At 42.3% G+C, this 144179-nt stretch overlaps 5 protein-coding genes across 12 annotated transcripts; 3 read left to right on the top strand and 2 right to left on the bottom strand.

Annotated features, from left to right (window-relative positions):
* Window positions 1-30009: 30009 nt before the first annotated feature.
* Window positions 30010-32878, bottom strand: upp2 (uridine phosphorylase 2). The gene is made up of 8 exons (XM_014173114.3): window positions 32729-32878; window positions 32533-32607; window positions 32281-32416; window positions 32020-32178; window positions 31443-31557; window positions 31126-31335; window positions 30793-30939; window positions 30010-30633 (listed from the first exon to the last, which is right to left on the bottom strand). Exons 2-8 carry the CDS (start codon window positions 32589-32591, stop codon window positions 30491-30493), a joined length of 969 nt encoding a protein of 322 aa, XP_014028589.1. The 5' UTR covers window positions 32592-32607; window positions 32729-32878; the 3' UTR covers window positions 30010-30490.
* An 825-nt stretch (window positions 32879-33703) lies between these two features.
* Window positions 33704-43126, bottom strand: cg057 (CG057 protein). Of its 5 annotated transcripts, none has more exons than XM_014172928.3 (9): window positions 42974-43126; window positions 42714-42766; window positions 42271-42450; window positions 41157-41265; window positions 40492-40588; window positions 39810-39889; window positions 37454-37492; window positions 34512-34612; window positions 33706-34144 (listed from the first exon to the last, which is right to left on the bottom strand). In XM_014172928.3, the coding sequence occupies exons 2-9, from the start codon at window positions 42748-42750 to the stop codon at window positions 34131-34133; spliced, it is 657 nt and encodes a 218-aa protein (XP_014028403.1). In that variant the 5' UTR covers window positions 42751-42766; window positions 42974-43126; the 3' UTR covers window positions 33706-34130.
* A 10092-nt stretch (window positions 43127-53218) lies between these two features.
* LOC106586172 (activin receptor type-1) lies at window positions 53219-90990 on the top strand. 3 transcript variants are annotated; one of them, XM_014173112.3, is made up of 12 exons: window positions 53219-53542; window positions 69084-69157; window positions 69719-69973; window positions 70322-70585; window positions 71079-71339; window positions 78070-78272; window positions 80553-80652; window positions 81418-81564; window positions 81869-82144; window positions 86486-86683; window positions 89262-89392; window positions 89858-90990. In XM_014173112.3, the coding sequence occupies exons 2-12, from the start codon at window positions 69091-69093 to the stop codon at window positions 89990-89992; spliced, it is 2037 nt and encodes a 678-aa protein (XP_014028587.1). In that variant the 5' UTR covers window positions 53219-53542; window positions 69084-69090; the 3' UTR covers window positions 89993-90990. The 3 variants fall into 3 exon arrangements, with proteins under 3 accessions (XP_014028587.1, XP_014028585.1, XP_014028586.1); XM_014173110.3 differs by having other exon boundaries at window positions 53220-53542; window positions 78067-78272; XM_014173111.3 differs by lacking the exon at window positions 53219-53542 and adding an exon at window positions 55067-56608 and having other exon boundaries at window positions 78067-78272.
* Window positions 90991-100963: 9973 nt separating this feature from the next.
* LOC106586171 (activin receptor type-1C) lies at window positions 100964-134011 on the top strand. 2 transcript variants are annotated; one of them, XM_014173107.3, is made up of 10 exons: window positions 100964-101171; window positions 113374-113604; window positions 121718-121969; window positions 122543-122773; window positions 122948-123115; window positions 123866-124022; window positions 124591-124715; window positions 130132-130262; window positions 132407-132536; window positions 132758-134011. In XM_014173107.3, exons 1-9 carry the CDS (start codon window positions 101102-101104, stop codon window positions 132530-132532), a joined length of 1491 nt encoding a protein of 496 aa, XP_014028582.1. In that variant the 5' UTR covers window positions 100964-101101; the 3' UTR covers window positions 132533-132536; window positions 132758-134011. The 2 variants fall into 2 exon arrangements, with proteins under 2 accessions (XP_014028582.1, XP_014028581.1); XM_014173106.3 differs by having other exon boundaries at window positions 132407-134011.
* Window positions 134012-137855: 3844 nt separating this feature from the next.
* LOC106586170 (cytohesin-interacting protein) lies at window positions 137856-141861 on the top strand. The gene is made up of 8 exons (XM_014173105.3): window positions 137856-138405; window positions 138824-138873; window positions 139099-139153; window positions 139262-139364; window positions 139917-140010; window positions 140321-140387; window positions 140729-140795; window positions 141028-141861. Exons 1-8 carry the CDS (start codon window positions 138073-138075, stop codon window positions 141483-141485), a joined length of 1227 nt encoding a protein of 408 aa, XP_014028580.1. The 5' UTR covers window positions 137856-138072; the 3' UTR covers window positions 141486-141861.
* The last annotated feature ends 2318 nt before the right edge of the window (window positions 141862-144179 follow it).

The following is a 144179-nucleotide window of genomic DNA, read 5'->3' as shown; positions in this document are numbered from 1 at the left end:
AGGTGTGTGCCTTTCCAAATCATGTCCAATCAATTGAATTTACCTCAGGTGGACTCCAATCAAGGTGTAGAAACATCTCAAGGATTATCAATGGAAACAGGATGCACCTGAGCTTCATTTTGAGTCTCATAGCAAAGGGTCTGAATACTTATGTAAATATAGTATTTCTGTCTTTTTATTTGTAATACATTTGCAAACATTTCTAAAAACCTGTTTTCACTTTGTCATTATGGGGTATTGTGTGTAGATTGACGAGGGAAAAAATGTCTTTAATCAATTTTAGAATAAGGCTGTAACGTAACAAAATGTGGAAAAAGTCAAGGATTCTGAATACTTTCTGAACACACTGTGAAACACACACACACAAATTCCAAAAGAGCAAGGGAGAAAGAAACAGAGAGGGACAGGGAAGGAAAAGGATGATGGATCATCTTGAAGTTGTAAAGTTGTGCATTAATAAACAAGATGTGCTCGGCTGCCTCTGGCGCGGCGCCGTATGTTACATTGGCAGATCTGTCAGCTCACTCACTTTCAATAAAACCAGTCAGCCGCATAATGCCTTCACACCGGCAGTTAGCCACTATTAGAACATAGATTAATATCATTCCCTCCGTTCCAATAAGGTAGCCAAGTGAAGCTGCCTCTGTGTGATCGCTGACACAATAATAAATAGCTACAGACACCCCTCATGGAAAACCCTAGAGGTTTCCTCCGGGACATTTTACCATAAAGGGAAAAGTCAATTATACACCACATAGAGTTGAAGTCGGAAGTTTACATACACTTAGGGTGGAGTCATTAAAACTTGTTTTTCAACCACTCCACAAATTTCTTGTTAACAAACTATAGTTTTGGCAAGACGTTTAGGACAATCTCTTTGTGCACGACACAATCCATTTTTCCAACAATTGTTTACAGACAGATTATTTCACTTTTAATTCACTGTATCACAATTCCAGTGGGTCAGAAGTTTACACACACTAAGTTGACTGTGCCTTTAAACAGATTGGAAAATTCCAGAAAATGATGGCATGGCTTTAGAAGCTTTGAGTCAATTGGAAGTGTACCTGTGGATGTATTTCTAGGCCTACCTTCAAACTCAGTGCCTCTTTGCTTGACATCATGGGAAAATCAAAAGAAATCCGCACAAACAAATTGTAGACCTCCACAAGTCTGGTTCATCCTTGGGAGAAATTTCCAAACACCTGAAGGTACAACGTTCATCTGTACAAACAATAGTATGCAAGTATAAACACAATGGGACCACGCAGCCGTCATACCGCTCAGGAAGGAGACGCATTCTGTCTCCTAGAGGTGAACGTACTTTGGTGCGAAATGTGCAAATCAATCCCAGAACAACAGCAAAGGACCTTGTGAAGATGCTGGAGGAAACAGGTTCAAAAGTATCTATATCCACAGTAAAACGAGTCCTATATCGGCATTACCTGAAAGGCCGCTCAGCAAGGAAGAAGCCACTGCTCCAAAACTGCCATAAAAAGCCAGACTATGGTTTGCAACTGCACATGGGGACAAAGATTGTATTTTTTGGAGAAATGTCCTCTGGTCTGATGAAACAAAAAAAGAGCTGTTTGGCCATAATGACCATCGTTATGTTTGGAGGAAAAAGGGGGAGGCTTGCAAGCCGAAGAACACCATCCCAACCGTGAAGCACGGGGGGGCAGCATCATGTTGTGGGGGTGCTTTGCTGCAGGAGGGACTGGTGCACTTCACAAAATAGATGGCATCATGAGGACGGAAAATGATGTGGATATATTGAAGCAGCATCTCAAGACATCAGTCAGGAAGTTAAAGCTTTGTCGCAAATGGGTCTTCCAAATGGACAATGACCTCAAGCATACTTCCAAAGTTGTGGAAAACTGGCTTAAGGACAACAAAGTCAAGGTATTGGAGTGGCCATCAAAAAGCCCTGACCTCAATCCCATAGAAAATTTGTGGGCAGAATTGAAAAAGTGTGTGCGAGCAAGGAGGCCTACAAACCTGACTCAGTCACACCAGCTCTGTCAGGAGGAATGGGCCAAAATTCACCCAACTTATTGTGGAAGGCTACCCGAAACGTTTGACCCAAGTTAAATAATTTAAAGGCAATGCTACCAAATACTAATTAAGTCTATATAAACTTCTGACCCACTGGGAATGTGATGAAAGAAATAAAAGCTGAAATAAATCACTCTCTACTATTATTCTGACATTTCACATTCTTAAAATAAAGTGGTGATCCTAAGTGACCTAAGACAGGGACTTTTTACTAGGATTAAATGTCAGGAATTGTGAAAACTGAGTTTAAATGTATTTGGCTAAGGTGTATGTAAACTTCTGACTTCAACTGTACACTACATGACCAAAAGTATGTGGACACCTGCTTGACGAACATTTCCTTCTAGAGTTGGTCCCCCTGTTACTGTTATAACAGTCTCCACTCTTCTGGGAAGGATTTCCACTAGATGTTGAAACATTGCTGCAGGGTGTTGGGTGATTAGGCCTAGCTCGCAGTCAGTGTTCCAATTCATCCCAAAGGTGTTCGTTGGGGTTGAGGTCAGGGCTCTGTGAAGGCCACTCAAGTTCTTCCACACCGATCTCGACAAACCATTTCTGAATGGACCTCGCTTTGTCACAGGGGCATTGTCATGCTGAAACAGGAAAAGGCCTTCCCTAAACTGTGGCCATAAAGTTGGAAGCACAGAATCGTCTAGAATGTCATTGTACGCTGTAGCGTTAAGATTTCCCTTCACTGGAACTAAGGGGCCTAGCCCGAACCATAAAAACATCCCCAGACCATTATTCATTCTCCACCAAACTTTACAGTTGACACTATGCATTGGGGCAGGCAGCTTTCTCCTGGCATCCGCCAAACCCAGATTTGTCTGTCGGACTGCCAGATGGTGAAGTGTGATTTCTCACTTCAGAGAACGTGTTTCCACTGCTCCAGAGTCCAATGGCGGCGAGTTTTACACCAGTCCAGCCGACGCCTGGCATTGCGTATGGAGATCTTAGGCTTGTGTGATGGCTGATTGGCCATGGAAACCCATTTCATTAAGCTCCCGACGAACAGTTGTTGTGCCGATGTTGCTTTCAGAGGCAGTTTGGAACTCAATAGTGAGTATTGCAACTGAAGACAAACACTGACTTGTTGGAAAGGTGGCATCCTATGATGGTGCCAAATTGAAAGACACTGAGCTCTTCAGTAAGGCCATTGAACTGCCAATGTTTGTCTATGGAGATTGCATGGCTGTGTGCTCGATTTTATACACCTGTCAGCAAATAGTGTGGCTGAAGTAGCCGAATCCACTAATTTGAAGGGGTGTCCACATACTTTTGTATATTTAGTGTATCTAAAGCCAATATCAAGACCTGGTTGTTACTCCGTAATCTCTGTATATCTGCTTTAGCACGTTAGTCGAATCGAATGTATGAATACAGGCTTACATGTTGCTATGCTGCATATATGCTATATTCAGTATGTTGTTAGATATTATATGTTACATATGTCACTACGACCAACTTGTGACAGCACTGTTGTGACAGGCTATATCGCTACATAAACCTAGCAAAATGTCCCCGTCGCAAAAGTGGTTTCTAACCTCAAGAGCCTTTTCCTGGTTAAATAAAGGTTTAGAAAACTAGACTCCTGTTCTGTTCTAGTTGTAATTACATCTCCATGGCTGTCTTGTTGCAGACGGAACACGAGCCGAGCTCAGACTGGCATCGCTTCACCCCGACCCAGCTGCGTGCGGTGGCCCAGAGCTGGCAGCAGGACCGAAAAGCCCTGGTGATGGAGGTGGCCAGGCAGGCCCACCAGGAGGAGCTGGCTCTCCACACAGACCGCCAGCACCAGCAGGACATCTTCTCCCGACTCAGAGAAAGGGTAGAGGTACATGAAGCACACTGAAATGGCATTCTATTCTCTATATAGTGCTCTATTTTGACCAGAGGCCGTGGCAAAAGTAGTGCACTATGTAGGGAATAGGGTGCCATTTGGGATCTATCCTATCAAAAAGGCAGGTCCTACAGGCCCTAGTTTCTTCGTACCTCGACTACTGTCCAGTCATGAAGTCAGGTGCCACAAATTGGCTCAGAACAGAACGTCTGGCCCTTAAATGTACACCAAGAGCTAACATTAATAATATGCATGTCAATCTCTCATGACTCAAAGTAGAGGAGAGATTGACTACATCACTACTTGTTTTTGAAAGAAGTACTGACATGCTGAATGCACCCATTCATACCCCTCGAGACATGTCACCAGAGGTCTCTTCACCATCCCAAAGTCCAGAGCAGATATACAGTACCTTCGGAAAGTTCAGACCTCTTGACTTTTTCCACATTGTGTTATGTTACAGCCATATTCTAAAATGGATTAAATATTTTTTTCTTCAAAACTCTACACACAATACCCCATAATGACGAAGCGAAAACAGGTTTTTAGAAATTTTAGCAAATATATTAAATATTATAAATATAAAAAACAGAAATACCTTAATTACATAAGTATTCAGACCCTTTGCTATGAGACTCGAAATTTAGCTCAGGTACATCCTGATTCTATTGATCATCCTTGAGATGTTTCTACAACTTGATTGGAGTCCACCTGTGGTAAATTCAATTGATTGGACATGATTTGGAAAGGCACACACTTGTGTATATATAAGTTCCCACAGTTGACAGTAGATGTCAGAACAAAAACCAAACCATGAGGTGGAAGGAATTGTCAATTTCAGTATTGTGTCGAGGCACAGATCTGGGGAAGGACACCCAAAACAATTCTGCAGCATTTATGGTCCCCATCATTCTTAAACGGAAGAAGTTTGGAAACACCAAGACTCTTCCTAGAGCTGGCCGCCCGGCCAAACTGAGTAATTGGGGGAGGGCCTTGGTCAGCGATGTGACCAAGAACCCGATGGTCACTCTGACAGAGCTCCAGAGTTCCTCTGTGGAGATGGGAGAACCTTCCAGAAGGACAGCCATCTCTGCAGCACTCTACCAATCAGGCCTTTATGGTAGAGTGTCCAGACAGAAGCCACTCCTCAGTAAAAGGCACATGACAGCCTGCTTGGAGTTTGCCAAAAGGCACCTAAAGGACTCAGACCATGAGAAACAAGATTCTCTGGTCTGATGAAACCAAGATTGAACTCTTTGGCCTGAATGCCAAGCGTCACATCGGGAAGAAACCTGGCCCCATCCCTATGTGAAGCATGGTGGTGGCAGCATCATGCTGTGGGGATGTTTTTCAGTGGCAGGGTCTGGGAGACTAGTCAGGGTCGAGCGAAAGATAAACGGAGTAAAGTACAGAGAGATTCTTGATGAAAACCTGCTCCAGAGCGCTCAAGACCTCAGACTGGGGTGAAGGTTCACCTTCCAATAGGACAACAACCCTAAGCACACAGCCAAGACAACGCAGGAGTGGCTTCGGGACAAGTCTCTGAATGTCCTTCAGTGGCCCAGCCAGATTCCGGACTTGAACCCGATCAAACATCTCTGGAAAGACCTGAAAATAGCTGTGCAGCGACACTCCCCATCCAACCTGACAGAGCTTGAGAGGCTCTCCAAAGAAGAGTGGGAGAAACTCCCCAAATACAGGTGTGCCAAGCTTGTATCATCATACCCAAGAAGACTCAAGTCTGTAATCGCTGCCAAAGGTGCTTCAACAAAGTACTGAGTAAAGGGTCTGAATACTTATGTAAATGTGATATTTCAGCTTTTTATTTTTAATAACTTAGCAAAAAATGTAAAAACCTGTTTTTGCTTTGTCATTATGGGCTATTGTGTGTAGATTGACAGGGGGAAAAAAACTATTTGATCAATTTTAGAATAAGGCTGTAACATAACAAAATGTGGAAAACGTCGGAATACTTTCCAAATGCACTGTAGAGCCATGGCTACATGAAACTCTACTCCACATCAGGTAACTGATGCCAGCAGTAGAATCTGATTTTAAAAACGGATACAAATACATCTTATGGAACAGCAGGGACTGTGAAGAGACACACACACACACAGGCACAGACACACGCATATACACACACACATGATAACACACGCACTCCACACACACGTACACATGGGATTTTGTATTGCAGATATGTGGTAGCAGAGTAGCGGCCTGAGGGCATGAAATGTAATGTGATGTAATATTTTTTCTTGTATATCTGCCTTAATGTTGCTGGACCCCAGGAAGAGTAGATGCTGGCTTGGCAGCAGCTAATGGGGATCCTTAATAAATACAAACGCACGCTCTGTCTGACTGTGCAGGAGGTCTCCACTAAGGAGCCAGCTTACTGACACTCACCTCCTGTTGCCAGCTAGCTTCTCACGCTCGGTTTGGGCTGCCACTGGGGATGGGCTGTGAATGCTAACAAGCTAATAAGGACAGCCTTGTCTTGCTGACATGATGTAACTGTCTTGGGTATGTTTGGTTCACTCAACAAGCAAGTTGCGTAGATGGAAAAGCTCCCCCGCTGTTGCTGAAGTGGCATCACAATTAGGTTTCCTTGTCAAAGATGAACAACTTCTGTTTGTTTCTGTAGCCGTCTGTGGCATGCTTGCTATGAGGGCTTGGAGGTTTAAGTCGTATTGAAGCTGATTAGATAACAAAGCTCTAGGACTTGTACTAACTCCTAATGACCTGGTGTAACTGGCCATAGTACACATGTGGACACGCGTGGCTTCCCACGCACTGTTGTCGATACCATCACTTGGCCTGTCCTATCTACGGCCCACATACTGTTCCATACAGTAGATAGAACAAAATGCATACACTAGATGGACACATCAGCGCCTCACCAACACCTTGTGGTAAAAGTGATCAAATCATATCTGTGGCCAACATAGAGAGAGAAAAAAGCATAGGCCCATGACCTATAGATGGCTCCCTCAGTGCACAATGCACAGACTGTAATAGAGGGAATTCATGCATTTTGTGCGATGATTCAAACGCATTGCCAACTTAATCAGAGTCTTTACCAACCTTACCTTATATGAATACCATTATAGTCATACTGTATATTTCTGTGCTGGAGTGGAGTTGGAGCAGAGATGGAAGTCTCCTTCCAGCCAAATCTCTCCTGGGTTCTCAGAGCCTTTATCATCCTGACACAGTGACACGAACAGAGCACAAGATGGATTCCCCTTGCCATTCTGTCAGCCTCCTTACAAATGCTTTGTTTCTGCAGCCTTTGTCTCTGTTTCCAGGAGCCTTGCTAAATGAACAATGATTTACATATTCATCAGGATGAAATCCACTTTTGCAATTTCATTATCTTACACTGAACAAACATATAAATGCAAAATGTAAAGTGTTGGTCTCATGTTTCATGAGCTGAAATTAAAGAACCCAGAAATGTTCATATACAAATTTGTATACATCCCTGTTATTAAGCATTTCTCATTTGCCAATATAATCCATCCACCTGACAGATGTGGCATATCAAGAAGCTGATTAAACAGCATGATCATTACACAGGTGCACCTTATGCTGGGGACAATAAAAGGCCACTCTAAACTGTGCAGTTTTGTCACACAACACAATACCACAGAGGTCTCAAGTTTTGAGGGAGTGTGCAATTGGCATGCTGACTGCAGGAATGTCCACCAGAGCTGTTGCCAGGGAATTGAATGTTAATTTCTCTACCATAAGTCGCAACCAACGTTGTTTTAGAGAATTTGGCAGTACGTCCAACTGGTCTCCCAAACGCAGACCATGTGTATGGCGTCGTGTGGGTGAGCAGTTTGCTGATGTCAACGTTGAGAACAGAGTGCCCCATGGTGGTGGTTGGTTAAGGTATGGGCAGCTATAAGCTACGGTCAACAAACACAATTGCATTTTATCGATGGCAATTTGAATGCACAGAGAAACCATGACGAGATCCTGAGGCCCGTTGTCGTGCCATTCATCCGCCGCCATCACCTTATGTTTCAGCATGATAATGCACGGTCCCATGTCTGTACACAATTCCTGGAAGCTGAAAATGGCCCAGTTCTTCCCTGGCCTTCATACTCACCAGACATGTCACCCATTGAGCATGTGTGTGTTCCAGTTCCCGCCAATATCCAGCAACTTGGCACAGCCATTGAAGAGGACTGGGACAACATTCCACAGGCCACAATCAACAGCCTGATCAATACTATGCGAAGGAGATGTGTCACGCTGCATGAGGCAAATGGTGGTCACATCAGATACTGACTGGTTTTCTGATCCATGCCGCTACATTTTTTTAAGTATCTGTGACCAACAGATGCATATCTGTATTCCCTCTCATGTGAAATCCATAGATGAGGGCCTCATGTATTTATTTCAGTTGACTGATTTCCTTATATGAACTGTAACTCAGTAAAATCGTATAAATTGTTGCATGTTGCGTTTATATATTTTTCAGTATATTTCATTACCTACTATTGTAAAGCATTGGTAATGAATGATTTTTAATTGGTTTATCAAACATTTTATGCACAATTCAAACATTGTTGTATTTATATCATAATTTGAGGGGCCATGTTGAAAAAGTCTCAGTACGATTCCCTACCCCTATCACCCTTCAAGCCTCCCCATGATCCTCTCTGTGATTTACTGAAATCATGGAGCCTGAGGTGAGGCCTGGTGGTGCTGGAAGCAACCTGGTGGTGGTGCTGGAAGCAACCTGGTGGTGGTGCTGGAAGCAGCCTGGTGGTGGTGCTGGAAGAGGCCTGGTGGTGGGGCTGGAATAGGCCAGGTGGTGGGGCTGGAAGAGGCCAGGTGGTGGGGCTGGAAGAGGCCAGGTGGTGGGGCTGGAAGAGGCCAGGTGGTGGTGCTGGAAGAGGCCAGGTGGTGGGGCTGGAAGAGGTCTGGTGGTGGGGCTGGAAGAGGCCTGGTGGTGGGGCTGGAAGAGGCCAGTTGGTGGGGCTGGAAAAGGCCAGGTGGTGGGGCTGGAAGAGGCCTGGTGCTGGGGCTGGAAGAGGCCTGGTGGTGGGGCTGGAGGAAGCCTTGTGGTGGTGCTGCAGGAGGCCTGGTGGTGCTGGAGAACTGGTGGTGCTGGAAGAGGCCTGGTTGTGGTGCTGGAAGAGGCCTGATGGTGGTGCTGGAAGATGCCTGGTGGTGGTGCTGGAAGAGGCCTGGTTGTGGTGCTGGAAGAGGCCTGGTGGTGGGGCTGGAGGAAGCCTGGTGGTGGTGATGGAGCTGGAGGAAGCCTGGTGGTGGTGATGGAGAAGGCCTGCTGCTGGCATCATTGGGAGCTGGGCTGTGTGCGTAATGCTGTGTGCTGTAGACTGATGACCCAGTGAGCAGCTCTCCTGTGGGTTATTATGGTTTGCAGTGGGAGGAGCTCCAGAATAAGTGTTTCTGGGCCAAATTGACCTCTGCAGCTCTGAAGGACAACTCTTCCCCCTGGCCAGGCTAGTGTATTGTGCAATACCAGGCCCTGGTGTGTTAGCCTAGCTACCAGAGGCGCCATGCCCCCTCAGATTTGTCCTGTTTTAAAAAATAAATAGCAGTATTTTCTTCTCTGTAATATTACTACCCACCTAGAAATTTTATGAAGTTGGCTTTAGCTAGCCCAGTCTCCCAAACTCATAATTATCTACCAAGAAGCCATTTCAGGCTATTAATCAGGTTAGAGTAGCTAGCTTGTGTAACAATCTGAGCTGGCATACCTGCTGACAAGGTTGATAGACTTTAGAGAAGCAAGCAATAACTAAATGCAAGGCTTTAAAGTGCGACCAATTTGGCCGCATATGAGACAAAATATTTTGCTGTGCATCCAGGAGTTTTATTTTGGGAGCACCGTGTGACTATGAAATAAATATCCCAGATAATAATTGTTGTTACAATAAGGCTTTGAGTGCCCTAAAGAAACAAGTGAATGCAGATTCGTTAGTGTCATTGTTGCATCATTACTACAACGAAAACGTCTTTCTTCCAGCTCAACCAGGTCAAAACATCTGACCCATACTAAAGGCGCAACATTTTTATCTTCCTATAGTGGATCGCCGAGACATTTCTCATAAACCATGTCGTGGGCCATTCTAAAACTACTCGCGTGTTGACATCGTTAACCATTTGTTAGCTAACAAACAACCTGGTAACTTGACCAGTATGACCAAATGTGGGGGCACAGAAATAACGGAAAAGGAATTGCTTCTTGCATGTCGAGTCATCCCAAAACTTGACCTTTTTAAAGAGACAGTGTACAATTTTAAATGTAATGCATCTCAAAAGGAAAATAGTGCTTTTACACAATATAAAAAATGTATATTCCACAAATGACTTTTTAATTTTAATGACAGGTATTCATACTAACATTTTAGCTTTTATAACAAACAAATGTATTTGCAGTGTTACATATTCATTTCTAGGCAAAACATGTAGTTCAAAGTAGCTAGAATTCTTATAGGCCCAACATAGCCTGTATCTCAATCAATTAAATAAATCTTATTTTCTGGTGCTCCTAAATTTCAACAGTGCTACAAGTGAAAATGTTTCATTTAGAGCCCTGACTAAATGTTCTGAATGACTCACATTCCTTTCCATCTTTTACCCAGATTTTTGCAGAAAAGCAAAGAAGAATATTTAGTTTCTTTAAAAATAGAACCACTAGTCAGGAGGATACAGACAGCTCAAGAGGTATTCTTAGATATGCAGAAAAATACACTTTTCTTTTTACATTGAATTAAGCGTAATGATTATGGCTCTAGATTGAAGGAAAAAGCTATTTCAGATTTGTTTAAATGGCCATATTACAGTTTTGTATGATTGTTTACACACTAAAATTGAACTTTTCCCACAATTAGCAAAACCTTACACTCAAGGAGCAAAACACAAGGCTAGATTTGCACAACTGTAAGCACATTTTCAGCTTCACACTACTTACAAAACATTACACACAGTGATTTGCAAAACACTAAACACACTTGTATACATCAGACACAGAAGTATATCATGATGTCACTTCCTTGCAATTCCAAAGCACTGACTGTCAAATTACCACACCTATGAGCCAATCTGTTAAACACAGCCATCAGGTGCACAAACACATGATTGCTAAATTGTAGACACACCAATCAGGTTTAAGCACTATAAAAATGCAGCAGGTGCCTTCAACCAAAATGGAAGGAGTCAGAAGAAGAGTGAGGGTGAGAGGCCGAGAACGCAGAGGCCGAGAACGCAGAGGCCGAGAACGCAGAGGCCGAGAACTGTTGTGACCACGGATTGACGCTGAGGGAGGCTGGACTGAGAGTTCAGACAAATCTTAGCAGATAGACAGTGGCATCTGTCATAAGGACTTTTCGACAGGAAAACAGGTAAAAGAAGATCTGTCTACAGTTACAGTAATCAGCCGCTTATTGTATGCACCATATCAGCACTTGTGATACCCCTTCCTGTGACGTTGTACAGTAAGTTACATGTATTATTCTCTACATAGAGAACATGGGGTCGGGAACGACATGGAGGAAGGGGGCCCATATTCACGCAAGAACAAGAGAGAGATAATAAACATGGTTTTGGCCAATAATGCTATCAGGCTCAGAACTACAAGCCAACATTATCGGTGACCATGCCATTTTCAATAATGTCCATCAGGTCTCAGTCAACACTGGCACGCATCCTGAAAAGACATCAGGTTCAAATGAAACAACTTTATCGAGTGCCTTTTGAGCGGAATTCAGAGGGTCAAACGGCTGCGGCATGAGTATGTGGAGGTTTGTGTTGTTCACTTTAGCGATGTGATGTTGCATACTGCACACATGACTGTTTTACATTGACTATATACTAGACCTATCCTGAACGACACAATCTTGTCTTTCACTGTATTTCAGGGAGTTTTGCAGATGGATGCTGAGGAAATCCTGCATGAATTCATATATATTGATGAGGCAGGGTTCAACCTCACAAAAGCAAGAAGGAGAGGCAGAAATATCATTGGCCACAGGGCTATAATCAATGTCCCAGGGCAACGTGGGGGTAACATCACCCTTTGCGCTGCCATTTCACAGCATGGGGTTCTCCTCCGTCAGGCCAAAGTGGGCCCTTACAACACACCTCACATTCTTGCATTTTTGGACCGATTGCACCACATCGTCACAGCAGGTAATGAAATGCACCAGATGCAATACACTGTCACCTGGGACAATGTGTTATTCCACCGCTCTGCTTTGGTCCAGAACTGGTTTCAACACCATCCACAGTTGACAGTACTATACCTTCCACCATACTCTGTTTCTAAACCCTATCGGAGAGTTTTTCTCTGCATGGCGGTGGAAGGTTTACGATCTCCAGCCCCAGGCTCAGGTACCCCTCATTCAGGCCATGGAGGACGCCTGTGACCAAGTTGACGCCGCAGCTGTGCAAGGATGGATTCGACATTCAAGACGGTTCTTCCCGCGTTGTCTCGCTAATGAGGATATTGCTTGTGATGTTGACGAAATTCTCTGGCCAGATCCAGCTAGGCGAAGAGATGATGTATAGTATGTTTACTGTAGTATTTTCTGTCCAATATTGTCCGTTTTTTTCAAATAATTTTTTATGGTTGTTATTTACTGTAATTGTAACCTGTACTGGATACAGTATTTTACGTTTGTCTGTTTGCTGAGCTAACAGTGTTATGCACACTACTGTAGTAGCATGAAAACTGGGACATGTTTTGTTGTGATTCTCCATGTTGACTGATTTGGGTGTATGGAGAGAAATAAATGATATTTTCCTCAGTCTGCAGCATTGATCTTGTGTAGTGTTTGTATAGTTGCACTTTCTCTGTGCACTTCATTTACAGTACTCTAATCACTGACAATTAGACTTGCTAAAAGTGTTTTATGTTAGCAACAGCAGTGTGTAACTGGTTCAAAAAGATTGAAGTCATATGAAATGTGTGTTTCGTATAGTAACAAAATACTGTTTTGAAGTCGTATAGTTTTGACAAGTGTTCCGTTTTGCAAATGATCTGAAGTGTTGTGCTACTTTGGTGTAGGGTTGTGCTAATTGTGTGTAGTGTTTTGACAACCCGGGCCCTGTTTTCAAAATTGTGCTAAAACAATGAAAAAAAACTGTAAGCCATATTAATTCAATGGTTGTGAAGATGGGGAGATGTCTGTCCCAGTGTCGTCATTAGGCCTAAGCTTCGGCCCCGGATGATTTTGATCCTACCCCGAACCTTATATATATATATATATATATACAGTATCAGTCAAAAGTTTGGACACCTAATCATTAAAGGGCTTTTATTTGTACTATTTCCTACATTGTAGAATAATAGTGAAGACGTCAAAACTATGAAATAACACATATGGAATCATGTATTTTAGATTCTTCAAAGTAGCCACCCTTTGCCTTGACAGCTTGCACACTCGTGGCATTCTCTCAACCAGCTTCACGAGGTAGTCACCTGGAATTCATTTCAAACAGGTGTGCCTTAATTTGTGGAATTTTCCTTGAGCCAATCAGTTTTACATATTTTTATATATATTTACATGTCAGTATGATATGAGTTTCCATAACCACACATACTATGCAGTATGTGACTGAGCTAGGCAGTAGCAGGCACTCCAAGAAGCCCCTCGAGTGACGCGGTGCCTACTGTGACTGGTCGAAATTTAGCAACGTAGTGGACTGCTCATGTCCCTTGACCCCTACAGACATTTACATTGCACTGGTTAGATGTCAATGTCATGACTCAGAAAAACACCTGTTACTCAGTCAGAATCTACAGCATAGCACAGAGCAAATACGAATATTGTGAACTTATTCCGAAACGGTGTCGGAAAAAGCGAGCAGGTTGAGGTGGAGAGGGCAGAACAGCCAGAAAGTCAAAGTGCTACAGCAGCAGAGTTAGCCACAGGTTTGTGCAGGGTTTGGTAGGAGCTAACTAGCTAGTAGTCTCCCTCAGCAAAAGGGTTTGCTAATGCTAATAAGCTAGCATTAGCGCTCAGCATCCTTAAGCTACTGGGTGTCAGTCAGAGATATTTAACAGTATATTTAGTGAATTCAATTACTTGATTGAATGAACCAAATCTAAAATGAGGCCGAATCAGCAAGTGCAGTCCCCCTTTAAAACTAAGTAATGATAAATTCCTTTCAGATGAGCCAAGGAGGAGGACAGATGAGAACAGCAGGCCAGTTGAGCACTTAGAACAGCAGCAGCCAGGGGCAAATGGTAGGGAAGAGGCTGATTTAGGTGGCCCAGACACAGGCCCAAAACAAGTTAAGCTACCCCAGTATCCCCTTGACCGTTTTGGATTGAAAAACTAAAGAGACACACCAGACAAGACACAGAGAGAGCAACAGACCGAATAGTAGATGATGGAGAGAGGAGACACCAGACAAGCCACAGAGACAGCATCAGAATAATAGGACATGATGGAGAGAGACACCAGACAAGACATAGAGACAGCATCAGAATAATAGGACATGATGGAGAGACACACCAGACAAGACATAGAGACAGCATCAGAATAATAGGACATGATGGAGAGAGACACCAGACAAGACACAGAGACAGCATCAGAATAATAGGACATGATGGAGAGAGACACCAGACAAGACACAGAGACAGCATCAGAATAATAGGACATGATGGAGAGAGACACCAGACAAGACACAGAGACAGCATCAGAATAATAGGACATGATGGAGAGAGACACCAGACAAGACACAGAGACAGCATCAGAATAATAGGACATGATGGAGAGAGACACCAGACAAGACATAGAGACAGCATCAGAATAATAGGACATGATGGAGAGACACACCAGACAAGACATAGAGACAGCATCAGAATAATAGGACATGATGGAGAGAGACACCAGACAAGACACAGAGACAGCAACAGAATAATAAAATATGATGGAGAGACACTAGAAGAAAATAACAGGCCATTACAGAAGAGGATAGACAAAGGAGGTAGTAATAAATAAGAACATGAGACAGCAACAAGAGAGACTGACTCCATCACTTCTTTTTTTATAAGAAACAATGTGTTGAAAATTCTAAATTGTTTGCATAGTCAACTTACACACAGCACTGACACACACACTTACTACACCAGACATGCCACCAGGGGTCTCTTCACAGTCCCCAAATCCAGAACAAACTCAAGAAAACATACAGTATTATATAGAGCCATTATTGCATGGAACTCCCTTCCATCACAGATTGCTCAAATGAACAGTAAACCTGGTTTCATAAACAGATAAAGCAACACCTCACCGCACAACGCCTCTCCTTGATTTGACCTAGATATTTTGTGTGTATGTACTGATATGTAGGCTATATGTGATGTTTTAAATGTATATAGTTCTGTCCTTGAGCTGTACTTGTCTATTAATGTTCTGTATTATTTCATGTTTTGTGTGGAGCCCAGGAAGACTAGCTGCTGCTATTGCAACAGCTAATGGGTATCCTAATAAAATACCAGATACCCCCTCTGGACCCCCGCCCCCCACATAATTTGTGCCCCCTCAGATTTTGGGGGTGCATGACGCCCCTGGTAGCTACCCTGTGGATCAGGCAGCACCAATGACTGCATGGATCATGGGAAACTAGGCTGAAGAAACTCCCATGGGAGTGGGGAAAATCAAGTCTGTTACTGTACGTCTGCACAGAGATGAAATCAATTATTATCTACAGATGTTTTTCTATGACATAACAGATTGTGCAGCTGTCGGTTTATTGATGCTACGTCATCTTGATTTGAAATTCACCCGTGTTGGTACATGGAGAATGAGTTGGCACATTTCTATGAGATGAATATGGAATGGAGAACTAGACTAGGTCATTTCCAAGAAAGGTGGAGTTTAGTTAAGAAACACCTCTGCTAGCTGAAATTGAAATAATGTAACGTAATCAATAGTTATTTAAGATAAGATATTTCACACAATGTACTAGCAGACTTTGTGTTCACTGACTTGATGATATATTTTTTATTAGAGTACATTGTTCTGGCCCCTATTTAACACTACCACATGTAAGGACATTGCCATGGTTAGGCTACTTGAACCCAAATACCCTTGTTTACGTTCTTCATTTACTCCTCCACTGCTGTTTCCCGTTTAGATATTTGATTAACTATTATGCTAAGCACATCAACAAATGAACCAAATAGATTATGCAATGCGTTGGAAATCAATCCTGTACACCAGATGCTGAAAAAGAGAGAAAGAGGGAGGTTTTATTGGCAAGAGGGTGGAAGAGCTCATTTTTTAGTCAGTGCTATCTGTAGTACTTGGCAGTAGCGGCAACACTGTTATAAATTAACTTGTGTTCAGGCAGGTGTTCTGTGTGAAAGCCTAATGGACTGGTGTTTAGAGAGGCTTAAGTGGGTATTGGGTAAGACTGTGTGTGGGCCACATAAGGTGCTTGAGCTGCCATTTCCCAATAATTAAATACTCATCTGGGTCAAATTGATCTCTCACAGGACATATCATCCTGAAACCAAAGGCCTAGTGTGGTGTACCTTTAAAGTCACATGACTGGAGTGGAGTGTACAATATCCTTTTCCCCTGACACATCCAGACTAACACAAGACAGATAGGTTGTATCTCAAATGGCACCCAATTCCCTATATAGTGCAATTATTTTAACCAGGGCTCTGGTCAAAGGTAGTGCACTATGTATGGAAAAGGGTGCCATTTGGGACTCACATTGTATTTCTCCATAGAAATTATCACAATCATGGCCAGAAGTGTAGTATTGCATGGCGAGATCTACAGTGGTGCCATACAGTGCCACACTCAATCTTCATATCCATTTCACCATCACTGTTTCTTATTGTACAATGAAGTGTACAAATTGATTCTGTGAATATCTTGGCTGATCACTCATTGGTTAGTCTGTCACTGAGTAAAGTGAAATGGGAGCCTAGTACCCCCCACCAGCAATGTTCAGAGGCAGAGCCATGTTAGAATTTGGTTTAGGGAAGGCAGAGCTTGCAGATGTAAAAGGCAGCTGTGCTTTTATCATTCTGACATTTCTAGATTTAGTCATCATTTTTTAAGGCTGCCATGTTCAAAAAGTATGTTTGTACTTGGCAGCAAGGCACAGAAAGTAAGATTTTAGTGATGATTGTGAGTAATGAGCATGTTAGTCCTCTTGTGTTCTCAAAGATTCATTTTCATCCAACCCTGAACAAGCAAGACATATCCAATCAGTTAAAATGTTTTCAGCGTTTTCTCTGTGGCTTGGGGGAAGATGAACTAAGATGAGTTTAAGATCTCAGTTGGCTACGATGGGCACTACACTGCGCTGTTTGGTTCTTCATACGTACACAGTCATATTCAGTAGAGGACATGATAAACACTAAGACTAGCTATAAGGCTAACTTGACAGAAAGAGGCATGCACACACGATGCATGCACGCACACACACACACGTGCAGGGGCACACACACACACACAGGTTTATTTTTTAATCAAAAGGGGGCTTTGGAGGTGGGCGGAAGGGGGCTGTGACAGGGGGTGTGGCAATGGGTGTAGTCGGCTTGTTGGCGCGGCTGGATTTTAGCTAACATTTTAGAGACCCCATCTTTGTGGTGTAGAGAAATGTTTATATTTTTTATGCCAATTTCCTACAATTCTACACATTTCTCCATGGAGCTGCGAGAAATATTGCTGTTTTAAAGCAAATTTCCTGCAATTCTATGGATTTTGTCATGGCTAATGTTGTGTTGTTTTGCTCAAACATAATAACAAAATCTGTAAGACTTTATTTGGATAGCCCATCTGTAGATGCTCTGCAGACTTTCAGTAACATTTCAACTAACTATCTACAATAGTCCTAAACCTAACTATAGCCCTAACCTTAACCCATATCCTAAACCTAAACTTAACCCTTACCCTAACTGTAGCCCTAACCTTAACCCTTACCCTAACCCTTATTATAAACCTAACCCTAACTGTAACCTTAGCAAGCAGTTGTTTATCAACAGATGTTTTTTAATAGTATGACCATCTGTAGAGCATGTACGGATGGACAATTCGGACAATCCAAAAAAAGTGTGATAATTGTTACTTCTCAAAAATATATATTTTTTTACACTGTTTGGACTTATGCACCCCGAAAAAACGCTTAGGCGGCCCGCTTTCAATGGCAGAAACACACACACACACACACACACACACACACACACACACACACACACACACACACACACACACACACACACACACACACACACACACACACACACACACACACACACACACACACACACACACACACACACACACACAACCAGGTTTTTTGCCTCACATTTCTCCAGATTCCCAGCATCAAGCACCCAGCTATCTTATCTAGGACAGAGCAGAGTTTGATTGATGGTGCAATATGTGTGCTAGTTATCAAGGGTTTTAAAAACCTACATTTTCTCTGGTGTTTTTTTTCACCTCCATTGGTTACATAACAAAGTCTATGTCCTAAATGGCACTCTATTACCTCTGTAGGCTCTGGTCAAAAGTAGTGCACTGTGTAGGGTGCCATTGGATACAGAGAATGTATCTGTGGGAGTAGCCTCTCAGGTTGAGAAATAGTGCGCACAAAATAGGTATTGATAAAAAGGGACTTTTTAATCACAATACGCTGATTGTCTGTGCGTTTGTGTGTTTGTAGGTATTGTTCTGATGTACGGAAGATATTAGATTTTCCGTGTTTTTGTACAGTATGTTCGTATCGTCAGTAGACTTTGCATGGCTATTTCGACTCAGATATCACATTCAAAATACGTAATATAATGTACGTTGACACAGAGAGCTGACATCCATGCACTCTGGCTTTTACAGTACCTTACAGTAATGTGCAGCAATCCTTGAATATCTAAGTCTTTGTCTAACTCAGTCATTAATAACAAGCCCTGCGACAGACTTTCCAGGTATGTGTACCAGTGCATCAAGCTGCTTCACATTAGAGAAACAGGAAATAGGCTCCTGACCTGACTTTTCTTGCTCAGAAAAAGCTTACTTTACTTAATACTCTAAGAGGTTCATATACGGTGCATTCGGAAAGTATTCAGACCCCTTGACTTTTTCCACATTCTGGTACGTTACAGCCTTAAATTTTTTTACTGATTACATTGAATTGTTTCCTCATCAATATACACACACAATACCCCATAATGACAAAGGGAAAACAGGTTTTTTGACATAAAAATAAACAGAAATACCTTATTTACATAAGTATTCAGGCCCTTTGCTATGAGACTCGAAATTGAGCTCAGGTGCATCCTGTTTCCATTGATCTTCCTGGAGATGTTTCTACATTTACATTTTAGTCATTTAGCAGACGCTCTTATCCAGAGCGACTTACAGTAGTGAATATATACATTTCATACATTTTTTTATTTTTTTTCCCCTGTACTGGTCCCCCGTGGGAATCGAACCCACAACCCTGGCGTTGCAAACACCATGCTCTACCAACTGAGCCACACGGGACCCCCGTGCTCTACCAACTTGTTTGGAGTCCACCTGTGGTAAATTACATTGATTGGACATGATTTGGAAAGGCACACACCTGAATAAGCTCCCACAGTTGTCAGTGTATGTCAGAGCAAAAACCAAGCCATGAGCTCGAAGGAGTTGTCCGTAGAGTGCAGAGACTGGGGAAGGGTACCAAAAGGGTACCAAAAAATGTCTGCAGCATTGAAGGTCCCCAAGAATACAGTGGCCTGCATCCTTCTTAAATGGAGGAAACTTGGAACCACCAAGACTCTTTCTAGAGCTGGCCGCCTGGCCAAACTGAGCAATTGAGGGAGAGCTCCAGAGTTCCTCTGTGGAGATGGGAGAACCTTCCAGAAGGACAACCATCTCTGCAGAACTCCACCAATCAGGCCTTTATGGTAGAGTGGCTAAATGGAAGCCACTCCTCAGTAAAGGTCACACGACAGCCCGCTTGGAGTTTGCCAAAAGGCACCCAAACGACTCAGACCATGAGAAACAAGATTCTCTGGTCTGATGAAACCAAGATTGGCCTGAATTCCAAGCGTCACGGTGATGCATGGTGGTGGCAGCATCATGCTGTGGGAATATTTTTCAGCAGCAGGGACTGAGAGATCAGTCAGGATCGAGGGAAAGATTAGAGGAAAGTACAAAGAGATCCTTTATGAAAACCTGCTCCAGAACGCTCAGCACCTCAGATTGGGGCGAAGGTTCACCTTCCAACAGGACAACGACCCTAAGCAGACAGCCAAGACAATGCAGGAGTCTCTGAATATCCTTGAGTGGCCCAGCCAAAGCCCGGACTTGAACCCGATCTAACATCTCTGGAGAGACCTGAAAATAGCTGTGCTGCGGTGCTCCCCATCTAACCTGACAGAGCTTGAGAGGATCTGCAGAGAAGAATGGGAGAAACCCCCCAAATACAGGTGTGCCAAGTTTGTAGCGTCATACCCAAGAAGGCTCAAGGCTGGTTTTGCTGACAAAGGTGCTTCAACAAAGTACTGAGTAAAGGGTCTGAATACTTATCTAAATGTAATATTTCAGTTGTTTTTTTAAAATACATTTGCAAAAATGTCTTAACCTGTTTTTGCTTTGTCATTATGGGGTATTGTGTGTAGATTGATGAGGGAAAAAACGATTTAATCCATTTTATAATAAGGCTGTAACATAACAAAATGTGGAAAAATTCAAGGGGTCTGAATGCTTTCCCGAATGCACTGTAAGAGCTTTGTCCGGTACTCAGGTATGGGAAGTCATCTAAGACGTAAGGGTGTCATGTAGAAATACCTCTAAACTCGTTAGAGCTCAGTCTGGACGAGGACGCCACCCACAGAACCTGCTGCTGCAATATCCACAGGCTGCTCATTAACATCAAATGTTAGGATGCACTCTCTCTCGCTCTCGCTAGATGAATTGCAAATGCTTACATTGCCAAAGCAAGTGAAATAGATAATAAACATAAGTGAAATAAACAGGGCCTCCCGAGTGGCACAGTGGTCTAAGGCACTGCATCGTAGTACTAGCTGTGTCACTAGAGATTCTGGGTTCGAGTCCAGGCTGTTTTGCGGCCGGGAGAATTGGCCCAGCGTTGTTCGGGTCAGGGGAGGGTTTGTCCGGCAGGAATGTCCTTCTCCCATCGCACACTAGCAACTTCTGTGGCGGGCCAGGTGTAGTGCACGCTGACACAGTCGCCAGGAGTACGGTGTTTCCTTCCACACGTTGGTGCGGCTGGCTTCCGGGTTAAGCGGGCGTTGTGTCAAGAAGCAGTGCGGCTTGGTTGGGTCGTGTTTTGGAGGACGCATGGCTCTCGATCTTCGCCTCTCCTGAGTCCGTACGGGAGTTGCAGCGATGAGACAAGACTGTAACTACCAATTGGATACTACGAAATTGGGGAGAAAAAGGGGTACATTTCAACTACAATTTTTTTTATAAAAATAAATGTGAAATAAACAATAAAAAATTCACAGCAAACATTAATCTCACAAAAGTTCCAAAGGAATAGAGACATTTCAAATGTCATATTATGGCTATATACAGTGTTGTATAGTTCAAGCACAAAAGGGAAAATAAAGAAATATGGGTTATAGTTTAATGGTGTTTGTTCTTCACTGGTCACCCTTTTCTTGTGGCAACAGGTCACAAATCTTGCTGCTGTGATGGCACAATGTGATATTTCACCCAATAGATATGTGTCTCTAAATGGTCATACAGTTTGCAGGAGGTTAGGAAGCGCAGCTCAGTTTCCACCTCATTTTGTGGGCAGTGTGCACATAGCCTGTCTTCTCTTGAGAGCCAGGTCTGCCTACAGCGGCCTCTCTCAATAGCAAGGCTATGCTCACTGAGTCTGTACATACTGTAGTCAAAGCTTTCCTTAATTTTGTGTTAGTTACAGCATTCTAGTTTGCTTCGTTTTTTTTGTTAATTCTTTCCAATGTGTCAACTAATTATCTTTTTTTTTTTCTCGTGATTTGGTTAGGTCTAATTGTGTTGCTGTCCTGAGGCTATGTTTGTGTTTGTGAACAGAGCCCCAGGACCAGCTTGCTTAGGGGACTCTTCTCCAGGTTAATCTCTCTGTAGGTGATGGCTTTGTCTGAACGGTTTGGGAATCGCTTCTTTTTAGGTGGTTGTAGAATTTAACGGCTCTTTTCTGGATTTTGGATAGTTTGTGGGTGTCGGCCTAATTCTGCTCTGAATGCATGGTGTTTTATGTTGTACGCAGAGGATATTTTTGCAGAATTCTGCATGCAGAGTCTCAATTTGGTGTTTTTCCCATTTTGTGAATTATTGGTTGGTGAGCGGACCCAAGACCTCACAACTATAAAGGGCAATGGGTTCTATAACTGATTGAAGTATTTTTAGCCAGATCCTAATTGGTATGTAGAATTTTATGTTCATTTTGATGGCATAGAAGCCCCTTCTTGCTTTGTCTCTCAGATCTTTCACAGCTTTGTGGAAGTTACCTGTGGTGCTGATATTTAGGCCAAGGTATCTATAGTTTTTTTGTGTGCTCTAGGGCAATGGTGTCTAGATGGAATTTGTATTTGTGGTACTGGCAACTGGATCTTTTTTGGAACACCATTATTTTTGTCTCACTGAGAATTTGAATTTGTGCAGAAGATCTAGGTGCTGCTGTAGGCCCTCATTGGTTGGGGACAGAAGCACCAGATCATCAGCAAACAGTAGACATTTGACTTAAGATTCTAGTAGGGTGAGGCCAGGTGCTGCAGATTGTTCTAGTGTCCTCACCAATTCGTTGATATATATGTTGAAGAGGGTGGGGCTCATGCTGCATCCCTGTCTCACCCCACGGCCATGTGGAAATTTGAACCGCACACTTGTTGTTTTTGTACATGGATTTCATCATGTCGTATGTATTTCCCCCCAACACTGCTTTCCATCAATTTGTATAACAGACCCTCATGCCAAATTGTGACAAAAGCTTTTTTTGAAATCAATTAAAGTATGGAGAAGACTTTCCCTTTGTTTTGTTTTGTTTGTGTGTCAATTGATGTGTGCAGGGTGAAAACGTGGTCTGTCGTATGGTACTTTGGTATAAAGCCAATTTGACATTTGCTCAGTACATTGCCATCACTGAGGAAATGTATGAGTCTGCTGTTAATGGTAATGCAGCGTATTTTCCCAAGTTTGCTGTTGATGCATATCCCACGGAGTTATTAGGGTCAAATTTGTCTCCACTTTTGTGGATTGGGGTGATTAGTCCTTGGTTCCACATATTGGGGAAGATGCCAGAGCTGAGGATGATGTTAAAAGGTTTAAGTGTAGCCAATTGGAATTTGTGGTCTGTAAATTTTATCATTTCATTTAGGATACCATCAACAAATCAAATCAAATTTATTTATAAAGCCCTTCTTACATCAGCTGATATCTCAAAGTGCTGTACAGAAACCCAGCCTAAAACCCCAAACAGCAAGCAATGCAGGTGTAGAAGCACGGTGGCTAGGAAAAACTCCCTAGATAGGCCAAAACCTAGGAAGTAACCTAGAGAGGAACCAGGCTATGAGGGGTGGCCAGTCCTCTTCTGGCTGTGCCGGGTGGAGATTATAACAGAACATGGCCAAGATGTTCAAATGTTCATAGATGACCAGCAGGGTCAAATAATAATAATCACAGTGGTTGTCGAGGGTTCAACAGGTCAGTACCTCAGGAGTAAATGTCAGTTGGCTTTTCATAGCCAATCATTCAGAGTATCTCTACCGCTCCTGCTGTCTCTAGAGAGTTGAAAACAGCAGATTTGGGACAGGTAGCAGGTCTGGGACATCAACACCACAGGCCTTTTTGGGTTGGAGGGTTTGTATTTTGTCCTGTAGTTCATTCATTGTAATTGGAGAATCCAGTGGTTAATAGTTGATTTTAAGATTTGTATTTGATCATGTACATCCCTCAAACTCAACTCTGGACCTCGAAGCCAGTTCCACTGAATTTCTTTATTGTTCCCCTGTAGTCAGAGCCGAGCATGTTGAGCATCTGATACATACCTCTCTCTCTCTCTCTGTCTCTCTCACCACAACAAGGATGACTAGACACTATACTGACAGATTGAAGCCTGAGACAACCTCCCACAGCTCTGATCTACGGCCAGTCTGGGGAGCCTTAATGTGAACACGAAACTCCGTATATTTCCAACACTAAGTCAGCGTCCCAAATGGCACCCTATTCTCATAATGCACTATTCCATATAGTGCAGTGCTCAAATGTAGTGCCCTATATGGAATAGGGTGCCATTTGAGACCTCAATGTCATTTGATTAAGTCAGGGTAGGGCCTTTCCTTGAAGCTTTCCCCAAACAGACAGACAGCAGCCAGTTGTTGGTTCATCTCAGGCAGGCAGGCTGATTGATTTGATGATATTACTGGTGCTAATGTGTGATAGACTGTGTTAATGCTTGGCTCTCTTTGGGGGATTCCTAAGCTCTGTGTTGATGAATCTGTAAATCTGTCTGCCTGTTTGGAATGCAACACTTCACTGCCCATCTTGCCACAGGGACCCTGATGCATAACCAACCTGTCACTCACTCCTCAACAACTGTGTTTGTGTGTGCGTGTATGCGTGCTTGTGTGTGTGTGCGCGCATGCGTGCCCATGCGTGTGTACTCACACTTTCACAGAGACTGATTGCACATGTAGAGTGTGTGTTTTTTCACAGGTCTGATTGGGTGGGTGGTACTGTATGTGTTGTGTGTGTGTCGCTGTGAGACCACGGTTCTTGGCAGTATGTCGTTGATGAAATAAGTGTTGTGCAGGGAAGGGCATAAAGAGCTACAGGTAACTGCCAAAATAAAGGAAACACTTGAGTAAATGAGGGTTCTGGCAGCTCTGTTATGGCCCCATCGAGGGCAAGGTAAACACCAATAAATACACAGGCATTCTGAGTGATCACCTTCATATTGTGAATCACTTCTATCCTGATGGGAGTGGTCTCTTCTAGGATGACAATGCCCCCATCTGTCACCAGATTTCAACCCAATTGAACACTTATGGGAGATTCTGGAGTGGCGCCTGAGACAGCGTCCACCACCATCAACAAAACACCAAATGATGGAATTTCTTGTGGAAGAATGATGTCACATCCCTCCAGTAGATTTCCAGACACTTGTAGAATCTATGCCAAGGTGCATTGAAACTGTTCTGGTGGGTCGTGGTGGCCCAATGCCTTATTAAGACACTTTATGTTGGTGTTTCCTTTATTTTGGCAGTTACCTGTGCATTAGGGAAAAGGGACAGTGTGGGAGCAGGATTTTCTGGGTCTCTGTACTGTCCTGAAGTATTCTAACACAGATGTGCCGTGGGGTGCTGTTTCAACACCTCTCTTTCTTTTTCATTCGTCACCAGACTCTGGGGCTGTTACCCAGCTGGGCATCTGGAAACGTGATTTGGTCAAGAGAGGCAAATCACGTATCGGCACTAACCTACGGGCCTCTGTGTTTATTAGTGTGTGTGTGTGCTTATTCTTTTGAGTGTGTGTGTGTGTGTGTGTGTGTGTGTGTGTGTGTGTGTGTGGTGTGCGTGTGCGTGCGTGTGTGTGTGTGTGTGTGTGTGTGTGTGTGTGTGTGTGTGTGTGTGTGTGTGTGTGTGGCGCGTGCTCGTGCTTGTTCTTTTGCGTGAGTGTCCATGCGTGCGTGTGTCCAGCTGCAGCAATGGCGTGTCTATCAGGAGGAGGTTGCCAGATTGGAGGCAGTCATTGTTGCCAGGCAGCAGGAGGAAGAGGAGGACAGACTGAGAAGGGAGCAGGAGACTTGGCCATGAGGTCACTGCAGAAAGAGAAAGTCAAGACCCTTTACAACCAACCCTCTCCAGCATATTGCATTGTCCCCAGACGTACTATGTTTGAACTTGCTCTGTGCTCCTCAGATTCTCTGACGGTCTATAATAACAGCTTAGTATCCATTCAATGTTAGTGTGGCCCAGGTTCATATGAATGTTTTTCACTCCATGGATTATAATGTTGTCAGGAGGAAATGACCTATCTATGTTTGTTAGGCGAGGCGTGGGTCATGAGGATTTTCATTAGCTTGATTCATTGTATATTCAGCTGAAGGAGGTAAAATGGTGTGTGTGAGAGTCAGCGTGTGTGTTTTTGTGTGTGTTTGTGTGTGCGTGTGTGTTGGAGTGTGTGTGGTCCCTGACCCGCATAGCCCCTGGCATCCCCCCCAGGGTGTGTAGGGGAGCCGGTCCTGTTTGATTGCGCCCCTCCTGTGGGGCTTGCTACGATAGCACGGAACAGCTGGGAGAATCTCTGATTAATGATGTCGTTTAGGCTGAAATGGATTACATATACTTCTCCACAATCATCTTGCAGACAATGAAATATTATCTCATTCATTTCATTTACTCTTATCTGATTTCGCAGTGTCACAATCAATAGTGTTTCCCTCGTGTTGACTCGCTGCGGGCATTGTAAACTTCTGAGTTGCTTTGTGTTGGGAATGTTTGTTCCTCTGTATCTTAGGTGAACCTGTATTACGCAAAGAAACAGAGGAAGAGAGAGTAGTTGGAGAGTAGAGGTCAGCAGAGACTAACAGAGCTGAGGAGACTCATGGCAGAGCAAGCTAAGGGCGATAAGGAAAGGTAAGCGTGCATCAAGGGCCCTGACTGCAGCAGCAGCAGCTTAGCCTCAAGGACGCTAAAGGAGAGATCTCGACAGTTCACTCCATGGCTTTGGATGATGTTCTATGTTATTCTTTGTTTATGTTTAACAATGACTCATTTATGAACATGTATATACAAGTCCATGACCATTTGCGGAAATATCCCATGCATTTCACGAACCACTGGTATGATTCGATGTAGTGTTTTCTCTTCTGTTCGGTACAGTCTCCTCTTTAGCCACGGTCCTGCTAAAATTCTATCCTCCTTTCAATTCCCTGGCATTTAAACCGTGCTAGGAGAAAGACAGAGACGTTGAGTTAGTCAGGACAGGGTGAGGAGGACTGAGGACATGGGGACTGAGGGGAGATAAGATAGCTGTGACTGTGAGGAGCAGTTCTCTGGCAGCTTGTAAAGCTCTCTCAGCCTGCAGGGCCGCTGTGCCACCACAGATAGGTGGTTTCTGGGCTGAGGCTGATGTCCTTGGCCACTTCTCTCCCTTCCTGCTCTCTATCCCTTCTGCCCTAAGGGTTTAGTGCGAGGAGCAGAGAGAGGCGCGGGAGATCATCTGGAGGCCCTGAGAAATTAGGTACGTCGCTTATCAGCACTTATTCCCATTAGCTGCCCTGATTGGATCTGCCATGTAAAATGCTATGCCGGGGAAGATTTGTGGAGGGTTTTGACCCACTGTTTCATGTTGGTTTTGAGGCATCACTGCCACTTACTGGTGGGATGGAGAAATACAAGGAAATTACTAGGCAAACATCACATGGTTTTTTTTAAGTGTTTTTCCCACCCTCCACACAGTCAAGGTGGGAGTAAAGGCAGAGCCAGACCCAGAGAGGATGATGGGAGATACAGAGGCCTTTTTTTTTTAATACATAGTTCTCAATCCATCTTTAGGTTTTTATTAGCGAGCTGGACACAGTGAAGAAACTGTACGAATGTAGGTCCATTATCCTTCCATGTGAGGGTAGACGCTGGAGACAGGAAGCAGGTACAGGGATAACATTTAATGAACAACGGACATGAAACAGGACAGGAACAGCGTCTGGGCAGGGGAAAAATAACGACATCTACGCTGACACAGGGAATAACGTGAGGAGCAGACAGATAAAGAGGGGTAATCAACAAGGTAGTGGAGTCCAGGTGAGTCCAATATTGCGCAGCGGAGCGTAATGATGGTGACAGGTGTGTGTAATCAGCAGCAACAGCTCCCCCTCTCTGGCAGTTAGACGTGTGACATTCTACACAGTTTCGATTTGGTTGTAGTTATTCTAAATTATGGAGTCCCCCCTTCCTGTGATTGTTTTCAATTAAAATTGTCAAAAATATGTTTCAAAAATGGATTCATAGCAAAGAGCAATTTCTCAATCTAGAATTTTGCTAACTCTCTTTTTGTCACCATGGAAGACCAAAACTCTCTCGCACTAAAACACACTGAAATTTCAGGCGGTCTTTTCAAACTGCTCATACACTAAAAGGGCATTATCATAATTTTCACAATTTCACAGTATTATTCCAACCTCATAGTGTGGAAATATACACTTAGTGTACAAAACATTAGGAACACCTACTGACCAGGTGAATCCAGGTGAAAGCTATGATTCCTTATTGACTACACTTGTTAAATCCACTTTAATCAGTGTAGATGAAGGGGAGAAGAGCCCTGAGACAATTGAGACATGGATTGTGGATGCGTGCCATTCAGAGGGTGAATGGGCAAGGCAAAAGTGCCTTTGAACCGGGTATGATATTAGATGCCAGGCACACAGGTTTGAGTGTGTCAAGAACTGCAGCTCTGCTCGGTTTTTCATTTTCATGTTTAACAGTTTCCCGTGTGTATCAAGAATGGTCCACCACCCAAAGGACATCCAGCCAACTTGACACAACTGTGGGAAGCATTGGAGTCAACATGGGCCAGCATCAATGTGGAACGCTTTCGACACCCTGTAGAGTCCATGCCCCAATGAATTGAAGCTGTTCTGGGGGCAAAAGGAGGTGCAACTCAATATTAGGAAGGTGTTCCTAATTTTTTGTACATTCAGTTGATATAAAACACAGAAAATCACATTTTTGACTCCACTAGGCCTTTAAACATTTTGTATTATTACATTTTTTTGCTCAAAACTGCCACAGGCCGGATCAGACCCCGTCGTGGGCCGGATGCGGGTCATTGCTTTAAGTGTTTGGTTTTCTCCACTAGTTCCAAAGTTTGTTAACATGTGTCAATGTACTATTTTGTGTTTACTGCTTTTCTGTCTCACTCACTGACATAAAATCCAGAAAATCATTCCCAACAATGTTTGACCTGGCTAAACCAAACCTTACCCTCGTGCAGTCAGACGTTCAAGCGGCTTCCTATCAAGGCCGGTGGGTGAATCAACATACAGTCCGTCTGTCTGGTACATTGTGTCATGACTCCACTGTGCAGGAGAGCACACTGGTTTACCTGCAGTCTATTGTGTAATCAGACCAGTGACTGTCAAGATCCTCTCCTCCAATTGAAACTTGTGATCAACAACTAACTGACCTTGGTTTGAGGAATGTGAGGAAAACACAGACATGTTTGACTAGAATACCTTTTTTTTTTTTTAAATTTATGACGGACAAGGGTGCAACAGTATCGTCCTCATATTTTTTGTATACCTTTTGGACCTTACAATATGTGCGTCCCAAATGGCACCGTATTTCCAATGTACTGCACTTCTTTTGACCAGAGCCCTATTACTACTCTATTCCCTTTGTTGCTTTCCATATTGGGTCTAATCGAAGAGTAAGGGTTGAACAGGCCCTCCGGGTAGAAGGACTCCACAACACACTGTATGCCAAGGAGGTTCTCTCTGTAGTCCAGCCACCCAGACCACCTCGACGGGACACTGACTCCACACGATTCAAGTCTTCCACAAAGAGTGTTTAGCCCTATTCAATCAAAACCGCTAACCAGTTGTCCAGAATAAGTCACAATATAAATAGCATTTTCCCAGGCCAGTGAGAGAGCATATTTGCATTGATATGAAGTTAAATAGCTTTTTACACAACTTGGAAACCTGGCTGCAGGTACAGGTAATATAGATAAGTGATATTTGTCCACAGAGTTGTCAGTATTTCTTCTTTGGGCTATTTCTGTGATAGTCTGAATTGACAATGTTGCCTCAACTTTGAACATATTCCTTGCAGTACTCCTCCTATGCCTCCCTCTGCTATTCATCAACATCTGATACTTCATTGAACACAGAATTTCTGTGCTCATGCCACTGTGACTTTAGATTCAACTTGCCTGTCATCATGACAAACCTTTCATGTGTGTTTAGCTGTATATATTTGCTCATTTGACTATGTAACATCCATGGATATTGTGACAATATGCTGATTGTACTACGCGTCAGGGCAAAGTTCAAACTATTTTCTGGTTTAGGCTGCAATTCTGTAGTGTCTCATCTCCATTTCGAAGTAGGTCATTTCTTACTAATCCATGCGGAATAAGAGGATGTGGACCCATATCAGCCAGGCCTGAAATGAATTTATTCCGGATTTTAAAATGTCAGGTACAATGAAGTGAGATGTATTTCCATTTCGAAATATATCCCAGCTACACCAGTGGCTAACTCCTGCATGAGTCATTTGATTCAATTACAGTCAGAGTGCTTCTTTCTTTAAATATTTGATTCATTTTTTTTTAAAGTCACAGGACTTAATGTCATCCAGTAGTAACACAGAAAAACGATTTCATCTACACAGTCAAAGTACTCAAAGTCACACAATACATAATACCATACAAATATACACAAATACCACACAATTGCATAAGAATCCACTCTGAGCTTTGTTTAAACAAATCTGCAAAATGCATCTTCATGTACTCTTAGAACTCTTTTTAAATAATGTCTGATTACATATCAACTTGTCTATATACATATATCCACATATCAGTTGGGACTGTAGCTATATACACTCCACGGGCAGCAGAGGTGATCGGAGGGAGCTTAGACGACGAGGCCCAGGCGCTTCTTGATGAAGTGGGCCACCAGAACCTGAGGTCTCTGTTGGTACTCCACCAGCACATCATGAGGGGTGGCGATCTGGTCCCCATCAAAACGGTTCAACAAAGTCACACATACGACTGCAGCTGCGGAGCAAAAAAAAGTGAAATCTGTTACAAATATCAAAACAATGTAAATTAAAATATTCAAAAGTGTAAAAACAAAAACCTTTTTGATTACAGGTTCTCTCTGTCAAAGTTAGTGGCATTGGAGACAGTGGGACTGTAATTTATCTGGAATAATACCTTTGATGCCACAGGCACGACACATGGCTGCAAAGACAGTGGACTCCATCTCAATATTCCTGACTCCCGTGTTATAGGCTTTCCTCAGGTACTCCAGCTTGTCCTCAGTGGAGAAGGAGCAGAGAGCTCCATCCAGCCGACCCTGACCTGGTGGACCACAACAGAAAACAGACTGGGTTAGACCAGAAGGCTAGTAGGCAACATTGGGAATGTACATCCTAAATTAAAGAGGCAGTCTGCGATTCAAAATACAACAAAACTTGCAGACTGTAGCTTTAACTTAGGGCTTTTGTGTAGCAGAGTGTACAGAGGTGAGTTACGTGACGTGTTTACCTTCATAGAAGTCACTGGTGCACATGGTGTTGCCGATGATGGTGGGCACGTCGTCTAACTCGGAGGAGCACTGCAGCAGCTCCTTGGAGACGCCCACGTCGAGCTCAGTGCTCCTGGTGATCACCTTACCTAGAACCACCTGCTCAAACTGGGCACGGAAGAAGCAGTCCACCGCCTTGTCTGTGACCACTACTGTTCCTGGTGCCAGACCTGTAATGGTGACATGATTTAGAGAGCTGTGGCACTCAACTAGATAAACACGTATTAAATGTGTATCAACGTTTGAAAGAAGAACGGAATGCTCGGTATGCTCTTACCGACTCCACCGGAGGTGCCAATGCGGAAGAGGATGAAGTCGATGCAGCGGGCATGATGCAGCAGCTTAATGAGCTCATGGAGCATAATGGAGATGGAAGGGATGCCCATACCATGCTGCAGAAACAGTGGGGTGAGGTTAACAATCTTTTCCGTTGTTTCCACGTCATTTCAATGAAATTCCTTTGAACCAACGTGGAATAGACTTTCAATTCCATTCTGGCACAAAAAAATGACTGCTGTGCATCACCCAGATATGTATCATACAACAGTGGTGGTAGAGGTGAGCTTCCCCCCTTACTATTGTAAAGCGCTTTGAGCATCGAGGTGGAAAAGCGTTATATAAATCCAATACATTATTATTAGATGATACAGCAACACACCAAACTGGATAAACATCTGATAATAATAGAACACCATTTCAGGTGTCAGTCACTGGCTTGCATAAAGAATCTTCACTTTAGTCACTGGCTTACATAAAGAATCTTCACCAAGTTGTAAAGTCTTATACAGGCTATCGAAAGTCAAGTCAGATCATCGTCTCGTGTGAGGGAGATGTATCCATCGTGCAATACTTACACTGATAGAAAGTACAGGTCCCACTTTGTACATGGAGTAGCGGTCGGTTCCCTCACAGATATCTGTGACGTCATGCATGTTTCCGGGCAAGGCCAGCTCCTGGTGAATGAACTGGGCAAAGGACTTCATCCGATTGGCACTGCCGCCGACGCACACAAACTTCATGGGGGAGATAGAAAGGCCGTTGTATTCCTCCGTCTATGAGACTAGCTTTCATAAATCAGGTATTGCACTTATTTTGTCTGGGTAACTTTCACAAACCTTGATGTCTCCAAACATTTCAGGTAGGTTATGGGTCTTGGTCCCCAGGTTGAAGTGATAGAGAATGTCCTCTTCCATTGTGTCCAAGTGGGGGTTCTTAACATGGATCTGGGGGTTCTTGAAAGGGACCTCGGGTCTGTAATAACATTGATATGAGAGAGAGCACATGACAATTGCATAACAGAAGGTTCTATAGTGCAGGACAATAACCAGTAGTATAATAAAACCTCAAAGTAAAATACATATACTCACTCGATATATTCAGAATGGTCATTGACAGTCCCTATACCGTTCAGTAAAATAGGTGACATAGTTGTTCACTGTATACTAAAAGAAATATGAAGAAAACATTTAGAATTACTATCAACTATTGAATTATAACACAATATATTATAAACGCAATATTTATAGCCACAATATTACCTACAGCCACAAGTGCAAAACATACCTTTCAGGCTTAGAAAGGTTCTTCTGAATTCAAAGGGTAATATTCTCTGTTGTTCTGTGTAGCAGTTCCCAAATACTCTTTGCCTGTCTCTGCCTCTTGGGCTGATATAACTTTGACCTGTGACTTCTCTCAGGCGTGATTGGTTGGGGAAGGAAGGGTAGTGACTGTCTGGTCCAGTCATTGGTCTGGTCTCTCCCACTGAAACGTTAAGTGATCTCAAACAAACGCTAACTTTGACAGACAAACTTTCCAAATTCTTGGCCCAGATCCAAAGTCATGACTCGAAACAGTATTTATATATATATATATATATATTTTAAAACCTATTCATTACTTCGGTGGTGAAAAATACTGTACAAGGGCCATGCAATTGAAATTGAGTGAAATGGTAAAAAGCCAAGTCAATGTTCTGATTGCCAAGTGCATTCAACCATTCTCAAAACATGATGAATGATGTTACATAAACAAAATCGCTGTCCTGGCAAGTTTTCAAACACGAGCTAGACTTATGTAATTGTCACCGAATCCCGAGCATCTCATGACGTTCAGGCTCCAAACCAATTGAGCGTGCACAAATATTTGACTGTGTGTGTATCATCAAAATATATTACCTTAACCAGTTGTTTTAGATACGCCGCATATCCTAGTCATTTGTTTCAAAAAAATATTGAAATATAACCTTTTATTTAACTTAGGCAACTTGTTTAATCATTACGGGGAGAAACATGTCCGATGATATTGAATATTCACTTAGTATCCTGTGTCAATTACGTCGGTAGAACACAATTTCTACTATGACGACAGTGGAAAAGAGGAAGGAACAATTATGTAAGTAAATTCAGAGATCACAGGTCTCTGGAACAATCTAGCTACGAGTCACATTTCAACAAATACGTGTCTACATACCATTTGAAATGGTAATGAGTGCTTCATTGAGCTTCATTAAGCACATAAAGAGAATGAGAACACATCCAATGTTTCCATGCACAACACATTTATTTTCTTTAAAACAAATCTTTATAGCAACCATAACGAGGCACAAAAAAAAGACAAAAACAGCAGGCATTTTTAGAGGAGCCCTTCTAAGCCATAGACACCTTTTAAAAAGTAAACTATCATTCCCCAAACTACAACAGACAAACAAGAGCATAGCTCAGGCTAGTACATTAGCTGTTATTAGTGTTACAGTGAAAATGCAGTTCATTAGCAACTTCAGGCACAGAACAGAGCGGGTCCGTGAGGGCAATCTAACAGAATCAAGTTTTGCAGTTGTGTATACTTCTTGGGACAAGCATAAACATGTAGCATGACAAGAGGGCCTTAACTCTGACTTCCTGGTGAAGGAACGTTGTGGAGGAGAACATTTATGGAGTCAGTCGTGCTTCACTGCCTTTGCTCCTTTCTACTCCTTGGAACCTGCAGGAATACACACAAGTTAGTTTGTGTGGGTGTTTCCCCCCCCCCACACATTTTGATTTGCAGTCCCACCCCATGATCACGGATCACAATGCAAGTCAGGATTTCCCCGACTGATTTATCGACAGGCATATCATCTTGTCTGAACGGAACATCCATTGAAATTTTGCAACTCTACTTCGGTGTCCAATTATGTAGATCTATACATGATTTTTTGTCAAATAAATCTATATGACTTCATATACATTCAATATTTTATTAGTTAGTCTATGGGACATGTGCTTCTGAGCAATGAGCCAAATTGCCAATTGAATTCAAATGACCTTGAAGTTCCAACATCGACCCACTGTCACGAACGGCTACTTACTTGATGAATGCGTATTTGGTGCCCCTTTCTGGTCCTCTAAATAGCCAAAGCTCAAGAGCGTAGACATGTTGACAGGGGTCGAATTCTGAGATTTCTGAGATCTGCAAGACCAAAAGGCAAGCATTTAAAACACAGCGGCGGGACAAAATGGGGCCTAAATAAAATGCGGGAAACAAAACATTGAGCTCTTCAACATTTAGAGCTAGCGGAGGGTTCATAACAACCATAAAAAAAAGTGGGAGAATCTGTCAGTTGATGGTAATATTGATATGGTGAGGGGGGAGTACACTAACAGCAAACACTGAATTTGGACCATGAAAACACATACCTCTAACTGAGATACAGTTGAACTAATACATGTTTCTGTACCCTACAAAATGGGTCAACAATATCTTCACATTTTAAAATGTCCTTTTATTCATTATGGTTCTAATCATTTATTGACTGTGTAGACGTAGCCATCTCTGACATAACGCTGTACGCTTAAAAGGGACATCTCTGTAGGCCTATGTTTGACAGGTCAATGTCACAGGTCACTGACAGGTGGCAAATGTAAAAAAAAAAAACATTTGCACAATGACTTGCATTGTAGAGTAAAGACCACATTGGTAGCAAAAACAAAGTCAGGGGAGGTCATGTCATCACACTATTTGAAGCTAGCGATCTGTTTGTTGATGTATTGGTTCATATAGCTAACCGAGCTGAACGGTTTGTGAGGACATCTGTACTCTTTCATCAGTATTATTTGCAGACAGGCAAGTCTGGTATTGGCCCATAGTGTTAGAGGACCCATTTTTACATGGACATTTCCATTACGATCTTCCACCATGTTGAAGTAGTTAACTGGGTGGGGATTCCTATGGGCTGGGAGCGATCAGACAATGTTTAGAGCATTGTCTACTAGTGACTCATAACCCGTAGTCCCCTTTGTTTTATCCGTAGGGCGGTGATTCATAATCGCAGTCCCCTGAAGGGCGGGTAGGTGGCAGTTGAATAAAGAGAAAACAATGCATTAGAAATCCTTAAATATATTTATTCTGCAATTCATGTCTATAGGCTACATTGAGGTTTTTGTTTCATTATTTTTATCTGCCATTAGTGGGTAAGCTTTAGCGCCTAACTGTACGCCCGCCACATACATGCCAATCGCCGAATGCTTTTGGGAACTTGGGAGAAAATTACTGAGGCAAAAAGGACAATGTTGGAGTTTAATTCAATTCAATAAGAAAAAGCTGCGAAATGGAGAGTTGAAAATAAAGAAGGGAGGGCCAGAAAAACAATGATTGGGAAAGATTTGGTGACGTGGTAAAAGAGGATTATAGCAGTGCCGACTACGTTATGTGTGATGACTGTGATGCGTTAGACAAATTCGAGAGTCAAAAGACGGGGACTTCATATATGGCACCTCAAGGGAATTGCAGCCAGATGAGTTAAATGGAATTGTAACCTAACTGAAAACTGACTGTAGGTCTATAAGCTCTCACTTAGCCTAATACAATATTAACTCCTGCAGAATTTAGCACTTATTGCAGTAAAGTGATACACCAAATGTACATTTGGACTCTGGAACAGGAGTAGAGAAATATGATTTCTTTCTTTCAGCATCTTGAAATAATGAATGCAAGGTTAGGGACCATCTGTAAAGGTGCCATCTTTATCAGCGTCATAAAAGCTGATAATATTCCAACCACATAAAATATGCATCCGAGACAAACGTAAATCTTATCAGAAACATGTTGGGTTGTTTTCACTGCTTTTAATTTCAAAATTATGTCATTTGGAAATTTGGCACGGAAAGTCTATCCTTTTTAAATGTTTTATTATGCATTTTCTTCCAGTTCCTAAAAGTCTGCTGCACGAGAGAAGCAGAGATGAAAGGGGAACTTTACTGACATCAACCAGATTGAATTCATTGATTTGTTACATTGATGTCATAAATCACATTGCTGATATTATTTCAGGGTTTATTTCATCTTCTAGGGCAGTAATGACAGAAGAAAAGCTGCATGTATCCAATTATAGACAAGTTGAAAAGCAGAAACATATCTAAATTAGGCTGAAAAAAAGAAATCCGGCACCCCGTCCAAAACTCGTTCCGTCGTCACTGACTGTACATCACATTTTCTAATCAGCCTATTTACGGGTTAGGGTCCCAGATTTTCACTTTAACACATATAGTCGGACGGTTGCGGATGGGTTATTAGCAATTGCAGGTGGGTCCGGGTGAACAAACAGCTGACCCATGCATCACTATTGTCTACTTCTTCAAGTTGGTTTAACTATGGTTTGTAAATGTCATCGCCATCTGGTGCCACAATGACAAGATTTGGTTCAGGTCGCCAGCACTGCAGGTGGTGGTAAATCACCATTATTAGCTCTGTGCTTTTTCAAACACAAAAGAACTGACTACTTCAAAATGGAGATGGCCTCAATGGCGCTGCCCGTGCTGTTACAGACGCCATAATGGGACAGATAGAAAGACGGGGCCTTTAACTAATTCTATTCCTTGGCCACATCACATCGGCCTTATGCGTTCTAAAAAAGTGTGGGGCAGGAGTTTTGGGCAGTGCAATATTGTATGAGAACTAGGGAGGCCAGGTTCAAGACTACCACAACAAATATTGTCAGCACATTGAATCTGCAAGTTTCTGGGAGAGACAAAGGCGCAATCTGGGATATTTGCACCCGATTTTGGTCACCAAAATGAATGATATGAGGCCAATACCTATTGATTCTTGAATAATGTCAAAAGAAAATTGTATAAACATAACTTGCCTCATGAGCTTGTGAGTAAAACGGTCCCTTCTTATTAACTCAAAATGGAATATTATTTTTAAACAAATGCCTTTGTTAACAATATATGGCTTCAAACATTTTAAAAACTATATCGATGATACCATTGAATTGCATCCAAAGCGGTCTGTAAATGTTAAAATAGTTACATTTCTTCAGCCCCATCAATTGGTAGCGGGGCTGCTGGGCTGAAACACAAATACACCAAGAGTGTAGCTTTAATTAACACTCATAAACTGTTGTGCTTGGTAAATGACCCTACTTTTCACATTGCAATCTACTTTTCACATTTAATGCATAAAATGTTGCCATGTGGCAACATACCATTTCTCTTCATCCACTTGCTTCCATGAATGAAGAAATACAAACACCATTGAACTTGACAAATAGGGGGGGGGCTTACACTAGCCAATGATGTCCTTTGGTGAAGTCACATGACATGCAACTCCTCTCCCGATCACATGCTAGTGGGAATAAGGAAACTCTGACATTTCTGACTGGTTGAACGCAGCACTTGTAGAACTACACCTAGGTAGCAAGTCGGAAATGTCAGAGTTTGAACTAGCCGCGAAGGCAGAAATCGCTAGCTGCTACTGAAATGCCCCACAAATTGTTCTCATAAAACTGTGTGTGTACACCTCCTTCAATCATAAAATGGAAACTCAATCTCGGGTGATAAACATTAAATCTAATTTTCCAAGTATTTGTTCTTTGGAAACGGATCAAATGCATTTGTTGCCAAATGGAAACAAGTGGGAGGGCCCTGGAAGTCATAGGCAAAAGACAGTGAAAATGACATTTTCTGTCATTTTTAATAAGTAATATTGGCATGATTCATATGATTTTAACGTATTTTTTTGTAAAGATAAAATATGGCCAAACAATGTTTTTATATATGCATGGATAATACAGTACAATACTGCTTTAATAAATGTACAATATCATTAATAAAAATATGGCCAGAGTGAATTATTTTTTCAAGAAAACAATTTCAGAGAGTGAATGAACAAAAACAATAATTATAATTCAAATACCTAATTTATAATTGAAACCAACATTTATGATTTTTGTAGTTACCGATGTCACACAGTGTTTCCATATCTAAAAAAAATAATTATCAAATGGATTTACTATTTGTATATTTATAGCCATTTTATGTAAGAAAAACTAATCCAACATTTGTTTGCATAGTTCTATCATAATGTGTGCAGTAATTGAGTACATTATTTTGGGGCTATTTTGGGGCGATAAGCAGCTTAGACGAGACTTACATTTTTCAAAGTTAGAAACAAACTATGTTCATCCTGTGTGAATACAGAAATGCTGTTACCAGTTTTTTTTCCTTCACATTACAAAACAGTAGTTTATAATTATTTGTATTCTTACAGTACAAAGAATCCCATATCATTAACAATCAATAGGAATTACATACTGAAGTCATGTGTGTTTGACCTCCATTTCTATTTGACATGAACTATTTGAATGTAAATATACTGAACAAAAATATAAACGCAAACATGTATAGTGTTGGTCCCATGTTTCATGAGCTGAAATAAAAGATCACATACATTTTCCATACACACAAAAAGCTTTTCTCTCTCAAATTTTGTGCACAAATTTGCAGACCATCCCTGTTTGTGAACATTTCTCCTTTGCCAAAATAATCCTTCCACCAGACAGGTGGCATATCAAGAAGCTGATTAAACAGTATAATCATTACACAGGTGCACCTTTTTACTGGGAACAATAAAAGGCTACTCTAAAATGTGCAGTTTTGTCATAACAACACAATGCCACACATCTCAAGTTTTGAAGGAGTGTGCAATTGGCATGCTGACTGCAGGAATGTCCACCATAGCTGTTGCCAGAGAATTTAATGTTAATTTCTCTACCATAAGCCACCTCCAAAGTCATTTTAGAGAATTTGGCAGTACGTCCAACCGGCCTCACAACTACAGACCACGTGTAACCACGCCAGCCCAGGACCCCCACATCCGGTTTCTTCAACTGCGGGATCATCTGAGACCAGCCACCCAGACAGCTGATGAAACTGAGGAGCATTTCTGTCTGTAATAAAGTCCTTTTGTGGGGGAAAACTCATTCTGATTGGCTGAGCCTGGCTCCACAGTGGGTAGGCCTATGCCCTCCCAGGCCCACCCATGGTTGCACCCCTGCCCAGTCATGTGAAATCCATAGATTAGGGCCTAATGAATTTATTTCAATTGACTGATTTCCTTAAATGAACTGTAACTCATTAAAATCGTTTAAATTGTAGCATTTATATTTTTGTACAGTATATATATATATAGTATATATGTATGTATGTATGTATGTATGTATGTATGTATGTATGTATGACTGAATCTTTGAGCCTATAACAAAGAGTTACATATTGTAAAGTTGCCCAAGCTGTCTGGAGCTGCACTCTGCTGTGCTGTGAATGAAAAAGTATAACATTGCCATCTTGTGGATATATGGTGTAAATATTTCAATGGGGTCACTCACGTTTTCTTGAAATTGCCTGCTGCATCTTCATTCTTTCCTGATGCTAAGGACAAGTTCTCCATCTGGCTGTTGGGAGAGATCTGACAGCAAAAACAAAAAGTGTCTTGAATAGTCATTTGTCATCTCGAATCACGTCAGGATTGAACACGAGGTGAAAGATGGATTGAACACGTGATGAAACCCCCTATTTCAGTTGGCAACATCAGCTTCTATTGGACATACTAGGTCACTTTCTTCTCTATCACTGCAACTGCAAGAGAGGAATCTGATAAATCTAGAATAATTCAAATTTGGTAAACGCCAGTGACAATTTGATGCTAATCAAATACATTTCAGCAACAAATGGGGACATAGCCAAAGATGGTGGTATAGTGGTTGGTTATAAGTTTACTAGATACGGTAGGTGTTGAGTCTGAGAACTCTATCCATTGTTAGCTAATATTTGTACTGAGCCAAAAACATGTAGCTTTTCATGATACTAGGCAGGTGATATAATGCTGTCAAAAGGGAAGTCAATGTCCAAAATAATCTAAACAGGTCTGTCTGCATACTGGACTTCGAAGACCTCAGAATAAACTATTAACTCAATTTATAGTAGCACAATATATGAACGGGGAAATATTGTTACATTTGCTGGGTAGCGCATCATCAGAAGTGAAATTGCAAGGATTTCTCCATTCACCTTCTCTTTGTCATCAAAGTCCCTTTCCCAAGTTGACTTATTATCACTCCCAAAGGGAGCATTAGTTGACATGTAGTTTTGAAAGCTCTCAGTTGGGCTGGAAGAAAGACAAATTTACAAATGTCAAATAACCCATTATACTAATAATAGCCTTAGCCTGTATAACTGGGCTGCATTCAGCAGGACTCAACAGTGTGCAATGTTTGATACGTCAGAGACGGCGGATGTTCTGAAGGACTAGTTGAAGGATGTTGTGATAACAGTGGCCCCGAGGGTGAGTGTGCATACAGTGCTCTGCATGAGTTTTGCAATATCAAATGGTAACCACGCCCATATTGATCAGCCCACACTCCACCACACCCACCAAACGGGAGCAAACATACAAAGGCTGTTGAAGAACGGTGCGCACCGTTTGGGGGAAACGTGTCATTCAGTCCAAACCACCACGCAATGTAGCAAAACGTTTAACAAACTGAACACACCCCTGTTTTACAATAGGATACAACCTCAAACAAATTTGAAATTTGGATGATCAATGCACACAATCCATCTTGGGCTGGCTAAGTAACCATAAATGACTAATAAACTAACTTCACAAATAGATTACTTTTTAATTCCAGAGTAACCATCATTATTCTCATCTTAATTTGCCTTTTTGGCTTTACCTTGCTTGCTCTGGAGCTTTTGGAGATCCAGAGAACCAGTTTGGAGCTTTGTAAGATGATGCAGAATTAGGTTTGGTGTCCAAATTGGTCTCCTCGTGCCACAATAAACCTGTAAATGAATGAAAAGAACTTGGTTATCAATGTTGTACATTTTAAAGGAAATCAGTCCGGCTTTCAACTTACTCTTTAAAGTTGTAATAGTAGAAGGCACAAGCCGCAACTTTGTAATTGGGTAGCGCATCATCAGTTTTCCTCTTGTCATGTCAGTCATTGCAAACCTTAGGGACCTTTACTATCTACTGCATCTTAGCCGCTCTATCACTGCTCATCCATATATTTTATACTTATATATTCTTACCCCATTCCTTTACTAGATTGTGTGTATTAGGTTTTGTGGGATTCGTTAGATATTAGGTTTTGTTGTGGAATTGATAGATATTACCTGTTAGATACTGCTGCACTGTTGGATCTAGAAGCATAAGCATTTCACTATGCCCGCAATAACATCTGGTAAGCATGTGTATGTTACCAATGAAATTTGATTCGATTTGGAGCTATTTATAACTTGTCTGAAATGCGGGATGGTCCCCTATGCTGAAAGGGGGGGCCTGAGTGGAAAAGTTTGGGAACCTTTAGTATACCTAAGCAATAACCCCTGGTTAAGCACAAGGGGGTGTGGTATATGGCCAATATACCATGGCTAAGGGCTGTTCTTATGCACGATGCAACGCGGAGTGCCTGGATACAGCCCTTAGCCGTGGTATATTGGCCATATACCACAAACCCCTGAGTTGCCTTATTGCTATTATAAATTGGTTACCAACGTAATTAGAGCAGTAAAAATAAATGTTTTGTCTGATAGACCACGGCTGTCAGCCAATCAGAATTCAGGGCCCGAACCACCCAGTTTATAATACTAGCTATTTGCTAGTTAACGATTTTTTTAAAAGTGTCTCGCTAGGCCATCCTTCCAAACTGGATGGGTGTGTCATTTTACCTAGCTGCACTTTTTTACAGTCTATGAGCTAGACAGATAGCTAGCTATAACTTACTTCATTTCCACAGATGAAAGTGGAGATAATAATCTTTGCTATTTCTAGGTCAAACAGAATACCGTTTTTACCCCTCTGTCCTCCTTGTTTAGCCAGTTTAGTATACGCAGAATCGGACTCATTAACTCCCGTACGGCGTCCTTTAGTCCTCTCCTCAGGACCATTGTTAGCATCGTCAGACAGTCCAGGAATCTGGGAGGTCGGGGCAGCTTTTGTTGAATCATCATCACCATTGCCAACGCCTAAAAAAAAAATCACACACACAATTATAAAGGCTTGCTTCAAGTTGTTGCTAGTTCGTTAGCTAACGTTAGCTACTTCAACTAACTAGCACCCTCACCTGGTAACGTTACATCTTAGAGGCTTGTTAGAATAAGAAGTGTAACGTTAGCTAGCTAGCCAAGAGTCAGAATCAGAGATATTAGCTAGGCCTTCACAGCTAACGGTAGTTAGCTACGTTAGCTAGTTAGTCAGTTTTGCACATTTGAAGACCAATTGTACTTGCCATGGTCGTTTTGTCGGCGATCTGTGTCAGTGTTCATGTCTACTGTTGTCTTTCTGTTGAAAAAAGAACGCAGTACATTGTCATCCTTGCGTACACTGCTGGTCAAATTGCTAGCTCGGTAAGGACGTTAGCTTAGCAATAAGGCGTTGCCAACTAGCGTTAGCAGCTAGCTATACGTGTTCGTTTTAGTGCATGGATGTAAGTGTAGGTAGCTTGTAAGTTAATGTGATGTTAAAGCATCATTGCAAAACATTACTTACATTTCCAGGTATACTGCGTTCGCAAATCTGGACACCGGCAAAAATAGTGCGGAGAAAACCCGAGTATGGATTTCGAGCTAACTTGTAGGGAGTGACAAAACAAACGTCTGACTGTGCGGAGAGTTTTGTTACCATGGAAACAGGGCTGGAGCGTTTCTTTTTTTCGGAATGTTAATGAGTTTAAAAACAGAAATTATGTGAAATTCATTTGAATCAGAGGTGATATCTATATTTTGTTTTTGACTGTTAATTAAATTAAATAAAGATATTTAAATTATGAATAATCCACCAAACCCTTTATCTGCTACTTATTGTAGCCTATCCATAACCCACAATATAGTTGAAAAAATATGTTCAAAAAATATATATTTAAAAATAATAACAATATTTTATATTCTGCTTTATTATTTGAATACCTTGTAATTAGACCTCTATTACGCCTAGTCTTAAAACATTAGGCTAATTTTCCATGAGTGGGCTTGCAGTGCAGAAAATGAAAACATCTTTCCTCCGATCTCTATGGAAGCTCGTTCCTGCCACCAAAAAAAATGAAAATCTGACTACAAGTTATAAGATAGTAAGTCATTATTATGAGATAGTATGTCCTAATTATGAGATATGTGAGTCATTTTTATGAGATATGCAAGTCATATTTGTGAGATAGTAAGTCATTATTATGAGATAGCAAGTCATTATTATGAGATAGTAATTCATTATTATGAGCTAGATAGTCATAACTATGAGATAGTAAGTCATTATTATGAGATATGTGAGTCATAATTATGAGATACTAAGTCATAATAAGGAGATACTAAGTCATTATAATGAGATACATTTAGGCGATCTGTATCACATGAATCCAATGTGCGCTTTGCATTGGGTCCTCAGCTTTCAAGGATAACCTTATGTATATCCTATAGTCAATCACGTGTGTGTGTGCATGTGTGTGTGAGAGAGAGAGAGAGAGAGAGAGAGAGGGTTTGTTGTGATATTGTTCCATATTAATGGATTGGAGCGATTTGTTGATGTGAGTTGGTGTCTGTTTGATGACATCTGGTTGACATCAGATTTAATTAAAGACATGCTCCGTAACTTTGGCGACTACTAAGTGTATTTTAAACATCCCGCTTTGGGCTGGATGTGTCAATGTGTAGTTCATACATGCATAATCTCTGAGCAGAATTACTGTTTTACCCCAATTAACCACAAAATCCCTAGTTTGAAAGTTTTTCTGGAAGCTGTGCTGCGCTAGTCTGGGTACCAGTCTCTTTACCTAATCCATTCCGTGTACTCCATGTCATGTGCCAAAGAGACTGGCCTTTCTGACATCTTCAAATATGAACATTATATCATTAATGTGCTCGAAGAGATCAGAGAATTTAAACATGACTGAATTACCCTCACAGCTATCCTCCAATCACAATGATTATGGAAATATTGGAACTCTATCACTTTTTTTCTCCACAGAACATGTTGGTATCCGATTGCGCAGCATCCGTTTTTTGTTTGTCTAGATGAAACCAGTTTGTCAAAAGTTGCTTGTTTTTAAGCCTCAAAATACACCTTGTGTCACGTCCTGACCAAAGTAAGGTATCATTTTCTATAGTAGAGTAGGGCAGGGCGTGACAGGGGGTGTTTTGGGCTAATCTATGTTTTCTATTTCTATGTTTAGGTTCTAGTTTGTCTATTTCTATGTTGGGATTGTTTGGTGTTGATCTCTAATTGGAGGCAGCTGATCCTCATTGCCTCTGATTAGAGATCATATTTAAGTAGTTTTTTTTTTTCTCATTGTGGTTTGTGGGTTATTGTCTTTTGAGTAGTGTGTTGTCCTCTCTGCGCCAAGGGTGGTGGTGGGTGGTGGTGGTGGTGGTGTAATTTCAAGTTATTTATGTATTGCATTCAGTTTCACGTCTAATAAATATGTGGAACTACGAACACGCTCCATTTTGGTCCGCTCCTTCGAACAGCCGTGACACCTTGCCAAGCTAACAGCTAAATGTTTGTTTTTGACTATGTTATATATTTTCATTATTTTTTGATGCTCCACATGTTGTCATGAAAAAAAGGAAAGTTATTTCCAACAACCAGTGATCAACTCTGCCGCAAATCCAGCACATATTGAATGTTTCGATTGCTGAAAGGCCAGTCTTTTTGGCATTGACAAGGAGAGGCAAGTGGAATGTTAGCTAAAGAGAGAGACTGGTACTCAGACTAGTGCTGCGCCATTTTCCCTACAGTTTCATCCACTACAAATCAAATCAAAGTTTATTTGTCACGTGCACCGAATACAACAGGTGTAGACCTTACAGTGCTTACTTACAAGCCCTAACCAACAGTGCAATTTTTTAAGTAAAAAATAGGTATTAGGTAAGCAATAGATAAGTAAAGAAATAAAATATAAAAAGTAAAATGACAGTGAAAATAACAGTAGTGAGGCTATATACAGGTGGTACCGGTACAGAGTCAATGTGTGGGGGCACCGGTTAGTCTGGCTAACTGAGGTAATATGTACATGTAGGTATAGTTAAAGTGACTATGGATAGATGATAAACAGAGAGTAGCAGCAGTGTAAAAGAGTGGTTGGCGGAGGGACACACACACACACACACGATGCAAATAATCCAGATGGCCATTTGATTACCTGTTCAGGAATCCTATGGCTTGGGGGTAAAAGCTGTTGAGGAGCCTTTTGGTCCTAGACTTGGTACTGCTTGGCAGAGAGAACAGTCTATGACTGGGGTGGCTGGGGTCTTTGACAATTTTTAGGGCCTTCCTTTGACACCGCCTGGTGTAGAGGTCCTGGATGGCAGGCAGTTTAGCCCCAGTGATGTACTGGGCCGTACACACTATCCTCTGTAGTGCCTTTCGGTTGGAGGCCGAGCAGTTGCCATACCAAGCAGTGATGCAACCAGTCAGGATTCTCTCGATGTTACAGCTACACAACCTTTTGAGGATCTGAGGACCCATGCCAAATCTTTTCAGTCTCCTGAAGGGGAAAAGGTTTTATCGTGCCCTTTTCACGACTGTCTTTGTGTGTTTGGACCATTCTAGTTTGTTGGTAATGTGGACACCAAGGAACTTGAAGCTCTCAACGTGCTCCACTACAGCCCCGTCGATGAGAATGGGGGCTCACTCAGTCCTCCTTTTCCTGTAGTCCACAATCATCTCCTTTGTCTTGATTACGTTGAGGGATAGGTTGTTATTCTGGCCCCACCCGGCCAGGTCTCTGACCTCCTCCCTATAGGCTGTCTCATCGTTGTCGGTGATCAGGCCTACCACTGTTCTGTCGTCTGCAAACTTAATGATGGTGTTGGAGTCGTGCCTGGCCATGCAGTCGTGGGTGAACAGGGAGTACAGGAGGGGACTGAGCATGCACCCCTGAGGGGCTCCAGTGTTGAGGATCAGTGTGGCAGATGTGCTGGTACCTACCTTCCCCACCTGGGGGCGGCCCGTCAGGAAGTCCAGGATCCAGTTGCAGAGGGAGGTGTTTAGTCCCAGGATCCTTAGCTTAGTGATGAGCTTTGAGGGCACTATGGTGTTGAACGCTGAGCTGTAGTCAATGAATAGCATTCTCACGTAGGTGTTTCTTTTGTTCAGGTGGGAAAGGGCAGTGTGGTGTGCAATAGAGATTGCATCATCTGTGGATCTGTTTGGGCGGTATGGAAATTGGAGTGGGTCTAGGGTTTCTGGGATAATGATGTTAATGTGGGCCATTACCAGCCTTTCAAAGCACTTCATGGCTACAGACGTGAATGCTACGGGTTTGTAGTCATTTAGGCAGGTTACCTTAGTGCTCTTGGGCAGAGGGACTATGGTGTTCTGCTTGACGCGTGTTGATATAAAGACTCAATCAGGGACATGTTGAAAATGTCAGTGAAGACACCTGCCAGTTGGTCAGCACATGCTCAGAGCACACGTGCTGGTAATCTTTCTGGCCATCTTGTATTCAAGATCCTAAATGGCCTGGCTCCCCCTCCACTCAATACTTTTGTTAAACAGCAAACCCAAACATATGGCAGCAGATCCACAAGGTCTGCTATGGGAGGTGACTGTATAGTTCCCTTAAGGAAAAGCACCTTTTGTCAATCTGCTTTCTCTGTGAGAGCTTCCCATGTCTGGAATACACTGCCATCAGACACACATAACTGCACCACCTATCACACTTTCACAAAAAACATGAAGACATGGCTAAAGGTCAATCAGATTTGTGAACATAATCCCTAGCTGTGTATTGCCGCTTTCCATGTTGTCTGTTGTCTGTAGCTTGTGAGGTGTGGAAACACTTTGTTGCTTTTATGGATTTTGTCTTGTTGCTTTTTGTACTATGTTTCTCTGTCTGCATGCTATGTCTTGCTTGTCCTATGTTGCTCTGTGTGTGCTCACTGCTCATTGATTGTCTGTATTGTAATTGTTTTTAATAACCTGCCCAGGGACTGCAGTTGAAAGTTAGCTGGTTGGATAAAACCGGCACTTTTACTGAAACGTTGATTAATGTGCACTGTTCCTGTAAAAAAAAATATATATATTTTTTAACTCAAACTCAATATTGATGGTAAGGGCAGATTTCACACTCACCGTCGGAAGATTCTTACGAGGCACCCCGCCCTGTGTCCTCTATACCTGCGTCTCTTTCTCTTGCCAATGACGTGGATTTCGGCCTTGTTGGGTGTCTGAAGTACATCTTGTGCGTCCTGCTTGTTGAAGAAAAAAATGTTGTCTAATCCGAGCTGAGTAATCGCTGTCCTGATATCCAGAAGCTCTTTTTTGCCGTAAGATACGGTGGCAGAAACATTATGTACAAAATAAGTTACAAATAACTAAAAAAAACAACACATAATAGCACAATTGGTTAGACACCCGTAAAACGTCTGTCATTTCTTCAGGCGCCATCTCTTTTTCAAATCAGCACCCTAGCTGATTTGGAAAGGCACACACCTGTCTATATAAGGTCCCACAGATGACAGTGCATGTCAGAGCAAAAACCAAGCCATGAGGTCGAAGGAATTGTCCGTAGAGCTCTGAGACAGGATTGTGTCAAGGCGCAGATCTGGGGAAGGGTACCAAAAAATGATGAATGGAGCAATGTACAGAGAGATCCTTGATGAAAACCTGCTCCAGAGCACTCAGGTCCTCAGACCGGGGCGAAGGTTCACCTTCCAACAGGACAATGAACCTAAGCACACAGCCAAGACAACGCAGGAGTGGCTTCGGGACAAGTCTCTGAAAGTCCTTGAGTGGCCCAGCCAGAACCCGGACTTGAACCCGATCAAATATCTCTGGAGATACCTGAAAATAGCTGTGCAGCAACGCTCCCCATCCAACCTGACAGATCTTGAGAGGATCTTCAGAGAAGAATGGGAGAAACTCCCAAATACAGGTGTGTCAAGCTTGTAGCGTCATACCCAAGAAGACTCGAGGCTGTAATGACTGCCAAAGGTGCTTCAACAAAGTACTGAGTAAAGGGTCTGAAAACTTATGTAAATGTGATATTTCCGGTTTTTTTTTATAAATTAGCAGACATTTCTGAAAACCAGTTTTTCTTTGTTATTATGGCGTATTGTGTGTAGATTGACGAGGGGAAAAAACGGTTTAATACATTTTAGAATTAGGCTGAAACCTAATAGAATGTGGAAAAAGTCAAGGGGTCTGAATACTTTCTGAAGGCACTGTATATGTATCACTATATATGTATGTAAGTCCTAGGATACAATAATGAATAATGTGGAACAAATAAATACCATCAAAGGATACCTTACAACTTACAATAATCAACACCTTGTGAAACAGCTGTGAAAACCAACCTGGCAATATTTAAGATTTTAATTCATAAACGTTGATATTTTTTCAGTACAGTTGTGTCATTAATACATTTTCACAGATTTTTTTGCACACATGGCAATCATAGACTAAAATACTGAATTCTGTTGTGTAGAATATAGAGGAGGTGGTTGCTGTGTGGGTCGACGGTTCTGTCTGTCACTTGTTCTCAACAGGCAGCCAATCTCGGAAGGGGGACTTGAAAAGTGAGACCGCAAAGTCCAGGCACTGCTGCACTCTTTGTTCTGAGTGTTTGCAGTGCTACTGTTTTTAGGTAATCTGTGTATCTCACATATTATGTGCCCAGTATGATAGAGCAAGAAAACTTTTAATCAGATAATGACAACAACAGTAGCTGTTACTTATGTAATGAAAGTTGGAGGATGGTTGGTAATGGAGGACATCAGGTAGATCCACATCTGGGTGTTGGGCAGAACACCTGGGTCCTGGAGAACAGGAGCAGAGTTATAGGGAACAGGGTAGGAGACAGACGTAAACAAGCAAAACACACAGGTTACACTTTTCTGTGAGAAAATGTGATGGATTAGTGCAGTGTTATAACTGGGAGATATGTACTTTAAAACAATTTTGGAAGGTATAGCCTACCTCAAGCTGGTCCCCCCTCCGACTCAGAGCACAGACAATCAGACTGATCCGTACGCACTGGATCTGGTGTGGCTGGGACAGTCGATGACCCCAAAGTCATTTGGAGGTAAATTGAAGAGGTACATTTTTATAAGCTCAGCATAACTGCCATTTCTTGCTTTCTCAAATGTCAACCAATGCTTAACATACTTTGTCTATTGGGCTTCACTGAAGTGTAGGGCGTCAGGGCTTTCAGTGGTCAACCGTCCAACTGCTCCAACTGTAGAAGATTGTTGGCTTCCACCGAGGTAACCCTAGGAAGAGAAAAAATATCAGTGTTGGGGAATCTAAAACTAGCTTCAGGTTATTTTGTGTGCAAATGCAAATAGTTATTATCTGAGATGTTTTATATTCACTTTAACAAATGGTGACCCCCAGCTAGGAGCAAAAGAGCAACGAGGTTTCCCAGGTCTCGCCTTCCTTTTGTCCTTCTTACATTTTTGCCTGGATGTCATAGCACCTGGTCCCCTTCTTGATTCTGCTCCGGTAGCTCTCCTTCTGTTTCTCCTGTGCCCTGTCGATATTCAGTTTCACCTTGATCGATAACATGAATAAATGCAATTATGGTTCATTTTACAAATACATTTCTTACATATCTCTCGGAGGGCCAGAAAATGAATTAACAGCGGACAATCATTTTTACCTTGTCAAAAACCTCCACATCCTGGTTCGACAACTTCCATCACATCAGGTGGGGTTTCAGTGATCTGAAAGTACGTTATACAAAAATAGCAATAGACAAACAACAACACTAAGTCAATCACAAATTTGAAAGACTACAGTATATGTAATAATTATATCTACAATTGCATTGTTTACCTTAGTCAACAGCTGCGGCTCCCTTCCGTACTCGGTGGAGGCCTGGAGGCTGCTGTTGTGTGCAAAGAGAATTACCTTCAGGTTGTTCTCCCACCGTTCCTGGTACCCGTCAAGGGACTTGCCCATGGCAGTCCTGAGGATCTGGTTGGTCCATTCACCAAACCTGGAGGAGGGGGCTAGGAAAGCGATATCTATTGAGACTGTAAGATATTGAAATATGTCTGATTATGTACCATGGAAAAAAGATTTAAAAAATGTAAAAAATAAATAAAACAAACCATTGATGATAGAATACAACCTATAACATCTGTACCATGTTCAAGCGCTCATGACCTTGGTCACTCAAGATGACCTCAGGAGAACCGTGGGTGTTGAAGATGTCCATCATCGCCTTGGAGGTGGCCTTGCCAGTCTCGGCCTTGATGGGTATCATACAAATCAAAAATACATTTTTGGTTCCAAGCACCCTTTTTGAAGGGTCGCAGAAGGGAATTTAAGGTTAAACACGTTCTCTTCTTTTACTGAATGGGTACCACCCACTTGGTAAAGTGATCGGTCGCCGTCAGACACCAGCTGTTGACATTCCTTGATTGTGTGAAGGGTCGGATGAGGTCCACCCCTAACATTTAAAGTGTTAGAGAGAAAATTACTTTATTCTTACATGTATCGGTGTCATCCAGTATACAGATTTTCATATTTGTAAGGATACTGACACACACACACTCTGTAATATTGAACTCGGCTGTGGTCAAATAAAGCAACCATTACAAAACAACTTATCAGGGCAAAATTTGAATTGGGACACTTACCGATCATGTGCCATGGTGAAACAACTTTGATGGGCTTCAACTCCGAGGCCACAGTCTTCACCCTCTCAAACTTCTAGCAGGTCTCTGAAATGACATTCATTGAAATCATAATAATTTCAGATGTGACAGAATGAGATTGATAAACAAAAGCTTATTTCACTTGCCCGGCTGACCAACTCCTTGACAATTCCCCGTGAGAAGAAGCGTAGGTTGATTTTGGCAATCATGGGCTTCACTCCGAAATGGCCAGCATGCATCTCGGCCAGCACGGCCTCTTTCTCCTCCTTAGTCAAAATCACCATCCTGTGTGGCTGGCCATCCTTCCCCTGTAGGTAGGTGTGATTGCCTAACAAGTTGGAATAGACGAGTTGTTGAAATACCCAAGTCTAAGTACATTTGCACTGCTACGACACTTTTTGGTAAGGGGACACTATTTGGCATGACAGTCCCTAAATTAGATTTTGATGGGGTGCCCCCTGCCTCGTGGAAAATACACTTTAGTCGGCCCCCTCTTGACAGCTGAGAGAAAGCGAATTACCTGCCTTTCTACACATTTTTCCATGATTTATGACAAGTTAATGATTCTGAGTGAGAGTGACTAACAACATCAATGGGGGCTCCCTGGAGGTAAGGGCACCTGGGCACGTGCCCTGCATGCCCGGGTTGGTATTCGGCCGTTATTAATACAAGTTTAGATAGCTGGCTAGACTAACTTAACAATATAACAATTGTTAGCTGACATGGCTAATTGAGTGACTGTCAGTGACTGACATAACAAGAGAAAAACTGTTGACACACAACAACATTTCTAAATTGCACCTTGAGTATCTTACTATTCTAACTCACAACAGTAAATTGAGACCCTGACTGAGTGTAACAGTGTAGGTTCCGTCCCTCTCTTCGCCCCAACCCAGGGACCCTTGGACACATCAACAACTGACACCCACGAAGCATCGTTACCCATCGCGCCACAAAAGCCGCGGCCCTTGCAACGCAAGGGGAAACCCTACTTCAAGTCTCAGAGCGAGTGACCTCCTCCTTTTCCACAGCAACCAATGATCCGGGTCACGGCACCAATGTAACTGTGTAGGTTCAGTCCCTCTCTTCGCCCCAACCTGGGCTCGAACAAGGGACCCTTGCACACATCAACAACTGACACCCACGAAGCATCGTTACCCATCGCGCCACAAAAGCTGCGGCCCTTGCAACGCAAGGGGAAACCCTACTTCAAGTCTCAGAGCGAGTGACATCACCGATTGAAACCCTATTAGCGCGCACCACCGCTAACTAACTAGCCATTTCACATCGGTTACATGAGTTCCAAAAAATTATTATGCTCAGGTAAAACAATTCGGCAAATCTATATTTCCAAGTCATATTCTTGAAGATCAAAGGGTATTGCTTTAATTGGAATGACTAGAAATCTGACAGACCTTGGTTTTTAACGTAACGATATAGCCTAATCGTATTATTATCTGTAGTATAAAGCAATGGGTTATAAGAAGCCTACATAACCAACCCATAAAGTAAAATGCAACATCCATTACAGGCGAGCTATGTAAACTCTAATATTGGTTTATCCTGTAATAGATGTCGTTCAATTGGTAATATTCATTTTGCCTTCTTCTAATGCCTCTTAAATGGAAAGTAATCTAAAAGTAACTGAAAGTTATCAGATTACGTTACTGAGTTTTGGGCATTAAAAAAACGTATGTTACTGATTACAATTTTGGAAGGATAACTGATAACTAATATAGATTGCAACCTACCCAACCCTGCTTACTATCTCATAAGTGGTAATCAGATGTATTTATTTTTGCTTGCAGGAATGAGCTTCCACACTGATCTAACTCGATTTGAAAAGACTAAGTTTGGTTTTATATTACGGCTCCTTGTATTTTATAACATAGCGTATGGCTATTCAGGGATTTTTTGCTCTTGACTGTAGGTCTCAAGGATTAGAATTTGTTGAACACTATTACATAGACTATAATATTTTCCTAACATGCATGTTTTTCAAATCAGATGACTGAAAATGTATACATTTCAAATTCAAATATCATAGATGACCGCCTCCCCAGGTGGCTGGTGTGGGAATATGCGCAGAGGAAATGATGTGGTAATCGTCCTTTTATTACAGTGAGTTGCAGGCTACTTCCTCCTAGGATTTGCCGTAGCCTAGCTCTGCTACATGAAATATCCGCCTAGGGGTTGGTTCTTACCGTTCGTATATCGAGTGAAGAACACCAAAGCTTATGGAACGCTGGCGAAGTTACTGACTGCAATTGTTCATCACTTTGGATTATGAACATTCGTTGTATTGTAACATAGTATCGAAGCCGAAGTAGGGCAATGTCGGCTGAAACCGGAGTCTTGCATTTAAGAAACAAAACAAATAGGCTATTGTCGGTGAATTTTCGGGATATAACAGAATAGCCTGACGAGTGCAGTAAGTCACTTCGTAAGTTTTACATGCAAGGTAAGTTGTTTTGGTTTGTTTTTAGAATTATATATTTTATTAGTAATGTGCGGCTACCTGTAGGCTAGAGTCCTATGCGTAGCCTATACTTTGGACTTGCGGGGACCCTAAATAGTACAAATGTAGCCTTGTATGTAGCACACTATCACAGTCGTTTTCTCGCTTAATAAGGCAGTGAGTGGCACATTCAGTCTCTCGACGCTTTAGGTCAACCAGATAAGGTTAATTTATCTCGTTGAAATATTAGCCATATATATATATATATATATATATATATATATATATATATATATATATATATATATATACTATTATTTAGGTCACTTTTTTTCCAATCTGGAGAAACAAGAAACAATACATAAAGACAGTTGTGGAGGAAAACATTTTTATTATTTACAGAAGCCTAGACAGGATCAACGTTACCACAATAACCAACGCAAACTCCCCTTAACTCAAGTATGTCAAGATATAGGCTAGATTTGGGTATTTGTTTGGCGGCGATTTTTTTGATGCTCAGGGGTTACAGTCACTCGTAGGCTCAATTTTATGAAATTTTCTTTCATTTTGTTAGTGTTCCTTTTGTCATGTAGACTTTGTTGGGAGCATCACTCCTTGATCGTGTGCCTCCATCAAGCCCACGCTGGGCAATAAGCACCACAATGGTCCTGTAGCCAGAGAGGGGGAAGAACTATAAATATTTAACGACATTGTGGCACACATTGAATACTACCTGATAGTTCACAGTTCACTTTGTGTGCACAGACAGCACACTAACTAATTACTTTTGGCCTCACTTGGGCTACATTACCATAACATGAACACTTTATATAGCATGCACTTATTCAATATTTGTTCATTACGTTTTGCACAAGTACGTCTTAAGACAAACCCTATCACGGAAATGAGGCGCAGAAAAAAAAATGTGATCAAATTATCACGTGGCAAAGATTTGAAAGGCATTTCCGTGGCAAAGTAAGCAGACTGATGCATCTGAATGTGGTGCATATTTAATTTGAAAGATAAGGATTTTTTTGTTTAATCATCATACAACACTTACAGGTCATTGGTATCATAATTTAGAGGTCCTGCTCTTTTCAGTGAACTTCTCACAAGTTACACACACACAGTCAGTCAGTTATTGGCTGTGAATTTTAATATTATCAGTTGGCCCTTACTCCCTTCTGAAACAATCTCCTTGCATCCCATGGGCATCAGTGTCTCTCCAGTGTGTCATAAAGTCTCAAAGGTTAGCCTCCATGCTCAAATGAGTCAAGAGGATGTGTGAATTCTCTGCTATCTGAGTAATCAGGTGACAGTTGCGACCACTATGTGAGATCGTCGTAATGAGTCGAGGCAGGTATGCCTCGCAGCTCGCCCAGAACCTTGAAAATAGTCTCTTTTTGAAGCTGATGGTTGACTGCCCTACTGTTGACGTTGTCACACATGTGCACGATGTGTGTATTGGCAGGTGAATTTGGTCATGGAATCGACTTCTAGACAGATTGGAATACACAAATGAGTGTTGATCACTGGTCATTTCTTTGGTTGGAATCAATATTGAAGTGAATCTGTAGCTCTGACCTGTCTGAAACGATGCTAGAAATGGTGCCTATAACTGATTTCTTTGAGGAACGTTGTTAATAATAGTTTGTACCTACTAATGGAGCTTTGTGAGTGGTTGGTTAACTGGAGTCTGCTGAGGGCGGTGAGATAGCGCGACGTCAGTCAGTCTGGACGGAGACAGGGCTCGCACTCTATTCAGCTGAGGTGAAAGGTCCGTCTGACTTGTTCGTGCCTGCTCACCCATAACGTCCCGATAAGCTCTCTTTCTCCAGTGTCCCCTCCTGACAATGTAATCATTGTGCTTGGGGCCAATGACACTAGTGCATGTTGTGGAAATCTATTGTAGACTCCTCAGAGCTTTAGCGCTCCTTTCTTCCGTAAAGATGTCAAGTTAATTTCAAGTAGCGCTCAAAGCAATGGTATCTTGCGTATGTGATTGTAGATATTACCATTTTGCCCTTTATTGTCGCTCCTTAAAGTTTTTTTCAAAACTTTATTTTACTTATGGAGTATTATCTGCGAATCTCGAGGCTGTTTGATTCATGCAGCCTTTACCAACTGGGGTCTTATAATGGCGTACAGCAACCAGAAATGCTCTATTCTGATGTTTTTGTTCAAGTCAATTTCAACGCCAGGTGTTCATGTTGGGTTAGTGGGTTCAACATCGTTTCTGATTCATCATACTGTAATGTCAATTGTTTTGAACAGACGGTTTCTAATTCTCTCCCATAGACATTATCAAAGTAATTATTCCCACATTACATGGTATCCACTTCCATTGGAGCAGATATGCAGGCCTTTCCTCAGCAGATCCGTTCTGCAGCTGTTCTTTCAGAGCACCACAAAGTGTATAATTTTCCCACTGAGGCCTGAGCATTTCAGAAAGCAGAGGCGAGAGAGAGAAAGAGCGTGATGGAAAAAAAAATTGTCCTCCGACAGCAATCATTTCCCTGTGCACGGTAATTTGGCTGTCAGAAACAGCTGGCAGTATGGGCTGAGACAATAGCAGAGGGGAGAAGGGAAGAGCTTGCCTTGCTCGGAGACAGAGCGAGGGAGCCCTGGCTGGCCTGCTGGAGGATCAGGTTACACACGCTGTCATTAACAGCAGACTGTGCCATGCACAGAGATGCAGGGCTTCAAGTCTGAGCAGGAATCTGGGGCTGGCTCAGGCGTGGTGGTTTAAGTGCCTCCGTCTCAAAGCAGCCTGGGAGTGACAGAGAAGAGGTTGTGTGAGAGAGCGGAGGGACGGAGGAAGAGAGACGGAGGCGGGACTTGGCGGAGATTTCCAACGACAGACGAGCGATCTCCTTCAGTCCCGCTGACGCCGGCGCGTTTTGGATTTCTAACCCATTTTTAAACATTGTGTGTTTGAGCTACAGACTGCTGGGTTGTTGCATTGGATTCGTCTATTTCTTCTGCGTCCGCTAATACCAACCGTTAGTTAACGGGGGCAGAGCTAGAGCTGTGTTTTGCTCTACGACTCGTACAAGCTACAAGAGAGTGGTAAGAAGTTCTACATAGAAGATCATATGAAATCCCAGCAAAATGTGCCTATACTACTGTAATGAGCTCACATTGTTGCTGTCAAACTCCACACAGTTGTCAGTGACCACTTGGATATTCATTTCCCACTGAGCAAACAATTTCTCTACTTACAACATTCTTCTAAATTCATTTTTGTTAATCAGGTTTTTGCTTGGTGGACCTTATTTTTGTTTTTTGACGTTTGTCAATAAAACTCATGAGTTCAACTGTTTTATTTAAAATAGTTTTGTTTTCCTCGTAGCCCTGGTTGTCCTGAAAAGCAAATGGTAAAGCAGTTAATTGTGAGGCTAAATATGAGGGCAGAGAAAGCCAGATGAATGAATGAAAGTAGTGAATTTGAGCTTTTTCACTGTGGGATTTCCTGAGACTGATGAGGTTTTAAGGACCCATCAGCTGTGAGGTTGGCACTCTTGACCTTATGTGGCGCACACTGACATGCGAGTAAGTTGTACTTTTAGTTTTCTGTTTGGATTAGTGTTGGACCTGGCAGTTGTGGATGCGACGGGGCTGCTGCGGAGGAACACAGCATGTGTGTGGCATTGCTTGTCCCCCCCCCCCCATTTCCCACTGCTTTTTAAGACGTGTTATTTTTAGTCAAAATCCTTGAGCCTTTAATAATCGTAAGCCTAGTGCAGCCAAAACATATCAGGATGAGTGCAGCCTAGTCGTCTGGGGCCTAGCTGGCTCTGCAGCGTCGGCTTGATGCTAGACAGGAAGTCAGACAGCGGCTGTGCCCCAGACAGACTTTGGTCCTACGTGTGTGTGTGTGTGTGTGTGTGTGTGTGTGTGTGTGCTTCCAGGATCTCCTTTGGTGGCTCTCCAGTGGGTTATTGATTTCTAGTTCTATTCTCTCTGCAAATGTGAGTGAAAGGCAAATAGAGAGGAGACTGGAGTCTGCTGTCTACGCAGACTGAAGCAGACAGATACGCAGTGTTCCTGGCCCCTCTCTCTCCCACTACCCTGAGACTGCACTGGAGACCATCTGCAATACACATTTTATGAGCGCTTCACTCGCTTCAGAGCTCTTATCGCTCAGCTGTTAGGGGGAAAGTTATGGCTCTGTTTGGTTTCTCTGCCTCTCCCCATTCCTGGGCTTTGAAGTGGATTTAGTTTACTAATAGAATTAAACAGTGATCAATTCCCTAATTTAGCAGTGACCTCTGTTTTGATCGATCCCTTGATTTGTGTGATTGTACATTCATTTAGTTCATTGAATTATTCCCTCATTTAGACATTTTAAGGATTCCCTTATTTAACTCAAGTCTGTTTGGAAAGTTAAAATGAGCAGTGTTAGAGATGTGGGGCGTGTATGGTTTTGTGTGATGTAATAAGCTGATGGTTGAAGAGATACAAAGATGGCATTTTTGGCAAGATTTGTAAATTCTAAATAGTTTGAGTATTTATCTGCTAGGATTTATTTATCTGCTAGAAGATACCCGTAGACTTAGTCATTGCGCTAACGCTAGTTAGCATTGGCTCGGGAAACCACCTCGAACTTACTTTCAAACTGGACACAGACATTAAAAATGGCATCCATGAGTTCTTTTGACACTGGGGAAGTAGATAAAGGACCTCACTGCAAAAATCCCGAAGTATCCCTTTAAGACTAACATTTAGTTAAACTCTCGCTAATATCAAACATATGTGCGTCTGTGGTGTGCTGCAGTTCATGGACTTCCTTTCCAATTTTGTGATGCTGTTATTCAATCTCTCTCCATGGCTTTGTACGGAAGCTAGCTAACACCTGAGGATTGAGGCAGAACAGGAGGTTTCTACACATTTAGAAATAGCCCAAAATCTGTCGCCTATTACCTCTGTTCTCAATGACATTATGTTCCCGAATCATTCAACAACATAACCAGTCACAAAAAAAAAATGCTACTGAACAGTGAAACTTTTGTGTGCTCCTATGCTTCAAGATCAATGAGAGCAGAGATCCAGCAGATAAACTATAACGTCTTGTCACCTATCCTCTGTAATTGAACGAACAATTGAATGGGTGTTGGTCCCACTCCTACGAAGAATTCTCACTCGGGAATATAAAACAAACCCGGGTCATAAAGCTTCCATCGACAGGAGGGTGTGACTGATGGTCCAGCTGCAGTAGTGCTGTGTGGGACTCAGTCAGTGTGGGGAAGACTCAATCTGACAGGTAGACGCGCAGGACTAGAGTGGGGGGGGGGGGGGGGGGGGTGATGTGTGTGGCTATTGGACTGATCTTGTTAAGCTCACCCTCAATGGCAAAGCTCACTTTCTGCCACAGGACATCAAATCAATCGAAACGTATTGAAATTCTGTGCTTGGCGAGGTCGCCCATGATTCTTCTTCTCATTGCTACCGTACATTGCGGGCTTCGAAGGCAAAACTACAGTATCTTTGGATGTTTTGTCCGGGAGTCTGACGTGACCAATCAGGTCTGACGGTGGAGAAGAGGTGGAACGAGGGTCTGTGTGATACAAATCAAGGTGCTCTTGGAGAGCTGTGTCACTCTAGCACACTGAACTTTATCGGTGGGTCATTCAGAGGGAGAGTGTTTGCGCATTCCACTTTCTGCAAACATTGCTAAAGGTCATAAAGGCAGTGTTTGAATTGGCCGTGTCGAGTGTTGTGATGGTGGTCCCTACAGAGAACTTTGCAGTGCCATGGTGACTGTCTGCCGGTTGCAGTATACTCTGTCCATCAATATGCTGACTTCTCGTCTTGAATGTCTTCACCGTGGTGCTTCAATAATTGCCCGTGATTCATCTCTGTAGCACAAAGCACCCTTTTTTTTTCTTCTTCAGGAATTCACTTGATGCTTGGGGTTTTAGTACATTTTTAGAGCTTCTGTGATTGTGAATCGTACATGTTCCATTTCTTGCTTTCAAATCTCACCTGTACAAAGTGTCAGAGGTTGAGGCGGAGGCGACCGGGTTGTGTTTTGTTCAGATCCTTTGCTGTATTCAATGGGATCAAACCTGTAGCCATCTCCTCAATCCAATGTCATTTCAACGTAAACAAGGTTGTTTTGACCATGTCATTAGTCCCTGCCAACATCTTTCATTCTACTCGGTGAGGAATGGATCATCTGAGACTAAGGAGAAACAAAATGGCCGTTCAAGTCTGACAATTTTCAGGAGGGTCTCTCTGGTCGTTGTCGAAGACAGAGTGATGGTATAAAAAAAAAAAGTACTGCTGAAAGAGAAGACATCTTTTGTCTCAGATTACGAGTGATGCACACAGGGGCATGTGTATTATATCAGAAATGACCCTTTCCTGCACTGAACCAAACCTGCTGCGCTCACCTCTTACCAGGAAAGGAGTGTCAGTACTGTGAGTTTACAAGAAAAGGCCCATTTGCATTTGATTACATTCCTTACGTTGTGAGGGAGTCGGCTGCTGAGTGAAGCCCTGGAGAGCGAGCCCAGGCAGGGCTATGGCAGGGTCAGAATGGGCCACTGTAGGGTCCTGGGGGCCACAGAGGGCTGCCTGTGGGCTTTTCACTTTCTCTTTAATCTCCCATTTGATGAGGCCCCTAGCAAGGGTGGAGGAGGATTTCCATAGCTTAATGAATGTTTTCTTCCAATGAACAGATTTAGTGTGATTATGGCAACCCCCAGTTGTTAGCTGTCTTGCGTGCCGTAATTAATTAACATAGCAGAGTTGTTTGCGGCCCTGGAATTCTTTCGACTGCTTAGCTTTTACAGAGCTCTCTGTCTCTGTCTGTCTCTCTCTCTCTGTGGATTGTTCATTTTCTTTTGTTTGCATTTTTGTTGTTGTAGGATGACACATTCTTGAAGTGTAATGTCTCTAAATGGAAGTGCAAATGCTGCATGAATATGCAAGCCAAACAAAAACACACAAAACCAATGATTAATCATTGGATGAGTTAAACTGCAGTGCCTGGCTAAGACAGAAGCTGTCCTTGCTCTTGATTTTTAAGCACTACACTTAAACTTAACTGGAGCATTTCACCGCTGTTCAATTGAAAGCAAGTCCATTTTCTTCCCCTGCTCCTAGTACATCGTAATAAAAAAACATTAACATCTAATTTGTTGGTTGAAATTGGCACGTTTTGCTTGTATATGGCATGTCACAACCAGTCATGGGCTGCAATCTGTTGTGCAGTTATGAGATACTCCTGTTCCTCATATAACCTATAGTACTATTTCTATTTATTGTACGCTGCACCTATCTTTAACTCAGACTATTCTCAGTTCTCTCTCTGGAGTTTCCAGACAGGTCTTGTAAACAACCGAATAAACACTACAAATCTATGTCTGCTTTACTTTGTTCGCTCTGATTCACTTGGCTGTTTGGCTGTGAGCAGAGATTGGTGGAGTGTTTGATTCGATATGCTGTGTTAGTCTGCTGTGTAAATGCAAGGTGAGCTCGCAGAGGGCTAGTTTGCCCCCCAGCGCTGTCTGTGTCACACCCATATCTACCTCGGAGCAGGCCATCTGCGTGTTCCTGGTGTCGCGCTCCTCTCTGAGTGGGATGGGGACATGTGAGGGGAGGCATGGGCCCCGGAGCAGGCCAAGACTGGGTCAGCTGTGCCTTGCTCTGCCCAGCTCTCCCTGTGGCTCCCCTGGCACTGGGGCTATTTGTGCCATGGTAACTATGCCAGCGCCAGCTCAGACACAGATTCCACCTCCTGTCTCCCAGCTCGGCAGCCTGATGACTCAGCAGCTCCTGCAGGGCTCCCAGGCCCAAGCAACACACACTCTCTCACTCTCTCACTCTCTCACTCTCTCACTCTCTCTCACTCTCTCACTCTCTCTCACTCTCACTCTCTCTCACTCTCTCTCACTCTCTCTCAATATACTGTTATACAATGCATCGCACCAATCGTTACCTGAGCATATCGCAACCGACCAAACAAACATGATGGAATCATGATGGTTGGGTAAAAGAGGAGGAATCCTAATATCTGGTGTATGCATGAGACTCAACAGTCAACACTGAAATGTTCATCTTGATGCAAATGTAGGGTTTTGAAAAGGAGCAGGGACTTTGAATCGTTTGCGAGAGAAGGAAGACTGCGTGGAACTTGATCATTTTTTTGAGCTGCCTCGACCACAACTTGGCCACATTTTTGTTTGGTCCCACTTGGTCCTCAAAGACAACATCTCAGCAAAGCCTTTCCACTGCCAACACCCACCCCTTCCAATCTCCTGCTTATGTACTTTATAGGGCGCTCTGTATTTGATCTCCCCTCTTGTGTTTTTTTTATCCTTCCCTTGGTCGACTATTACAGTGATACTAGATTCTAGCCCAAGATACAGAAAATGGCAGCCAACAAGAACTGCCTGGCCTAACCTCCCTGAGACTGAGGGGTGGGGGATTGCAGGGGGTTTGCGAAGCAGCACACCCCTGTCAGGATCTCGGCTCTGTTAACTCATTGCAGCTAAGAGACTGCCAGATATTTCAATATGCAGGGACAGAGGGAGCACAGGCACACAACTCCAAAAATGTACTGCTCTTTCTGTTTTGCTCAATGTGTTCTGCAGATGTTGCTGGCCTTGTTTGTCTCCAACTTTGAGGTCTAATATCAGGAGGAGCACATCTTAATCCCTCAGCAAAACTACTGCATCAGATCTGTCTGACTCTGCCTTGCCGAACTCAACTTTTTATTCATCACCGGCATTGGTGCAAGCTGGCCTCTCAACATGGCGGTAGGGTTTTGTCTTTGATACGGTTCAAAAGCTAGGCTATCCTCTCTCAAATTGGGTTGCGTTCTTGTCTTTGTGTGGAGGCAGACTGCAGACAGTGACATTTTGTTTGTACAAGATACCAAATGAAACACCCCATTTTTAGTTAAAGGCTACTGGCAGATTAAGTGGAAGTGGCTGAGATGCATTGGGCAGATAATTGAGGTGACATATTAAGTGCCTAGAGGGACACATCCTGTATCAGGGTGTTGGGGGGGGGGGGGGAATCTGTGTCATTTTATGCCACCCCTATCTGCTTCTGCACCCGTGGTGTTTGTTGCAAAAATCTGGTAGTTACCCAAAATCAGAAGAACACCATAGTGCCCACGAAGCTCATCACTAAGCTAAGGACTCTGGGACTAAACACCTCCCTCTGCAACTGGATCCTGGACTTCCTGACGTGCCGCCACAGGTGGTAAGAGTAGGCAACAACACGTCTGCCACGCTGATCCTTAACACTGGTGCCCATCAGGGGTCTGTACTTAGTCCCCTCCTGTATTCCCTGTTCACCCACGACTGCGTGGCCAAACACGACTCCAACACCATCATTAAGTTTGCTGACGACACAACAGTGGTAGGCCTGATCACCGACAATGATGAGACAGCCTATAGGGAGGAGGTCAGAGAACTGGCAGTGTGGTGCTAGGACAACAACCTCTTCCTCAATGTGAGCAAGACTAAGGAGCTGATCGTGGACCACAGGAAAAGGCGGGCCGAACAGGCCCCATTAACATCGACTAGGCTGTAGTGGAGCGGGTCGAGAGTTTCAAGTTCCTTGGTGTCCACATCACTAACAAACTATCATGGTCCAAACATACCAAGACAGTCATGAAGAGGGCACAACAAAACCTTTTCCCCCCTCAGGAGACTGAAAAGATTTGGCACGTGTCCCCAGATCATCAAAAGGTTCTACATCTGCACCATTGAGAGCATCCTGACCGGCTGCATCACTGCCTTGTATGGCAACTGCTTGGCATCTGACCGTAAGGCGCTACAGAGGGTGGTGCGAACGGCCCAGTACATCAAGGGGGGGCCAAGCTTCCTGCCATCCATGACCTGTATAATAGGTGGTGTCAGAGGAAGGCCCATAAAATTGTCAGACTCCAGTCACCCAAGTTATAGACTGTTCTCTCTGCTACTGCACGGCAAGCGGTACCGGATCGCCAAGACTAGGAGCAAGAGGCTCCTCAACAGCTTCTACCCCCAAGCCATAAGACTGCTGAACAATTCATAAAATCGCCACCGGACAATTTACATAGACACCCCCCCATCCCTTTTGTACACTGCTGCTACTCGCTGTTTATTATCTATGCTTAGTCACTTCACCCCTACCTACATATACAAATAACCTGTACCCCTGCACACTGACTCTGTACCAGTGCCCCTGTATATAACCTCATTGTTCTTTTTATTGTGTTGCTTTATTTATTATTAATTTTGAATAAGGAGGAAATCTAGAATCTTTCAACCTGGATTTTGGGACCCCCCCACCTTTTGGCAACATGATACCCTCGCTGGTCCGTGCTGCCTAGATTCCCATTCACAAGGGGGCGATGGCTGCCTTTTTTTTTTTTGTCTTCTTATTTGTGGTGAAAGCAAGCAAAAGTAATCTGCCCTTGCTATATGCTGCTAGCAGTAGCTAGCTTTAGCCTGACTAAAAATGTAGCAAGCTAGCTAGCCTTTTTAGCTTCCCATGTCTCCATGTGAATAATCTGATGTATAGTTACGTAAAATATGCCCCGGCAAATATGTGTATACTTGTCAGTGTAACACAACATTATCCCAATTTGATATGCTACTTCAATGTATTCGTTTCCATATCAGCTAAAAGTAGAATATCATTTTTAGTCATGGAGGAGGGGGAAAAAAAGAAACACGACCTACAGCTGTTTTTACAAAATAGCATAGAATCACATAGTAATCCCTTCTAAAACAAAATACCTTGTTAGAGGATTCTAATAAGGCTACGATGTTGTTTGGATTATATTTGGTTATCAATGCAAAACGGGCTGCTTATTCCATGCCAAGCTAAATCAAGACAGCAATCTTGAAGTGATTTTTGAAGTTGATTAGCTTCCCACGTCTCCATGTGAAATAATCCGAATTATAACTAGATCTATATTACACTTGCTGGTGTAACCTACAACATTATCACAGTTTTTAATATGATGCTTGAATGTATTCACTCACATATCAGCAAAAAATGTCATGTTTTTGTCATAGGTGAAAAAAGCACATGGCTCGCATTTTTTGTTTTTTACCTAAATAGCCTGGAATCACTAGTTATTACTTCTAAACAAAATACTTTTTTTTTGGGGGGGGGGATTAATAAGGCTACATTGTTTGGTTTATTGTTGCTGAGATTATACACTGCTCAAAAAAATAAAGGGAACACTTAAACAACACAATGTAACTCCAAGTTAATCACACTTCTGTGAAATCAAACTGTCCACTTAGGAAGCAACACTGATTGACAATAAATTTCACATGCTGTTGTGCAAATGGAATAGACAACAGGTGGAAATTATAGGCAATTAGCAAGACACCCCCAATAAAGGAGTGGTTCTGCAGGTGGGGACCACAGACCACTTCTCAGTTCCTATGCTTCCTGGCTGATGTTTTGGTCACTTTTGAATGCTGGCGGTGCTTTCACTCTAGTGGTAGCATGAGACGGAGTCTACAACCCACACAAGTGGCTCAGGTAGTGCAGCTCATCCAGGATGGCACATCAATGCGAGCTGTGGCAAGAAGGTTTGCTGTGTCTGTCAGCGTAGTGTCCAGAGCATGGAGGCGCTACCAGGAGACAGGCCAGTACATCAGGAGACGTGGAGGAGGCCGTAGGAGGGCAACAACCCAGCAGCAGGACCGCTACCTCCGCCTTTGTGCAAGGAGGAGCAGGAGGAGCACTGCAAGAGCCCTGCAAAATGACCTCCAGCAGGCCACAAATGTGCATGTGTCCGCTCAAACGGTCAGAAACAGACTCCATGAGGGTGGTATGAGGGCCCGATGTCCCCAGGTGGGGGTTGTGCTTACAGTCCAACACTGTGCAGGACGTTTGGCATTTGCCAGAGAATACCAAGATTGGAAAATTCGCCACTGGTGCCCTGTGCTCTTCACAGATGAAAGCAGGTTCACAATTGAGCACGTGACAGAGTCTGGAGACGCCGTGGAGAATGTTCTGCTACCTGCAACATCCTCCAGCATGACCGGTTTGGCGGTGGGTCAGTCATGGTGTGGGGTGGCATTTCTTTGGGGGGCCGCACAGCCCTCCATGTGCTCGCCAGAGGTAGCCTGACTGCCATTAGGTACCGAGATGAGATCCTCAGACCCCTTGTGAGACCATATGCTGGTGCGGTTGGCCCTGGGTTCCTCCTAATGCAAGACAATGCTAGACCTCATGTGGCTGGAGTGTGTCAGCAGTTCCTGCAAGAGGAAGGCATTGATGCTATGGACTGGCCCGCCCGTTCCCCAGACCTGAATCCAATTGAGCACATCTGGGACATCATGTCTCGCTCCATCCACCAACGCCACGTTGCACCACAGACTGTCCAGGAGTTGGCGGCTGCTTTAGTCCAGGTCTGGGAGGAGATCCCTCAGGAGCATGCTCAGGCGTTGTAGGGAGGTCATACAGGCACGTGGAGGCCACACACACTACTGAGCCTCATTTTGACTTGTTTTAAGGACATTACATCAAAGTTGGATCAGCCTGTAGTGTGGTTTTCAACTTTAATTTTGAGTGTGAATCCAAATCCAGACCTCCATGGGTTGATAAATTGGATTTCCATTGATAATTTTTGTGTGATTTTTGTTGTCAGCACATTCAACTATGTAAAGAAAAAAGTATTTAAGATTATTTCTTTCATTCAGATCTAGGATGTGTTGTTTAAGTGTTCCCTTTATTTTTTGAGCAGTATATTTGGTTGTCAATGCAAAACAGACTACTTTGATGCTTTCGGAAAGTATTCAGACCCCTTGACTTTTCCCACATTATGTTACAGCCGTATTCTAAAATGGATTAAATAGTCGTCCCCCCCCCCCCCCCCCCTCAATCTACACACAATACCCAATAATGACAAAGCAAAACGTTTTTTGTTGTTGAAATTTTTAGCAAATGTTAAAAAAAGTACGCAGTACTTTGTTGAAGCACATTGGCAGTGATTACAGCCTTGAGTCTTATTGGTTATGACGCTACAAGCTTGGCACAGCTATTTTCAGGTCTCCAGAGATGTTCGATAGGGTTCAAGTCCGGGCTTTGGCTGAGCCATTCAAGGACATTCAAAGACTTGTCCCGAAGCCACTTCTGTGTTGTCTTGGCTGTGTGCTTAGGGTTGTTGTCCTGTTGGAAGGTGAACCTTCGCCCCAGTCTGAGGTCCTGAGCAGGTTTTCATCAAGGATCTCTCTGTACTTTGCTACTTTCATCTTTGACTCGATCCTGACTATTATCCCAGTGCCTGCCACTGAAAAAAATCAGCACAGTATGATGCTGCCACCACCATGCTTCACCGTCGGGATGGTGCCAGGTTTTCTCCAGATGTGACGCTTGGCACTCAAGCGTCACGTCTTGGTGGTTTCAAACTTCTTCCATTTAAGAATGATCCATTCTGTTCTTGGGGACCTTCAATGCTGCAGAAATGTTTTTGTGCCTCAACACAATCGTGTCTCGGAGCTCTATGGACAATTCCTTCGACCTCATGGCTTGGTTTTTGCTCTGACATGTACTGTCAACTGTGGGACCTTTTATATAGACAAGTGTGTGCCTTTCCAAATCATGTCCAATCAACTGTAATTTACCACAGGTGGAATCCAAGTTGTATAAACATCTCAAGGATGATCAATGGAAACAGGATGCACCTGAGCTCAATTTCAAGTCTCATAGCAAAGGGTCTGAATACTTATGTGAATAAGGTATTTTTTATTTTTATGCATTTGCAAAAATGTCAACCTGTTTTCTGTTTGTCATTATGGGGTATTGTGTGTAGATATTCTAAAATGGATGACCTTTTATCTAAGGCTGTATCGTAACAAGATGTGGAAAAAGTCAAGGGGTCTGAAATACTTTCCGAAGGCACTGTAGATCAGATCAAGGAACCAAGCGAGTTGGTGGTTAAAAAAACCCGCTTCGTTGCCTACACAACACTACACCCACGGCTGCGCAAGGAATGATCAGGCACATTACAATTTTCATGTGGCACGGAGTACGTAGGAATTTCGGAGAGTAGTACAAGGAGCTTCCCCTTTTAGTGACGAAAAACGGCTTTGCATCACTTGCGCTACGAATCATGCTTTTCCATTGGGTGTAAATACTCCTTTACCTGTCTGTACCCTGCGCTCCTTTTTGGGTGGCACACTATTCACCTGCCCCCCCCCTCCTTTCCTCCTCAGTGCCCTCCCCTCTCTGGTCATCACTAGTGACACAGCCACAAAGTCATTATGGCTAAAGCCTGACCATTTTATACAATTTTTCTTAAAATCTTATTTGAAACTTAATCCTAACCTTAACCACACTGCTAACCTTATGCCTTATACCCTAACCTTACATTTTCGTAGCCAATTTGGACTATGTGGCTGCATTATCCCCCTGTCCCTCTGCCCTCTCGTTGCCCCCTGGCCATACTTGTGTGTCCCCTGGGTGCCCCCCTCGGTCCTCCTACCCCCGCTCTGCTCTGCACAGAGCCCATGATTATCTTTCAGTGGCAGCCTCTGTTTTGTGCTCTGATTAAAAGGAGCAACATGTGGTCTGTGTGTGAGCAGGGCCATACAGACGCAGTTGGGGTAATGCTAACATTACGTGCTTAATCATTTATGTCTGGGAGCAGGCACAAAGGCTTTGGGAGAAACACTGGGGTATTTATCAGTGGGCAGACACAAACACTGCCAAGATAACGGTCTGCCCGGGCTTAGTATGTCATAAACACGCTGCATGGGGAATAGGTGGCGGAATTGTAGGGAGTTTTTGGCCAACGGCAACAATCTTCAAATCTTATCAATGTGGATTTGGTACAGGAATAGTTTGGAAAACATGCATCCTAATTTTGATGGGGTGTGGATGTGTTGCTCTAGAGTGCGATGGGCTCTGTTTGAATCAGTCAGACAGATCACAGCCGAAATCAAACGGAGGTAAATGTACATTTTATGTCGCTGTGCCTAAAGACACATGCAATATTGACGGGTTAGAGGCAGCCTCTTCATTTTGAAATGTTTCTATTTGGGCTCCCTGCTGTGATCATCTCGTCCTCCTCCTCGTTCTTCTCCTGCGTCTGTCTGCTCCACTCGCTGCCAAGTAGGCTGTCTCTCTCTCACAGTACAGCTCAGCCAATAGGAGAGCACTAGTCGCCCAATTGCTTGCCACTCAATGCCTTGTTGCCAGGACAACAGGAAGGCATGAGACCCACTTTACTTGAGCATTTTAAACTTGGTGTTGACTCTTTACTGAAAACAAGGAAAGGTCTTTTTTTCTCTCAGTAAAATTCCCCTCTGTCATGGTGCTCTTAGATCTAAATCCTTTACTTTCATCTCTTTCTTTCCTTTTGTCCTGTCACACCATTGGCTTGAATTCATTTTAGTGGACATAACAAAGGCATTTATACAGAAGCTGCTTGTCAATTTCTGTGTGATGCAAATAAATGTATTTGTCTTGTCAGGGAATCTTCTGAGTACATAGATTGTAAGCTATCCGGCAGGTCCATGTTTAGTGAACACACTATTCCAATGTCATTTGGTGGAACTTCTACCCTGTCTTCCAGGTCTACAATGTTAGATGGCGACATGTTTTTCCTGGTCTTCATACTTCTGGTTTTGCCCTCTTCCAGCGTGAAAGGTAAGATTTTGACACATCTCCTTAAAAAAAAACATGGCTACTCTCACTAACAAAGAGATTGGGGTACATTAGGGTGTCTCTTCAGAGACTACACCCATTCAGTACCATTTCCCATACAGTCGGCCAAGTACACGGCTCCGAATATGTGTAGTGAGTTAAAAAAATTCTGTCAAGGGCATGTTTTGGCTCTCATTCTGTCCCTGTGCCTCTCTCCCTCTCCCCCCGCTGTCTTGCAGCATTTTTTTAACAACTGCAGTGACAGGCTCTCAGTCTGAGCTCTGGGAGAACTGAGGATTTCTCACTGTCACTGGCTGGCTGGGGATACTTATTATTCTGCGTCATCTGCTTTAGTGTAGCAGCTAAATGATAAAACTCTCAAATCAAAGAGAGAAGGAAATGAGGAAGGTTGAATATACAAAAGCTCCTGCACTAAGAAGACCACAATATGACTCTGATATTCACAATGCCGAACGTCCACATAGTATACTGTATGCCATTATCGATGGTTAAATGTGTTTCCTTTTCAGTTCTGTCCCATGTCTGACTGTGTTTCCTGTGCAGATGAGGGGAGCGTGAGCGACTACGAGTGTGCGTGCGATGGGCCCTCATGCGACGGAGGAGACCGGTGTTTTGGTCAGCGGTGCTTCTCGGCCCTCTCCGTTCAGAACGCCATTTCCGTCCAGCAGAAGGGATGCATTGTGGAGCGGAGCGAGGAGTCCATAAGTTGCGAAAGCCCCCCATCCCATAACCTGACGGTGGAGTGCTGCCATGGCGACCTTTGCAACATGAATGTCACAGTGGCAACACCAGCGACAGGTGACACATTTATTCTCATTTGGATTCATCACGCTCATGCTTTTATCCCGCCGTCAACATAGGCTTAGTACTAGCAATGTGCTGACTCAAACATTTCCACTACCGATACCGACCTAGATAAAGCAGCACGTCACCACTTTGCACATAGATTTAGCTAATTACACATTTACATTCAGTGTGTTCATTTGCGTGAAGGCCATTTGGGTACATAAGTGAATAAACACCAACTACCAGAAGATTTGTTATATTCTCTTCAACGAATGAGAATTACAAGCGTTCATAGATTTCTCCGACCTCCGACCTCCACCTCCCTTTTTCTTTTCTCTCTTTTTTTTATTTTTTTAACAGTTGAGGAAGTGATGCCTGCCTTGCAAGACATTGAGTGTGTGTGTGAGGGGCGGTCGTGTGATGGCGGAGAGCGCTGTACGGGCCAGCAGTGTTTCTCCTCTGTGAAGACCAGCGACGGGTTTGTGGTTCACCAGAAGGGCTGCCTTCAGGATGACGACCAGGGGAGAGCCACCTGCGCCACCCCTCCTTCTCCCAGCCACATAGTCAAGTGTTGCCAGGGGCACCTGTGTAACCTGAACATCACTGTGGAAGCACCGGCGAAAGGTAACCCACCACTCTGTTTTCACTGAAATCATTACTATATATATATTTTTTAATAATCTTGGCCTCACTGAAGCTCTGTCTCACTTTGTGTTTCGTAATTCATTTAGATTTAATTAGTGATGCAGATATGCATGAAAGCAGCAATCGGCAGTTGAAACAATAACAGAGGTCCCCTGCCCCTGTTTCGGTAAAAAGCTGAGGGATGGGGCTCGAGACATGTTACCACTCTCAAATTCATAGACAGAGCTATAGGCTGCAAGGACTGACCATCCATGGTATCATCATTGTTATATTTTTGGAGGCTATATAGTGTTTCTTTTACATTTATTTGGTTTACACACAGGAAAGCAAATGTTAGCATGGGGAATAACTTGCCCCTGGGTGAAGCTTGCCCTAAGTACAGATCTAACCATTAGTGGGGAAATTTCTAAACTGACCCAGGATCAGCGTCTAGGGGCAGCTTCACCCTACTGTCTTTCTGTTACCTGTATAGAGGATAAAGTGAAGTCTGCCGGCGAGCACGAGTGTGTGTGCGAGGGGCGCTCGTGTGCCACCGGGTGGCGCTGTATAGGCCAGCACTGCTTCTCCAGTCTAACGGTCAGCGACGGAGGCCTGGTCTTCCAGAAGGGCTGCTTCAAGGTGTACGAGCAGAGCAGAATGACCTGCAAGACGCCGCCCTCCCGCGACCAGATCGTGGAGTGCTGCCAGGGCCACCTGTGTAACATGAATATCACAGTGGAGCTGCCTGTCATAGGTAAATAAATACATATGCGTCCCAAATGGAACCATATTCCCTAAGTAGTGCACTATATAGGGAATAGGGTGCCATTTGGGACACACAATGAATGGCTCACATTCATTTATATGCATCCCTATTCTAATGAGAGATCTGTGTGATGCACATTTGCATTCAAACCAAGGTTATTCATGCCAGGAAAACGAAAACATTTTTGTGCCATATGCTCTCGGTGATCTGCTGTCTGTAATGGATTCACTGACACGGTTCACAGGCAGGTGCTAAACCAATGGTGACGAGGCGCTGTGATTTTCTTTGGGATATACTTTTCTTACCCATTCATGATGCTCAGCCAGATGAGCCTTATTGTCAGGCCAAGTGCAAACAAGACTAGGTTTCCTCTTTTCCAATTAGGATTGTCTGTAACTGTCTATATGGGTTAGTTCCGCCCGCGTTTAAGGTCCAAGGGAGGCTCATTCCATCCACTTGGCCATTCTCCAGCAAGGGCACCACGCCAGGGTGTGTGAAATTGTCTGCCATAGCCGTTTGCTGCACGGCCATCTATTGGTTTGCTTTTCAGGGTCTATGTGGCGGTTACACCCTGAGTACCTCTATAGCAGAGGGGCGAGTCTGAGAAAAGAGACGGACGTTTGAATATTGCTTAGTCACGGTCTACTTCCTCTGTCCTCTCTGAGATTGTCAGCGTGGTTTGACACAGAGCTCTAGGGAAAAGCAGAACAGAGATGACACTGAGATGCGTCCCAATTGGCACCCTATTCCCTACGTCAGTGGTTCCCACATCCGTTCCACAAGTACCCCCAACAGTATACATTTTATCCCCGGACAAACACACCTCATTCAACTCAAGCGCTTGATGATTAGTTGACAAGTTGAATTGTCTGGGACCGCAATAAAAATGTGTATTTTTTGGGGGGTACTTGATGATTGGAGTTGGGGAAACACTGCCCTACGTGGTCCACTCCTTTGGACCAGGACCCAAAGGTTAGTTTACTAGGGAATAGGGTGCCATTTGGGACACAACCTGAATGCATCGTATAGCTGTGGTCACCCAACTCTGTTCTATGAACCTCAATGACTCTACTCTCTTATCCCCAGTAAAAAAAAAAAGTGTGTGTGTGTGTGTGTCCCTTTTTCAGGACCCTGTATCTCAAAGATCATTCGTAAAAATTACTTCACAGATCATCCATTGTGAAGGGTTTAAGCATTGTTTGCCATAAACATTTAATGAACATGCACCTGTGGAACGGTCGTTAAGACACAAACAGCTTATAGCCGGTAGGCAATTAAGGTCACAGTTCTGAAAACTTAGGACACTAAAGACGCCTTTCTACTGACTCTGAAAAACACCAAAATAAAGCTGCCCAGGGTCCCTGCTCATCTGCGTGAACGTGCCTTAGGCATGCTGCAAGGAGGCAGGAGGACTGCAGATGTGGCCAGGGCAATAAATTGAAATGTCCGTACTGTGAGACACCTAAGACAGCGCTACAGGACGGACAGCTGATCGTCCTCGCAGTGGCAGACCATGTGTAACAACACCTGCACAGGATCGGTACATCCGAATATCACACCTGCGGGACAGGTACAGGAGGGCAACAACTGCCTGAGTTACACCAGGAACGCACAATCCCTCCATCAGTGCTCAGACTGTCCGCAATAGGCTGAGAGAGGCTGGACTGAGGGCTTGTAGGCCTGTTGTAAGGCAGATCCTCACCAGACATCACCGGTAACAACATCGCCTATGGGCACAAACCCACTGTTGCTGGACCAGACAGGACTGGCAAAAAGTGCTCTTCACTGACGAGTCGCAGTTTTGTCTCACCAGGGGTGATGGTCAGATTTGCGTTTATTGTCGAAGGAATGAGCGTTACACCGAGGCCTGTACTCTGGAGTGGGATCGATTTGGCGGTGGAGGGTCCGTCTGGGTCGGTGTTTCGCATCATCGGACTGAGCTTGTTGTCATTGCAGGCAATCTCAACGCTGTGCATTACAGGGAAGACATATGTGGTACCCTTCCTGCAGGCTCATCCCGACATGACCCTCCAGCATGACAATGCCACCAGCCATACTGCTCTATCTGTGCGTGATTTCCTGCAAGACAGGAATGTCAGTGTTCTGCCATTGCCAACGAAGAGCCCGGATCTCAATCCCATTGAGCACGCCTGGGACCTGTTGGATCGGAGGGTGAGAGCTAGGGCCATTCCCCCCCAGAAATGTCCGGGAACTTGCAGGTGCCTTGGTGGAAGAGTGGGGTAACATCTCACAGCAAGAACTGACAAATCTGGTGCAGTCCATGAAAAGGAGATGCACTGCGGTACTTAATGCAGCTGGTGGCCACACCAGATACTGACTGACTTTTGATTTTGATCCACCTTTGTTCAGGGACACATTGTTCCATTTCTGTTCGTCACATGTCTGTGTAACTTGTTCAGTTTATGTCTGTTGTTGAACCTAATGCTAAGTTTGTTGAAAATCAAACTAGTTGACAGTGAGAGGACGTTTCTTTTTTTGCATATACATTTGCAGTTGGGAGTTTACATACTTAGGTTGGAGTCATTAAAACACATTTTTCAACCACTCCACAATTGTTTACAGACAGATTATTTAGCTTATAATTCGCTGTAACACATTTCCAGTGGGTCAGAAGTTTACGTACACTAAGTTGACTGTGCCTTTTTTAAACAGCTTGGAAAATTCCAGAAAATGATGTCATGGCTTTAGAAGCTTCTGATAAGCTAATTGACATCATTTGAGTCAATTGGAGGTGTACCTGTGGATGTATTTCAAGGCCTACCTTCAAAGTCAGTGCCTCTTTGTTTGACATCATGGGAAAATCAAAAGAAATCAGCCAAGACCTCAGAAAGAAAATTGTAGACCTCCACAAGTCTGGTTCATCCTTGGGAGCAATTTCCAAACGCCTGAAGGTACCACGTCCAGCTGTACAAACAATAGTACGCAAGTATAAACACCATGGGACCACGCAGCCGTCATACCGCTCAGGAAGGAGACGCGTTCTGTCTCCTAGAGATGAATGTACTTTGGTGCGAAAAGTGCAAATCAATCCCAGAACAACAGCAAAGGACCTTGTGTAGATGCTAGAGGAAACAGGTACAAAAGTATCTATATCCACAGTAAAACAAGTCTTATATCGACATAACCTGAAAGGCCGCTCAGCAAGGAAGAAGCCACTGCTCCAAAACCGCCATAAAAAAGCCAGACTTCGGTTTGCAACTGCACATGGGGACAAAGATCATACTTTTTGGAGAAATGTCCTCTGGTCTGATGAAACAAAAATAGAACTGTTTGGCCATAATGCCCATCGTTACGTTTGTAGGAAAAAGGGGGATGCTTGCAAGCCGAGGAACACCATCCCAACCGTGAAGCACGGGGGTGGCAGCATCATTTTGTGGGGGTGCTTTGCTGCAGGAGGGACTGGTGCACTTCCCAAAATAGATGGCATTATGAGGCAGGAAAATGATGTGGATATATTGAAGCAACATCTCAAGACATCAGTCAGGAATTTAAAGCTTGGCCGCAAATGCGTCTTCCAAATGGACAATGACCCCAAGCATACTTCCAAAGTTGTGGCAAAATGGCTTAAGGACAACAAAGTCAAGGTATTGGAGTGGCCATCACAAAGCCCTGACCTCAATCCTATAGAAAATGTGTGGGCTGAACTGAAAAAGCATGTGAGCAAGGAGGCCTACAAACCTGACTCAGTTACACCAGCTTTGTCAGGAGGAATGGGCCAAAATTCACCCAACTTATTGTGGGAAGCTTGTGGAAGCCTACCTGAAACGTTTGACCCAAGTTAAACAATTTAAAGGCAATGATACCAAATACTAATTGAGTGTATGTAAACTTCTGACCTACTGGGAATGGGATGAAAGAAATAAAAGCTGAAATAAATAATTCTCTCTACTATTATTTTGACATTTTACATTCTTAAAATAGTGGTGATCCTAACTGACCTAAGACAGGGAATTTTTACTTGGATTAAATGTCAGGAATTGTGAAACTGAACTTCTGACTTCAACTGTACGTGTGTGTGTGTGTGTGTGTGTGTGTGGACACCACTTCAAATTAGTGGATTTGGCTATTTCAGCCACACACATTGTGACTGCATGGCTGTGTGCTCGATTTTATACAACAATCTCCATAGACAAATATTGTCACTATAACGGCCTTACTGAAGAGCTCTGTGACTTTCAACATTGCACCGTCATAGGATTCCACCTTTCCAATAAGTCAGCTCGTAACATTTCTGGATGCTAGAACTGCCCCAGTCAACTAAGTGCTGTTATTGTGAAGTGGAAACATCTAGGAGCAACAACGGCTCAATCGCGTAGTGGTAGGCCCCACAAGCTCACAGAATGGGACCACTCAGTGCAGAAGCGGAGGCTGTTTTAGCAGCAAATGGGGTACCAATTTCATATTAAAGCTAATGATTTTGGAATGAGTTCTTCCACACCGATCTCAACAAACCATTTCTGTACAGACCTCGCTTTGTTTCTGTATGGACCTCGCCATGCTGAAGCAGGAAAGGGCCTTCCCCAAACTCTTGTCGCTAAGTTCAGGACACAGAATCGTCTAGAATGTCATTGTATACCCTAGCATTAAGATTTCCTTCACTGGAACTAAGAGGCCTATCTCGAACCATGAAAAACATCCCCAAACCATTATGCCTCCACCACCAAACTTTACAGTTGACACTATGCATTGGGGCAGGTGGCATTCTCCTGGTATGATGGTGAAGCGTGATTCATCACTACAGAGAACACGTTTCCACTGCTGTGGCAGTCACGAAATTCTGTGAGACAGTGATTTGTCAATCTAATTATTGACCCTTAATTAACAAACACATTTATTATCTCCTGGCTTCCATAAGCCACTGATGCATACCTTTTTTGTAGTATTTTTCAGAAGAACAAAATGGCATACTCTGAGTTATCCTTATGTAAGGTCCTGATCTGGCTATGCCATATGCCTGTGGGCTACACTAGTTAATTTAGCAGACAAGATTTTCTTAGAATTCTGTGGCATAGTATGAAGAATACAATTGAACAAAGCTGAATAAAATAAAGGATATTTTCTCCAAACGATTTGAAGGAGTGCGCACGAGGCTATTCTGTGTTGAGCGGTTAAAAAAGAAATGGGTATTCCTATATGGTTAATTTAGAGTTATTAATGTAACTTTAGTTGTTCTAAAAACGTTGGGCGATATGTTTTGATTTTTTTATAAATTGAAAGACGTGAGTTTGCGCAGGCTGTACACACCAGTCTCTTATTCACAATTTGACAAGCACTTGATAATGCCTCAAATTTCCCGTCGATATCCCCTTTTTGTGGCCGTCATGCACCCCCAAAAAATCCAGGATTTTTGCGGTCAATGGCCGTTGTGCCCTTGGGCTAAATATAATCATGATAATTCCTATGTAAATGTCCTAGCACCCATAATACCAAAGTTGACTTATTCTGTGCGAGCAAAAAATATTCCAAACATAGTCTGGGACAGTTGTGGGATGAGATAGATACAAAATTGTTTTACGCAATGAGGCCGATGCAACATTTCAGAACGTTTAGCTTAACATTTTGATAAACTGTTAGTGTAACGTATACGCTGGGAGTCGGAAAGCAAGTGCAGGTGGTGAGTTTAATAATAAACGGGACATCGAACAATATAACAAACACGAGCCATGCTGGTTAAGTGTGCTTTGTATTCTAAATAAATCACTGACAGTGTCACCAGCAAAGCACCAGCACACCACCACCTCCATGCTTCACGGTGGGAACCACACATGCAGAGATTCTGTTCACCTACTCTAAGTCTCACAAAGACACAGCAGTTGGAACCAAAAATCTCAAATTTGGACTCATCAGACTAAACTCATCCACCAAATGTCCGTTGCTCGTGTTTCTTGGCCCAAGCGAGTCTCTTCATCTTGTTGGTGTTCTTTAGTAGTATTTTCTTTGCAGCAATATCAACTGAACAGTTGATATTGAGATGTGTCTGTTACTTGAACTCTGAAGAATTTATTTGAGCTGCAACTTCTGAAGCTGGTAACTCTAATAAACTTATCCTCTGCAGCAGAGGTAACTCTGGGTCTTCCTTTCCTGTGGCGGCCCTCATGAGAACTAGTTTAATCACAGCGCTTGATAGGTTTTTGCATCTGCACTTGAAGAATCTTTCAAAGTTCTTGAAATTTTCCAGATTGACTGAACTTCATGTCTTAAAGTGATGATGGACTGTCATTTCTCTTTGCTTATTTGAGCTGTTCTTGCCTTAATATGGACTTGGTCTTTTACCAAATAGGGCTATCTTCTGTACACCACCCCTACCTTGTCACAACGCAACTGATTGGCTCAAGCACATTAAGAACGAAAGAAATTCCACAAGTTAACAAGGCAAGCCTGTTAATTGAAATGCATTCTAGGTGACAACCTCATGAAGCTGGTTGAGAGAATGCCAATAGTGTGCAAAGTTGTCATCAAGGCAAAGGGTGGCTACTTTGAAGAATCTCAAATGTAATATATATGTTTAACACTTTTTTTGGTTACTACATGATTCCATACGTGGTATTTCATAGTTCTGATGTCTTCGCTATTATTCTACAATGTAGAAAATAGTAAAAATAAAGAAAAACCCATGAATGAGCATGTGTCCAAACGTTTGACTGTATGTACCAAGATGTTCAAATTAACTTAAACCCCTTTCTTCTCCTCGTAGCAGGCGAGCTTCCCAACTACAGCTTGACTACACTGGCTATCGTCATCGTGGCTCCGGTCATCGTGCTCATCGTCCTCTCAGGCATCGCCATCCTGGTGTTCAGGCGGATCCACCAGAACCAGATGGAGAGGCTGACGGCCCGGGAGGCGGAGTACGGCACCATAGACGGACTCATAGCCTCCAACGTGGGGGATAGCACACTTGCGGTGAGCAGGACATGATCATACTGCACCATACCATACCAGGGGCCCATATTATCAGCATTTCAGAGTAGGAGAGCTTTACAAGGATCAGGTCCTGCCTGTCCATAATAATGTAATATCATTATGATCTAAAAGTGAACTGATCCTAGATCAGCACTCTACTCTGAGAGGCTTTAATATGGGCCAAGGTCTGGGATGGGCTGGGTGGGGAGCTGTGGTTTGAGTGGTTAGTCCACACAGTACAGCACTGAAAACATTTATGGACTCTCAAGCTATGTTGAGCCCAAAGAGCATTTTTGTGTGCACTAGACTAGAGTGCGTGCTAGGTAGTCATGCACTCCATGTTCCTGGGTGTTCATGTAGTAGGCTTATATCAACCGTGCTGGGATTCATTTTCTGCCCTCTCAATTGGGAATGAAAGTATTTCTTCTACCACTGTGATGGAAAATGGGCATCTTGTTTTACCAGAGCAAATTGAGCCTATCACGGATACACATGTTTTCAACAAAATTGCTCGTTTTGTAGAATTTTTCCGTACTGTAGTGAAAGAATGCTTTGAGCTCGCAACTGTAATCAGCGTTTGTTTGATTAACTTCAGCAATTTACCCACCTCAAGAAAATCCCATAAATTGAATTAAAAACTTTAAGTATATCACTAAACACGCCTAGTGTTTACAGCAAAGCGTGACCACTGACCAGTATCCCAGAAAACACTGGGCTGGGGTGTGCTAGAGGAATTGCTGATTTTTGGATCTGTTTCAAGCTATTTCCAAACCCATCACAGTACTTGGCAACGGAAACCCAAAATATGCTGCCGCAGAATGTTTGTTTCAGTGTAATTAAAAAGTGCTTGGCAGCACCCAGAGGAAAGTTATTAGGCGCAGTGGTGGCAGTCAAACATGTAAACACATTTCCTTAAAACACATGCAGGTCTCCCTGGGTGCCTAAGTCTGTGGTGATTATGATAATGCTGTGGCTGAATTTTTCCCCACTCCTCTCTCCCCTACCCCCTTCTACCGAACAGCCCAGATCTGCCCTCCCACCAAACAGGGATGTTAAACTCACAACAAAATGAGTTCTCATTTGGATTTACAGCTTCCATTTAGCATTCCTTTCCTTTACTCGCATTCACACAGCTGTTGTTTTATGCATTAAGTATCTATCTATTAAATGTTTCCATTTTAGTCCTCTCTGCTTGTTAGTGTTTTTCTCAGCCAAATTTGGAGTTGCTGAACACTGCCCCCTTGTGTCAGTCATGGTGCCCTGCAGGAGCCTGGAGATGAGATGCACATTAAAGGCTTAGCAGCATTGTGCCTGTTTGGAGTCTAGGGCTGGGATTACATCACATCTATCAGCCCCCTCAGCTCACTAATCACCAGGGACTGCTGTTGTTTACCAAGCAGAGGACCCTCTGCTGTTCCAGGGAGGCCAGACACAGACAGACCCAACCAACCAACAGGAAGGACCCTGAACAGCTTTTACCCCCAAGCCATAAGATTGCTTAACAGTTAACCAAATAGCTACCCAGACTATCTGCATAGACCCTTTTTGCACTAACTCTTCACATATACTCCTGCTACTGCCTATTATCTATCCTGTTGCCTAGAAACTTTATCCCTACCTATATGTACATATCCACATCAATTACCTCGTACCCCTGCACATCAACTCTACTGGTATCCTGTGTGTGTGTGTGTATATATACACATACACATACACACACACACACACACACACACACACACACAGGATACCAGTAGAGTTGATGTGCAGGGGTACGAGGTAATTGATGTGGATATGTACATATAGGTAGGGATAAAGTTTCTAGGCAACAGGATAGATAATAGGCAGTAGCAGGAGTATATGTGAAGAGTTAGTGCAAAAAGGGTCAATGCAGATAGTCTGGGTAGCTATTTGGTTAACTGTTAAGCAATCTTACACGCACACACATTGTGTACTTATTCCTTGTGTTACTATTATTATTATTTTTTAAATCCTCAATTGTTTGGAAGGGCCTGTAAGTAAGCATTTCACTGTTAGGCTACACATGTTGTTTTACGAAGCATGTGACAAATAAAATTTGATTTGACAGACGTCTCTGCAGCGTGGACACTAACCAGACAGAGAGACGGCAAGATAGCAGTATAAGCAACTCCCGCTCCAATGAATCCCAGATGCTCTGCTATGTCCGGGGCTGGGACACCTTCTTTATCTAGGGACTACCGGCTGATCTGATCCCTCTGGATGCTGTTCATTTATTGGCTGTCCCTCCCCTTCTCTCAGGATTTGCTGGATCATTCGTGCACGTCGGGAAGCGGCTCCGGACTCCCCTTCCTAGTTCAGAGAACCGTCGCCCGGCAAATCACACTCAACGAGTGTGTGGGTCAGTATCCAATACAGTCTGTTCTCTCTTTGTTCAGTAACTGAGGTGTATGTTTAGGCTCAGGGAATCCATTGTATGCATGGTTTTGGAGTAAAATGCCCCTTTAAGACATCTTAAAGTGAAGCACCTTAGGAGCAGATTTGTTTTGGAAAACAGAGCCTGTGCTCTTCCCTGACCCTGGGAGTTTTCTTACTATTCTTTTTTTGGAAGTGTTCTCAGTTTTCTTACAGCTCGGTCTGAAACCTGGCCAGATAGCCAAAGTAACTACCAACAAAAATATTTTAAACAAACATGTTTGGTTTCGTGTCAAATGGGGATATTGTTAATAGATGTAGTTCATGCAAATGGTCAAGTTGAGTGAGATGACCAAAATAAAGGTACTGTGTTGTTCCATTAACTAATGGTCTGCAGTTTTGTGTAACACTGCCTTGATAAAACCAATACAATCAGCAAAACAATCTCTATGTACAGAGATTATCAGACTTTTGAGTTGGGAGGGAACATTGGGGGTATTCCTGTTGTAGTTTGACGGGTTGGTATTTTTCCACTGTATTTGATGAATGTCATTTGAGGCCAGATCTGTATTCCCAAAGCATCTCAAAGTGCTGATCTAGGATCAGATCACCCCTGTCCATATCATTTTAATATAATTATGATCTAAAACTGATCCTAGGTCAGCACTTCTGCTCGAAAACATTACTTACAAATGCAGGACTTGAGAATGTCTGCTGTTTTCTCATCTCTCCCCTGTTTCCCCCACTATAGGTAAGGGGCGCTACGGTGAGGTTTGGCGAGGCCAGTGGCAGGGGGAGAGTGTGGCCGTGAAGATCTTCTCCTCCAGAGATGAGAAGTCCTGGTTCAGAGAGACTGAGATCTACAACACAGTGCTGCTGAGGCATGAGAACATCCTGGGTACATACCTCCAGATATGCTCTGGGCAACCCTGTCTGACAGGAGCTGGTCTATATGAGGCAAATCCAAACTCCCACTCAAGTGGATTTTTTTTTTTTTTTTTTTACCTAGTCCTGCATTGGTGTCAATGGAAGACTAAGTGAACATTTAACCTGTGGGAGTTAGGATTCACCCCATCTGTCTGGCAATGTTTTTATTTTAGTGAAAAAATGTCTGTCATATTGAATTTTGAAGAAATACCTTTCCCAGCTTTTCCCTGAGCTCTAATGTGTGTCTGTCGGTCTGTGTGCGTCCTGGACTGCAGGCTTCATCGCTTCGGACATGACTTCCCGAAACTCGAGTACACAGCTGTGGCTAATCACCCACTTCCACGAGATGGGCTCACTGTACGACTACCTGCAGCTGAGCACCCTAGACACAGCCAGCTGTCTGCGCATGGCTTTGTCCATCGCCAGCGGCCTGGCACACCTCCACGTGGAGATCTTCGGCACCCAGGGCAAGCCGGCCATCGCCCACCGAGACCTCAAAAGCAAAAACATACTCGTCAACAAGAACGGCCAGTGCTGCATCGCCGACCTGGGTAAGAGCATAGTGTTGTGGATGTAAAGCATACTGTATGCGTTCATTCAGAGGAGGCTGGTGGGATGAGCTATAGGAGGACGGGCTCATTGTAATGGTTGGAATGGAATAAATGGAACGGTATTAAACATATAGAAACCACATTTGACTCGTTCCATCTATTCCTTTCCAGCTATTACAATGAGCCTGTCCTCCTATAGCTCCTCCCACCAGCCTCCACTGGTTGTTGTTCATTTAGATGTTGTAAATTATTTAATATAATGTGACCGTTTTCCCGAGTGGCGCAGTGGTCTAAGGCACTACCTCGCTGTGCTAGCTGTGCCACTAGAGATCCTGGTTCGAGTCCAGGCTCTGTCGCAGCCGGCCGCGACCATAGAGACCCATGGGGCGGCGCACAATTGGCCGAGATGTCCTTGTATCATCACGCTCTAGCGGCTCTTGTGTTTCCCCACACATTGGTGTGGCTGGCTTCTGGGCTATGCGGGCATTGTGACAAAAAGCAGTGCGGCTTGTTTGGGTTGTGTTTCGGAGGATGCATGGCTCTCGACCTTTGCCTTTCCCGAGTCCGTACGGGAGTTGCAGCGATGGGACAAGATTATAACGACCAATTGGATACCACGGAATTGGGGAGAAAAAGGGATAGAAATAGCATTTAAATAAATAATGGTGGTAGTAGCGTCTTTGCCAACTGTCACAAGTTCTTGGTAGCTATCTAGCGTCATAGTTTGGAATCACACGACGCAGTTGCTGGTACTGCTTGTCTCTTTCCAGTGATCCTGCCGACCAAGGGTCTGAGGAGCTATTTGGCGTCGCAGCTAGCCTAGCTGCTAGCTAGCTGCATATCAAGCTAGCAAGGTTTTCTAGAACGCAGTCCCAGCCAACTGCTGGGACCGCAGATTGTCCCGGGTTTGTGGCTGTTTGTTATTTGCAGTTTTCCACGTCACCTTCCCTGTCTGGAACTGCGAGGAGATACAGCATAACCTACGTTGCTAGCTACCATGACAAAGACCAAAGCCGGCAGTATTTGGTATTTTATTAGGATCCCCATCGGCAGCTACTCTTCCTGGGGTCCACGCAAAACATGAAACATAATACAGAATTACATAATACAGAACATCATCAGAACAGCTAAAGGACAGAACTACATACATCCATTTTTAAAAAGGCACACGTAGCCTACATATCAATGCATACACACATTTACATTTTAGTCATTTAGCAGACTCTCTTATCCAGAGCGACTTAGTGAATGCATACATTTTTTTTAAATTATATATTATTTTATTTTCTCCGTACGGGGGGCCACACAAACTATCTAGGTCAAATAGGGCAGAGGCTTTGTGCCGTGAGGTGTTTCTTTATCTGTTTTTTGAAACAAGGTTTGCTGTTTATTTGAGCAATATGAGATGGAAGGAAATTCCATGCAATAAGGGCTCTATATAATACTGTACGTTTTGAGTTTGTTCTGGATTTGGGGACTATGAAAAGACCCCTGGTGGCATGTCTGGTGGGATAAGTTTGTGTGTGTCAGAGCTGTGTGTAAGTTGACTATGCAAACAATTTGGGATTTTCAACACATTTAATATTTCTTATAAAAAGAAGTGATGCAGTCAGTCTCTCCTCAACTCTTAGCCAAGAGAGACATGCGTAGTATTTATATCAGCCCTCTGATTACAATTAAGAGTGAAACGTGCCGCTCTGTTCTGGGCCAGCTCCAGCTTAACTAGATCTTTCCTTGCCGCACTGGACCACACGACTGGAAATAATCAAGGTTAGACAAAACTACAGCCTGCAGAACATGCTTTTTGGAGTGTGGTGTTAAAAAAGCAGAGCATCTCTTTATTACAGCTAGACCTCTCCCAATCTTTGCAACCATTGAATCTATATGTTTTGACAATGACAGTTTGCAATCTAAAGTAAGGTCAAGTAATTTAGTCTCAACTTGTTCAACAGCCACACCATTTATTACCAGATTCAGCTGAGGTCTAGCACTTAAGGAATGATTTGTACCAAATACAATCCTCTTAGTTTTAGAGATGTTCAGGACCAGTTTATTACTGGCCACCCATTCCAAAACTGACTGCAACTCTTTGTTAAGAATTTTAGTGACTTCATTAACTGTGGTTGTTGATGCGTATATGGTTGAATCAGCAGCATACATGGACACACATGCTTGGTTTAATTCCAGTGGCAGGTCATTGGTAAAAATAGAAAAGAGTAGAGGGCCTAAAGAGCTGCCCTGTGGTACACCACACTTTACATGTTTGACATTTGAGAAGCTTCCATTAAAGAAAGTTCTGAATCCACAATATGACAGAGGTTGAAAAGCCATAGCACTTAAGTTTTCAACAGCAGGTTATGGTCAATAATATCAAAGGCTGCACTGAAATCGAACAGTACAGCTCCCACAATCTTCTTATTATCAATATCTTTCAACCAATCATCAGTCATTTGTGTCAGTGCAGTGCATGTTGAATGCCCTTCTCTATAAGCATGCTGAAAGTCTGTTAATTTGTTTACAGAGAAATAGCATTGTATTTGGCCAAAGACACTTTTTTTCCAACAGTTTGCTAAGAGCTGGCAGCAAGCTGATTGGTCTGCTGTTAGAACCAGTAAAGTCTGCTTTAACACTCTTTGGTAGCGGAATTACTTTGGCTTCCCTCCAGGCCTGAGGACAAAGCCTTTCCTCTAGGATCAGATTAAAGATATGACAGATAGGAGTGGCTATAGTCAGCTACCATCCTCAGTAGTTTTCCATCTAAGTTGTCAATGCCAGGAGGTTTGTCATTATTGATCGTTAACAATAATTTTTCCCTCTCCCACACTAACTTTATAAAATTCAAACTTGCACTGCTTCCCTTTCATTGTTAGATTTTTTTTTTTTTTAAATGCCTGAATATAATTGCTCACTGTTTGTCGTGGGCATTTCCTGCCTAAGTTTGCCCACTTTGTCAATGAAATAATCATTGAAATAATTGGCAACATCAAATGGTTTTGTGATGAATAAGCCATCTGATTCGATGAAAGATGGAGTTAATTTTGTCTTTCTGCTCATCATTTAATTTAAAGTACTCCGACATTTTTTCCCCGTCATTCTTTATATTATTGATCTTGGCTTCATAATAAAGTTTATTTTTTTGGTTGAGTTTAGTCACATCATTTCTCAATTTGCAGTAAGTAAGCCAGTCATATGTCCAGCCAGACTCATTAGCCACCCCTTTAGACCCATCTCTTTCAACCATACAGTTTTTCAATTCCTCATCAATCCATGGAACCTTAACAGTTCTAACAGTCCATTTCTTAACAAGTGCATGTTTATCAATAATTGGAAGAAGCAATTTCATAAAATGCAGCGTCTGGATGCTCCTCATGAATCACATCAGACCAACAAATATTTTTAACGTCATCCACATAAGAGTCACAGCAAAATCTTTTGTATGATCTCTTATACACTATTTTAGGCCCAGCTGTTGGAACTTTGGCTTTCCTAGATATAGCCACTATATTGTGATCACTGCATCCAATAGCTTTAGAACAAAGTTCTACAGCGTTATTAAAAATGTGATCGATACATGTGGATGATCTTGTTCCTGCAGTGTTTGTAAACACTACAGTGTAGGTTGATTTAATAACCTGATCCATCTCACCTTCCTTCCATCTCATATGCATTGATATGTAGGCTACGTGTGCCTTTTAAACATGTATGTCGTTCTGTCCTTGAGCTGTTCTTGTCTAATGATGTTCTGTAATATGTCGTTCTGTATTATGTTTTGTGTGGACCCCATGAAGAGTAGCTGCTGCTTTTTTGCAACAGCTAATGGGGATCCTAATAAAATACCAAATACCAAACCACTCCAACTCTCTTCCCTCCATCTACCCTGATTTTACTTTTTTTTTTTGCATTAGAGGAAGAACAGAGCAGGAAGCTCTTTAAGCCTTAACCAAACATGCATTAATCAGCACTCATGTCCCAAACCCAAAGTTCTCGTGCCTGTGATGTGTGAGTCATTTCAGGTAGCTCTGACTGCTCATTGAGACTACTGCTAAAATCACCACCGTCATCCCTTTTAAGTTGTTTATGAGCTGCATTCTGCTCACAAACAGGATGTTGATGAGTTGTTTTTGTTGTGATACGATCGTGGCGTAATTTGTTTTTCGATAAATATGGTTGTTTTTGACAACAGTTCCAAGCTTTTTTTTACCAATGCTATTTTAATCAAATCCACCAGAGGACAGTATACTGTGCTTTAGATATAATAAGTTAATAGGGACAATCATTTTGGTACATAGACACCATATTTTGAATCCTTTTAATGAGAAAAAAAAATATTTTCTGGCCTAGGTCTTGCTGTGATGCATTTCCAAGACACAAATGAGTTAGACGTGGGCAACAACCCTAAAGTGGGCACGAAGCGCTACATGGCCCCAGAGGTCTTGGACGACTCCATCCAGATGGACTGCTTTGAGTCCTTCAAGAGAGTGGACATCTGGGCCTTTGGCCTGGTCCTGTGGGAGATTGCAAGGAGCACGGTCAGCAACGGTCAGTACAATACACGCTGAATGGTTTCTTCTGTTCTCTCTCTCCTTTATTCATTGATCATCAAATCAAAGTTGATTTGTCATATGCATAGAATACAGTGTAGTGTACACGGTGCAATGAAACACTTGCAAGCTCTCATCTAAAACGATGCAGCAACTAACAAGTATTCAGTAAAAAAATTGAATTAAAAACAAACATCTAGAATGTCATGCATTTAGGGCTATTTGACAAAGCATGTTAAACATGTCATGTAGTAGTTCGATTAGACAGAGCTTCTGTAGGTATCTTTCTGTTACCTGCCTGTCTGCATATGCATGCTGTTCTTGGAATATTCTGTAATGTCCCTGTCAGGGCATAATCAAAACCTATCATAATACAGTTGAAGTCAAAGTTTACCTACACCTTTGCCAAATACATATAAACTCAGTTTTTCACAATTCCCGACAGTTAGTCCTAGTAAAAATTCCCCGTATTAGGTCAGTTAGGATCACCCCTTTATTTTAAGAATGTGAAAATGTCAGAATAATAGTAGAGTGAGTGATTTTATTTCTTTCATCACATTCCCAGTGGGTCAGAAGTTTACATACTCAATTAGTATTTGGTAGCATTGCCTTTAAATTGTTTAACTTGGGTCGGTCAAACATTTCGGGTAGCCTTCCACAAGCTTCCCACAATAAGTTGGGTGAATTTTGTCCCATTCCTCCTGACAGAGCTGGTGTAACTGAGTCAGGTTTGTTGACCTCCTTGCTCGCACACGCTTTTTCAGTTCTGCCCACACATTTTCTATAGGATTGAGGTCAGGGCTTTGTGATGGCCACTCCAATACCTTGAATTTGTTGTCCTTAAGCCATTTTGCCACAACTTTGGAAGTATGCTTGGGGTCATTGTCCATTTGGAAGACCCATTTGTGACCAAGCTTTAACTTCCTGACTGATGTCTTGAGATGTTGCTTCAATATATCCACATAATTTTCCTTCTCATGATGCCATCTATTTTGTGAAGTGCACCAGTCCCTCCTGCAGCAAAGCACCCCCACAACATGATGCTGCCACCCCAGTGCTTCATGGTTGGATGGTGTTCCAAACATAACGATGCTCATTATGGCCAAACGGTTCAATTTTTGTTTCATCAGACCAGAGGACATTTCTCTAAAAAGTGCGATCTTGGTCCCCATGCGCAGTTGCAAACCATAGTCTGGCTTTTGTATGGCGGTTTTGGAGCAGTGGTTTCTTCTGTCGATATAGGAATCTTTTTACTGTGGATATAGATATTTTTGTACCTGTTTCCTCCAGCATCTTCACAAGGTCCTTTGCTGTTCTGAGATTGATTTGTAGTTTTCGCACCAAAGCACGTTCATCTCTAGGAGACAGAACGCGTCTCCTTCCTGAGCGGTATGACGGCTGCGTGGTCCCATGGTGTTTATACTTGCGTACTATTGTTTGTACAGATGAACGTGGTACCTTCAGACATTTGGAAATTGCTCCCAAGGATGAACCAGACTTGTGGAGGTCTACAAAAAAAAAATTCTGAGGTCTTGGCTGATTTTTTTTGTTGTTGATTTTCCCATGATGTAAAGCGAAAAGGCACTGAGTTTGAAGGTAGGCCTTGAAATACATCCACAGGTACACCTCCAATTGACTCAAATGATGTCAGTTAGCATATCAGAAGCTTTTAAAGCCATGACATCATGTTCTGGAATTTTCCAAGCTGTTTAAAGGCACAGTCAACTTAGTGTATGTAAACTTCTGACCCACTGGAATTGTGATACAGTGAATTATAAGTGAAATCTGTCTGTACACAATTGTTGAAAAAATTTCTTGTCATGCACAAAGTAGATGTCCTAACCGATTTGCCAAAACTATAGTTTGTTAACAAGAAATTTGTGGAGTGGTTGAAAAACGAGTTTTAATGACTCCAACCTAAGTGTATGTAAACTTCTGACTTCAACTGTATATAGAACATAATGTCCAGCTGGATTTTTGAGAATTGATTTCGCCACTTTTAGAGGAAGTGTTTAGCAATCTAATAGCAAAACCGCCGTATCACTTTGCTATGCATAAAGTTGTGTTCACCATTGGCAGAACAAGTCAATGATTGAAATCAATACTTGGGCTGACACAGAGTCTCATTGAGGAAATTAGTGAATGTGACTTCAGAGGAGGACAGACAACTATCCCCCGTGTCTGTGGTCTAGTCTGGGACTAGAGGCGCTGGCATCTTATCTGAAATAGATCTTGCTTTCTCCACACAGTTAAATGACTTACTTTCCCCATGGTTTTCCGCCTAGTACACAGTAGAAAGTGAGAACTATGCAAACAAAGTACCTTGTTAGCATTTTTCTATGCTATTTCAAGTATTGTTTTGTGGCACTTTTTTACTTGACTAACATATTTCTGTCATTAAGTAGGAGGAAATGCAGTATAAAATCCCATTCGCCAGATTTTATGGATATTTCTCATGTATTTTTCCTATTTTCTGTTACACTTGCATATTGCTCAATATTAAAATTCCCATGCGGTTTAATGTTAGATCTCATAGACATTTATATGTTGTGTATTCTCCCACATACTCTGTGTAGGCATTGTAGAGGACTACAAGCCTCCCTTCCATGACGCGGTGCCCAGCGACCCCAGCTTTGAAGACATGAAGAAGGTGGTGTGTGTGGACCAGCAGAGACCCAACATCCCCAACAGATGGTTCTCAGACCCAGTGAGTACAGAGATGAGACAAGCAGAGGTGGAGAGAGAACTAGCTAATATGTTTTCTAAAAGAATATGAGCCTCTCCAAATCTGTCTATTTATAAACTGTGCAGAATGCTGCACTGTCTGCTAGGTTATCCTTCCTCATCAGACGGTTACTTATCCTCTGTAAACAGCCTGTCAGCCGCCAACCGCATTTCCAAGCTCCATTGAAAACATGATACGGTCTGATTGGCAGTTCAAATCTTTTGTGCTTAGAATTCTAGCCTTTTATATTACTCATTCTGATATTTATTTTCGCTGCACCTGTGATGACATCTGCAATTCTGTCTACTGAACAAATAAACTTTTTTATTTCATTTAAAAAATAATTGCTTTACCCTTTGCATTGGGAAAATATACACTTTCACACTTGATTTAAAAAATAAAATGAACTTGAATGGATTTTAACTCTGATTTCCTCTTGCTTTCCAGACTTTAACGTCCATCGCTAAACTTATGAAGGAGTGCTGGTACCAGAATCCATCCGCCAGATTAACGGCGCTACGCATCAAAAAGACTCTGACAAAAATCGACAACTCTCTAGACAAAATTAAAACGGACTGTTGAGCTTCTTCCTTGTTGGTGCGGAAGGAGAGGAGACCTAAAGGCCTTTTAAAGACACCCAGCAGGCAGTTCGGTCCCCCTGGACAACACACAGGAGAAAAAGGACCGGTTGGGCTCAGTGCTCTTAAAGTGGCACATTGTATTTATTTTAAACACTTGGAGGGACACATTTTGGCATCCAAAGATGGCTTACAGGGCATTTAAGACTGCCAATAGTCTTGGATATTAGGTGACTATCCCTTTTAAGATATAGGAATATTGAACTAATAGTCACGTTCTTCAAGGAAGAAACTGTTACCTGGGCATTTGAGTACTGTATATCGCTTTAGAGCTGCCGGTTTCTGAGAAATGTCTGAACATATTTAATTTAGCGATATTGGCCGTGCTTTATTGCTGTTATTGCACTAGCAATCTTTGCATTCCTGGCTTGCACTGTTGCTGATGCATTTGGAGAAAAAACAACTTGCCAAAAATGTTTTGTTTTATAGTTCACACAAACTCCAGTAATCAGAATGAGGAAAAAAAGAGTTAAGTTTTACTTTGACTGCATCTCTCTTGCACTGCTGTTTACAATATTGTTAGAACAATTCTCTTGGTATTTCATCCAACCTGTAACGTATTTAGCTAACACACTGTGTTGTAGAATTGTGCTGCAGACAGTTATAGCCACTCTTTACTTCTTACTTTGGCGACGTCGTCTAACGTATCCTGTCACAAACTTTTTATATCACCATACATTTCACATTATGTACCTGTTATTTGTTTGGTTGTTTCATCTGCTTAATTGAGATAAATCTTAAAAGAGCAAATAAAATATTTACTAGATGACGCTGAACTCAATTCATACAGGAGCAGAAGTTATGCCTGTAAAGTAATATTGTCTTAATTTGTGCATTGTCAAAGTAATTGAAGTCAAACGTAAGCCTTTTTTTAAAGATTTTTTTTTTTTAAACATTTTATATCAAGTAGTGATTTCTATTAATTAAATAGAAAAAAACACATAGATGCTATCTGTCTCATCTGTCAGTTACAACATCAAATGAACCCTTTTCCCCTCATCAAAACATATTCCACACAATATTTGCCCACTGTGGAGCTCTGCACATCTACCTTAACTTGAACCTTTTTACATGCCGTGATAGGTTTGCAAAATTCTGGTAACCTTCTAAAATCCCCAGGTTTTTCCAGAAATGACAGTTGGAAGATTCCCAGAATTTAGGTGGGAATAAACAGTAAATCTGGAATACTCCAACCAGGATTGCTGGAAAACCTGGGAAGTTTGAGCGTTACCACAGTTATGCAACTGTCAGGATAAGTAATATGCTCGTGGTGAGTATTAGCAGTGGTTGTTATGCAAATCCAGAGCGTATTTTAATTTCATCAGCTCTGCATATTTTCCTTTGTCCTCCCGGACTAGACAGTTCCTTTGCCTTGGCATAGTGCAGCCCCTAAAGTCTTACTGACCTGCAGCAGAGACGTAAGCTGTTCACTGCACAAAGGAACTTTTCTTGTGTCCAGCTTGTCGACTACTAAACAAATAATCAAATGCAGCAAAGTATGTAGGGCATGTTAATCCATTTCCATATTAAACACAGCTCAATCTCGGTTGTAAAATGCAACAAATACATTTTCATTTGGGAAATGTCAGAGGGTATTCTAGGCCCTAATGACTAAATTGAGCTGCTTAAATTGTGGAGGAGTTGCCCGACGAGAAACAAAAGGCAAGTCTAGAATGGTACTGTAAATGGTGTCACCTGCACTCATTTGTATTCCTGAATCGGCGTGGGGGCCGGTAAAGAGCAAAGCAATGGATATGTCAGTTGTCTGCCGGGACTGACTGTGGCACCCAAAATGAGCATCTCCAAACGAGCATATTTTATAGGCAACATCCTAGGAAATGTCCCAAATGGCACCCTATTCCCTATTGACCGAGGCCAATAGTGATCTGGTCAAAAGTAGAGCACTTTATACGGAATAATGTGCCTTTCGGGACTCACTCATGGTCAACATTAACTGGTCATTAGAACGGTCTCCTGACTGTGCTACTGTGAACTGATCCACAATGACCAGATGTGGTTTTAACAAGGTCTCATTTTGCTGCTTTGTGTATACGGGTGGTTGTTCACTCACCATGATTCCCATTTACATGCAAATGGCAGACATTATTTTAGACTAATTCCCACTACAGCACTGCAAGACGACAGTGATGCATGTGTACTTGTTTTTCCTCCAGCTTTTAGGTTTGGTAGCTTTTCAATTAAAACATTGAAGCAAAGTGTTGCCTGTGGTGATGATCATTCAACAGAGCTCAAGAGATCCTGAGGGCCTTGAATTCTTCGTATTCATTTTTAGAGTTCATTTGTCCAACTTCGTCACTAAGCTGGCAAATCATTTTCTTTGAAGCAGTTGCTTTTTCAACTTCCTACGCAGCCTGACACCCTGGAAAACACACACACCCCTCTTTCTCTTTCCCTCTGTTGCTTTCTCTCGTTCTTTCAGTCTTCTGAAGCTGTGCTATTCATCCGGGGACAGCATGTACTGTAGGTAGCCTTGGCCTTGAAGAATGGAGAGATCATGTGAGAATGAAAAGCGAATAGAACCCCCGCCTTCAACGTGGCTTTGCTAATCGGTTCGTAATGGGTTACTATGGAAATGCATTACATTTCCACTTTAGTCATCTAGCAGACTTAAAATAGTGAGCGCAATGTGATCACCCATGGCTGTTGTATAGTGATTTTCATGCAGGTAGCTGTATGGGAGGCCTTCCGTCAGATTCACTTTGGATTTCCAGACCATAGAAAGAGAAGGGAACGGTGCCCCTACCGCGCTCTTCAACTAAGGTGCAAGAGGAAATCAATCTATTCTTGAAGGACAGTGGAAGTTGACAAGTGTTTTATTGTTAAAACCTGATGAAGGCTAAGGATGCATTGGTCAATAAAGAAGCACGCTTTATCAAGTTTCACTGTCCTGCAAGAGTTCAGTAAATAGTACGATACTCTCGAGTGGCTGTTGGTCTGTATATGGAATACCCTTAACCTTGTTCTGTTGCCCAGTTGGCTGACCTCTACATCCTGAAAGTTACAGCACTCAGATCTACATTAGGGACTTGATATGGAGGACCGAGTCCCAGACTTCACCAGAGGCATGTCAGGGGGTGAGGGACTGTTGATCAGAGAAGTGCATGGGCTTTTCTAAACAGTTTTTCAAAATGTGCCACATTGGTTTCATAACTGGGATGGTGTTGCCAAGAGGCCATAGATGGGGCTTAGAGTTTTTCCTGACCACGTGACCTGACCAGGAGGTATGCCGGTGCTTGAGGTACCGTAGAACAGGCAGCATATGGTGCTAGTGCAGTGTCCTGGCTATTGTACCATGTAGTTTGGCGCGAAGTTAAACACAGAGGCTGAAGTAAATCACTTGTGATTTCACTTAGGGGCTCAGTCAGACAACTTGGTGTAATGGCTTTGATTGTACAGCTGCAAGGTTGTGTCCAGCTCTGGTGAATCCCTACACATTTGAAACAGTAGGAACAGTATTTTACAGGTATAGCACCTACCAGCATTTGTAGATAGCATTCACCATGGCTTTTCATCAGTTTTTAATTAAAACAATTGTGTTGTGTGTTAAGGTGTCTTTGGTATCCCTGGTGAATTACAAATGTATCCGAATTTTTTTTACCATTGGTTTTCGATGGCCAATTAGTTGGTAGATACACCACTTTATACCAAGGTACCTTTTAAAAACATGATATAGGGATTATAAGCAGTTCTGAAACGAGTTCATAGATAATGGAAATCTAAATATTGCTTATCGTAGATGTTCATTCTTTACTGGATCATGGTGATATTGTCTTCTGATAGGCCTACATAGGTGAATGAGAAAAGGAGAATGCAGTTGATTGTGGTGCCAGATGCAGAGGTGAGTCATCATATGTCATCATACCTCACAAACTATGTTTTCATTTTACTGCTGTGACGTTTTGAGAGAACCCAAGCACAGGACAATTTTATAAATGGAAAATTGATTGAATGTAGGCTGCAGTTCTCTCTTCGTTCACTTGTCTTTATCAGTGGGCTAGACCCAGCAAGCACATAATGTTCTGAGAACCTTATGTTTCTTAGAGCTTGGTGAGAGCAGGGTTGTCCTATGGTTATTTTGCATATAACTTTCCCACAACTTTCTAGGAATTGTGCGGGGTAGTTGCTTGGCTTTGGAACATTATCAGCAGCACATTTTAAGGAACTTGACAAAAACATTATTTTCTTGGTATTTCATTACTTTAACAGAATGTTTCCTAAAAGTTCCAAAATGGTTATATTTAATTTAAATGTTGGTAAGGTTCTAGGAACATTCTCCAACTGGTTTGACATTGGGAATGTTCTTTTGTGGGAATTTCAGTACTTCAGCATAATGTTTCTTACACGTTTCCTCATGGTTCTATTTAAAGTCATGTTCTCAAATTGTTCAGAGAAGATTAAAGCCCCCATGCAGCCTTTTAAATGTCATTTTAAAATTGTCACTTTGTCTAATAATTCACTTTGTGTTTATTTATTTTTATAAAACATATATTTGTCATAATCTTGCTTTATCTCCCTTGGGCCACTGAAATGCTCAATCGCACTGTGTAGGCATTAGGAAACAAAATGTAATATGAAATTAGATATTTACATACACAGCCTGATTTGCCTTTTCATTCTCTCTGCATTGTTGGGAAGGGCCCATTAAGTAATCATTTCACTGTTAGTCTACACCCTGTTTTTTTTTTTTTAACGAAGCATGCAACAAATGACATTTGATTTGAATTTGATTTGGCCTTACCCCTTCAAAAAACAACAAAGGCCTGTCAGTTGGAGCTGGAGTCGGACCCTGAAAGCGACAAACTTCCACAGGTGTGTAGGCTACTTTGTTTTGTCATCAAAACAAAAGGCCTACATAATGCATCTTAATTTGCTATATCATTATTGTACTGTTTTCAATAGGTCACAAGAAGATGCAGGACCAGAACAGCCTGTTTACCTGGTGGACCATCCTGACCGTCTATTCATTGCAGAATGCCATGATTATCTACAGGGCTATAGGCCTCTGCGTCTAAACACAGTAAACAATACTAAGTATACTTAGTATTACTTGCTGTGTTAGGCCTCTGAGATGCAATGGCCCATGGTATAATCTTCAGTATCAAAGTCTATTTCATCATTTTGCAAAATAGACTTTGCGATGATACTGGAGATAACTTTACGTTTTTCTAATGAGTGAACATTCTTAGGTAAATAAAGAAATCAGACTCCATTGAAAGGTTGTCATTCTTTGTAAATTCTCTCGTCAATTATTTACATAAGACAATAAAACGGATGCACTGCAATTGTTTTCTTTATTGTAAACTGTCAAAGTGCTCCATTGTGGCACATGTATTTGTATAAATAAACCTATATCTGTCTCAGATCGCAAACAAGGTTATAATGAAAGTAAAAATCATGGCATATATATCTTTAAGTTGTTTTACAACGCAAGCTCTGGAAGGTATAACTCGTTCTCAATAAAATGTATTTCCATTCCATGTTTTTGTGACTGATGGTTCTTTTCTACAATTCTACGGAATATTCCGTGATCAGACACTTTCTTATCCAGCTAGTAAATTAAACACATATCTGCACCAAAAACAAATCACAGAAAGCATTGACTCATCAATATAAGGAAAGTAATATACAAGTAATATATTAATAAAACAACTTTATTGAAAGAATAAGGTTAGGGGAGTGGCAAGAAAAAGCATGTGAACCCTTTGAAATTACTTGGATTTCTGCTTAAACTAATAACACAAACAATTATACATTTTCATGTATTTACTGAACACACCATGTAAACATTCACAGTGCAGTATGTGAACCCTTAGATTTAACAACTGGTTGACCATCCTTTGACAGCAATAACTTCAGCCAAATGTTTTCTGTTTGTTGTGAATCACACCTGCACAACTGTCAGGAGGAATTTTGGAGCATTCCTCTTTACACAACTGTTTCAGTTCAGCAATATTCTTGGGATGTCTGGTATGAACTGCTCTCTTGAGATCATGCCACAGCATCTCAATCAGGTTGAGGTCAGGAGTCTGAATGGGCCACTCCAGAAGGCGTATTTTCTTCTGTTGAAGCCATTTTGTTGTTGATTTACTTCTGTGTTTTGGGACGTTGTCCTGTTGCATCATCCAACTGTTGAGATTCAATTGGCGGACAGATAGCCTTACATTCTCATGCAAAATGTCTTGATAAACTTGGGAATTCATTTTTCCGTCTGATAGCAAGCTGTCCAGGCCCTGATGGTTTGGAGCAGCAAAGCAGCTCCAAACCATGATGCTCCCTCCACCAAACTTTATAGTTGGGATGGGATTTTGATGTTGGTGTGCTGTGCTGTGCCTATTTTTCTCCACACATAGTGTTGTGTGTTCCTACAAAATAACTCAACTGTAGTTTCATCTGTCCACAGAATATTTTGCCAGTAGCGCTGTGGAACATCTAGTTGCTCTCTTGCGAACTTCAGATGTGCAGCAATGTTTTTTTTTGGACAGCAGTGGCCTATCCGTGGTGTCCTCCCATGAACACCATTCTTGTTTAGTGTTTTACGTATTGTAGACTCGTCAACAGAGATGTTAGCATGTTCCAGAGATTTCTGTAAGTCTTTAGCTGACACTCTAGGATTCTTCTTAATGCAGTCCTTTGGAGGACGGCCACTCTTAGGGAGAGTAGCAACAGTGCCGAACGTTCTCCATTTACAGACAATTTGTCTTACCCTGGACTGATGAACATCAAGGCTTTTAGAGATACTTTTGTAACCCTTTCCAGCTTTAAGCAAGTCAACAATTCTTAATCTTAGGTCTTCTGAGATCGCTTTTGTTTGAGGCATTATTCACATCAGGCAATGCTTTTTGTGAATAGCAAACTCATATTTGGGAGTGTTTTTTATAGGTCAGGGCAGCTCTAACCAACATCTCCAATCTCGTCTCATTGATTGGACTCCAGGTTAGCTGACTCCTGACTCCAATTAGCTTTTGGGGAAGTCATTAGCCTAGGAGTTTACATACTTTTTCCAACCTACACTGTGAATGTTTAAATGATGTATTCAATATAGGCAAAAAATATATAGTAATTTGTGTGTTATTAGTTTAAGCACACTGTGTTTGCCTATTGTTGTGACTTAGATGAAGATCAGATCAAATTTTATGACTAATTTATGCAGAAATCGAGGTAATTCCAAGGGCTTCACATACTTTTTCTTGCCACTGTATGCCTGTAGTAAAGTCAAACAAGCTAGACCTCCAGCCTGAGCTTTTATAAGTCCTATGATATATCATAAGGGGTATACATTAATTCTTGCATTCAGCAGCCAGAAGGCTTTACATTTTTGGGGGGGATCATATATCAGTAGCCTAAGCAGCCGATAGTGTGCGCTAGATCTGCACTATTGTCTAAGATTGATATGCATTCCCGGTAATACACTCGTGTCCGCCATGGACCGGCATGTACATAAAGCTTCCTCCATTCAGGCTAAATTGTCCGAAAATACGTTAAATGGTGGTGGAAAAGGGATTTTCATAACGATATAGTGACGAAGCATGCAACCCATGAATAGCATGTCCTTTACTTATAATAGGAAAATAACTATCTGGACACTTGATGAATGGTTGCTGCTGCTGATGATTTCAAGATCTATGCGATGCTTGATGGAGCTGCTGGGAAATCCACATGTATACCTAGCCTGATTTGCAACGTAGTCTGATGCAAAGTGTGCTGTGCAGGAGGTTCGACTGAACTCTGACAGTTGATTATGAAAACAAAATCAGATGAAGTGATTGTTTGGATGGAATACAGTGCTAATGCAGCCATACTGCACAATCGCTCTTGCTTTTGGGCGGGACCAGCACCAAAACTAGGAGGGAATATGTAAATAAACTATGAACGTTAATTGTTTTATTATAATCAGATTGCCGGTGACCTTATCCCTTACGAAAAAAGATTGCAGTCAGAGTGCAGTATAACTGGAGTCCACTGCAGTATAACTGCAATTAGAGTGCAGTATAACTGAAGTATGCTGCAAATACTGTGTCCAAAATAACACCGTTTTTTTTACTGCAGTAATTTTGCAGTATAATTAAGCAATAACGCCCGAGGAGAAGACTTCTAGCTAAGGAGTTCATCTTAACTATACCCCAATGACTCTCATGTAGTTCTGCCAATAGTCTGCTTTGCTTGCTTTGTGGAATCACCACCCTGTAACCCCCAAAGAACATCCTCCAATAATGGTAAGTTCAAACTTTCTTTTGACATAAATGCTTAACTATTTTCAATACAGGATCTTTCTCAGTTTCAAGTGCTATATCTTTAGCAGTGATTGGCAAGTCATCTATAAATGACACTACACAGTGGATTTGGGGTAGGACCCCTACAATCACTCAGGGGGAGTCTGGACAATGCATCTGCATTGCCATGCTGCTCTGATGGTTTGTACTCTATCTCATATGTGTAAGCTGCTAAAATCAAAGACCATCACTGCATTCTAGCTGCTGCAAGTGTTGGGACACCTGTCTTAGGACCAAGAATCTTAGGGTGTGTCAGCAATGTACATTTCCTACCATACAAGTAAAGTTCAGAAAACGTTCTAAGAATGTTATTTAAACTCTGTCTCTCCTTTATTTTGTTAAGTGTGTTCAGGTGTGTGCAATTTACCGGTATTTACCGCACAAAACCACTCCCTTTTCCTGGGATAAATAACTGGGAGAAACCAGTAAATTATAATAAATAATTTATATGAACAGCATGGTGTGAAATGGAACTGTTAAATTATATAAAATGTCTAAATCTGGCTTCTCTACGGCCTCTGCATGATGAATCATCAACGCTCAGGGCGGGGACAGACAGCCCATCTCAGTATGGAGCACACTTCACAATGCATGCAGACCTATCATCTCATCATGGTAACTTATTTTCTTGTGACAGGTAAGCATACATTTGCTGCAGCATAGTCGATGCTGCAATAATGTAAAGACCGAATACACGTCTAATTTACTCATCTCCATCTGGCTTTCGATGGTCACCTTATTTTTTAATTGTAAAGATGTTTTGTTTTTATTATTGCAGCTCCAGAGTTTTAAAACAGCCTCACTCGCATATCGTTGCCTTAAATCAGTGCCCGCGCGAGCATCAACTCCATTCAAATTGCATCCAAAATAGATAATCCTGTTCTAGATCGATACAGTGCATTCGGAAAGTATTCAGACCCCTTGACTTTTTTCACATTTTGTTACCTTACAGCCTTACTCTAAAATTGATTAAATGTTTTTTTCCCATCATCAATCTACATACAAATACCCATAATGACAAAGCAAAAACAGATAATTAGAAATTTGAGCAAAAAAAATACAAATGAAGCTGAAATATCACAGTTACATAAGTATTCAGACCCTTTACTCAGTACTTTGTTGAAGTACTTTTGGCAGCAATTACAGCCTCAAGTCTTCTTGGGTATGACGCTACAAGTTTTTCCCATTAATCTCTGCAGATCCTCTCTTGCTCTGTCAGGTTGGATGGGGAGCGTCGCTGCACAGCTATTTTCAGGTCTCTTCAGAGATGTTCGATCGGGTTCAAGTCCAGGCTCTGGCTGGGCCACTCAAGGACATTCAGAGACTTGTCCCCAAGTCACCCCTGCATTGTCTTGGCTGTGTGCTTAGGGTTGTTGTACTGTTGGAAGGTGAACCTTCGCCCCAGCCTGAGGTCCTGAGCGCTCTGGAGCAGGTTTTCCTTAAGGATCTTTCTGTACTTTGCTCCGTTCATCTTTCCCTCAATCCTGACTAGTCTCCCAGTCCCTGCCGCTGAAAAACATCTCCACAGCATGTTGCTGCCACCACCATGCTTCACTGTAGGGATGGTGCCAGGTTTCCTCCAAACGTGACACCTGGCATTCAGGCCAAAGAGTTCGGCTGTATCATTATATCCATTTGTATTACTTCACTGCAACGTTACGTCAAACGGACGGTCCTTAAAAAACATGTATCCAGATCGACTGCTTCATGGCACAGACATGGCAAAGCAATCGCTGAATTTGTCTCAAGCAGTGGAATCTAAATGTATAACTTTCATAGCTCTACAATAAAGAATGCGACCTACGCACTTCCTTAAACCTAAAATAAGTAGGAAGAAGAAGTAATTTTGTGTGGAAGTCAAACATTTGTTTTACGTCGGAGGCAGACACATTGAGCTCTTTAGATAACCCTCCTCTCCTTGTTTATAGGAGGGACACCTGTTGTTGATTTAGACGTTCACAAATGTTACAGATTTTGACTATCACCAATGTCATGATATGTTTGTTAAAGTAATAAAGAAGGTGAAATATTTTAGGTAGAAAAACAGAACTATATATGGACATATTATAAAGTATGAAAAGGCTTATTCATTCACAATTTGTTTTATTTATCATATCATATTTGTATATGTTTTATTATACTTTTATTGTGTACTAGATCATATCGGTTGAATCATTTTTTTTCTCAGACATAAATAAACAATTCCAGGTGAAAACCAAAGGTCAAAGCTTTCTGGGGGCGGGGACAACACTACTGCATTAATAAAATATTGCCCTCTTGCTAGATTGATTACTAAAGCCATAGCGAAACTGTCAGTTGTTGTTAGTTCAACTGGTTTTAAAAACTATGATTTCCATTCTCAGAGAGTTGATAAAACCTCCCAGGAAATGTTTCAGGGTCCCAGAGTAAAATGTTCTCAGAACCTCCCTGTAACCTAAAAATTAACATTCCCAGAACAAAATGTTCACTTCTGTTTGCAAAACATTTCTTTTTGCGGGTCAGGATTTTTTTTGGGCTTACTTCCCACAACCAATGTGAAACCAAAAACAGACGTTCCCAGAACTTTTAATGTGCTAGCTGGGGAGCGTTAATACTTTTTAAATTCCAGTCGACAGAGGCGGAGCATATCTGCCTGCTTATTCAGCTCTCTCACTGCTTATTTACAGTGGAGCAATGCGAAGTGTGTACATGACGGATTTAAACACGAAAGTAAACATGGTATAGACAGGGCCTCCGCGAACCAAGCAGATGTGGCTCCGGCCATGACTCTTCCCAGGCTCAACACGGTTGAAGCGGCGTTGATATTTATATCCGTCGCACAGCTGAGCACAGGTAGGCTGTAAGACAAACTTTGTGCGACCACTGCATGTATCATGTGTTTCATGAGAACTTGTTTAGGTGGTAATTGTAGGCTGTTTTTCTGTGTCCTGTGTTGCAGTTGGACTTAATTTAGGCAACAGCCTGACATTTTGAGTGGACTCAATCATATGATGTCAGCCGTTCATGTATGATATAGTTTGCTATTTCTTTGTTACCACATTCTGTATCCTGAACATTAACTAAAACAGTTACACTCTAACCATGTGAAAAATAGCTAATGTCAAAAGATCATTCTAAAGCGCTTGGTTTATTTTGAATTAACATGATAGATGTTCACGTGTATGTGTTCATTTCATATGACTTGGCTAAACTGTAGGCTATTATGTCATAAACCTAATTCACTCTACTTTTGAAATTATTTGCTTTCGCTGAGACTGAATTTGTTCCATCTTTCTAAACTGAACCAAACACAAATTGTAATACCTTTTACATGTAAAATTATTATTTAAAAACTTTTTCGACAGTACTATAATAACTTTTTTCAATAGGTATATTATGTACACATAAGAGGCTCTTTACATTGCTGGTCCAACTCGAGGTGTCAAAAATGCACCACAACCTTAAGTATTTTCACACGACCCTCCCCTTGTACCGTAAATAAACATTTCACACCCTCCCCCCTCATAAAATTAACAAAACAAATAGTTATTACCTCCATAAATAACAATAACTGTAGCAACTCTGTGTTTATAAACTAGGATATCGATTTTACCGCTTCAGCGTGTTTTTTTTTTTTTTGTGGCACAGTTGATGCCATGCAGGGCTAACCGGCCAGAAGGTGGAGGGTTGGCGGACCACCACGGACGAGCTCACTCTGCCCGTTTTCGCTACCGTTTTCATTACGCTATCGTTTTCATTACGCTACGATCAGAGCCGGCTGCAGACACAAATGCTGGAAATCAGTTGTTCAACCTTTGGATGCTATACTCCTAGAAAACAACCAACAGGTTTCTGTGCCAATGTACCACACACAACCAATAAACAACGCATAAATGCATACCGATTTACTAACTTTGAGGGTTCATCATCAGCTTTGACAAACTCAATTTAATTGAGGTGTTAATCTCGACAAACCGAAAATACATCGATCCCTTCCTACTTTGTTATTTTTAGTATTTACGTTGTTGGTTGATTACTGCGTTGTTGGCTTTAGGGCTTGCAAGAAAGGCATTTCACTGTACTTGTACATGTGACATTAACTTGAAACAGGATCGATCGAAGGCTTGGTTTGACAATCTCCGATCAACTTTTGGATGTTTTGTAACATATGTCTATCCTTTAGTCGAATGGACTTTGCGCAGTTTGGATGGTGTAATCATTAGTGTGGATGAACGTGTGCAGGTAGCGTAATCAGATTAAAACACTATGACTAGGTGTTTATGCCACACATACACTGAGTGTACAAAACATTAGGAACACCTTAATATTGAGTAGCACCTCCGTTTCTTCAGAACAGCTTCATTCTGTCTGGGCATGGACTCTACAAGGTGTTGAAAGCGTTCCACAGGGATGCTGGCCCATGTTGACTCCAATTGTTGCCACTGTTGTGTCAAGTTGGCTTGATGTCCTTTGATGGACCATTCTTGATATACACGGAAAACTGTTGAGGGTGAAAAACCCAGCAGCGTTGCAGTTCTTGACACACTCAAACCGGTGCGCCTGGCACCTGCTGCCTGGCACCTGCTACCATACCCCGTTCAACGGCACTTAAATCCTTTGTCTTGCCCTTTCACCCTCTGATTGTCTCAAGGCTTTAACCTGTCTCCCCCTTCATCTACACTGATTCAAGTGGATTTAACAGGTGACATCAATAAGGGATCATAGCTTTCACCTGGTCATGGAAAGAGCAAGTGTTCCTAATGTTTTGTAAACTCGGTGTAAAAGGTAATACATTTTAAAAAGTATTGAAGCATTAGGTTCCCGGTTGATGAATAGCTGCTCGGATTGGAAAGGAGGCAGAACGCGTGTTAAGCTTTCCTGAATAACTGGGCCTGCTGGGAACATATAGTCTGCTGTTTCCCAAACTCGGTTCTCCGGACCCCAAGGGGTGCACGTTTTGGTTTTTGCCCTAACACTACACAGCTGATTCAAATGATCAAAGCTTGTTGATTAATTTATTATTTGAATCAGCTGTGTAGTGCTAGGGCAAAAACCAAAAGGTGCACCCCTTGGGGCCGGAGAACCGAAACCCTGATGTAGGCCTATGTGGTCATGACTTGGGAGAATGATGAGCTGGCTGTTGCCGATCATCAGTATTAGAAGTAAAAAAAATTGAACCAGACTGGTCTGCAACTGTGCCTTTCTATAAACTATCGAGAGTAGACCCACAACTGATCCAAATGGAATGAAACATTTTAAATAACAGGGCTTTTGCTCTATTATTCAAGTTACATTTTCACTGCATATTACAGCCTAGAGTAGAACTGTACTCACTTGAAAACAATGTAATTATTCATTGGATTGTGGTGTTGTAGGATAATTGTATTGTCCCATAACAAGATCAACAGGGGAGCCTTTTGAGCTGCGTCTCTGCACTCTTCTTTCATGTGTAATGACGGACCTGGTCTCCCCACTGCCTATCAGCCATTCCTCTCTTGTGGAATTTATATAGAAAATTGGTGCAGATTTGATTAATTGTATGCGTGGTATGATTGCAAGTTAACACATTGCAGATCTGGACAAATGATCCAAATGTCACTATGGAGGGTGGGCAGGATAGACAGTTGACTGGTATACTATACTGAACAGTTTTTCCACATTTTTACTGAGTTACAGTTTATACAAGGAAATCAGTAAATTGAAATAAATTCATTAGGCCCTTATCTATGGATTTCACATGACTGAGCAGCCATGGGTGGATAGGCCCACCTACTGGGGAGCCAAGCCCAGCCAATCAGAATGAGTTTTTCCCCACAAAAGGGCTTCATTACAGACCAAAATACTCCTCAGTTTCATCAGCTGTCCAGGTGGCTGGTCTCAGACGATCCCGCAGGTGAAGTAGCCGGATGTGAAGGGGCTGGGGTGGTTACGGATGGTCTGCAATTTTTAGTCCGGTTGGACATGCTGCCAAATTCTCGAAAATGACATTGGAGGCAGTATGTGGTAGAGAATTGGACATTAAATTATCTGGTAACAGCTCTGGTGGACATTCCTGCAGGCATTGTCATTAATACGTGTCACATATCAGTTTGCAAACAATGTAAAATAATTAATAATTTAGTTAATAAAGCCGCATACAAACATGGTCTCTTTTTTTTGCTTTCTTGGGTAAGGCAGCTCCAAAATGCAGGTGTTTCAGCCTAGCTCAGTGCTTTCTGTGGTGGTGGGGCAGCCAGCGGAAAATACGGAGCGTAGGGGTTGGTAATGTTCTCTAGTTGCGCCATGATTGGCTCAGTGTTCTGTCACTCATGGGGACACTACGTCACTGCCAAATCTAAGGATAGAGCTCAAATTCAAGCCCCTTCGGTGCTGCCATAGCGTTACATTAGAAGTGCCCATCCAAGAAGGCTCAAGGTCATTGGCCACAGACGAAATGACGTCAAATCACGTTATATCTACAGAAGCTTTGCTTGGACTGAACATCATACTTTCAAAATCTTAGCTAGCAGTCATCAATGAATAAAGTTGACAATCTACTGGTAAATCCTTTTTAATCCTTGTCATATGAAGAGAAATAACAAAGATAAATTATAGATAAAACATATCGATGCTCGTCGGCCATTGGACATAAACATTACACAAGTTGGAAATTGAAAATTCAACAATGAGTGGTTTAGAAGGAATCAGTGGCTAACTGCAAGTATTGAAAGCAATCACTAGCCTGCTATTCAGTGGAGTGGGTGTGTGGTCCCTATTCTGGGTTTAAGGTAGGGATGCACGATATATCGGTGAGCATATCCGAATCGGACGATATTATTTAAAAATGCCAGCATCGGCCCGATGACTAGTTTAACACCGATGTGCAAAACCGGTGTCAAAGCTGACATACGTTTAAATATAACGTAAATCGATGATGTAATGACGCCACGAAAAATACAGTGCCACACAAAACAAAAGCAGAAAAATACTAAGCGCACTTCCAACAACTAAACAAGTTCAAGTCCAGCAGTCATTTTAAAGAGTTATAAAATTTCAGCGAGACAACTCAGAGGCGAAATCCGTTAACGCCAAGATAATGGAATGAATTATGCTACTTGCTATGGGCGTCACAATTGACATTTGGACCAGCGATGCCAGCCCCATGAGCATGCTGAATCTGACAGCACAGTGGGCCGACGAGGATTTCGTGCCGAGGAAAGCCATATTGCATGCTCAAGAATGTGCTGGTTCTCATACCACTGCTGCCATTTCAATGGCATTTGAGAACATGTTTGAAACTTGGAAACATTAACACATTCCTAGCTCCAACTGACTGGAGAAATAAGCTAATCAACTGTCTGCAGCAGACGTGATACCCTCTGTCATGGTATTGAAATGCCTGCTCAACAAACCTGCCCACACAGACCGTGGGGTTAACTTGCAAAAGTACTTGAGGCTGTGAACAAGTGGTTCGGTGGCATACTCTCTGAGCCTCTTTACTGTGTCGCCACCATGCTCGATGCTAGGTACAAGGACTGCTACTTCAATGCAGACAAGAAACAGGGTTTATGTGAAATGTTACATACACAGTGACCGTGCGCTCTGAGGAAGAGGCCACGGACAGACAGAGCTGAAACTCCACTGCTTGACATGTATGATAAATTAATGGTTGAGAATGAAACGACGGAACAAATGAACAAAACAGCACGGCAAGTAAGTGAACGAGAGGTTTTGATTATGTTTTACTGGTAATTGGGACATGCGTAAATGGCAACAAAATAACTTGTTGGTGTGTGTGTGTGACCTTTTATTTAACTAGGCAAGTCAGTTAATTATCTCGCCAATATCCAATGGTAGCGCCTGGCGCGAAATACGAAAAACCTTCAAAATGCTATAATTTCAATTTCTCAAACATATGACTATTTTACACCATTTGAAAGATAAGACTCTCCTTTATCTAACCACATTGTCCGATTTCAAAAAGGATTTACAGCGAAAGCAAAACATTAGATTATGTCAGGAGAGTACCCAGCCAGAAATAATCACACACCCATTTTTCAAGCTAGCATATATGTCACAAAAAACCAAAACCACAGCTAAATGCAGCACTAACCTTTGATCTTCATCAGATGACACTCCTAGGACATTGTTATACAATACATGCATGTTTTGTTCAATCAAGTTCATATTTATATAAAAAAACAGCTTTGTTCAGAACTAGCATACCCACCGCAAACTTCCGGTGAATTTACGAAATGACTCACGATAAACGTTGACAAAAAAACACAATTATTTAAAGAATTCTAGATACAGAACTCCTTTATGCAATCGCGGTGTCTGATTTTTAAAATAGCTTTTCGGTGAAAGCACATTTTGCAATATTCTGAGTATATAGCCTGGCCATCACGGCTAGCTATTTTGACACCCACCAAGTTTGGCACGCACCAAACTCAGATTTACTATAAGAAAAATTGGATTACCTTTGCTGCTCTTCGTCAGAATGCACTCCCAGGACTTCTACTTCAACAACAAATGTTGTTTTGGTTCCAAATAATCCATAGTTATATCCAAATAGCTCCGTTTTGTTTGTGCGTTCAAGTCACTATCCGAAGGGTGACGCGCCGGGCGCGTTTCGTGACAAAAAAATTCAAAATATTCCATTACCGTACTTCGAAGCATGTCAAACGCTGTTTAAAATCAATTTTTATGCGATCTTTCTCGTAAAATAGCGATAATATTCCAACCGGGAGACGTTGTATCCGTTCAAACACTGAAAGTAAAACATGCACGCACGAGCCAGTGCCATTCTCCTCAGAAGGACCACTCACCAAAACCCCTGCTGTTTTTCGCCCAGAGACTGCAGAGCTATCATTCCACGTTCTGGCGCCTTCCTAGAGCCAATGAAAGCCTTAGAAAATGTCACGTTACAGCAGAGATCCTGTATTTTTGATAAAGAGGCTATAGAAGGACGAGAAATGGTCAGACAGGGCACTTCCCATATAGAATCTTCTCAGGTTTTGGCCTGCCATATGAGTTCTGTTATACTCAGACACCATTCAAACAGTTTTAGAAACTTTAGGGTGATTTCTATCCAAATCTTCTAATTATATGCATATTCTAGTTTCTGGGAAGGAGTAATAACCAGATTAAATCGGGTACGTTTTTTTTTTATCCGGCCGTGAAAATATTGCCCCCTATCCCTAACAGGTTTTAAGAACAAATTATTATTTACAATGATGGCTAAACCCGGACGACACTGGGCCAATTGTGCTCTATGGAACTCCCAATCACGGCCGGATGTGATAGTGCCTGGATTCGACCAGGGACTGTCGAATCCGACAACACGGTCGGGAGGAGAACATTCATTTCCAAAAGTTCATAGTGGTCAAATCCATTAGTTTGTCAGACTGGGTGTCACCAAAGCTGTGTTGTATTCATCAGGTACACTTCCCTCCGTATGGTTTTGGACAGTGAAGCTACAGTTTAAATTTGGCTCTATACGTTTTGGATTTGACATCAAATGTTTCATATGAGGTGACACAGAATGTGTATTTTTTACCATTTAGAAGTGAAAGCACCTTATGTATCCAGTCCCCCCATTTGAAGAAGTCATAGGTATACATTAAAATCACTTGGTGTATTAAAGTAGTCAAAGTTAAGTATTTGTTCCCACAAGTCCTTGCACATAATGACTCCATCAAGCTTGTGACTTTGCAAACTTGTTGGATTCGTTTACAGCTTTGTTTAACCCAATAGGTAGTAAGTCCATTTCCTGAATAGCTGGTAGCATATGGGGCCACATTATTATAGGACAACTTGGGAGAATGATGAGCCGTAACAGACGGCACATCTCAGTATACAGCCAGACTGGCCTGCTACTGTGCCTTTCTAGAACGTTTGAGTGTAGACCCACAACTGATCCAAACAGAATGAAACATTCAAATCACAGGGCTTTCGCTCAGTAATTCAAATGACATATTCACTGCAGTTTTTGTACCCACTTAAAAACAACAATACAATTGAAGTTCCGTGGCGCCGTGAGGTCACCTAGGCAGAGGGCTCCTGTACATTTAAAAAAAATAAAAAAAATGGTTTGAAACATCTTACTTTTTTTTTCGTAGTGAACAGCCAAATGTGTACAGATATGGTCTGGCTAGCATCTATTTGTTTCCTGCCTATGAATTCATGGAAAATCATATTTCTAAAGATGGCTAGCTAGCAATTCTACCAGGCTACGGTAGCAATGCTAACTAATGTATTTTAATTTGAATACACCAGACTATTTCTTTTTTATTTCGACGGTCTACTAACCCAATAAAGAGGACTACAATGCATGGTGAGCTGGAAGTGACAATTTGATTGCTCAGGAGGTTATCATCTGAAGTTATGAGCAGCTGTCATAATTACCCTGAGTGAGAGGGCTCAAAAACAAACTTCATCTCGTTCTACAAGACCAGAGATTCAACGGTTCCGGAGAAGTCTGTCAAACCACCGGGATGGCGAGACACCGGTGAGACGCCTTCAATGGAGAGTGAACTGTGCTCATCCCATGTGGTTCCTTCTTGACTGTCGCTCCATCTGTTTGAGTCTTGAAACACTCCACTTTAAACTTCGGCAAAGAATTGTAATCCAGACCTACTCTATCATATCTGTATTTTATTCTTTGTTTTGCTTTTTTCAAGAGCTTTGAGATTCTTTTTGTAATTAAAAGTGCAATAGAAGTCGAATTAATTATTCATTGCATTGTGGTATTGTAGGCTAGTCTAGGATCATTGTATTGTCCCTAAACAAGATCAATAGGGAAGCTCTTTGAGCTGCGTGTCTTGTCTATCCAATGTTTTTTTCAATGCGCAATGACGTACCTGGCCTCGCCACTGCCTATCAGCTATTCCTCCTTGTTATTGTGAATTTATATAGAAAATTGGTGCAGCTTTGAAGGACTTTTGTGTGGTATGATTGCTAGTAGTTAGCCTATTGCAGTTCTAGACAGACATTTGGCTAGGATGGAAGAAATTGTATAGTAAAACTTGCAAAAGGACAAATGTAAACCAGTAAAAATAGCACTACCCTCCCCTGTGCCCAATTTAAAAAATAATAATAGAAAATAACACACAACTCTCCCCTATTTTTGATATTCTCTACCGTCGCCTCATATGAAACGTTTGTCAAATCCAAAATGCAGCAGTATAGAGCCAAATGTACAATTTTAGCTTCACTGTCCAAATGCATACGGGGAGGAGTGTAGTTCACAGATAAAATATGCATTACAAGGTTAAAACATTTTTCAACAAACATGACTTGCAAATTGACATAGTTAATGTATGACAATTAATCGTTACCCATAATCGTCGCAATTCTACCCGTGGGGATAAGCAAGAACGGCAAGTGAGACCCAATCATCACTGAGAGAATTATGTGTTGCGTTCACATAGTACAGTTCAAATCAATGACCATTTATAAACCGTACCTGCTGCTAGTAGGAAAACAATTTGCAATGTGGTTTTATATCGATTTGTCATGATTGTGAACCCCAGATGGCAATTAAGACATATCTAGAGCCACAGGTTACTTACCTGCCTGTCAGAGCTGTTTCCCCCCCCCCCCCCCCCATTTTAGTTTTCTTTCTTGTAAATAGGCACTCATCTACTCTGTCTCATTTGCAGTCTTACCATTGACAGGTTAGGTTGAGTGCAGCTACTTCCTCTCTGTCTGCACTTTATGATTAGGTATAATTTACCAGACATCTGTTCACAGTAGAGTGCCTCTTATGCCAGAAACCCTCTTGTATCTTAGTGTGCCTGCCCATGCTTGCCATTGGTCAGGTACACTAAGAAAGTCCTCGACTTTCACTATGGCTAATAGGAAGGGCAGAGTATAACATAAACAATCAATGGTAGATGGAGCGACAGGTAGCCTAGTTTTGACCCCAGCTCAGATGGGAAAAACTTGTGTGGAGTGAGCCGGCATCATCCCAGATGCAGTTGAAGTTTACATACACCTTAGCCAAATACATTTTAAACTCAGTTTTTCACAATTCCTGACATTTAATCCTAGTAAAAATTCCCTGTCTTAGGTCAGTTACGATCACCACTTTATTTTAAGAATGTGAAATGTCAGAATAATAGAAGAGAATAATTTATTTAAGCTTTTCTAGTTTGAGAAACAGACGCCTCACAAGTCCTCAACTGGCAGCTTCATTAAGTATTACCCGCAAAACACCAGTCTCAACGCCAACAGTGAAGAGGCGACTCCGGGATGCGGGCCTTCTAGGCAGAATTCTTCTGTCCAGTGTCTGTGTTCTTTTGCCCATCTTAATCTTTCCTTTTTATTAGCCAGTCTGAAATATGGCTTTTTCTTTGCAACTCTGCCTAGAAGGCCAGCATCCCAGAGTCGCCTCTTCACTGTTGTGGCATTGAGACTGGTGTTTTGCAGGTACTATTTAACGAAGCTGCCAGTTGAGGACTTGTGAGGCATCTGTTTCTCAAACTAGACACTAATGTACTTGTCCTCTTGCTCAGTTGTGCACCGGAGCCTCCCACTCTTTCTATTCTGGTTAGAGCCAGTTTGCGCTGTTCTGTGAAGGGAGTAGTATACAGCGTTGTATGAGATCGGCAATTTCTTGCACAGAATATCCTTCATTTCTCAGAACAAGAATAGACTGACGAGTTTCAGAAGAAAGGTCTTTGTTTCTGGCCATTTTGAGCTTGTAATCGAACCCACAAATGCTGATGCTCCAGATACTCAATTAGTCTAAAGAAGGCCAGTTTTTTTGCTTCTTTAAATCAGCACAACAGTTTTCAGCTGTGCTAACATAATTGCAGAAGGGGTTTTCTAATGATCAATTAGCCTTTTAAAATGATCAACTTGGATTAGCTGACACAACATGCCATTGAAACACAGGAGTGATGGTTGCTGATAATGGGCCTCTGTAGGCTTATGTAGATATTCCATAAAAAAAATCAACTGTGATGGAGGAAGTCACCCAGGAATATTGTAAAGGCATATGGACAAGTGAATTCATTACCACACTGTTTAGAACAAAAAATATATTTGGAAGGGATTAGTCTATTCATCTTCCCATCAGCAGTGTTGTGGGGTGTTCTGATAGTCTGGGAAATCGAGCTTTGCTCAGACATGTAGCAGGGACCTGAGATGAGGACATGCGATTCCCTACAGCTCCATATCAACCAGGCAAACGTTACCTCTGCTCCTATAAAAGTTGGACATAGTTCCATCCAGTGACGTTTTTAAGATGAGGGAGGACGATTATTTTCACGAACATGGCCTTAGAACCATTATGTTGTAATAGAAATGTCATTCATTTTCCTTTCCCCAGTTCAATGTAACATTAATTTGGTTTAGGCTACTACATGATACTCAAATTTGACCTATACCCATCATGAGGTTGCTACAACCTAGCCTATGAATGAAAGTTGACAACGTAGGTGCACACAGGTCGAGATTTTTCTTTAGGTGACACATTCAATACTGCCTTGCACACTCTTGCCCTGCATCTAGCTGATCTAGGGTGTAGTCATTAGTCCAACAGTTGCAAACAAGAGTTTCTATTGGAATACACCCCTGATCTCACACAAACACAGTTCACTTTCATAGCAGCCACATACAAACAGCTTGTTGTATTCCTTCTCGCATCTCCGCTCTCTTCTCCTCTCACCTTTTCCCTTCGCTTGCACAACACATCAGCTGTCTGTGACCAAGCGAAATAACCTTTCCAAGCCTTCCTATCATAACTGCTACACAGCCTACATCGTTGTCACCATATTAGCTAAAGTAACGTCATAGTCAACATGGCTAATAGAACTAATGTGTTAGTAAGTTAAATCTGCTACAACCATGGAGTACAGTGTACAGTCAGTAAGCAGTTTAGCAGTTACACTGGCTGGCCCCGGTGGCAATAAATTAGTAAAACCAAAAGCTTACCTTGACTTGGAAGAGTTCCAGTGTTGGAGAGTCATAGCCAGATAGCTAAGTAAGTGAAAGTAGAAACAATTACAAAATGTATCTCTCTCTTGCTTCGCCTTCATTTTTGAGGAAATTAATTTGTTCAAAACTGTTAAACGATTGTCTTTCTCTTATAGTCAACTACTCACCACATTTTATGCACTGCAGTGCTACTAGCTAGCGTATGCTTTCAGTACTAGATATATTCTCTGATCCTTTGATTGGGTGGACATGTCAGTTCATGCTGCAAGCGCTCTGATAGGTTGGAGGACATCCTCCAGAATTTGTCATTAATTACTGTGTATGTCTATGGAAGGGGGTGAGAACCATGAGCCTCCTAGGTTTTGTATTTAAGGCAATGTACGCAGAAGAGGACGTAAGTTAGCTGTCCTCCGGCTATACCATGGTGCTACCCTACATGTGCTGTTTAGGCTACTGTAGATCTTTATTGCAAAACTGTGTTTTTTAAAAATCTATTATTTGGTGACATGTCAATATATTTAGTATAGGACAACTTTTTTTTTTAAATGTTTCACTATTTTTTTATTTTTTTAAATTCACTGAGGAGGACGGTCATCCCCTTCCTCTACTGGTCCCATCCTACAGAATAGACCACCAATTCCTTGTGAGTAGGAGAGCCCTGCTGTCCTCTTGGCTTTATTAAACAGGACAGGAGTGGGTAGGCGTCCAAGAAGAGCACAATATTATCTGGGTGTTAAACTAAAGGGCATTATAGAATACTCTTTTATTTGTTTTTAAGAGCATGTCCAGGATTGCATAACAGGCAGAAAGCCTCGGCTTCAAAAGTACGAGTGGCCGCTAGCCATAATGGCCACTATCCATAGAGGTCTGTAGTAGACATTGGTCGATGGCTACTGAGCGCCTCCTATTGTATTGCTGAAAGAATGTATGCAAAGTGGTTCTAAATTGATTAAAAACGACTGTTTTTCCATGCTGTACCTGAGACGGCTTGAGTTATACAGTTGTTAATGTTGTTCTTCAGAAGTCTAAGTGATATGCAAGAAAGGCTCTAGAAAATCACAAACTTGGGAAGTGTACTAAGAAACGTCTTAGTAGAAAGCCAGGCATCTAACGTCGCACTGTTGCGTTTCAGCTCTGAAGTGTGTGTGCCAGCTATGTGCCAACAACACCTGTGAGACGGGTGCAGACGGGGCCTGCTGGAACTCTGTGATGCTGATCAACGGGAAGGAGGAGGCCGTCAAGTCCTGTCTGTCCCCGGCTGAGATGAGGGGACAGGTCTTCTGCTACAGCTCCCGGAACGTCTCCAAGAGAAACTGCTGCTTCACAGACTTCTGCAACAACGAGACCCTGCATCTGCATCCAGGTACTTATGAAGTCATGCTACTTATTGCAAAGTCTATTGTACTGTTATTAGAATCTATTGCCCAATCGTTATGGTTTTCACTTTCTGGAATTGAACCCCATGGTTTCGAAACTCAAACACACGTCCCTTAACCATTTAATACTCACAGCTTGACTTGTGGTTATTCTACCAAAGGAAAGCGTTCTAAAGAAATTGAAAACCCCATGCGGACAACGTTAGTAGCTAGAGCGCATTCCAGGAGGGATTTCCCGCTCAGGCCGTGGTCTAGCCAGACGAGCTGAGCTACCATTGATTGGCCTAGCGTATCCTGTGACATAATGTTGTCAGAGGTTACCCGCCGCCTGCCAGTGATCCGCCCATCAGTTTTATAGACACCTCGTCAGGCCAGTCGTGTGGAATTGGTTAGAGCGAAACGTCTGCTTTGTAGAGGTAGGTTAGTTAAAGCTCTCGGCACATGTTGCTGTTCTCAACTCGGTGACCTCAGTAAGTAAACATTCTCATCTTTTTGACGTTTTAACGTCGCCTGATTTCTGTTACTGCCCAGTACTGAAGATCTGTAGTAAGTTATGGTGTTTTTGAAGCTGTATAACATCCACATGCTTCTCCCTTTTTTTAGTTCCTGGTGTTTTACTTTGCTCTCCTCAAAGTTACTCTTCATTAGGAATGTGAGGGTTTGTACACATTTATAATCGGTCAAATGTATATTATTACGATTTAGGCCTTGAAATTGATATACACTGAGTGTACAAAACATTAGGAACACCTTCCTAATATTGAGTTGCACCCCCTTTTGTCCTCAGAAGAGCCTCAATTGTCAGGGCATGGACTCTACAAAGTGTCAAGCGTTCCACATTGATGCTGGCCCATGTTGACTCCAATGCTTCCCACAGTTGTGTCAAGTTGGCTGGATGTCCTTTGGGTGGTGGACCATTCTTGATACACACAGGAAACTGTTGAGCGTGAAAAACCCAGCAGCGTTGCAGTTCTTGACACACTCAAATCGGTGCGCCTGGCACCTACTACCATACCCCGTTCAAAGGCACTTAAATATTTTGTCTTGCACATTCACTGTCTGAATGGCACATAGACAATCCATGTCTCAAGGCTTAAAAATCCTCATTCCTTTCATCTACACTCAGGGGCGAAAATCTGATATCCACTTTGGAGGGGACAATTACATTACATTTTCTCAAGAGCAATTCCTGAGGGGGACACCAAAAGTAGTGCTGTAACACATAGCCTACATTGTAATATGGTAAATGTATATTGAGGAACCAAAGAAATAAGGTGTTTGCCGTACTCCTAACTACCGGTACCCAAAACTACACAACTAATCACAACAGCAATACCATTGGCTTTAACAAATCTTAGTTCAGTCACCAGTTTAAGTTGAGAGTGGGGTATCCATGGCATTTTCCAATTATGTTCCTATTTTACAAGTAAAAAAAATGGAGAACCTTTCATAATGTTGCCAAACAAAGACTCAACAAACTTACCTGAGACTCCCTGTCTCTGCCAGTCTGTCCCTGCATATCTGTCCCCAACTCTGCTGTCTGTGTGCCATCTGTTGACTGCTCTGCCTAATGACATCATTGTGAAACATTTCCATTAGAATTTAATTTCTTTCTTATGAACATTTTATCAACTAGTCTTTGAGATATTAGGCTACTAGGGTTCTTACTTTGCGTTTTGGTGTATTGAAAAATACTCTGATGTCTGTCTTTTATTTTTCTGCCATTTTTCTACCTGGCTGGCTGGCTGGCTACACACACAGTGTGTAGGTTATTTACAGTAGGAGATGGGCTTCTATCATCTTCAATCATACTATATGGGCTTCGATCTAAAAGGTAGCTAGCAAATGTGAAACGGATTAAAATGACAAGAGTTGACAGCTGTATGAGTTCACCATTTACACAACATATGCTGCAACCTTTTGTCATTTTAATAGTTTGTTTCATATTGGCTGGCTTCCAACAATAGCTGAATTTGCAAAGCTAGCGAGCACCAATTCAGTTTCAGTGGTGTTTGCTATAATCTTTGCTACCCAGGTTAAATAAAGGTGAAATAAAATAAACAAATAAAAGTTCCCTTGCGACAATTTAGCTTTTGCAACGAGACCATTAAATATATTTAAGACAATTGTAGAAGAGAGTGTAGTTCTGTTCAGTTTGGACTTCAGTTTATCGCTAACCTTATCACAGGGACTTTGAAGCACTAACTTACATCATCTGCATGCTGATTCCATCTTTGACGACGCCACATAAATGGAATAGGTACTAGCTAGCTTAATAGTTAATATTTGCGCGCTAGCTCTGCATATTCAGCTAGTGTGTGTGCGCGATTGACTGGATTAACTTCTTTGGGCTAGGGGGCAGTATTTTCACATCCGGATAAAAAACGTACCCGATTTAATCTGGTTACGACTCCTGCCCAGTAACTAGAATATGCATATAATTATTGGCTTTGGATAGAAAACACCCTAAAGTTTCTAAAACTGTTTGAATGGTGTCTGTGAGTATAACAGAACTCCTATGGCAGGCAAAAACCTGAGAAGGTTTCATGCAGGAAGTGGCCTGTCTGACAAGGTGTTGTTGTTCTTGCTTCTGTGTATTGAAGAGTCAGGATCTTAGCTGTAACGTGACATTTCCTAGGGCTCCAATAGGCTCTCAGAGCCCGGGAAAAACCTGAACGATGACGAGGCAGCCTCAGGCTGAAACACATTATCGCCTTTTCCAAGTGGCCCATCAGAGGACAATGGAATTAGGCGTGTGCCCGATTCGACCCCGTGCAGTATTTTCCTTTGGCTGTTTAGCTAATTGCAGATTCCCGGTCGGAATATTATCGCTTTTTTACGAGAATAATGGCATAAAAATTGATTTTAAACAGCGGTTGACATGCTTCGAAGTACGGTAATGGAATATTTAGAATTTTTTTGTCACGAAATGCGCCATGCGCGCGACCGTTATTTACCATTTCGGATAGTGTCTGGGAAGCACGAACAAAACGCCGCTATTCGGATATAACGATGGATTATTTTGGACCAAACCAACATTTGTTATTGAAGTAGCAGTCCTGGGAGTGCATTCTGACGAAGAACAGGAAAGGTAAGACCATTTTTGTTATAGTAAATGGGATTTTGGTGAAGGCTAAACTTGCCGGGTGTCTAAATAGCTAGCCCTGTGATGCCGGGCTATCTACTCAGAATATTGCAAAATGTGCTTCATCAGAAAAGCTATTTTAAAATCGGACATATCGAGTGCATAGAGGAGTAATGTATCTATAATTCTTAAAATAATTGTTATGCTTTTTGTGAACGTTTATCGTGAGTAATTTAGTAAATTGTTAGTAAATTCCCCGGAAGTTTGCGGGGTATGCTTTTTCTGAACGTCACATGCTAATGTAAAAAGCTGGTTTTTGATATAAATATGAACTTGATTGAACAAAAAATGCATGTTTTGTATAACATAATGTCCTAGGTGTGTCATCTGATGAAGATCATCAAAGGTTAGTGCTGCATTTAGCTGTCTTCTGGGTTTTTGTGACATTATATGCTAGCTTGAAAAATGGGTGTCTGATTATTTCTGGCTGTGTACTCTGCTGACATAATCTAATGTTTTGCTTTCGTTGTAAAGCCTTTTTGAAATCGGACAGTGTGGTTAGATTAACGAGAGTCTTGTCTTTAAATAGCTGTAAAATAGTCATATGTTTGAGAAATTGAAGTAATAGCATTTCAAAGGTTTTGAAAATCGCGCCACAGGATTCAACTGGCTGTTACGTAGGTGGGACGAATTCGTCCCGCCGGTCCCATAGAGGTTAACCTCACGTCAGTTACGTGCATTGAGTGCCTTTCAGACAGTAGATATGACCTCTCTGTTACCTAGCAAGCTAAGGAACTGGCAGTGGATCAAACCATTGTGAGGCAAAGGGCGGGGGGGTCGCAATCTTTTGAAACTTAAAAACGCGCTATTAAGTGTCTATAATCAGCACAATTGCTTTCATTGCGTATTATTAATATTATTTAAATTACATAGTTATGTTTCAGTGATATATTGGGGGGGACAAATCATATTTTTCCCAGGATGGGGGGGTCGTGTGTCCCCCGTCCCCCCCGGGATTTCCGCCCCTGTCTACACTGATTGAAGTGGATTTAACAAGTGACCTCAATAAGGGATCATAGCTTTCACCTGGATTCACTTTTTCAGTCTGTCATGGAAGAGCAGGCATTCCTAATGTTTTGTACACTCAGTGTACAGCTTGCAGTAGCAGTGTAGCAGTGCTGTACCTTGAAAGTTGACATCGGCTCGCTCCCTAAATAGCCTAAAACCCTAGAATAGAACATCTTGTACTCTTCATATCATATAATTGACCTATCTGACATTTTCCATATAACTATTTTGGGTGTGTGTGTGTGTGTGTGTGTGTGTGTGTCATAAAGCTTCTTATATCTCGAATCTTATATATAAGGTTTAGAAAAGTTAAGTCGAATCAGACTTCTGGGCTTGAACAAAAGCCTGCACACCCGGTATCTCTCCAGGGTTGGTAATAACTGAATTACAGTGACGCTGTAGGATCCAGACCAATCATCAGAGTATACTTAGACCCTTTGATGTGAAAAATACACACATTATGATAAAGTTGTTAAAGGTAACATTCATCAGTTGTTCACAGATGATAGTCTACACAACGACTTCGGGTATGAATGGATATGGGGATGTTTAAGTGCTTGCTGCTGTTTCAGAGGAGAACTGCACTATTGCTGACGACCTTGTATTTTAAGAGGGTACGGACTTGTATTTTAAGAGGGTACGGACTACACTCTCTATTTCCTCTATTCTTCAGTGCCTGTGCTATGACCTTGATTACCGTTCCCCTGGTAACCACATTGATTGTATGTACCGAAGCAGAGTGGTCCAACAGCTTCCAAATTACCCGAGCTACAGAGAAAAGACGACCGCTTTATCAGTAACTCATAAAGGCCACTTAGACAATGATATAACTGACTACTATCGCTGTGGATGAAGTGTGTGTGTGTGTATAGCTGTTTTACAGTTCATATAAGGTAATCAGTCAATTTAAGTACATTTGGCCCTAATCTATGGATTCCACATGACTGGGAATACAGATAGACATCTGTTGGTCACAGATACCTTAAAAAAAAGTAGGGGCGTGGATCAGAAAACCAGTCAGTATCTGGTGTGACCACCATTTGCCTCAGGCAGCGTGACACATCTCCTTCGCATAGAGTTGATCAGGCTGTTGCTTGTGGCCTGTGGAATGTTGTCCCACTCCTCTTCAATGGCTGTGCCAAGTTTCTGGATATTGGCGAGAACTGGAACCCACTGTCGTACACAACGATCCAGAGCATCCCAAACATGTGCAATGGGTGACGTGTCTGGTGAGTATGTAGGCCATGGAAGAACTGGGACATTTTCAGCTTCCAGGAATTGTGTACAGATCCTTGCGACATGGGGCTGTTCATTATCATGCTGTAACATGAGGTGATGGCGGCGGATGAATGGCACAACAATGGGCCTTAGGATCTCGTCACGGTATCTCTGTGCATTCAAATTGCCATCGATAAAATGCAACTGTGTTCGTTGTCCGTAGCTTATGCTTGCCCATGCCATAGCCCCACCGTCACCATGGGGCACAATGTTGACATCAGCAAACCGCTCACCCACACAACACCATACACGTGGTCTACGGTTGTGAGGCCAAATTCTCTAAAATTTGGAAGCAGCTTATGGTAAAGAAATTAACGTTCAAGTCTCTGGCAACAGCTCTTGTGGACTTTCCTGCGGTCAGCATGCCAATTGCGCACTCCCTTTACTTGAGACATCTGTGGCATTGTGTTATGTGACAACTGCACTTTTTTAAGGTGGCATTTTATTGTCCCCAGCAGAAGGTACACCTGTGTAATGCTCATGATGTTTAATCAGCTTCTTGATATGCTGCACCTGTCAGGTGGCCAGCATCCCGGAGTTGCTTTTACCCCAAACTTTTGAACGTGTGTGTGTGTGTGTGTGTGTGTGTGTGTGTGTGTGTGTGTGTGTGTGTGATTTATATATATATGGATCACGTGAAAACAAGCTCGTTTAGATATGTTTATGGATCTTATTGTAACCGGTTAGAGCACATGACTGAAAGTTCAAAGGGTAGTTGAGATAACTTTAGCCCACTATAGTCGTGATGTTTGAAATCTATAATAAAATGGCTCTGCGCATGTAAAATGCTGTATCTGCCTAGTGCATAGAAATTGAATATATGATCTAGCTCCTATGGGTACGCTAGCAATGGCTGCCTGTCCACCCATTATGCCATCAATGTTTTGAACGGGGAGGCCCGTTCTATAGACTCTATTTCTTGTCATAATGACTGTTCTTTATTTCAATCCGGTGACGTTGATTTCCAGAAATTTGCCTAGTCTTAAGAACACGTTGTTTCATACCGTCGCGTAGATATTGTGATTTGGATACAAATATTTGAATATGTCAAAAAAATGATGAATGACTTGAGATTGCTGCCTTAACACATGCCACTCCCAAAGTAGCCTCCCAACATTAGACACAGATAAGTGGCCTATTTAAAGCATATGGGGAAGTAGATATGTCCCAAGTGCATCCAACTGATATCCATGTTGAAAAACATTCAATCTTTTAACCAGTAGGGCAATGGAGGTTAGAGACTGATTTTTATTCATTTTTTTTTCTGTTGTTTTGCGTGCTTCGTTGAGTGACTTGCTTTGCTCTACTTGGACGGGTGGTAGAAAGGCTTTTTAGGTTAAAGGGAAAGACGTGTTATGAAATAGTTGACTTGGGTTGTCGTGTTCACATATCTGTGTACAGTTCACATATCTGTGTACAGTTCTCACCCTGTCAATGTTGCAAGACGTCTTACTAGATGAGGACATTTAAAGACTATTCCTGTATTTGGGGATAAGACCAGCAGGTCAAAATAACATGATGCAACTTAAGCTCTAGAGTGCACGTTCTGTTTTGTTGATATGAAGGCTATTCCAACTTTGAAAAATAACTGCTTCATTACTTTTTTTTAATTCTTGAATAATTTAGTATTCCCATGGTAATTCCAGGACATTTGCATAAATGTCATTCAGTCAGTGCTCATTAATTTCCCCAAAAATAACGACACAAAGTTAGGCTTACTGTGTATGTCTGGCAGTACAGCCAGAGCCATGTCATATGCTGAGTGATTCATAGTCTAGATACTTATCTCCAAGATGCATTTTGCAGTCAGTAAATGACTCCATGGAATGTATTATTGGTAAAAACAAGCTGAACTTATAAAAGCTATGGCCAGTAAAACCCTGCTTCTGTATCTTGTGCTGCTGATGAATCTGATTTGCCTGAGAACATCTGGCATAGAACAGGTCTTTTTAGAAACGTGTTTAATTGCAAACCTAACTCTGCATCTGCCAAATTCAAGTTTCTCAGGATCTGAGAGGATTTAGACTAGCTGAAGGGCTGTATTTAATTTTCTGGATGGATGGTTTTCTGTCTAGCCTGGGTGCCTGAGCCTTTCTGTATCCATACTAACGCACAACATCGTTTGGCAAGTCAAAGTTGTTTTTAAGCAGAATAGCACCCAGTCCAGGATCGGTCTGACTAAATGATCATGGAGTAAATTATACTGGCAACCCCATATGGTTCTGGTCAAAGGTAGTGCACTACTTTTGGAGGTCATTTGGGACACAACCATATTCATAACATTGTTAGCTGCTGGTGAACAGAATGGAGCCTTTGTTTTTGGCGAGATTTCTTTCGCTTCATATTTTGACCACAAGCTGGTACCGTATGTTACTACATTGACGTACTGTACATTATTGGTAGTAATGGGTTAATGAATAAAGTTGAAAATGACCACTAGAGGGCATAGGGATCATGAAGTATTAGCCTATGTATTATTTGAGTTCAGGAAGTGTGTGTATATATATATTTTTTTTCATCCCTAAACATTCTCCATCCGTGTTTTTAAAATCTTATATCACAAATGTGTGGGCCATTGCACATTTAATCTACTGATCGTCTTGTTACTGAATGAGGCCCTCTGTTTTTGAATACATAGTATGGTGTGTATGCTTCTGTGTGTTGTGTAGGCTATGTTGAGAGGCCTTCGGAGGAGCCCGGCTGGGGCAGGCTGGAGCTGGCAGCGGCCATCCTGGTTCCCTCTGCCCTGCTGTGTGTGAGCATCCTGCTGGGGGTGTGTGTGGTGCAGGGCCAGCGCTGTGCCTACAACCGGGCCCACAAGAATGACGTGGAGGAGCCCCTGGACGACCAGAGTCTCATGTCCCCCGACAAGTGTATTAAAGATCTCATCTATGACATGAGCACGTCCGGCTCAGGCTCCGGTAAGAGAGGGTCTACAAATGCATTTACAGTCATAGAAATAGAATCACTAGAACGGCCATCCCTTTCCAAGTCATTGGGTCTGTAATGGGGATTCCATTTAGGCGCACAACAGAGGAGAGCAGGTAATGGCGCTCTGATAGATAGATCTCACGGTGAGTGTAGCGTTTTGAATCAATTTGATGTTTTAATATTGAACACCATTTTATTTGCTTGATATGGACACAATGGGCAGGAAGTGAGAGAAACAAGTCGAGTTCAGAGAGTTTTCAATTAGATGATGTTCCTGGCAGATCAGTTGTAACTCCCGAGGGCTCCCGAGTGGCGCAGCGGTCTAAGGCACTGCATCTCATGGCTAGAGGCGTCACTACAGACCCTGGTTCAATTCCAGGCTGTATCACAACCGACCGTGATTGGGAGTCCCATAGGGCGGCGCACAATTGGCCCAGCGCTATCCGGGTTCGGCCGGGGTAGGCTGTCATTGTAAATAAGAATTTTTTTCTTAACTGACTTGCCTGGTTAAAGAAAATAAAACATGAAATCCTGATTAAACTGATTTCGTTTTTGTTTCACAGGGCTGCCGCTGCTGGTACAGCGGACAATAGCTCGGACCATCGTGCTGCAGGAGACCATTGGGAAGGGCCGCTTCGGGGAGGTGTGGCGAGGGAGGTGGCGAGGGGAGGATGTAGCGGTGAAGATCTTCTCATCCCGAGACGAGAGGTCCTGGTTCAGAGAGGCAGAGATCTACCAGACCATCATGCTCCGACACGAGAGCATCCTGGGATTCATCGCAGCCGATAACAAAGGTACTTATTGACACATTTGGGCAAATGGCACCCTGCTCCTCATTAAGTGCACTACTTTTGACCAGGGTCATCTCTGTTGTTTTGACCATGTGAGACCAACGTTCTCAATAGGACTGTACGCATACACTAACCCCCAGGTGTATGACCATGCCCTTTGCTGTTTTTGTGTTGCAGATAACGGCTCTTGGACCCAGCTGTGGCTGGTGTCAGAGTACCACGAGCACGGCTCTCTGTTTGACTACCTGAACAGGTACACAGTGTCTGTGGACTGCATGATCGTCCTGGCCTTGTCCATCACCAGCGGCCTGGCACACCTCCACATGGAGATCATTGGCACTCAGGGTGAGGGACTGGCACCGCAATCCTCTCTGCCTAGATCGGGCACTACAGCTCCCAGGTCCTAGCCATAGCTCCACAGATATATATATATACCATGCCCTCGGCTCTTATTTGCAGTATAGTAGCCTCCAATTCAGTAACAATTGCAGACCTGTGTATCTGTGTCTAGTGTTGCAATGATGCCATTCCTGCTATAGATTATCTATTTAACATCCCACAGGATTCACATGTATTTATTTACCAAAGGTCAGAAGATTACTCACTGTGACTAGGTGAGAGCCTCCTACTGTACAAAGCACTAACAGCAGAAATCCCTCATTTGTGGAGCGCTTTGTTATTCTTAGCTACTTTCCCAAGCACAGTTCTTTGTGTTGCTTGTTACTTGCTGTAGTGACCGTGTCACATTCATAACCAAAGCCCTACTTCAATAGTTACAATATAACACATACGTTATTTTCTTCTGAATGAGTTTTCTTTGTGTCAGTTGTTTACACAGTACTACTGTTAGTCGATTGTGAGCACCAGACTTCTGTTTTGCAAGGGTCATAAAGCAGTGAAAACAAACATCTATCCTGTTCGCAAGTTATTGAAATGACATGAAGTATAACTGTATTGTAATGTGTACATCTATTATTCTTAGCCCTGGGAATCTATTTTGCAAGGGCCATACAACGGTGACAGCAAACCCCATGTGTCACGTTAGCAAGTTGAAATGACATGTAATATAACTCTGATTTGGGATCTGTCTTACAGGGAAACCTGCCATTGCCCACAGAGACATCAAGTCTAAAAACATCCTGGTGAAGAAGAATGGGACAGCCGTCATAGCAGACCTGGGATTGGCCGTGAAACACGACTCCAGCACCAACACCATCGACATACCGTCCAATCACAGAGTAGGAACAAAGAGGTAACTAGGCAGCTTTTACCTGAGAGAAGAGAGAGATGGGCATGTTTATTGGCCGCTTTAATCAACTTATTCAATTATTAGTATTTTATCTTTATGTCCTTTTAGAGAGATGGAGGGAGAAATATTGAGCCGACGATCAGGAAGGTCTCACATTGACTTTGTGTACGTCCCAAATGCCACAGCTCTGGTCTAAAGTAGTGCACTAGAGAATAGGGTGCCATTTGCTACATACACCAAGCCTTTACCTCACGTCACTCGCCTTCGTTTAGGAGATTGATGGCTAACCGACAGGTATCCCCTTCCACGTGCTCTCTCCATCATTCAGAGCTCTTTTTTTTTAAATGTTTAGGGCCACCATATGCTTTTCTTGTAAACTGTTAACAGAATGATTGGACCACAGCTCACATGGAGCCCTGTATCTATAATAATAAACTGACTATGCGTATCTCTGTGTATCTCTGCCAGGACATTGAGTCTTCGTACTCTAAAGGACAGATGCGTCATTGTTGACTCTCACCCTAAAACCCAGTTAATTAGAAGTTAACAAGTGTATCCTCCCTCCTGGCAGGTACATGGCACCAGAACTGCTGGATGACACGATCAATATGAGCAGCTTTGAGTCATTCAAGCGGGCCGATATCTACTCCCTGGGCCTGGTGTTCTGGGAACTGGCACGGAGGTGTTCTGTAAGGGGTAAGTTATAAAAAATAAAAAAGAAGCAAGCTGAAGCAAATAAAATGGAAATCCCCAGACTGTGCAACTAATGCACTCCTAGGAATTACACTATTTAAAGCTGAAACGAATATTCTATTCGCTGTATAGTACACTACTTTTGACCAGGGAACCTCTATATAGGGTGTCATTTGGGACACAAATCAAGTTATTTAACTCTTAGTACAAAAGCAACCTTAAGCAAATGGAATGGAAGTGTCCAGTCTGTGCAGCTAATGCACTGAAATAAATGAGCCTGGAGCAGTGACTGATGCAGTTATTGGGTAGATGACTCAAATGACTTTATTCAGTGATTCATCATTTTATAAATATTAAAGGTACAGCACAAGTAAAAATTGCCTTTTGAATGACCAAAACATCACCCATAATATTTTTACACTATTAAAATGTTCAGAATTGAATCAAGTTGTACCTTTTTCTCTCATCTCTAACTATCAGGAAGCCTGAAAGAACAGGCGGAGTGGTAAGGGAGTTTATATTCATGAGCGCACCTTGACTGACAGCTTTTATCAATAAAACGTCACGATATGGTGCAGAGTGTTCGATTTGGCCACCGGGGGGCAAGGAGACCACCAGCTCTGCTAAAACCAATGACAACTACGTGCCATTTTCAAGGGATTGTTAAATGTTATAACTATTTGGTTTTAATATCATCACCTCTTGAAGAGCATTGTCAGAACTACACATTTCAGATTATTCCACATTTATCTCTATCATCAGAGTTATTCAGCATGTAACTGCATGCTTTTCATGATCAGTAAACATCAATTGATCCTCGTCCTAGTGAAGTTGTCAGTAGGACTACTGTCCTCACCACCATATAAGCAAAGCAAATATAGTCTAGCCATCTAAACTCAGCAAAAAAAAGAAACGTCTCTTTTTTAGGACCCTGTCTTTCAAAGATAATTCTTAAAAATCCAAATAACTTCACAGACCTTCATTGTAAAGGATTTAAACACTTTTTCCCATGCTTGTTCAATGAACCATAAACAACTAATGAACGTGCACCTGTGGAAAGGTCGTTAAGACACTAACAGCTTACAGACGGTAGGCAATTAAGGTCACGGTAATGAAAACATAGGCCTCCCTAGTGTCCTTTCTACTGACTCTGAAAAACACCACAAGAAAGATGCCCAGGGTCCCTGCTCATCTGTGTGAACATGCTGCAAGGAGGCATGAGGACTGCAGATGTGGCCAGGGAAATAAATGGCAATATCTGTACTGTGAGACGCCTAAGACAGGGAGACAGAACGGACAGCTGATTGTCCTCGCAGTGTCAGACCACGTGTAGCAACACCTGCACAGGATCGGTACATCTTAACATCACACCGGCGGGACAGGTACAAGATGGCAACAACAACTGCCCGAGTTACACCAGGAACGCACAATCCCTCCATCAGTGCTCACTGTCCACAATGGGTTGAGAGAGGCTGGAAAGAGGGCTTGTAGGCCTATTGTCTGGTGACAACAGACAATAGGCCTACAAGTTTGTAGCACGTAGTTGTCATTGATTGTTGTCCTTAAGCCTTTTTCCCACAACTTTGGAAGTATGCTTAGGGTCATTGTCCATTTGGAAGACCCATTTGCGACCAAGCTTTAACTTCCTGACTAATGTTGCTTCAATATATCCACATAATTTTCTTTCCTCATGATGCCATCTATTTTGTGTAGTGCACCAGTCCCTCCTGCAGCAAAGCACCCCCACAACATGATGCTGCCACCCCTGTGCTTCACAGTTGGGATGGTGTTCTTCGGCTTGCAAGCATCCCCCTTTTTCCTCTGAACATAACAATGGTCCTTATGGCCAAACAGTTCTATTTTTGTTTCATCAGACCAGAGGACATTTCTCCAAAAAGTACGATCTTTGTCCCGATGTGCAGTTGCAAACCGTAGTCTGGCTTTTTTATGGTGGTTTTGGAGCAGTGGCTTCTTCCTTGCTGAGTGGCCTTTCAGGTTATTTCGATATAGGACTCGTTTTACTGTGGATATAGATACTTTTGTTCCTGTTTCCTCCAGCATCTTCACAGGGTCCTTTGCTGTTGTTCTGGGATTGATTTGCACTTTTCGCACCAAAGCACGTTCATCTCTAGGAGACAGAACGCGTCTCCTTCCTGAGCGGTATGACGGTTGCGTGGTCCCATGGTGTTTATACTTGCGTACTATTGTTTGTACAGATGAACGTGGTACCTTCGGGCGTTTGGAAATTGCTCCCAAGGATGAATCAGACTTGTGTAAGTCTACAATTTTTCTTTTGATTTTCCCATGATGTCAAGCAAAGAGGCACTGAGTTTGAAGGTAGGCCTTGAAATATATCCACAGGTACACCTCCAATTGCCTCAAATGATGTCAATTAGCCTATCAGAAGCTTCTAAAGCCATGAAATCATTTTCTGGAATTTTCCAAGCTGTTTACAGGCACAGTCAACTTAGTGTATGTAAACATCTGACCCACTGGCATTGTGATACAGTGAATTATAAGTGACATAATCTGTCTGTAGACAATTGTTGGAAAAATTACTTGTCGTGCACAATGTAGATGTCCTAACCGACTTGCCAAAAGTATAGTTTGTTAAGACATTTGGAGTGGTTGAAAAACAAGTTTTAATGACTCCAACCTTAGTGTATGTAAACTGCCGACTTCAACTGTGTACTGAGATCATGTGACACTTAGATTACACACAGGTGTACTTTATTTAACTAATTATGTGGCTTCTAATTGCACCAGATCTTATTTAGGGTCTTCACATCAATGGGGGTGAATACATATGCACGCACCACTTTTCAGTTTAAAAAAATAATAATTAAACAAGTTATTTTTTTAAATTTCACTTCACCAATTTTGACTATTTTGTGTATGTCCATTACATGAAATCCAAATAAAAATCTATTTAAATTACAGGTTGTAACACAACAAAAACTGCAAGGGGATGAATACTTTTGCAAGCCTGTTCTTTTTTCAAAAATGTTATGAGGGAAATGTTTGTTAAATGGGTAGTGAATTTAATTTCCTTTTATTTACTGTTCAGAGTTATGATGCTATCAATTCGTTGATGTAGTGATATACTCATTCTACAATGTGTATTGTGGTATTTTTGAAGTACCCAATTTGAAATATGCAATATTTAGTCAGACTTTTTTTCTGAAACTTTTCAATGTTTGTATTTGGAATGTGTGTGTCTGAAATGCTCAATTGATTTTACATCAAATCAAATGTATTTATATAGCCCTTCGTACATCAGCTGATATCTCAAAGTGCCTTACAGAAACCCAGCCTAAAACCCCAAACAGCAAGCAATGCATGTGAAAGAAGCACAGTGGCTAGGAAAAACTCCCTAGGAAATACTCCCTAGAAAGGCCAAAAACCTAGGAAGAAACCTAGAGAGGAACCAGGCTATGAGGGGTGGCCAGTCCTCTTCTGGCTGTGCAGGGTGGATATTATAACAGAACATGGTCAAGATGTTAAAATGTTCATAAATGACCAGCATGGTCAAATAATAATAATAATCATAGTAGTTGTCGAGGGTGCAACAAGCATGTCCGGTGAACAGGTCAGGGTTCCATAGCCGCAGGCAGAACAGTTGAAACTGGAGCAGCAGCACGGCCAGGTGGACTGGGGACAGCAAGGAGTCATCATACCAGGTAGTCCTGAGGCATGGTCCTAGGGCTCAGGTCCTCCGAGAGAAAGACAGAAAGAGAGAAAGAGAGAATTAGAGAGAGCATATTTAAATTCACACAGGACACCGGATAAGACAAGAGAAATACTCCAGATGTAACAGACTGACCCTAGCCCCCCGACACATAAACTACTGCAGCATAAATACTGGAGGCTGAGACAGGAGGGATCAGAAGACACTGTGGCCCCATCCGATGATACCCCCGGACAGGGCCAAACAGGCAGGATATAACCCCACCCACTTTGCCAAAGCACAGCCCCCACACCACTAGAGGGATGTCTCCAACCACCAACTTACCGTCCTAAGACAAGGCCGAGTATAGCCCACAACGATCTCCGCCATGGCACAACCCAAGGGGGGGCGCCAACCCAGACAGGAAGACCACGTCAGTGACTCAACCCACTCAAGTGACGCACCCCTCCCATGGACGGCATGGAAGAACACCAGTAAGCCAGTGACTCAGCCCCTGTAAAAGGGTTAGAGGCAGAGAATCCCAGTGGAAAGAGGGGAACCGGCAAGGCACAGACAGCAAGGGCGGTTCGTTGCTCCAGCCTTTCCGTTCACCTTCACACTCCTGGGCCAGACTATACTTAATCATAGGACCTACTGAAGAGATAAGTCTTCAGTAAAGACTTAAAGGTTGAGACTGAGTCTGCGTCTCTCACATGGGTAGGCAGACCATTCCATAAAAATGGAGCTCTATAGGAGAAAGCCCTACCTCCAGCCGTTTGCTTAGAAATTCTAGGGACAATTAGGAGGCCTGCGTCTTGTGACCGTAGCGTACGTGTAGGTATGTACGGCAGGACCAAATCGGAAAGATAGGTAGGAGCAAGCCCATGTAATGCTTTGTAGGTTAGCAGTAAAACCTTGAAATCAGCCCTTGCCTTAACAGGAAGCCATGAATAACTATGACTTATAGTATCTTGCGTCGGGCTTCACAGCATAAGAATTTGTTCTTAACTGACTTGCCTAGTTAAATAAAGGTAAAAATAAATACCCCCCCCACACTTTGGTCTGTTTTCACAGGCTTCACAGGATATCCCCCTTCTTTGCCTTGGGGGATATGCTTTGATTTTGTATCACAGCATTTCTGATGCGGTGGTTGCCTGGGAAGCTGTGCAGACAGAGTAGATGTTGAATTTTCTAAAATGTCTATCATTACACAACTTGATGGTAGTGGAAAGACGACAAAAGGGGATGGACAGTGAAATAATAATAATAACCCCCCCCCCCAATCATCATGATTAGTCCCAATGAGACAAACCACAACTGTAAAAAAATAACTCACACAATGGAATGGCAAAATGTGATTTTCAGGGGTAAATTACAAATACTATACAAACTGCAGATCCTTATGTGGACAACGTTCAAATCACATTTTATTTGTCACATGCTTCGTAAACAACAGGTGTAGACTAACCATGAAATGCTTACTTACAGGGGTAAGTAACTTTATGATCAACTTTCTCAATATACAAGCTACAGTCATTTTTCATACTTGGATCAACCTACTATATGAACTGTTTTCATTCAAATTTGATGAAGAGAAAAAAAACATGATTTTCACTGTTGGGGAACTTTTTTCAAAGAATCATTATATTACCACTGATATTGAATAAACAAAATGTTTAATATTGCCGTGGAACTCATGGAGGTACATTTGTGCCGTGGAACTGATGATAAAATGTATTTTTTTCCCCAAAGGACTTCAAGAAGATTTTCAGTTGCCTTACTATGATATGGTGCCTTCAGATCCCTCTGTGGAGGACATGAGAAAGATAGTCTGTGACCAGAAACTGAGACCTAACATTCCCAACCAGTGGCAGAGCTGCGAGGTGAGATAAGATTCTGACTGAATTCCGGTAATTTCCCCAAAGTGTCCAGGTTTTTCTAGTTGGAAGATTCCTGGAATCCGCAGTAAATCTGTGAATACTCCAACCGGGAAGCCTGGGAATTTAGGTGAAGTTACCTGAATTTTACAACCCTAGACTGGAATGTTTTTAAAAATATTTTTTTGCTTTACCGCTACAGTGCCATAAGGTAAGTACTGTATGTTGGCTTGGCTAGCATTTAGAATTTTACCTCTGTAAATTGAACTGCTGTTTCTGAAGAAGTTTTTACTTGTGTTGACTGTAATATGGGTTTATGTTACCTATAGTGCCTTCGGAAAGTATTCAGACCCCTTGACGTTTTCCACATTTTGTTACAGCCTGAATTTAAAAGGATTTCATTGATGTTTTGTCACTGGCCTACACACACTACCTCATAATGTCAAAGTGGAATTATGTTTTTCGAAATGTTTACAAATGAAAAGCTGAATTATCTTGAGTCAATAAGTATTCAAGTAAGTTCAGGAGTACCGTAATTTCCGGACTATTAAGCGCACCTGAATGATAAGCCGCACCCACTGACTTGAATATATATATATTTTTTGGAACATAAATAAGCCGCACATGTCTATAAGCAGCAGGTGCCTACCGGTACATTGAAACAAATGAACTTTACAAAGGCTTTAACGAAACACGGCTTGTAACAAAAATAAATAGGCTTTAACGAAACACGGCTTGTAACAAGAAATAAATAGGCTTTAACGAAACACGGCTTGTAACAAGAAATAAAAAATTAGCAGTAAGCTTTAGTTGTCTTTTTGCACTGTGTCAATTCCTCACGCTGCTGTTTCCAACGTCTTATCATCGACTCATTAAGACCAAGCTCCCGTGTAGCAGCTCTATTTCCTTTTCCAACAGCCAGATCAATCGCCTTCAACTTGAAAGCTGCATCATATGCATTTCTCCGTGTCTTTGCCATGATGAGGGTGACAAAATGACTACCGTAATCAGAATGATGGGAAGTTTGAGAGCGCTCGATTTAATCTAAACAGTAAACAAAAAAGTTGTTTGACCTTAACCCGTTCGGCAATTTCATTGGTCTAATGAAAGCTTCATGCCGCCAAAAAACTGAGAACGTCACAGAATGTGTTTAAAAAAATGTATATATAAAAAAATTGAAAGCGGGAAAAATCCATATGTTAGCCGCATCATTGTTTAAGCCGCGAGGTTCAAAGCCTGGGAAAAAAGTTGCGGCTTATAGTCCGGAATTTACTGTAAACGTTTGCTTAACAAGTCACATAAGTTGTATGGACTCCCTCTGTGTGCAATAATAGTGTTTAACATGATTTTTGAATGAATACCGCATCTCTGCACCCCACACATACAATTATCAGTAAGGTCCTTAATTCAATCATTAAGAACTGGGGAGTTTTTCAGGTTAAAAAAGTAACGGAATGGAGCTAAGCACAGGCAAAATCCTACAGGAAAACCTGGTTCAGTCTGCTTTCCAACAGACACTGGGAGATGAATTTACCTTTCAGCAGGACAACCTAAACCACAATAACCTACCAAGAAGACGGTGAATGTTACTGAGTTAGTTTTGACTTTAATCTATTTAAAAATATATGGCAAGACCTGAAATTGGTTGTCTAGCAATGATCAAAACAACCAATTTGACAGAGCTTGAATAATTTTGAAAAGAATAGTGGTCAAATGTTGCACAATCCGGGTGTGGAAACTCTTAGGGACTTACCCAGAAAGACTCACAGCTGTAATCGCTGCCAAAGGTGCTTCTACAAAGTATTCACTCAGGGGTGTGAGTCCTTACGTAAATTAGATATTTCTGTATTTTCAATATATTTGCAAAAATTTATAAAATCACGCTTTCACTTTGTCATTAGGGGGTATTGTGTGTAGATTGGTGAGAACAAAAAATATTTAATCAATTTTTAATTCGGTCTGTAACACAACAAAATGTGGAATAAGTCAATGGGTATGAATACTTTCTGAAGGCATTGTATTCTTAGTTGAATGCACTTTCCTGTAAGTCGCTCTGGATAAGAGCCTGTGCTAAATTACCATAATAATCTGGTCTGACCATGTAAAATCTGGGCCTTTTTAATTGATAAAAATCCCTCTGGATTCGTTAGGCACTGCGGGTGATAGGCAAGCTGATGCGCGAGTGCTGGTACGCCAATGCTGCAGCTCGCCTCACCGCACTGAGGGTCAAGAAAACCGTCTCTCAGGTGACTGTACTCAAGGACATCAAAGATTAGCTAGGTAAGCTAGTCCACTGGCTGCCCCCCCCCCCCATCCAATGTACTGTTATTAGTCGGGAGCAAAGCATCCTCTGGACCACACTAAACACTCAATTGGGTGGTATTCATTAGAAACCAAACAGACTGGAGCAGGGAGGGGTCTACCTGAATTTGTCAAATAAGAAACTAACATTTTCGGGGTTTTTTTTGTTGCTATGTTGTGCGCTAATGAATACAACACAGCAGTGTGCATTCTCAGCTTGTGATGCCAAAGGAGCCTACTGCTGCTACCCAGCAGGGAACACTCCTGTCCTGCCCTGCAGTGTGTGACTGGAACTGCATCACCCAATCAAGAAGGAACAGGAAATGAAACTGTGACCTTTTTAGATGTCAATGGATGATTTATAATGTACCGATTTTTCTCTGCTACCTCAGATGTTTTTAAGTGCCCAAAGCTTGAAGTTGCACATTGAATGCTTCACGCCATATAATTGTGTATGTACTGTAGTGCTAGGCAACATGCAAAAAAATATTGTAAATGTTACTGAGTAATGCACTCACTGCTATGCCTGATTAGTAAAGGACACCCAAGGTCTACATCCAGAAAAATAACTGCTATGTGTGTGCTGCCCCCACCCCACCCTATTCTATTACGCATCCATATATATTTTTGTATATGACTTGAAAAATAATGCCTATATCAACTATACTCTGTATTTAACTTTTAAAAAAGTCCAAGATGTTGTATAACACAATATATTATTGTTAAAGGGGCAATCTGCAGTTCTAACAATGACAAAGTGGACACCCACTGCTATTTTTGGTTAACAGCTGAGGGACGGGGCTGGAGAAATGGAACTACTCTCAAATTCATAGACCGAGCTATGGATGCATGGGACTGACCATCCATGATATCAATATTATAGTATTAACCATATAATTAGGAATTAGAATACTAATAGTTGAAATAAGAATAGTCATTTAATAGGATCTCTGGTTTTAACCATGCTTCGAGGATATACAGTATTTGTGTACAATGGCACTGTTTACAAACAATGGCGTAAAACAAGCTTATATTTTGGTTTTCGATGTGCTACGACAGTATTTACTTAGCTCGTGAGGCATTTTATAAGTTATGTTCTTTAAGAATCAATGGGTGTATATCATTAATGTAATAAAAGTGAAGAAAAAAAACAGATGTAGCTATTGCAGATTGCCCCTTTAAACACATGCACAAACGCATTTGTATTTTTTCTAACAATCGCATCTTCTCTGTGAAGCACAACTTTTGTTATATTACAGAAGAGAGAAGTTTTAGAAAAAAAACACTTAAATATATTGATATATTTAATATATAGATGTAATAATGGAAAGAGTTTTATTCCATATAAATATTGTTTATATATCCAAAGCCTTTAATTGAACACTACAATATGTAGGGACACTATGAAATGCCAATGTGAAAATATATACATGCATTGTTTTTTTTTTTTTAAATGAAGTACAAAATGTACTACATTGTTGGTATAATGTACTCAAAGCAGTACACCCTTTACCCAAGATAATATGCACCAAAAAAAAAAAAAGACCAATTGTTCACCAGATATTTTTGTTTGTCTACTAAAGAGGGATTTTTCAGTGAGTCCAGACAGCCGTGAGTTTGAACAGTGGCTGTGTTCAGGCTGCTTATGTGAACACTAATGCCATTGTCAGACTTGGCTTGTAAACCCTTGCCATAACAGGCTTAGGAACGGGGACATAAGCTAAATCTGCAGTGGGTGTCTCCTGTACACAACATGGCAGGCCTGGTGCTCTGTTTGTGTAGGCCTGCAGCAAGTTCAATCAGAGGTATACGACGTGTATATCACACAGACATTTTGCCAATGTATGTTTGAAAATTTGCCCATGTATTGCCTGTGGTGTCATTTTGCTTAAACAAAGCCTGCGATTTGAGATTGTTTAAGATGGGTGCTGTTTAGAAAAATACACTTGGCTTTTAATGACTTATGTAGATTTGTTCTTGTTGACTTTTATATTGTTTGCTTATGCAAATAAGGGCTCTATTGAATTTGGCTCGCTAAAGTTCAGAGTTACAGCGTGATTGAAATCTAAAGGCAATGTTCCCGCGTTAGCGAAGACTGCATTCACGGTAAACGCTGCATATGTCGGCTCAATCGGAAATTACCTTTTTGATCTCACAACCTGGAACGCTTCAGCGATACAGATTGAATAGAGCCCTAAGCTGTTTAACATCTTTGTAGTTCATGCAAGTCAGCATCTGCCTGGGGGGGGGGGGGGGGGGGGGTCAATGTACAGTAGCATGGTCAATGTAGCATCTGCAGTTGCTTCATAGGTGTACATAGTGACAGGCTTGCTGCTCTGCTGCCCGTATAGCTGTATCATTAAGTCAATGTTACAATTATGTTTTGTGCGTTAAAAACAATGACCGTTTCACTTAATATGTGTAATTATTTCCCCGAAATTGTAACAAAATATATATTGACATTGCAGTATTTAGTGCTCTGCCTGTATCCTGTGGACAAGCAAGCTAATGTTAATTGTCTAATTGGAAATGAAGATGTGCTTTTGTTGTCATGGCCTACAGTCGAGTCAGTTTCCCTGAGGAACTGAACAGTCTGATCACTGTTTGACAACTGGTCAAGATGATGTGTGGAATTGTTTTGCTTCTATAGACCATCTGTCATTCTGAAGAAAAGAGACTAATTCTGAAATTTCTGGTCAAATATCTTTTGAAAATTGTGTATGACACAATTTGGAAGTTTTGCCTGCTCTGGGAATGTGGTATTCGTTTTCTAAAGAAGGTTTTACGTTGAGAAATGTCACCCTCCAATGAATTAGCTTCATTCTTTCTGTTGACAAGAGCAACTATTTTGTGTTGTGAATTCCGATATGGGTCTCTTATGTCAATATGTCTTTCAGTCTTACACTATTTATTATAAATATGTGACAACGGTGAGTCAATAAACTACATTTAATTGAAAATTACATTTTTCTTTGATATTTTTAATACCTTATTTGTTTGTCATATGTAATTCCCCATGACAGATTATGATAGTATCAGGGCATGACTTCCGGAATGAGAGTGTTTCCCTCTCATTTTCAGTCGTTTACCTGAAATGACAATTTCTTATGTATGTCATCCGTTTTATCCTCTGCAATGATTCATAAATGTACTGTGGTTCAGAAGACATGACGGCTAACCTGACAACTACAGCAGATTTGTCCGTTTTAAATGGAGGAAGTAAGCCTTGTCACCTTGGCTGTTATCGGCACTACTCAGATGAGTCAGCCACTCCCGAATGTGCTTCGGTTTAACCATAATCTCCATTCAATTCTACAGCACTGTGACCGGGAACTTGGACAATCATAACATTTTGGGGGGGGATAATTAATTAAAAATATAAAAATTATACCTTTTTATTTACATAAGTATTCAGACCCTTTGCGATGAGACTTGAAAGTTAGCTCAGGTGCATCCTGTTTCCATTGGTCATCCTTGAAATGTTTCTACTTCTTGATTTGGAGTCCACCTGTGGTAAATTCAATTGATTGGACATGATTTGGAAAGGGACACACCTGACTATATAAGGTCCCACAGTTGACAGTGCATGTCAGAGCAAAAACCAAGCCATGAGTTCAAAGAAATTGTCCGTAGAGCTCCGAGACAGGATTGTGTCGAGGCACAGATCTGGGGAAGGGTACCAAAACATTTCTGCAGCATTGAAGGTCCCCAAGAACACAGTGTCCTCCATCATTCTTAAATGGAAGTAGTTTGGAACCACCAAGATTCTTCCTAGATTACTTCCGCGCAATCGGTGGAGAAGGGCCTTGGTCAGGGAGGTGACCAAGAGCCTGATGGTCACTCTGACAGAGCTCCAAAGTTCCTCTGGAGATGGGAGAACATTCCAGAAAGACAACCATCTCTGCAGCCCTCCACCAATCAGGCCTTTTATAGTAGAGGGGCCAGATGGAAGCCACTCCTCATTAAGAGGCACATGACAGCCTGCTTGGAGTTTGCCAAAAGGCAACTAAAGGATTCTCAGACCACGAGAAACAAGTTTCTCTGCTCTGATGAAACCAACATTGAACTCTTTGGCCTGAATGCCAAGCATCACGTCTGGAAGAACCCCGGCACATCCCTACGGTGAAGCATGGTGGTGGCAGCAACATGCTGTGGGGATGTTTTTCAGCGGCAGGGACTGGGAGACTAGTCAGGATCGAGGGGAAAGATGAACAGAGCAACGTGCAGAGAGATCCTTGATTTTAAACCTGCTCCAGAGCGCTCAGGACCTGACTGGGGCAAAGGTTCACCTTCCAACAGGACAAGCACCCGAAGCACACAGCCAAGACAATGCAGGAGTGGCTTCAGGACAAGTCTTTGAATGTCCTGAGTGGCCCAGCCAGAGCCTGAACTTGAACCCGGTCGAACATCTCTGGAGAGACCTGAAAATAGCTGTGCAGCGACGCTCCCCATCCAACTGGACAGGGCTTGAGAGGATTTGCAGAGAAGAATGGGATAAACTCTCCAAATACAGGTCTGAATACTTTCCGAATACACTGTATAGCGAATGATGTGCGTTCCTTGTCTGTACACAGTGTTACAGTGGAGGGGAAATCTACTGGCCTGACAGTCCCGTGGAAGCTTGGTCGCTGGCTCTGCTATGGGTCACACAGGTTCAATGAACCAGAGAGGATTCGAGTGACGCAACACTGCCGTCAACTGTTCTGTTTCGTGAGGGCTGGTCCCAAATGGCAACTTATAGGGCTCTGGTCAAAAGTGGTGCACTATATAGGGAATACAGTGCCATTTGGGACAGCGTCACAAAGACAGGCTTTAGGTGTGGGACATTCTGATGTTTCTATTTGACCAATTAATTTGTTTTGTATCCCAAACACATCATACAGTTTGGGGTATTTGAATGAATGCAAAGGTACTGTATAATCATCTTAATACATATTGTTCTTTATCTTAGAAAATGAATTAGGAAAAAATCCTAAACTCTCAAAGAACAATATAAACTTTTTTTTTTTAATGTCCTGTGAGAGTCTTCTTTAGCACATCTGTCCCCTGTTTTTATTCTTGACCATTGGCCTGTGTGTGATTTCCTCTTTGATCAAACCCCGTCTGATGGCTTCTAGCCATTGACCCATGCCGTGTGTTTGTAAAGCAAGTCTCTAGCCCCGAGCGAAAGCCTGCTTTTGTCTGTCCTCGCAAGACGAAGCTCTTTGCTTGGCGGACCAGAGAGGCTCAGGTTGACTCCAACCCATTCAGAAAACAGAAACTGGAGTAAGGGGAAGCAGGTGATGCTAGACTAGACCACAGAGGTGGTAGTTTTTCATGCATTGCTGATTTCTGACAGACCGTAAATCGAAGAGAAAAAAAGAAAAGGGGGATGTTTGAAAAGAAAAAAAACGTAAGCAGATTCCTTTTCCCGGCCGCAGCAGAGCAGACGAACAGTTCATAAGAAAAATAAGAAAGAAATGAAAAGAAAGTGAGCGAGGGCTGTGATCGACTAACACAGGTTCACCATAATCACATGGTGTGGATTTCCGCTTTGACACATTTGCTTTCAGCAGCACAGCAGGGCAGGGACACACCACATACGACACAAGCAGAGTTACTGTACGGAACTATCTGTAGCAGAGCTGCAATATGGTGCTGTGAAGAGCGAGCGCTCCACTCCACCATGCAATCCACCATGAACCTCAACAGGCTCCTGCGACAGGGCAGCCAGGACAGTTACATTATGGAGGGCTCTCTGAGGAAGAAGGGTCGTCTATGGTATCAGCACTCTCTGAAGGAACCCCATAACAAAACCAGTCAGAATGGGGGGACTACTCCCGGGACTCTGCCAAGAGGCTGGAAACAGGTGAGTGAGAAACCTTGGAAAGAAACAGGAAAAGATTGAACGGTTTTACTGTGTATCATTTCAGTCATGTGACCTATAAAGTTGCACTCGGTTTGTTATTCTTAGAGGTCATTGATGTTTGTAGATAGTATATAAAACTGTTTCATTGGCATCAGAGAGGTATACATGAATATTTACCAAGACCATGAATGTTTTACATAAGACAAACTAGTTCACTAGCAGAAAAAAAGGACTTGGAAACATACTGTGTTTTTAAGATTTAATTAACATATTCTGTCACATTATTTACCAGGAATATGATGAGACTGGTCTAAATATTGTTTATTTTACATTAAATGAATATATAATCAGAATAGTTATTTTCACTGTTTTTATAAAATGTATGAAAATGTATTTAAATATACTTTTGACTTTCCAGTCCAACAGAGCCCGCTCAAACTCCTTAGTGGATTATACTGACCCTCAGAGGTAAATACAAGCCCTTTGTCATTTGTATAGTGCACTGTTTGCTTGCTGTTTGGGGTTTTAGGCTGGGTTTCTGTACAGCACTTTGTGACATCAGCTGATGTAAGAAGGGCTTTATAAATACATTTGATTGAAATTTGATTGACTGTTAATACTATGATACCACCACAATTCTGTTTAATGACTCAAGTTATGACAAGTGTGTAACTGAATTTTGCCTGCACATAGGACTACCATTATGTTGCAAAAGCAAGACAATGAGACTTTTGGATTTGAAATTCAGGTAAGACATTTTAATCAGTCTTACAATTAATACAAAATACATTTAAGAAATATTTATCTGCGCCATCAGTCCTGCCTAGTGACAGAAGTATGATTCCTCTTGTTCTAGACGTATGGCATGCAGCTGAAGAAAAGCATGGCGGTGGAGATGTGCACATTTGTGTGCAAGGTGCAGGAGGACAGCTCAGCTGAGAGTGCAGGTCTGACCGCCGGTGAGACACCCACCTCCTACTTCCTCTACCTGTGGCTCAAACTCGGCGCTCTACTCACAGATCCGCTTTAGCTGACAATCGCATAGCGTTTGTTCTGGTGGTGTCAGGCTGTCAAATCCACAAGCGGCTCCTGTCACTATACTTAAAGTGGACATTGCCATTGGCTGCACGGAGTCGCATTCTGACAAATCCCATGCAGCCTTGTTTACAAGTTTGAACACTGAAATGTGAGATGTGATCTACAGTACACCCCGATTAGGCTGGTAGAAATGAATAGTTATGATTTTCAATTTGAGCGTCATTATTATTTAGCTTCGACACAGTTACACCTCTGACACTGCCAAAATATCAGCTATGCGGGTGTCGGCTATCGCCGCTTAACGCTTGATCTGATTGACTCAGAGAGACGGCCACGTTACACCCATTACAATACATGTAACTTTCACACAGAGGAAGGCCAACAACGCAAAGGCCTGACTACTCTTTCTCTCTCTGTCTATCTTTCATATGCTCTCTTTCTCACTCTCTATCCCTCTTGCTCTGTTCACATAGGTGATGTTATCGTCACCATCAATGGGGTCAGCATTGAGGGGTCAAGCCATCAGCGCATCGTTGACCTGATTCGAGAATCCACCAACCTATTACGGTGAGTAAGACCTGCAATGAGACCCAAGCCAAAAGGTTACTGTCTGTAACTCTGAACAACATTGAGCATAGAAACATTTTGATGAACCTTGATATTGTACCACGGTGTGCAGAATTATTTGTGAGATTTTGTTTGGTGGCCTCCCAAATGGCACCCTATTCCCAATATAGTGCACAACATTTGAACGGAGCTCTATGGGCCCTGGTCAAAGTAGTGCACTATAAAGTGCCCTATGGGACATGGTCCGTATTGGCGCACTATATTCGGAGCTATTGCTGTTTGTGCTCATTTAGTCCCTGTGTAATCTCAGGATGGAGACGGTGTGTGGGACGGCGGTGAAGAGGATTGAGCTGGAGAAGAAGATGAGCTTGCTCAAGGTGTGTCTCTCTTACAGGGCGGATGTTTGGCTTCAGTAACACACCCTAGTTGAATAAGACCTTACAGTGGAAAATATGGGTGGCGTGCTCTGTGTTGTAGCCAACCACATAACCCCACCCAGCACAGCACAAATAAGCACACGTGACAGAACAACCGTAGCACAGTATTGAAACAGGTTTAGTATAGCTATATGTATTTTCAACACCATTTCATCACTAATCCTACATAGATGAATTGGGTCACAGGGAAACGCATCACTATAAAGGTCATGTTAAGTACTGTATGGCTGACCTCCGAGTCAACCGAGTCTAATCGTCATTCTGCGTCTTTGTCCACACAGCAAACCCTGAGAGAGAAAAGAGTGGAGTTGCAAGTGCTCACATTACAGGAAAAATGTCTTATGCGAGGTGAGGGGTTTTTCCCAGCTTTGAAACTGCAGAACTTCCTTTCTCATTTTGTTGATGTGAAAATGACGAGTAAATCGTTGATCTGTCTATTAATGAGCTTTGTTGAACGTCATTGTGAGAAATTGACTGAGAAAAAAAATCCTGTCAATCAACCACATCCTTTATAGTGCACATGAATACTGTGGTTGGATAAGTTCACACTGTCAACTAACTCCCCTTCTTTTGTCTCAAGGTAACCTGAATGACAGTTCTCTACACCCCTCTATGGACTCCCTGATATCTCCAATGTCTCTGTCAGGACACAGTGGCCACCGCGGCCACCGCTTCTCCAGTGACAGTAGCTGCCAGAGTGGGATGACGGAGGACAGTGACCTGGCCAGTGTGTTTGGCGACCTGGGCTCCCCGAGTCCATGCAGTGTGGCCAGTCCAGACGATATTTGCTTCTTCTCCAGAGACTTCACCGAGGAGGGGCCCCCCAGGCCCCCAGCCAGCCTCAGCCGTACCCGCAGCGGTAGCCTGACCAGCCGCAGCAGTTCCCTCTCCTCCCCCTCCCCCACATGGGACGCCTCCAGAGCCTCGTCGTCCCTGTTTGGGACTCTCCCCAGGAAGGCCAGGAGAGCCAGCGTCCGCAAACACATCCTGAAGTTCATCCCTGGATTCAACCACTCAGTGGAGGAGGAGGACACCTGAACTGAGCTATGAACGAACGCTACAGTACGTCTTTGTGTGATGTGACGTTCAATACAAACATTTCTTGCTGAGACAGTCCTAATATGGATGCCATACCTGGACTCGGGAAGAGACACATACTATATGAGCATTATGGACATGAGAAGCATTAGGAGGAAGCAAGCATTCTCCCTTTGACAAAAGCCTTCAGTTATCTACAGATACTGCGTGCATGATGGACTGCTTTGGTGTTGCACTTTCACACAACCATTTTCAGAGGATTTGTTCTTGACCAAAATCCTAGAGAAAACGGCATCAATTCTTAAAATTGCAACAATTGTTTGTCATAAAGAATGCAGTTATTTGTAATAAGGAACGCAAGAACTCAGTTCATGTGTGTGCAGCCAATGAAACAAAGATTGTGCTTGCCATTTCTAAAATTGTGACCATAGGATGTAGGGTGATGACTATGAATGAAAAGGCCCGATCTTCCTCAATTAATTATTTTGCTTGTATATAACTTAAGACATGTATGCGTTGCATATTTAAATGTGATCAAATAAGTTATATTGGACAGCATGTCTGGCAGTTTTGTCACAAAAAAGTGTGGTTAACTGCACAGTTCAAAACAGGATGTGGGCAGAGAAGGTGCTACATTCTTCACTATTTCTGTTCCCATTGCCACGTTTGGCTTGCTTATGTATCTACAACTTTGTCTTGATAAACTACACATCTGAAGTTTCCTGTAATTCAGGACATTTTTCAGTAACTTGGAGTGTCGTGAAATGTAATTTGTTTTATGCTTGCTGTCTTCATATTGCTGCTTTAATTAAGATTCAAAGAAAATATGTTTTGAAATTCTCTGAACACAAGTGACCTGTAAAAAAATGCACAAATAAACTGTCCCTCTTCACATATTCTCTATCTCATACTCTCATATTATCTTCTTCTGTTGCTTAAATGAAAGGGTAGGTAGCACAAACGTAACTTAAATGAAAGGGTAGGTAGCACAAACGTAACTTAAATGAAAGGGTAGGTAGCACAAACGTAACTTAAATGAAAGGGTAGGTAGCACAAACGTAACTTAAATGAAAGGGTAGGTAGCACAAACGTAACTTAAATGAAAGGGTAGGTAGCACAAACGTAACTTTAATTAAAGGATAGGTAGCACAAACGTCACATGACTTTGACCCGCGTCTGACTTGAGACTCAAATGGATAGAATTTTTTTTTACTTGACTTGGAGCCTCAAGAGTGGGGACTCCGCAGCAAGAGCCAGCATTGCACTCACAGGAGGTTGGTGGCACCTAAATTGGGGAGGACAGGCTCATGATAATGGCTGGAGCAATATACAGTGCATTCATAAAGTATTCAGACCCCTTGAATTTTTCCACATTTAGTTACTTTCCAGCCTTATTCTAAAATTGATTAAATAGTTTTTTTCCTCATCAGTCTACACATAATACCCTCTAACAACAAAGCAAAAACTTTATATGTTTGCACATTTACAAAAAACTACACATTTATATATTACATTTACATAAGTATTCAGACCCTTTACTCAGTACCTTGTTGAAGCACCTTTGGCAGCGATTACAGCCTTGAGTCTTCTTGGGTATGACGCTACAAGCTTGGCACTTGTATTTTGGGCGTTTCTCCCATTATTCTCTCAAGCTCTGTCAGGTTGGATGGGGAGCGTCGGTGCACAGCTATTTTCAGGTCTCTCCAGAGATGTTCGATCGGGTTCAAGTTCGGGCTCTGGCTGGGCCACTATAGTACATTCAGAGACTTGTCCCGAAGCCACTCCTGCGTTGTCTGGGCTGTGTGCTTAGGTTCATTGTCCTGTTGGAAGGTGAAACTTCACCCCAGTCTGAGGTCCTGAGTGCTCTGGAGCAGGTTTTCATCAAGGATATCTCTGTATATTGCTCTGTTCAGCTTTCCCTCAATCCTGACTAGTCTCCCAATCCCTGCCGCTGAAAAACATCCCCACAGCATGATGCTGCCACCACCATGCTTCACCGTAGGGATGTAGCCCGGTTTCCTCAAGACGTGAAGCTTGGCATTCAGGCCAAAAATGTCAATCTTGGTTTCATCAGACCAGAGAATATTGTTTCTCATGGTCAGAGTCCTTTATGTGCCTTTTGACGAACTCCAAGCAGGCTGTCAAGTGGCTTTTACTGAGGAGTGGCTTCCATCTGGCCACTCTACCATAAAGGCCTGATTGGTGGAGTGCTGCAGGGATGGTTGTCCTTCTAGAAGGTTCTCCCATCTCCACAGAGGAACTCTGGAGCTCTGTCAGAGTGACTATCGGGTTCTTGGTCACCTCCCTGACCAAGGCCCTTCTCCCCCGATTGCTCAGTTTGGCCGGACAGCCAGCTCTAGGAAGAATCTTGGTGGTTCCAAACTACTTTCATTTAAGAATGATGGAGGACACTGTGTTCTTGGGGACTTTCAATGCTGCAGAAATGTTTTGGTACCCTTCCCCAGATCTGTGCCTTGACACAATCCTGTCTCGGAGCTCGATTCCTTCAACTTCATGGCTTGGTTTTTTCTCTGACATGCACTGTCAGCTGTGGGACCTTATATAGACAGGTGTGTGCCTTTCCAAATCATGTCCAATCAATTGAATTTACCACAGGTGGACTCCAATCAATTTGTAGAAACATCTCAATGATGATCAATGGAAACAAGATGCACCTGAGCTCAATTTCGAGTC

The sequence above is a fragment of the Salmo salar genome, chromosome 25 (assembly GCF_965601325.2).
Source record: "Salmo salar chromosome 25, fSalSal1, whole genome shotgun sequence".
NCBI lineage: Eukaryota > Metazoa > Chordata > Actinopteri > Salmoniformes > Salmonidae > Salmo > Salmo salar.
This window is presented reverse-complemented; position numbering and strand designations above follow the sequence as displayed.

Coding starts and splice junctions, on each gene's coding strand:
- LOC106586170 (XM_014173105.3), top strand. CDS start 138,073: ATGGTGTGGATTTCCGCTTTGACACATTTGCTTTCAGCAGCACAGCAG. Junction 138,406..138,823: donor TGCCAAGAGGCTGGAAACAG/GTGAGTGAGAAA, acceptor TTGACTTTCCAG/TCCAACAGAGCCCGCTCAAA. Junction 140,388..140,728: donor AGAAGATGAGCTTGCTCAAG/GTGTGTCTCTCT, acceptor TTGTCCACACAG/CAAACCCTGAGAGAGAAAAG.
- LOC106586171 (XM_014173107.3), top strand. CDS start 101,102: ATGACTCTTCCCAGGCTCAACACGGTTGAAGCGGCGTTGATATTTATA. Junction 121,970..122,542: donor CACGTCCGGCTCAGGCTCCG/GTAAGAGAGGGT, acceptor TTTGTTTCACAG/GGCTGCCGCTGCTGGTACAG. Junction 124,023..124,590: donor CACAGAGTAGGAACAAAGAG/GTAACTAGGCAG, acceptor CCCTCCTGGCAG/GTACATGGCACCAGAACTGC.
- upp2 (XM_014173114.3), bottom strand. CDS start 32,591: ATGTCACCTATTTTACTGAACGGTATAGGGACTGTCAATGACCATTCT. Junction 32,417..32,532: donor GACCATTCTGAATATATCGA/GTGAGTATATGT, acceptor ATGTTATTACAG/ACCCGAGGTCCCTTTCAAGA. Junction 30,940..31,125: donor CACCAGTGACTTCTATGAAG/GTAAACACGTCA, acceptor GTGGTCCACCAG/GTCAGGGTCGGCTGGATGGA.
- cg057 (XM_014172928.3), bottom strand. CDS start 42,750: ATGAACACTGACACAGATCGCCGACAAAACGACCATG. Junction 42,451..42,713: donor TCGCCGACAAAACGACCATG/GCAAGTACAATT, acceptor TTTTTTTTTTAG/GCGTTGGCAATGGTGATGAT. Junction 37,493..39,809: donor GCAGGCAATTTCAAGAAAAC/GTGAGTGACCCC, acceptor TTTGTGTTTCAG/CCCAGCAGCCCCGCTACCAA.
- LOC106586172 (XM_014173110.3), top strand. CDS start 69,091: ATGTTAGATGGCGACATGTTTTTCCTGGTCTTCATACTTCTGGTTTTG. Junction 82,145..86,485: donor GTGCTGCATCGCCGACCTGG/GTAAGAGCATAG, acceptor TTTCTGGCCTAG/GTCTTGCTGTGATGCATTTC. Junction 86,684..89,261: donor AAGGAGCACGGTCAGCAACG/GTCAGTACAATA, acceptor TACTCTGTGTAG/GCATTGTAGAGGACTACAAG.